The 144,179-nt window shown below is 37.9% G+C and overlaps 2 protein-coding genes, 2 long non-coding RNA genes and 1 pseudogene across 49 annotated transcripts in view; 3 read left to right on the top strand and 2 right to left on the bottom strand.

Moving 5' to 3' along the window:
- Positions 1-5,816: 5,816 nt before the first annotated feature.
- LOC113094170 (proteoglycan 4-like) lies at positions 5,817-46,802 on the top strand (the record flags this gene model as incomplete). Its single annotated transcript, XM_026259880.1, has 13 exons — positions 5,817-5,939; positions 7,045-7,135; positions 20,551-20,902; positions 24,565-24,736; positions 27,795-28,018; positions 28,893-28,964; positions 29,080-29,237; positions 29,331-29,585; positions 39,902-40,063; positions 41,801-41,837; positions 42,898-44,007; positions 44,929-46,038; positions 46,210-46,802. Coding segments are annotated over 13 exons (3,904 nt in total), but the record flags the coding sequence as incomplete, so codon positions are not given.
- A 1,515-nt stretch (positions 46,803-48,317) lies between these two features.
- LOC113094174 (uncharacterized) lies at positions 48,318-111,046 on the top strand. Its single transcript, XR_003287997.1, has 3 exons — positions 48,318-49,587; positions 110,624-110,806; positions 110,896-111,046. It is a non-coding gene; the product is annotated as an uncharacterized LOC113094174 (long non-coding RNA).
- Positions 111,047-114,185: 3,139 nt separating this feature from the next.
- LOC113094176 (gap junction gamma-1 protein-like) lies at positions 114,186-118,468 on the bottom strand (annotated as a pseudogene).
- A 6,867-nt stretch (positions 118,469-125,335) lies between these two features.
- On the bottom strand, positions 125,336-129,962 carry LOC113094172 (uncharacterized). The gene is made up of 10 exons (XR_003287995.1): positions 129,723-129,962; positions 128,914-129,048; positions 128,608-128,701; positions 127,831-127,912; positions 127,471-127,552; positions 126,145-126,265; positions 125,913-125,977; positions 125,736-125,814; positions 125,477-125,574; positions 125,336-125,391 (listed from the first exon to the last, which is right to left on the bottom strand). It is a non-coding gene; the product is annotated as an uncharacterized LOC113094172 (long non-coding RNA).
- Positions 129,963-132,922: 2,960 nt separating this feature from the next.
- LOC113094166 (uncharacterized) overlaps positions 132,923-144,179 on the top strand; it is a 34,916-nt gene continuing 23,659 nt past the window's right edge. For 2 of the 46 annotated variants that reach the window (XM_026259869.1, XM_026259871.1), the window contains exons 1-10: positions 137,857-138,631; positions 138,744-138,797; positions 138,912-139,253; positions 139,417-139,507; positions 139,597-140,396; positions 140,508-141,027; positions 141,976-142,028; positions 142,108-142,204; positions 142,317-142,381; positions 142,482-142,578. Coding sequence is in view for 3 of the 46 variants with exons in the window: in XM_026259879.1 (XP_026115664.1) it covers positions 138,328-138,438; positions 138,535-138,631; positions 138,744-138,797; positions 138,912-139,253; positions 139,417-139,507; positions 139,597-139,807; positions 140,216-140,302 (993 nt within the window). In the remaining 43 variants the exon portion in view is untranslated. Of the gene's footprint in view, positions 133,080-134,447; positions 135,058-137,828; positions 138,632-138,691; positions 138,798-138,911; positions 139,254-139,416; positions 139,508-139,596; positions 140,397-140,507; positions 141,751-141,953; positions 142,029-142,056; positions 142,382-142,481; positions 142,579-142,675; positions 142,837-144,179 lie in introns of those variants that run through there. The other 44 variants (XM_026259864.1, XM_026259843.1, XM_026259863.1 and 41 more) reach the window with 44 other exon arrangements.

Here is a 144,179-nt window from a genome sequence, read left to right on the forward strand (position 1 = left end):
TTCACCATCAACATTGCGTGCAGCAGCAACCACAGCCTCCCAGACACTGTTCAGAGAGGTGTACTGTTTTCCCTCCTTGTAAATCTCACATTTCATGATGGACCACAGGTTCTCTATGGGGTTCAGATCAGGTGAACAAGGAGGCCAAGTCATTAGTTTTTCTTCTTTTAGACCCTTTCTTGCCAGCCAAGCTGTGGAGTACTTGGACGCGTGTGATGGAGCATTGTCCTGCATGAAAATCATGTTTTTCTTGAAGGATGCAGACTTCTTCCTGTACCACTGCTTGAAGAAGGTGTCTTCCAGAAACTGGCAGTAGGACTGGGAGTTGAGCTTGACTCCATCCTCAACCCGAAAAGGCCCCACAAGCTCATCTTTGATGATAGCAGCCCAAACCAGTACTCCACCTCCACCTTGCTGGCGTCTGAGTTGGACTGGAGCTCTCTGCCCTTTACCGATCCAGCCACGGGCCCATCCATCTGGCCCATCAAGACTCACTCTCATTTCATCAGTCCATAAAACCTTATATTATAGCCTTAGATATTTCTTTGCCCAGTCTTGACGTTTCAGCATGTGTGTCTTGTTCAGTGGTGGTCGTTTTTCAGCCTTTCTTACCTTGGCCATGTCTCTGAGTATTGCACACCTTGTGCTTTTGGGCACTCCAGTGATGTTGCAGCTCTGAAATATGGCAAAACTGGTGGCAAGTGGCATCTTGGCAGCTGTACGCTTGACTTTTCTCAGTTCACGGGCATTTATTTTGCGCCTTGGTTTTTCCACACGCTTCTTGCGACCCTGTTGGCTATTTTGAATGAAACGCTTGATTGTTTGATGATCACGCTTCAGAAGCTTAGCAATTTTAAGAGTGCTGCATCCCTCTGCAAGATATCTCACTATTTTTGACTTTTCGGAGCCTGTCAAGTCCTTCTTTTGACCCATTTTGCCAAAGGAAAGGAAGTTGCCTAATAATTATGCACACCTGATATAGGGTGTTGATGTCATTAAACCACACCCCTTCTCATTACTGAGATGCACATCACCTAATATGCTTAATTGGTAGTAGGCTTTCGAGCCTGTACAGCTTGGAGTAAGACAACATGCATAAAGAGGATGATGTGGTCAAAATACTCATTTGCCTAATAATTCTGCACACAGTGTATATGGTGTCATGGCTCTGCAATAAAAAAATTACATTATAATGGAAGTCAATGGGGCAAAAACAGCAACCAACAACAAATGAGGGAGAAAAAATTTAAATCTAATGCTACACAAAAACTAACAATGCATCAAAGCCAATCTTGTTACTAATCTTTGACATGCGCAACACTGATAAAATATAAAATAATATCCAGTCTACAATCAATTTTTATATTGAAAATGATCTTGGTAATTAAGGAGTTCAAATCTTTTTTTTTTTTTTTTTTTTTTTTACATTTTGTAGTTTTGATCAGGACTGAGGTTGATTAATATATTTATGCAAAAGAAAATTGAAAAACAAAAATATTTATCTGATACCTTTTTACAGCAGTTTAATTTAGTGGATGTTTTCATCCACAAACATACTGAAAGGGTAGTGAATTTGCCCACAGTTTACCGCTGAGTTTTTGAAAAATTTCAAAATAAGATTTGTCACCAAAATCATTCCATTAGCTGAAACGCAGAGAAAGTTGTTGCCAAAATAAAACTCAACTTTACCCCCTAGTGGACGAAAACATCCCCAACAACGCATAAGGGTTAATAATGTTTGCACACCGCACGCTTCACATGGATGATTATGTAGATGAATTATGTAATGAAGGGAGACGTAAAAGACTGGACATTGCGTTAGTTTCATATGGATTACATTATTACTTAATATTTGTTGTTGATAAGACTTGCTTAGTTTAAAAGTAGACAAGTCAAGATTTCTATAGAAATATCGCTCATATCTCTTTGTGGAGTATTTGTTGAGTTTCAGTTCATTTTCATTACGCATTTCTAAAGGAAGATCACGCAGACCAAGGCTGCAGACAGCGCACTCTGTTTTCTTTATTTTATAAATGCACAAAGTTTTCTCATTATGTGTGCATACAAATTAAAGTAGACTCTTTACAGATTCGATTGATGTATTGCTCTTACCTGCATGATCAAAACTGAAAGTGCAATTTAAGTTCTTTTCGGCGGTATGCCACAAAACGCCTATATGCATAGACTAAACAAAAAAATATTTAGTGATTGTTTTATTAAGTGAATATTTATATTATAAAAATGTTATAAAAAATTATATATATAAAAATATTAAGTGATTGTTTTGAACAAATATTAACTTAAACATTATAAAAAATAAAAATGAAAAAAATAAAAACGTATTTTAGCTTAAAGGGTTATTCCAGGCGCACGATCCTTCAAAAATAATTCTGATATTCTGATTTGCTGCTAAAAAACACTTATTATGACAATGTTGAAAACAGCGGAGTAGAATTTTTTCAGGTTTCTTTGATGAATAGAAAATTCAGAAGAACAGCATTTATCTGAAATATAAATCTTTTGTAAAATGATGTCTTTATCATCCTTTCTAAATAAAAGTATTCATTTCTATAATTTATTTTCCAAAAAATAGACTCTAAGCTTTTGAATGGTATAATGTTGCGAAAGCTTTTTGTTTCACATAAATGCTGAATTTTGGATCCTTCTATTCAAAGAATACTGAAAAATGTAGCATCTGTTTTAAATATTGATCATCATGAATGATTTCTGAAGGATGTGACACCGAAGACTGGAGTAATGATGCTGAAAATACAGTTTTGATCACAGGAATAAATTACAATTTACAATAAGTTCAAATAGAAAACAGTTATTTTAAATAGTAAAAATATTTCACAATTGCTTTTGCTGTACTTTGGATCAAATAAATGCAGGCTTGGTGGGCAGAAGAGACTTCTTTCAAAACATTAAAAATCTTATGTAAAAAACTGTAGACTGGTAGGCTATATTGATTACAGAAATATTATATTGTTATGTTTTATATTATATTGTTGTGTGTGTGGGTGTGTGTGTGTGTGTGTGTGGGTGTGTGTGTGTGTGTGTGTGTGTGTGTGTAATTTCGGTCCCCCTCACTTCTGAAAAGATGGCCCTGCACGTCTTTATTGAGTGTATGTGCAAATGTTTAATATTAACAGGTTTTACTATGTTATTAAAACATTTAACAGCTTTTTATAAAAAAAAAAAAAAAGCTGAGAAAAATGTATTCTTAATTTAAAAACTCTTTAAAAACCAGTGTTATACATTTTTAACAATATTTCAGAAACTGCTTTTGAATATTACCAGTATTGAATTTAATGGATTTCAAGTCCTTTAAACACGACTGTCTAAAATGCTTTAATTTTATAATACCTACACATTCAAAACATCATTATTACTTATTATTATTATTACATTATTTACTTTATGTAAATATTAAGTGTAAGTGAAATGGTAAGTACAGTAAAGACATTCATGATGTTATGTGCTGGGAGTGTGAATTTCAAAGGTGCTTGATTTAATAAAATGGTGCTTTAAAAAGTCCTTGAAAGTCCTTGAATCTGGTGTTCATGAAAGTGTGGGAACCCTGTGCTATGCTATGACAAGAACAAAGAGTCTCTCTCTTGCTCCACCCATGCACGATTATATCGTATATCGTCGATCTCACAGGCTGACGATATGTCGATTTTTAAGATGACTATATCACCCAACACTATTGTTTCAGTTAAATTCAGAGTGTAAGTACATTGCCATGGAAATGTAGTACCTTGCAACAGAGAAGACACACCAGAGGGAATGGCATTGAAAACACTGTTGCTCAGCTTGTGTCATGTTTCAGTCAAGGGGGGGTCTGAATCCAACTCATTGCCCAGCAGCATCAGGAAACTGCCTTTTATGTGCACCACTGCCTGCAGAGAGAAAAACATGTTGTGTGTTTTGGTATTTATTTTGTTCGTGGGTCATTATGGGTTGTGTATGTATGCTGCTGAGACACAAAAGTGTCACATGAATAACTATGTCATTATCGCATGTTTCTTCTTTTCTAACATACATAATCATAATCATGATTCTAACATAATCATACGGTATGGCTGTGTAATGCATTAAACTCATGATGTAATATGGATGTAACAGAGCCCAATTATTTACACAAAATGTAACTGGCCTTACCTTTCCATCCCTCTGACTTTAACACGCCCATGGTCGGCTCTATATACATTCATTTAGCAAAGAATACAGTATATATTGAGAAACACAGGTTCAATGCCAGGATGGTCTGTCATGCATGCTATTGTATTGGGCACTTTTCTCATTCTTCTTGTGCCCTGCAAAAGAAAAATATTTTCTCTCTCGAGGGCAATGTGTGCACAATTTCCACAAGTAAACCTGTAAAAAAAGATTGACCTTAGAAGTTTTTGTTATTATTAGGCTAAATCCTAAACACAGTAAAGCAGCGGAGTAATAAACATGACATTGACTATATTGAGTGGCTTCTATAATGTACTTTTGTTGGCAAAATTTATTTGATAACTTACTGTAAAAACTTATCCAAACAATACATTCACGCGCTAGACAGTTCACTGTTTTTTGTTCTTGATTCAATGTGAAAAACATCAAAATCATTGTATAGTTATATGGTGACATAATAATTTACATGTTTTTACCATGCCCTAAAATTGTGACTGCTGACGTTTGTAAAGTTAATGCTATATGCTAGGTAACGTTTAGGTTGAAGAACAACTGGTTGTTCCTCAAAAATCAGCATCATCATCTGAAACAGGCTCAAACATGTACAGTTGAAAGCCAAATCTCTGAATTGTCACGCTGGATGTCAGAGACCTGTTTGCTGTTGCTCTGAGCTACTGTGATGAGTCAGCAGTGAAACAGCCAATCAGAGCAGAACTCATTACTATTCATGACCCTTCCAATTAAAGTATAAACAGACCATTTAATTCTAGGGCCAATTTCTAGGGTTGAAAATGGACCTGTAAAACCATCTGGACGTTTTAAATAAGCCACAATACCCTCTATGTAGATATAGGAGACCAATTTAAAATATTATTTCAACACATTCTAGGGCACCTTCAAACACAATTGTAAATAAGTATAAAGAATGGCATTGGTTTTATTTTTAGTTATAAAAACATTTTTTTATTAACATATTTTTGTGTTTTGCTTTGGTACCGAAATTGGTACCAAGAACCGTGGATTTTTACTGGTATCGGTACAGAATACTGAAATGTTAGTACCGTGACAACACTAATGTAAATCATCTACTATTTCAAGATGTATTGCAAAGGCATTGGCCTGTCTGCCACATTAGATAGAGAAGTACTAGAGCTAGAGCTGCGTTTTTGATTAAAAACATAGTATTTTTTTTTTCTTAATCCATTTCAATACATAAACATTTCTTTAATTATTCCATCCAAGTGTCTGCTATTTACACAATAAACAGATACATTTATTTATTTATTAAGCTAATAATTATTTCAGCATAAACTTGTACATTTAATTTTAGTTTTATTGAATTTATGTATTTGAGTAATTTGGTCCTCCATAGTAAAAAAGTATGTGTTTTGTGTTAAATTTTACAGTGCCAAAAGCAGTATATAGATACTGGTAATGTCCAAGCTAATCAATAGAGTGGTCTTTCATAATTAAGCCCCAGGGCTTGTTTAATATCTGGTTTCAGTTCCAATTTTTACTTACTACTTAAGCATATTTAATTTCAAAATGCTCAGAAAAGAGTGAAATATAATGTTGTTATTGTCTTTTAAAATTAACATTTTCTAACATAAAATATTTTGTGCTTGTTTTTGCAGGATGTTTTCAAGTTGCCCCCTGTGCAACTTAGATTATAAAAATCTAAGTCAGCACCTCAAAGTGACCCACCTGGTCAAAAACAGGGAGGAACTGAGGCTCCTGCTTGCATACAGCTCGGGGAGGTAATCACTCTAATCAGTCTGTCTGTATGTTTATTTTCTAGGAATGTGACTGTTCAGATTTAATTAAGTTATATTTAAAACACTGTAAAATTAAGATAACAATTAACAGATCCCTGTCATCTGATTATTGATCACCCACACCTGCACTCACCAGTCAAGTATGCTACATAAACACTCTCACCTCAATCTATCATTGGCCAACCATTCACTACCCTGAACTGTATCTATTCTAGACCCAGTGTGCATCTACCTGTGTATACTTTTTTAACTCTTGACGATCTTCCTGTAAATCTCAAGTGAAGTACTCCTAGTTCCTGGTTCCTAGACACCAACTACGAAATGACAATACAAGTTTCTCACCTGCCATTTGCAGGGCTCGACGTTAAGCAATTCATCTTTGTTTCCAAATGCAATGACTTCAGTTTTTTCCTTGTTTAACTGAAGAAAGTTCTGGCACATCCAACTATTAATTTCATCAATGCATTGGCAGAGGGAGTCAATGGGGCTGTGGTCATTTGGAGATAAGGCTAGGTAAATCTGGGTATCATCAGCATAGCTTTGATCTAGCACAATAATTTGGGTTGCACCAGATATTAATGGTCACAATTGAGCGGCGGTATTGGAGAGCGACCCCACCCTTGATTTTTGTCAATTGTTAATTCTGGTTTCTAACTCTTGGCCTTCGTCCCTGCCAAATGAACCCAGAAATATACTTGTCCCATTCTTGAAATTGTTGGTCAGGTATATCTAGTGGAAGGGACTGAAAGAGACACCGCAATTTCGGCAAAATAACCATTTTGATAGAATCAAGATTCAAGATTTTTGTCACATACACAATTATGCCACATACACAATCCACACATGATCCGAAATTAAGGTAACGGTATCTGATAAAGACATGCGATTAATCGATTCATATACTGTAACATATAAAACGGGAAAATGAAAGGATTATTTTCATGTAAACACCTCAATAATTATTTCCCTTATTCAGAATAAGGTGAATAATTAGATTTTTGATGTCCATGTAAATGTTATCATTGTACTTGACAGTTATCTATATTTTGATATATGTATGGAATTTGCTGCAAATATTTTGTTTCAGGTTCAAAGGTAATGAGGACCTGGTGTGTCAAATTTGTGATTTGCCCTGCAAAAGGCTGGATCGTCATCTGGCGATCGTTCACAAACTCGATGTAAGTTTTCTCTCTAATTTTTTGTAGTTTTTTGAATATGCTTATCCAGTATTGTTTAACATTTAATTAGTAATTTGTTTTTAACTTGTGATTTAATGATGCTGTTTTTAAACTGAAGACAGACTCTTCGATCATTTCAGTGATTTATTCTGAAGCAAAGTTCTTACTCAGGGTTTCTGCAGATCTTTAAAAAGTATCAAATTTGGTTTGATCAAATTTAAGGCCATAAAAAATCTAAAAATGGCATATCAAAAGTCTCAGTTATTTTAAGAGGTCTAACTAAGAAAAATGTTAATACACCAAATTGAATTTGTGATTACTGAACTTCAAAACACTGTGATTCAAATAAATAAATGTGAGATTTAACATTTCAAATTATAAATACCAAATGTTATTGCGCATGCAACAGGAACATGGTTTTAGAGCAGTTTGAATGAATGAATATCACACATTTATGCCGAATGTTTGCATGGATTAAAGTTCACCATCGCTACAATCGATTTTGGTTAACTGCAGCTAGTCTGTGATGTGATTTCATCAATTGCAAGGTTCCCTCCTCTCCTTAAGCCTCTGGGGTCTAAGGTGATTTTGGGGCCCTTGAGATGTTTTGACATGCCCTGACATTTGTGCTTTTTCAGCTACTTATAACATACTATTGACCAACATTGCATTTTTTTCAGCACAAACTGTGCTACAATATTATGTTAGAAAGATAATGCAAAATTCATTTTAACAGCGTTCATTTTATTAACATGCGATTAACGTAGCTCACATTTTCTGTTTGACCCTTGGTTGAAAAAAAAAAAAAAAAAAAAAAATCAAAAAGCGCCTTTACCCAAACCTAGTTCTGAAACTCACCGATACTGTCACACAAGCGCAATATCTCTTTTCTTGCAGTGCACACACACACATCTCTCTCTGCATCTGCTTTATTCAGTGAGTGGCTGAAGGCTGGGGTTCCATATACTTTGCTTTCTGTGTTCTGTTCCGTCGTGCCCATACAGCAGGGGTCATCAACTATATTTGTCAAAGGGCCAGAATTTTTCTCTGCAGTCACTGTAAGGGCCAAATACTCGTAATATAAAATACAATTCAAATTGTATCCTAATATGTTATTATTTGATATACTAATTAGAGATCGACCGATATGGGTTTTTCTATAGCCGATGCCGATGTTTAGAGGTCAGGGTCAGTCGATGGCCGATATGTGCTGCCAATTTTTAGGGCCGATATCTTGGAGTTTTCCCCTTGATTTGCATGCTAAAATGTCACACTAATAATAAGTGGATGCACAACATTTCTAAACTTTTCATCATTTATTGAGCACTGACTTGAACCATCTCTCGAATCTTAATTTAGTGCACTGCACGGTATTAAAATAAAAAATGTGTCCAAAGTTAACCAAACAAATCAAACTGACCAAGTATTAAATATATAAAACAGGTAGTATATATATATATATATATATATATTTTATTCCAAGAGGGTCCTCGCATCATCGGTGCTCGGGCCCTAATAATAAACGGAGCAATTCCAATAGGTCCTCGCACTGCAGTGCTCGGGCCCTAATAATAAACGGAGCAATTCCAATAGGTCCTCGCACTGCAGTGCTCGGGCCCTAATAATAATTAAAGCTGCAAGCAGCGATGAACGGGCCCTCACACCCGGGCTCACCACCACCCGGTTCCCATAGGAGGAACAGTGAACGCTGGGCCATATGCTTATAAAATAGTAAATATTTGTCCCACATTTCCTGCTGCCATCAGGTGGCGTTACGATTATAACTGAATATCGCCATGTAAATGTCTTTAGGCCAGGACTCTTACCAAACATGCAAAGTTGCAGGCAGATCAGACATCTCGTTTAAGTTAGTATGAAATAAGTCATTCCTGTTGCCAGCAGGCGGCGCTATACTTAGAATTGAATATTGGCCTTTAGTTCTGTTCAGGCCAGGACTCTTATAAAACATTTGAAGTTTGGGTCATATTGGGAATTGTATGCATGAGTTACAAAAACTTCCTGTTTCATAGTATCAATATCAATAGCATCCTTTAGCACATCGTGTTGTTAGAATGTTTGAAAATATTAGGGGCCAAGCACCGAAGGTGCGTAGGCACCTATTGTAATCGTTGGCGTTATTAGGGGCCAAGCACCGAAGGTGCGAAGGCACCTATTGTGTTTGTTGGCGTTATTATTAGGGGCCAAGCACCGAAGGTGCGAAGGCACCTATTGTGTTTGTTGGCGTTATTATTAGGGGCCAAGCACCGAAGGTGCGAAGGCACCTATTGTGTTTGTTGGCGTTATTATTAGGGGCCAAGCACCGAAGGTGCGTAGGCACCTATTGTTTTCGTTGGCGTTATTATTAGGGGCCAAGCACCGAAGGTGCGAAGGCACCTATTGTGTTTGTTGGCTTTATTAGGGGCCAAGCACCGAAGGTGCGTAGGCACCTATTGTTTTCGTTGGCGTTATAATTAGGGGCCAAGCACCGAAGGTGCGAAGGCACCTATTGTGTTTGTTGGCGTTATTATTCTTCCTCTTCTTCCACCCCAAGTCTATGGTAGCCCATAGAACCGATTGCGGGAAAGTTGTATAATTTGGCACACTAATAGAGGACTGTCTGAACATTAACCGTAGCAAATTTGAAGTCTCTAACTCAAACTCTCTAGCGCCACCAATTGTCTAAACTTTCAAAAACTTGATGCTAATAACTCTTGAACCGTAAGCCACAAAATGAAAATTCTTTTTTCCTGTGATTCCTTGGCTCATGCCGAGTCGAATGGACACCGAAATTCAAAATCGCAAGGTTTAGTTTTTTCGCTATCGTCAATTGTTCGTAAAACCTACTTTTTCGAACTCGTCCTAGGCCGTTGCACCGATTGTCACGAAAATTTAATCAGATAATCTTCAGACCATGCTGGCAAAAAGCTATGGAATTCAAGTTGATTTCTCAAACCGTTTCCGAATAGCTCATGAACGAATTCTTGGAAAAGCACGCAAACGTGAACGTGAGGCTATATCTCCGCAACGGTTTGGCCTATTGAGACCAATCTTGGTGGGTCTTATAACAACCATTCCCTGGGACTACCTGCAGTGTTTCGGCGCTGTGCCCCCTAGTGGTCAGGAGATATGAAAAATGCATGTTTTTGCTCATAACTTCTGAACGGTTTTGCCAAAAATCACAAAAGTGGTGTCTTTAGATTCAGTGCATCATTCCGAGTCGAATGATACCGAATTTTCCCAATTCGGCCATTTTGGGCGTCGGCCATTTTGAATTTAGATGTAAATTGCTGTATCTTAAGAATGAAGTTCCGTATCGTTTCGCAAATAATTACAAAAATGTCCGGCTCCATGCCCTGAATGTACACAAAAAAATTGGGGGCAGCGCCACCTTGTGGTCAATAGTTATAACGATTTTTCGAAAAATGCTAATAACTTTTGCATACATTAGCCTATTGTAACAAATACCCCATTTGTCAATTTTGGCAAAATTTCCTGTCCGCCATTTTGGTTCATGTTGAAAACCTACTTTTTCGAACTCCTCCTAGACCGTTGCTCAGATTTTCACCAAATTTGATTTGGATCATCTTCAGACCATGCTGGCAAAAAGTTATGGAATTTGTGTCGATACACGTAACCGTTTTCAATTAGCGTACCAACGAATTTGCTGGAAAGATGCCAAACTGCATCTGAGGCTGTATCTCTGCAAAGGTTGGAGATATTTACACAAAACTTAATATGTGACATTGTCACATCACATTGACCACGCCACATCATTTTGGTCACAGCGCCACCTATTGGTCAAGAGTAATAAACCAATCAATAACCGCTAATTATTACATTTCCAATAATGCTAATAACTTTTGATTGCATTAGCCTATTATCATGAAACATGTCTCAAAATGTTCCTTGGGACATGCCGACAACATACATACCAATTATGTCATATTAAGCAAAACTTCCTGTCCGCCATTTTGATTCATGTTGAAAACCTTTTTTTTTAAACTCATCCTCAACCGTCTGTCTGATTTTCACCAAAATTGAATCAGATCATCTTCAGACCGTGCTGACAAAAAGTTATGGATTTCGTGTCAATAGACGAAACCGTTTTTGTACAGCGCTGCTTCAGATGTCAGGCATCTTCACAAAATGAGTCTGAGGCTATATCTCTGCAAAGCCCATTAGTGGTCTTCCAGTGACATCTAGTGGTCGTAAATGCAATTTATCATACAACACTGTCTCTTTAACCTTTATAACTGTTATATGTTGTCTTAATTACATTCCAAAGAAGCATACGCAATTTATGTATAATTTCACAGTCTAGATAATAGTACTGCACTGATTTTAAATAACCTAGATATGGCTGACAGTAAAAGAATAGAACAGAATTACAGACACACACAAACATGAAATGTTTAAACTACTATATTAATACTCAATAAGCATGCTTAAACCCACACACAGATGCACACATTTTGTTATATATATAGATAATTAAAATAAATGATGGGTGATAAAACCTATTGCAAGTCTTCTGTTTTATGGGCTTCTATGTCATTTTTCAGGTTTCATTGCAATCATAATCTGGCATAATTATAAACATTAGATATATCTGTATGAATAAATTGGTAAACTTTGACTCAATGTGATCTGAAATGCTTGAACAGTAATATTAAATAATAGTAATATACATTTTTTCTAGATGAATCCCTCAACAAGCCCATAAACTGTAATGTTTTAGTCTTTAGTGAGCTCATTAGTGGTCTTCCGGTGACATCTAGTGGTTATAATTGCAATTTTTTATTCAACACTGGGTTTTGAAGCTTTATAAATATTACAGTGTTCTTTTTTACCTAATCTCTGTTAAATTTTGCATGATTGTTTAGAAAAAATACAGATCTAATGCATGTGTGATTATATTACCCCTTTTTTTTTTTTTTTGCAGTTTAATGCCATTCACAACAGAAATCTTTTGTTTTTTAGGCCATTTTAACTGTTATAGCACCAGCTATTTTCTGATCTTAATGAAACTTTGCATGCTTGGTGGGTCATCTTTCACATGTTATAACCAAGTTTCATAAAGTTTTGAGTTTTTGTTTCAGTTTTATAGGCTTTAGGTTACATGTGGCCACGGCCCTTTCCTAAATTACCTCTTATAGCTAACCAAAGGACAAAATGCAACATATTTTTGAAAATTATTGATCTAGAGAGTCCAGAGAATATTATTGCAGTGGTTTGATCAAGGCTGAACAAAAAACCAGGTGACCCAAAACATTCAAATTCGTGGACCAATTTTACGAAAAAGGCTATAACTCGGGAACAAAATGAGATATCTTCACCAAACTCAGAACTCATATGCATGAACAAAAACTTTAGTCAAATTATTATTTTTTTTACATATCTTCCACTTGGTGGGGCTACAGGATGAAAAAAATCAAATGGCTATAACTAAGCAACCGTTGATCCAATCAACTTGAAAATTGATATGGCCCAATGTGGCACAAGTGCTCTATGAGGAATTTCACTTATCTTAAAAAACATGGCCGCCATTGGCCAAACAACTTTAAGCACCTATTTGACAAGGTTAATGGAAGTCGATCAGAACGAAACTCGGTGGGCATGTTCGACTCATTGCCCTAAAGGTCTGTAAGTATTTTGAAAGAAATTGCCCACAACATTGTCCCCTCCCACAGAACACAACAAAGCGATTTGATTACAGCGCCACCTATTTTCCAAAAATGATAATGCATCATTTTACTGGAGTTTCACTGGCTGTTTCAATTACACTCTTCCAATAATTGCTTTTCTTACTCGTTGCATTTGGTCTGATGCTCCATGCCATGCTTAGCTCCTCGCTGTGGAACTTTTATTAACGATTTTCAGCCATTTCAATTACAATCATGCAATTATTAATTTCATTATTCATTGTTGCATTTGGTCTGATGCTACATATGCTTAGCTCCTGATGTTGCCGCTGGAATGCTTGGCCCCGTGATTGCTGCTTGCAGCTATATTTTTCTTTTTGTCTGGTTTCCAGTCTAAAAAAAATCCTAAATCAAGATGTATTTACTAGATACGTAAAATTAGATAAGATATAATGTCTTGTTTTCCAAGTGAATAATTCCAAATTAAGTTTTTTTTCAGACTGGAAACAAGTAAAGCATGTTTTGCAGTGTGTTAAACCAGATCCATATTGTTATTCCCAGTAGTCAGCTGTACAAAAAGTTTATGAAAAGAAAAATGAAGTCCTTAACAAATACTGTCAAGACAAAGGTTAGTGACAATTCAGTCTAAAACATGTCAAATATGCTAATGACTAATTTTCCCTGGTTAAATGAAAGTAGTGTTAGAGTTAGTTAGCTGGACTAACCACACAATTTTGCTGAACACAGTTGATTCTACCATACATATGTTGCCAATTAAAATCTGTTTTATATTTCTCATACCATCACCACACTTCCTGAAAAAAACATACGATATTGAAACAACACCCCACTGCAAAAAAATCCTTTTCTTAGTTACTATTTTGTCTAGTTTCCAGAAAAATAACTACAAGTTATTACATCAAGAATAATAAACTGGACAAGTAAAAATTATGTGTTGTTTTCTGAAAATGGTTTACTTAAACTTCTTTTACATCAACTTAATCTTTACCTTGATTTTTCCATGAACAAAGAAGTTTTCTGCATTGGAACTCCAAAATGTAATCTTTTACGTAAACCAAATCATCCAAGCATTCGACACCTTGGTCCATGAGCTTCTCAACAAGCTGGTTGGTTACATCTGGAGATAGGCTTGGCAACACCAACAATATAGCATCTTTCAAGACTTCTTTCATTCCAGACATTATTCTAAAATTGGGAAGGAATGATGAGAGAACAATTACTGACAAGCCACACAATTAATATTCAGGCAGAGGATAGTAATCCAGTAGACTGTCTTGATTTATGCATAGGTAGCCTAGATCTTGTGGTTTCAAGCAATGAACTCCCTGGTCTACAAGACAAAAAGACTGACTTTTCTTTGTGACAAAATACACATTGCTATTGTCATGTACAATAATTAACTGAATGTTCCAAAACACAATTCCCTCATCATTCTTCTGCAAAACTAAATGCATGTTTAAAAAAAAAAAAAAAAAGAGAGAGATTCATCCGCATTATCTGGCAAAAGTGCATTCTCCAACTGCTCTCTTCAATCACCACAATCAAAGAATTCAGACTGTGGATGTGAGTGTTCGGCCTCACCATGCGGCACCTGATTCTGAATTCTGAATTCTGAATTTCGGGCGGCAGTGGCTCAGTGGTTCATGTAGGTTGTCTACAAACCGGAAGGTTGGTGGTTCGATCCTCGGCTCCACCTGACCAAGTGTCGAGGTGTCCTTGAGCAAGACACCTAACCCCAGCTGCTCCCGACGAGCTGGATGGCGCCTTGTATGGCAGACACCGCCGTCGGTGTGTGAATGGGTGAATGTGAGGCAAATTGTAAAGCGCTTTGGATGGCCATGTGGTCTGTTGAAAGCGCTATATAAATGCAGTCCATTTACCATTCTGTACTGAAACATTTGACTGATACCAAATTTGAAAACGGAATTTGGAACATGACTATGGATTTTCATGTGCTGGCAAAATGCTGACAACGATTAAAAAGTACACTCGCATAACTGACACCATGGCATTTTTGCACGTGGACTAGACACTAATGCACTGAAAAAAAAAAAAAAAAGCAGATCATCCAAATGACATGGTAGTAGGTCATGCAAATGAAATGGTATGCTGCTTGTGTGAAATTTCGAAGTTAAGTTAACGGTAGTTAACTTGGTAAAGATCGAAGGAGTGCGTTTTTTTCGCGTTACAAAACCACGTTCGCAAAATCAAACTAACTTGTGCAACTTAAACCGAATGCAATAAATAAATACAAATTGATTGGCTTACCATGTCAGTCAGTTGAAGTCTTCTCAAGTTCTAAAATCCACTTTTGCTCACAGATGCATGACCGATTCTTCCTCCCATCTTCATGAAGTTCATGAGACGTTAACCGTTTCTGCTGCGTCACAGGCAACTCATATTTGAAAGACGCAGACAAATGCTTACACGAAACGAAGCTCACAACGAACCAAAAAGCTTAAAGATTAATTGCAAACTCACAAAAACTCACACAGTTGGCACATCAGTTGGCGTCACGTCTCATCTGAATTTGAGCGCGAAATTAAAATCAATCCCGCAATGCAATGCATTTACAGTCTGATACTGTATTACAAATTTATCGGGAGGAAAACAGAAATGTGCTGTATATTTACAGCTGTTCTGTAAATTATACAGCCTTATACTGTATTATGGAAATACAGTACAATTCGGTAAGAAATTCGCTGTAAATTTAAAGCAAAGGGTTACAGTGCAGATGATTGACAACTCAAACTCAGAAACTTCTGAACAACCGTCACCATCACATCTTGATTCTAGGGGTGTGCACGGATAGTGAAACATTCGAATATTCGTTCTGCTCTAATTATTCGATAAATAAAAATGATATTCGAATTTGCAAAAAAAAAAAAAAAAAGGTTCACAATAAAACCTAATTTGGTCACTTTCTGTGATTCTCCACGGCATATTTGAAGATGTATGCAAGCAAAAAAAATAATGAATGAATTAGGGACTGTTCACATATTGGGCCTAAAAACTTCTCCTTTCCTAAGCGCTCGGGTAGAAGCGCTCTTGAGTCGTCTGCCGTTGCTAAGCAGAAACGGACATTTCAGCAAAGGATAAATGGATTTGCAGCACAAAAAAAAAAAAAACGCTTTCAGTAGCTCTGCTACTAAATTTATTTAAAAATGGCTATCCATATACAGCTCAGCTGTTCCTTCACCTTGGCTGAGCTTTCAACATTGTTACGGGAAAGGATGAAGCTGAATGTTTAGTTCTTGTGACATGACCCGCGGTGCGCTTGCGGCATTCTGAAAAGTTGAGATGTTTTTAACTCGATGCGGTGCGGATGCGCCTGGAAAAAACGGCCATACTGCGTGCCTACATTGGAAATTACGAACTTGAGCGCGTAGAAGACGCGATATGTGAACGGACCCAAAGAACTGCGGTCTTCTACAGTACTTCAAATATGCCGTGGAGAATCACAGAGAGTGACCGAATTCAAGAACATTGTTGCAGCATCTCTCAAGCAACAAATAAACACCGCTACACTCGCGTCTGCCCTAGACCCTCGGCACAAACATCTCAGGTTTCTCGATGAAAACATGAGAGAAGAAAAAAAAAATCTAAAAATTATCAGAACATTATCCTTGATGCGAGTGGTGCGGATGCAGCCGCTGTCACCAACGATGAAGATGCAATGCCCACTCATTCGGAAAAGGCTGAGCCAGTTCTCCAGCAATGATTACAGAGAGTCCAGCCGAGTGGGAACAGTTCTTGCTGGAGCCATGTATTCCACCAGCTGAGGATCCCATTCAGTGGTGAAACGAAAACATGAAGCGCTTCACAAAACTTATTCGCTAAGCAACCCCATTGTGAGTCCTGCCAACGTCTGTGCCGTCAGAGCGCGTTTTCTCCATGGTCTATTGTTAACAGACTAAGGAGTCAACTTTCTCCCGATCATGTTTACATGCCCGTATTTCTTAACAAGAACATGTTAAACAATAGAAAAAAAAAAAGCAAAAAAGATTTGCTGACAGTTTAAAAGTTTCAAAGTTAAGTGTAGGCTATGTTCTACAATAGCCTAATTGCTGCAGGCTGCTTTACGGTTTTTCTTTGTTCACTTTTTTTTTTTTTTGCTTTTAATCTGTACTTTTGTTTGTTTGCACGCATTGTTAAAGGTTTTCAGCTACAAAACACGATGTGTAATGTTCAAGCATATTGTGTGTAATAAGCTTGTTCAAAATGACAGAAACAATAAATGTTGCTGAAAAATAACGTCTGTCTCATTAAACTTAATTTAAATAAACGAATATTCGAATATTAATATAACATTTCTGTAATCTATATAGCCTACCAGTCAACAGTTTTTTTTAAAGTAAGATTTTTAATGTTTTGAAAGAAATCTCTTCTGCTCACCAAGCCTGAATTTATTTGATCCAAAGTACAACAAAAACAGTAATATTTTGAAATATTAATACTGAAAAAAAAAAAACTGTTTTCTATTTGAATTTTAAAGGTAATTTATTCCTCTGATCAAAGGGGAATTTTCAGCATTATTCCTCCAGTCTTCAGTGTCACATTAATCAGAAATCATTATAATATGATGATTTGTTGATTATCAATATTTAAAACATGAGTAATTTTTTTTCAGCGTTCTTGGATAACTAGAAGAATCCACAGATCAGCATTTATGTGATTTTTTTTAAAATAAATTATAGAAATTAATACTTTTATTTAGCAAGGATTCTTTAAATTGATCAAAAGTGATGATAAAGACATCATTTTACAATGATTTGTACATGATTACAGAAATTTCTATATCAGGTAAATGTTGCTCTCCTGAACTATTCATCAAAGAAACCTGAAAAAAATTCTACTCAGTTTTTTTTTTTTTTTTAGCAGCAAATCAGTATATCAGAATTTTTCTGAAGGATTGTGTGACTGGAGTAGGCTAATGATGAAAAAAAATCAGCTTTGAAATCTCAAATTACGTTTTGAAATATATTAAAATAGAAAACAGCTATTTTAAATAGGCTAGAAAAAATATTAAAAAATTTCACTGACTTGCAGTAGGCTACTTCGATCAAATAAATGCAGGCATGGTGAACAGAAGAGACTTCCTAAAAAAACATTAACAAGCTGACTGTTCAAAAACTTCTGAAAGAAGTTCTCAAAGAACTTCTTTTCTCTAATCTCTAGCTTTTAATTGGCTTAGAAATATATAACTGCTGGACAATAACAAATAATGATTTGTTTATATACTACAAACACTTTTTTTATCACATAATAATGCAGAATAGTTTCTATACTGAAATAAATGCTATGTCAATTAGCACTGCATTGTTAATATACTTTATTTATCACCTACTGGAGATTTTGTTGGACTTTAAAAAAACAAAACCGAAAATAATTGTTTTCATACAGCGATAGGTGGACGCTTTCTGCGCAAGAGCGCCCTCCGGCTTCGAGTATTTGAATGAAACGCGCACATACATTGCAGGAGAGTTTATCGCTCCGCTTCCGTGATGTTGATTCCGCCTTCTGGGTCAGAAAAAAACAGATCATTTGCAGACTATCCTGTTTCTTTGAGTTTAAATCTATATTTATTCACACCAGCTCTTGAAAACCTCTATACGAACACACTTTCCCGAAAAAGTGCGGGGGACGAATTTCCGTGATGATGAAAGTGGGGGGGACACGTCCCCCCCCGTAATCTACGCCCCTGATTCATCTACACACACGTCATCATCATTCTCAACAAACTAAACCACTTCCACTAGCCTTTTCAATTTCCATACCCTTGCCCCATATAAAACTCTGATCAGCTCCTTCTAAAACACCAAGCACTTTAGGAAGAGAATAGTCACTCAGCTCTGATCTTGATAACGGCTCCTTATCTGACTCAGCCTGTCCTTCTGAAAGCTCTATGTTCTCAAGCGAATGAATACGTCCACTGTTGGTTGGGCTTTTTTCTTGAGTCTTCTCTATTTGTTTTTCATTCTGTACTTTTTGTTTTTTACTTTTCGATTGCGCCGACATCTCTTTTAGGAGCGTGGATCTTTTGTCGGCTTTGTCAGTTTTACCGCGATCCGACTGCATTCTCGTTTCATTGTTTTCAGTCTCTGCACTTTTCTCCTCGTTTTTGTCTCTGTGAGGACAAAACAATTTTTGTGGCCTACGTCCCCGCAATCAAAGCATCTCATACTTTCTGTAGTTACGAAAATCATTTAAGAGCTTTCGTCGTGTTGTATACGGAAGGACACTTCCAAAAAACATGAAAACCGGTCTCCGAAAAGACGTTACGTGCTTCAGTGCGTCGTTCTTACAGCCAAGAGGAACAGCTCTAATTGTAAAACTACTTAGTTCTTTTATAATCGCTTCGTTTTTAATGAATGGGGGCACATTCGAGATTATGACACGCGTCGCAGGTGAACGCAGAGGTGTCACCTGCACAAACGTGTCCGACATTTCGATTCCACTCTCTACGAGCATTCACAAGTTTTTCTTCCTCTAAAAACACAACAACGGCCTTGTTCTTCCTAGATGCCGAAACAATCTTATCATGGCCAACAACCTTTCCCATAGCCATAAGAACACCCTCCACCGTGCAAATTTGATCTGAAAAACATTTGCAACCGTTTCCAATAGAGAAACCAGGTGTTCCCTCATTAGAAGGCGAGGCCATGTTTAACATCCACGAATGGATGCAACCAAAAATAAAACCAAATTCTTACCTCTTCACAATCAATCTTAAACTATGGTGAGAAAAAAAAACATATGAAGTATGGAAAAAAAGATCAATCATACATCTCACACGCCACGCGTTCCTCTCACACGCTGCACCGCAAACACTCGCACATGCGCACAGAGAGAGAGAGCGAGCGAGCCCCGGCCACCCGCACACAAATTCTGAGTATTACATGTTGTTTGAGCTGAAATGTCACACATTCGAGGGACCCCATGATTGTTTGAGTGACAGCAGTGTCCCAACATCTAAGCGACTAAAATCGCAGAGGATTAACTTAGGTTTGGATCTGAAAATGCATTTATGTTCGCGCCAATCATTCATGATCCAGCCTCACCACACAGAAGCAATGAGTTAAATGTATTTAAATTAATCATTGCAAATAATAACTTGCTAATTAACAAGTTTCACTATGAATGTGGCAAAAGTAAACAGTCTCTCAAAGAGCAAATCAGAAGAGAGAAGCGGGGTCAGCAGAGCTCATTAGGTTAAAGAATACTTCCACAAACCAGAGTGTTTTGAAAATAGCTATTTTTTTACAGGGTAAAAATTTGTTTTTTACACTACCATTGTGAAATTTTAAACAAACTGTTACAAACTTTTCACTAAGACCCTAAAGAATAATATCAGCTTGTGTAAAATAGGCATTTTATGACCCCTTTAATTTTCTGTATTAAGAAGTCATTCAAGATCACGTTTCCCACAGAACAGGTCTCTACTTAGTTTTTTATTAAACAAAGTAAATGGTCTTATGTTATTTATATGACAGCATGTAAATTCTTTCTCCACATGTTAGTGCGTTTACAATTCTCCTCTGCTCTCCGAGTTCCCCCCCCACAGACACATGCCCACACACACTCCTACCAAAAGCAAACGCAAAAATATCCAAAAAAATATCCCCCCAGCACTGTTAACCTAGGGGAAACACTGAGATACATACAAAATGTGCAGAGTTGTGAATGCCAAGACTTTACTGTCAACCACGTTTAATTGCTTTTATCTTAATTTGTATACTTTTCTATTTGCAGACAACCGACCTTCAAGATGAACTTGTCAGGTCAAAACAAAGAGTTATTATTAAAACACTTCAAAAACTGACCTGCAGCAATGCAAATCCCCCACTTGTGACCAAGCCTGAAGAGCTTGGGAAAGCGGTGGACACAAGTGGGGGGGGGGAGCCTAATCCATCAGAGGATGGTGTTGAAGACAGAGATGCTGGCAAGAAGCTGACTAAAATTCTTGCAGAAAACAAAGACTTGAAACTACAAATATCTGTCTTACGACAGAGAATTAAAGTACTTGAAAGTCGGTTGACTGTTCAAGTTGTCAGAAAAAAATTTGACAAAAAAAAACCCAACCAGTCCTCTGAGACCCAATTTGGTGAGTATTTCAGATGGGGGTGGGTATTTATTCTCATATAAAAAAAGATGCGTTGGTAGGACTTTGTTTTACACTTCATGTACTTTCCTGTTACGTATATGGTAAATATCCTGTACTTAAAGGCAAGTGAGTGGTAACTCAAGGTTCTTACACGAAGTGTATGTACATGCTAACAAATAAGAAACACTGCAGTACTTAACATTTGTACATCAATGGTAATTATTTTGTACATACCCAAGTGTGTGTAAGAATGTTCACTTACAGTTAGTGCCCATACATAGTAACTAATTAGATACTTTACTGCACTAACTAATGTATATACATGGTAAATATATAGAGCTTACGGTAGGGACAAGTAATTACAAACAGCCATGTCCTTACAGTTCCCATATATGGTAACTAATTAAACACATTACTGTACATACTAGTGATATTGTCAGGGATTCAAGATTCCTTGTCTACTGTGTCACTGTCAGCTTCCCATCACTGGTTGAACAGAGAACTCTGTTAATACCGGCCATAACCTGCAAACCCAGCTGCTCACCTGGCACTCACCTCTTTCTCCAGCTCCTCATTCTGCTTCCCTCGATCTGCTCAATAAACCATCTGTTGAAGAATTAATATCCTTGTGTCCTGTGTCTTCCACTGTCAGAAGACTACCTACAAACTGAGAATGGTGCTTCAAAACTCCAGCAGTGACAGAATGGAGAAAAAACCTTGGGAGAAACCAGGCTCAGTCAGGGGACCAGTTCTTTTCTGACCAGACGAAACCAGTAGTTTAATTCCAGGCTGCAGCAAAGACAGATTGTGCAGAAGAATCATCTGTTTCCTGTGGTCTTGTCCTGGTGGTCCTCTGAGACAAGGTCTTTACAGGGGACTGTAGCGACCCTCTGATCTGGATACAGACTGGATCTGGTGGCTACGGTGACCTCGGAATAAGATAGAAACAGACTAATATAAGCGTAGATGCCATTCTTCTAATGATTTAGCAAGTACATTGGTGTAATGGGAAGTGTTCCCGGTCCCGGTTTACCTAATTAATTCAGCCAAAATGTATCAGCTAACTTAAAAAAAAATGCATAAATTTATGAATCATCTTCAGTCCTGATCAAAACTACTAAATGTATAAAAAGAATCCAAGATTTGTACTCTCTAATAGCCAAGTTCATAAATTATGTCACTGATTTCAGGGGGAAAAAACACAATATAAAAAGTGATTGTGGACTGGATATTTTTTACATTTTATCACAGTCTTGGGAATGTAAAAGATTAGCAACAACATTGGCTTTGATGCATTGTTAGTTTTTGTGCAGCATCAGATTTAAATTTTTTTCTCCATCCATTAACTGTTCATGGCTGTTTTTGCCCCATTGACTTCCATTATATAGAATTTTTTTTATTAGGAACCAAAATGCAATAACAACTTCAACTGCAGCTCGCTGTCAAGCCCTTGTCACATGTTGCTTGCTGCTCTTCTCACCATCAAATGACCAACAGGATTGCATGCAAGTGTTTAAATCCACTGAACTTGTTTTTGTTTATTCTGTACTTCTCACCACCATTAAAAGACAGCAGGTGCATAAATAAAGTTACTTTGTTATTGTTAGGTAAGTGCACAAAGGTCTCTCTCACACACATACACACACAGACACTATAATTTGCTGTTATACTTCATATAACTCCATATACAAGCCAGAAACTAATATTTTTTTGCACAGGCCCATATAAAGGGAAAACAGTGCCACCTAGTGATCAACTGTAAAAGTTTAAAATGTTACACCTTCCCAACAGTGAAAACCACCAACCATCAAGAATGGATGATTTTATAGTGTCATGGCTTTGCAATAAAAAAAATACTGCCAACAGTAAATGAAGGAGAGAAAATAATCAGACGCTGCACAAAAACTAACAATGCATCAAAGCCAGCATTGTTACTAATTTTTGACATACCCATGACTATGATAAAAGGTAAAAAATACGCAGTCCACAATCACTTTATATTGGAAATAAGTATTTTTTTCCCCTGCAAATCAGTGAAATCGTTTATGAACTTGGAAATGAAAGAGTAAAAATGTTGGATTTTTTTAACATTTAGTATTTTTGGATCAAGACAGGTTGATTAATAGATTTATGCAAAAGAAAAATTTGAAAATGTATTTATCTAATAAATTTTTACAGCAGTTTAATTTAGTGGATGTTTTCATTCCAAACATAATGAAAGGGTAGTGGTTTCTCAAGTTGTTCCGCCTGAAGAAAATAACGTCTTCAAGTGTATACATGCTCAATTTACACGTTGGCGGCCTCTAGAAGTTAGAATAAATCATCCCTCCTCACTATCTCTACCTCACTACCTCACTAGTTCATCCTATCTTCCCTCTCCCAAGTGGCATTGAGCTTCTTCTCCGTGGGTAAAAAGAACAATGGCTTACGACCCTGCATGGACTACCGGACCCTCAATCAGCACAAAGTGAAACTTCCCTATTCGCTTCCTCTGGTCCAGCCTTGGAAGAACTTTGCAGAGCTTGCATTTTTTCTAAACAAGACCTCCGTAGCACATATAACCTCATTCGAATCCAAGAGGCAGATAAATGGAAGACGGCGTTCATCACTCCTGCTGGCAACTATGAATATCAGGTCATGTCGTATGTTCTGTCCAATTCATCCGCCATCTACCAAAGATTTATGAATTAGGTTTTCTGGGAGTTCCTCCATCATTTCATCATAGTGTAGAAACAGAAGCAGCTCAAAAAATGTGAATATCATGAAAAAGTGAAATTTTCATATACTCTAGATTCATTAAACGTAAAGTAAAACATTTCAAAGGTTTTTTTATTTTTTTTTATTTTGATGGTTAGATTTTACTACTCATGAAAGTCAAAAATCCAGTATCTCAAAATATTATAATATTTCCTAAGCTCAATCAATCAAAAAACAAAAAAAGGATTTGCAAAACAGAAAATTCCAGTTCTTTAAAGTTTGCTCATTTATGCAATCAGTGCTTGGTCAGGGCTCCTTTAGCACAAACTCCAGCATCAGTGAGGTACTGTATGGCATGGAAGCAATTAGCCTGTGGCACTGCTGACGCATTATTGAGCCCTCAGCTCAATGACGTTAAAGAAGTGTGTGTTTCACCATACCTCTGTCCATTTCCTGGAATATGTGGTCAGCATTGACGAAGTCAAGATGGACCAGGGGAAGGTCAAGGTGATCCTAGATTGGCCACTACCCCAAACAGTCAGACAACTCCAACGCTTCCTAGGCTTCGCCAACTTCTCATAATGGATGACTATAACTGTGTTGATTCAGAATCATCCACATTTAAATCATGATGCATCATAGAAATTATACATTATGACACCCTAACCATAAAGGGATAAAACAGATTATTCTAAACGAGCATGCCCAATTTACATGATGATTTTAACAACAGGTGGTGCTATAACTATTTAAAATATTTGAAAGTCAAAGTTTTTTTTTATTTTAAATAAACCCCAGTGTAGAGAAAATGTCTATATATTACATTGTTTCACTTATATATCAAAATTCAAATGTGATAGGTCTCCCACATTGTAAACTTTGCCTAAAGAAACACTTCTCTTAATCAAATCATTTAATCCTTGGTTTTTCTGTTGAAGATGGTAATTTATGTCTTTGTCTTTTAGATACAATTTTAATGACCTATGAGAAGTTCCTCAGGGGACCATTTCCCACCCCTAAACGGAGCCAGAATGCGAGGCAGAGGGTGGAGACTGTGCGCCAGTTTTTAAATTATGCTTTTAAAATGAGTCCCACTTGTAAATGGGACTCCATTTTAAATGAGGAGGTTTTCTTTGGGTAAGTGTCAAAATACTGTCACATGTTTAAATTTTGGTGTGCACACATCAAGTCAAATTCTACTTGTATAGCATTTTATACAATATTATGGTGACATGCTTAGTTAGTTTTGTTGTGGGATTTCTATGTTGACGTGGAGATTCTATGTTGAGGGAATGACACTTTTCTTGTGGCCACGAGTTTGAGTTAACAAACCTGCATGACCAAAGCAGCCCATGATTATCATAGATTCATTTATTAATAATTATTTTAAATTAATGAATTATTACATTAATTATTATAGAAATTTTTACACTATTAAATTATTATATTAACTAGCAACCACACTGGGTGCCCTAGCAACAGCCCTAGCAACCATCCCGGGTACCCTAGCAACCTCATTACAACTCCCTAGCAACAGAGGGGCAAGTTTTGCCACTGCAAGCATCACTCACATTTTCTTCAGGAAATGTACATTCTAGCTGATATACTAGCCTGTATGCATGCATGAGGTAATGTGGATTATCATATATTCCTTTAATAATTCAATTAGTCTTACATGCATGGTATAATGCTTTTTTTTTGAATCCTGATAGTAAAGGTTTTTTTTTTTTGTGAACAAAGAAAATATCACAATCATGCATACTAAATCATAAATTATGATGTGCTCACCTTACTTGATGTCTTAGTTAAGGTGTTTATCCATGAAGTCATGTCATGAATGAAAGACTTTGAAATCATGAGATATTTTCCTTCTTTTTTTGTCTCTAGAGTCTAGATGATCACTTTAGCTGATGAAATTATTTTGAATGTTGATAAAACCAAGTATATGTTATTTTCAGGGGAAAAAAAGGGAAATAATTTAATATTTCTTCAGACACTACAGGGTAATGGGATTGAATTGAGGTGCATCTCAATAAATTAGAATGTTGTGGTAAAGTTCACTTATTTCCGTAATTCAACTCAAATTGTGAAACTCCTGTATTAAATACATGTAATTCACTCAGGCTGAAGTAGTTTAAGTCTTTGGTTCTTTTATTTTTGATGATTTTTGATTAGAATATGGTGACATACCAATCAGCTAAACAACTCAAAACATCTGCAAAGGGCTTCTGAGCCTTCAAAATGGTCTCTCAGTTTGGTTCACTAGGCTACACATTTATGGGTAAAACTGCTTACCAGGGAGTTGTCCAGAAGACCATCATTGACACCCTTCACAAGGAGGGTAATCCTCAAACATGAATTGCCAAAGAAGCTGGCTGTTCACAGAGTGCTGTATCCAAGCACCTTAACAGAAAGTTGAGTGGAAGGAAAAGATGCACAACCAGAGAATCACAGCCTGAGGATGAGGATTGTCAAGCAAAATCGATTCAAAAATTTTAATGGACTTGAATGGACTGAGGCTGGGGCCAAGGCATCAAGAGCCACCACACACAGACGTGTCAAGGAATTTGCTGAACCACTGACAACATCTGAGGCATCTTACCTGGGCTAAGTAGAAGAAGAACCTGAATGTTGCCATTTGTCCAAATTCCTCTTTTCAGATGAGAGCAAGTTTTGTATTTCATTTGGAAACCAAGGTCCTAGAGTCTTGAGGAAGGGTGGAGAATCTCATAGCCCAAGTTGCTTGAAGTCCAGTGTTAAGTTTCCACAGTCTGTGATGATTTGGGGCAATGTTATCTGCTGACTGCACCCATTTACATTTTGGAGCATGTCATGATTTGGCACCTGCCCACTCTGCCAAAAGCACCAAAAGGTAGTTAAATGACCATGGTGTTGGTGTGCTTGACTGGCCAGCAAACTCGCCAGATCTGAACCCCATAGAGATTAAATGGGGTATTGTCAAGAGGAAAATGAGAAACAAGAGACCAAAAAAGCAGATGAGCTGAAAGCCACTCTCAAAGAAACCTGGACTTCCAGACCACCTCAGCAGTGCCAAAAACTGATCACCTCCATGCCAAGCCAAATCGAGGCAGTAATTAAAGCCCCTACCAAGTATTGAGTACATGTACAGTACAGTTTTTTTTTAACTGGTCTTATGAAGTATTCTAATTTGTTGAGATAGTGAATTGGTGGATTTTTATTGAATGGGAACCAAAATCATCACAATTAAAAGAACCAAAGACATAAACTTCTTCAGCCTGTGTACGTTGAATTTATTTAATAAAAAAGTTTCGGAATTTGAGTTAAATTACTAAAATAAAACTTTTTCCATGACATTCTAATTTATTAAGACTCACCTGTTGTAAAAGAGTACAAAATATCTCATATATTACAAAATCGATGAAAATAATAAAATTAAGCTTGGGTTATGTAAAGTTTTGTTTTTCATTTAATGCAAGAAAGAATGTAATTTCTGTAGTTTTTATTTAGTGTGTCCAGTTTGCACCCTCACTTCTTCTTTCTACTTTAGATGCTGTTTATCATGGTGCTCTAAGGTTTATATCAGATTGTAAACCATCGCCATATCATTGTACATTGTATAGCAGAAGTAGGTTGGCCTTCTTTGTCTAATAGGAGACAAATGCATTGGTATTTAATAACAGGTGCAGCTAAAAATAAAATATGTAATAAAAAATATTTTTTTCATGTATTCTAATGATATATTCTAGATTTAATACATGTAAAGTAAAAAGTTATTTTGATAATAAGAGTTTGTAGCTTCATGAAAGTCAAAAATCCAGTATCTCAAAATTATAGATTATAAAATTTGCAGTAGTTTGATCATTTTAAAACACTTACTTGACAAATGGAAGATGACTTTTTGATATGTGTAATTGTTTTAAAATTTGGGTTGTGTGATTTGGGTTGAAACTGGTTGTATTGCTGTCCATTTTGGCCAGGACACTTTGTCCTTTGATCTCAGACCAAACTTTTCTGACTAAATAAACTTCGGGAATGGGTACCAAAACCTGGTATTTATTCTGTCCCAGGGCTAAATTATGAAAGTAGAACAGTAGTATCGATAAGCTCTGACATTAATATTTCTGCTTGTGCTCAAGAAATTAAGAAAATATACATATTTATCCAACTCACACTGAAGATGGCTGATCCATTTTGTCTGTTTTATTTTTTTCAGTTTTGTCAAAATGCTCAAAGAGCACAAATATCGTGCCACCACAATGGTCCACAAGTTTGTGGACCTTTCAAACTTTTTTAAATGGGTTAAGGAAGCAAGTCCAGACGGGGTACGTGTCTCAAAGAAAGCCCTTAAACGGGCGCTTCTCATTATAAAAATGTGCAATAAGGAGGAGACCAAAAACATGCAGGCATGGCAGCAGGAGGTCCACTTAATGAAATCTGGTGAGTTTTGTAATATGCACAAACACATACACCTATATCTATAACACCCCTTTATGTCTCTTTTTATTTGTACCATGAGCGATATCACACAAGCATATTGTTATATTTTAATCATGATATTATGTGTTTGAATGAAGAGTTTATTTGCAAAGACCAATGTTTTAGAGATGAAAAAAAAAACATCTGTTTAATCTGTGTAATCTTTGTTATCTCCTCAGATGACAATGTAGATGCCTGACAAGGGTTGTTTTGTGATCATAGACTGTATGGAAGTGATTAATTGCAATGCATTTCTGTTAATCCTGTAGTGCCAGTTCTGCTTACTAAAAGTTGCCTACTTGGCATCTCGCATTCCATGCCCAGCTTTTCCGACACCATTCTTTTGCAAGTTTACTTAAAAATCTTTCATCTTTAATTCCATTTACACCTCACTGTTAGTCAGCTTTGATGAAACTCCTATCAGCTAGCACCTCTTTTCAAAATGAAAGTAGCCTTGTCACCTGACCTGAATATGGTGCACTGCTGAAATTGACTTAGCGGTTACACACAAACATATACACAGTGTTGGGTGAGTTACTCTAAACAAGTTATTAATTACTAGTTTTAATTACTAGTTACTAATTGAAATGACGTCGTTGGTGACGCGAGTACCCATCGTTACACTATTTTGCCTCCCTAGGTTGGTGAAAGCGAAAATCACTACAACAATTGCAAATTATTAGATATAAATCATCAGTTTGTTTTTTACTCACAGATATTTGACATCAACACTTAATTTAAATCTCCAGAAAGTTGTACAATATGGGACCTTTAATTAAACACTGGACCTGGCAATTTGGTGTACTTAATCTAACTACCTTTTTTTTTATATCAGAAAACCTTTTGGATCCTGCTGCCCATGCGGAGTTTATAAGGGCCGCTTCAGAGGTTCTTCCAAATATATTGGGTAAGTTACAAGGCTTTTGGTAGATTCCAGACAACAAAATACAAAAGTGGATTAAGAGTTTGATTTAGTTAATGGTTTTCATTGTGTTGAATGATTTGTTTTCATTATGTTTTAGAAAAACTTCAGCATGGGGAGAGCCATCTGGACCTCTTCTTTGGACTCCTCGGTGGGGTCATGATTGCCACCTCTGGCCACAGGCCAGGGGTAATCATGAACCTCACCGTGGAGGAATTTCAGGCCTCCAAAGAAGGCAGGGATGGCCATGCCATTTTTGTGAGTGTTGTAGTAGTCATTGTTTTTTTTACATTTTACATTTGCTTATATATATATAGTCGTACACTTATTCATAATTATCTTACTTTACAGATCAAAAAGCACAAAACAAGTGCGACATTCGGCCATGCAATACTCCCCATCACAAAGGGGGAGTTTAATTGCATGGCCGAATTTTTAAAACTGCGTAAAAGCTTTGAGGGGAGCCAGTCACCCCACTTCTTTTTTAATTCAAAGGGTGGGGTGTACAAGGGCCTCCTCAAAGCTTTTATGGCTGCATGGGAATTTTTGGGCCTCCCAAAACCAGCCCCAACATTTATGGCCTTGAGGACCTCTATGTCCACTCAAGTAAGTGTAAATTTTGATACACACACACACACACACACACACACACACACACACACTGTCTCTCTGTCATACATTCTCTCAAACGCATACACACACACAAACACTTTCTCAAACACACTCATGCATGTTTCTGTGAATTGTGGGGACTTTCCATAGTCTTCTGTTGTTTTTATAATGACCAAAGACCATTTTTATCCCCTAACCCAATCCTACCCCTTACAGAAAACATGTTTGCTTTGTTACATTTTCAGATAAACATCATATAGTATTTTTTTTTTTTTTTTTTCTCATGGGGACCATAGGCTGTACCCCACACAATTTCAAAAGTTTCAGGTTTTACTATACTTAAGGAGACATTTTGTTCGTCTTCATGTGGTATAAACAAGTGCGTACAGCACATGCTCTGTCTTTCTCACTCTCTCTCTCTCTCTCACACACACACACACACACTTTTTCTTTCTCTCTCTCTCTCTCTCTCTCTCTTTTAACTCACACACACACACACACGTTTAGGTGCTTTTTTGGCATTACAAATATTTGTACATTCGCATACATTTGCATAATGTAGAAGTTAATAAAAGTAATACATTAAACATTAAGTAATACGCTAAAATAAAAAAGCATTAGTAAATTGTGCAGGAGATGGACTGGAGAAGTCACTTATTGTCCCTCATGTTGTGACAGGTGAACACATATTCAGCTGCTAGAATGCAGCAGGCTGCACATTCCACCAGTAATAGTAGCAATTTATCATTGTTTGACAGGCTGAAATCTCTGGTGTAAATGTATAAATGTAGAATAAAATGTTCCAGAATTTGTGAGTATTTTATATAAAAATGTCCAATCCAACCCCAATCAAAATAAAGACAAAAATGTGAATTTATTGGTTGTCATAGCCACACTAAACCTTTCATCTGATCAAGCAGAATGTTAACGTCATCTTGAGCTTCTACAAGGTATCTCTGGTTAAAAATAGCTGACGTTAGTGTTAAGTTACTGAGTTCATGCTAATGTACAAACACAAACGTTATCACGTTATTTACCTTGCAGTGAAAGTCAAAAACTCATAAATGAAGGTCTATATAAGATTGCCTCTCCATATTAATCTAGTTAAATGAAAATACATTTAATCTTACTCTGTGGTATATGAACAATGTTGATAAGTGTCTTTGCTACCGTGACAAAGGTAATATAATTCTTCCATTCTTTATTAAACCGGGCATTTTTAGCAATTAATTTTTTTCATCTGGATTTTTTTTTCTTCTTACCAATGTAGAAAATATTTTAGTTAACTGTTCAGTTGCTAAATTTATATTTCTCTTTACCAAATGTAGTCAGGAAAAATTAGTCAATTATATTCAGTGAAGTGCAGTGAAGCACTGGGCAGGAATGTCAATTTTTTTTTTTTTTGTAGTACGTGGTTATGAACCTTTTGTGGAAATGGCAGGATCAGAGCCTTTCTCCTAGTACAACATTTGCTTCTTCTACCCTGAGCAGAGCACATGAGTGGAATACCAGCACCAAAACCAGCTGACAGGAAACCAAAAGATATGGCAAATGGGTTGTGATTAAAAGGGGAATAACTTATAATTTAGCATTATAACATCCTAAAAAATTATTAGACAATTAATTTCTAATACATTTTTAGAAAGTTCATTTAAGTTCAGTATTAAAGGGCTTTCATTTCACTTTACAGTCTGATAAAAGTTTTTGAAAATCCCGACCTCAGCCGTTGGTCCTCTCAGCACAAGGCTGCACGTTCATGAGACTATTCGCATAGCTATTAACTCTGACACACACCATAAAAAAAAAAAAAAAATCCTTGAACAAAATACTTTTTGAGAAATCAAGAATAATTGACAAAACTGTTACATGAAAAACTATAAATCATACAGTAGGATATTAACTTGGAATATTTAGATTAATTTAAGGAGGTGGCTTCTTATTGAGTGTTATAGGCTAGGCCTGGTTCTAACACATATTTTATGTCACACATGTCACAAATTATTAAAGGCTTTAAACTTATGTCAACTTTGGTCACAGGTAGGTGAGGGAGACATGTACTCATTTACACCTACTGTCATAATCCATCTTGCTTGTTGACTTTTGAACACTTGTGCCTTTATTTGATAAACTGTATGTTTTTTATTTTGTTTTTTGGATCATTTCGCTCTAATGAACAAAATTTTGCACTATTTAAATATAAATTACAGAACAATGGGAAAAATACAGAAAACAATAGCTTTCCTTTTTGCTCTGACCGCCATATGACAACACCGAACACTGTGCGTGAGTGGTAGAAATCAGGAATGTTGAAAGAACATTTGTAACTGTTATGTGATTCATCTTCAAACCAAACGTATGTTCCACTAAGTCTGGAAATAGTCAAATGTGGACAAGCTCAAAACATTTTACACCCTGTCTACACCTTTAGCGTTGTCCACTTTAGAGCTATGCGAATAATCCAATACAATGATCATGCGCATCTAAACAGTAAAGCTGGTTCTGTGATTATTAGTGAATCTCCTTCACATGCTTACAGATGGAGCGGCATTTAATACACAGAGCCCTAGTTCGCTGATAGGCTACGCAATCAAGTTCATAATTGAATGAAATTCATCTGTGATTATGAACGTGATATTGTGTAGCTTGTCAGTGAACTACGACTCTGTGTAGTAAATGCCATTCCGTCTGAAAGCACACTACTTATTAACTTACTAATCACAGAACCGGCTTTACTGACTAGATGCACATGATCATAGCATTTATTTGCACAGCCCTAGTCCAATTGTGATCAGATTGACCAAAACTTATCACAATACCAGGTGGAAACAGCCTTTATAATCTTGGGGTCTCAGCCGGGGTCTTTCCCTTTTCCAGCCATAGAGAGTGCAGTACTAATAATAATTTATACTAATAACTAATAACTACTAAAATTTTCTTTTTGTAACAAAGTGAAAAAAATAGCTCAAAAGGTTAATGTATATAAATAATTGCAAACGATTTATCACAATTATTTATCAGCTGCAAGTTTTAACTGTTCATCCAGCTACATTATTGAAGGACTAAAAGGTATTTCTCCATAAGTAACGGTTAGCTAATCGATAACTAATTAATTCTCTCATAACTGCTTAAGAACTACTATAAATTATCTACTAGTTAATGTTCACTAATGAGCAGGTATACATAATTCCATTGTAGGCATGGGCCGATTACCAGTTTCAAGATACCCAAAATTTCACGGTTACGTTACTGCAGGAACTAGAGGGATGTAGTCCAAACGGGTCATTCGTTGTAGGCGAATTCTGTTAAATAAAATATCTCGCTTGGCATTGAACTTTGAGCTTTAGAATTTTACAGATAATATTTATACTCTAACAACAACAACATTACACACTAACTAAAGTTTAAAACATGGGATCACAAAGAATGGGACCTTTAAACAAAGTTTCTTCATACTCTGACTCTCGCTCGCTTTATTAGGCTTCAAAAACTCTGTATTGATTGGTGTTGTTCGATGCTTAGCCAATTTCAAAATCATCTCTGCCCAATCAACTTCTTTTATCTGCCATTCGTAAGCCACTGCGGCTCAAATGTAGAACATGTCATTTGTGGTGCTTCCTCAATGCTTATTCCATAGGAATCGGCACTGAGGGTCAAATTTAATTCACAAGTTAAATCTCTGGCCATTAGAGGAGGGATCAAATGACCTGAAGCCGAAGTGCTTTCAAACAGTTTTCCTATTATTTTTGGCACACATGGCAAGTCACATGGTCGTAAAGCGCTCTGGCACGCTCCGGTATTGACTTAAAAGTTAATTATTACTCCCTTGTAGGGCTGTTACTTTTGAGAAAAATAAAATTCGAACGGATATCAAATATCATGCAATGTATTCGAATATATTCGAATATCTACATGCCCACTACTGTTGCTAAGCAACCATGACCTGCTCTCTCAATGAAGAAGTGGAAATTTCAGCAAAGGAAAAATGGATTTGCAGCACTCAAAATTGCTTGCAATTAGGGCTGTCTCTTTTTATTCGATATTCGAAAATGCATTCGAACATGATGTTTTTAACTCGATGCGTTGCGGACGTGCCTGGGAAAAACGAGCCCGTAGCACCACGTGCGCTTTGCTTCCATTATGAGCACCCATACCGCGCTCCTACATTGGAAAAAAGGAACATGAGCGCGCAAAAGACGCGATATGTGAACGACCCTTAATGGAGATTCAATCACAAATGTTTAACAGTGAGTCATAAACAGGACTATCTGGATTATTCTTTTTTTTTTTACTTAATGTTTGAAACAGCAGGTTATCAACTTAGAATATCAATTTATATGAAGTGCCACTATGCATATCCCACAACATTAGGCTAAATGAAAAAAGAAAAGAAAAAAAGATTCAGAACAGGCACAAACAATAACGTGACAACTTAAACAGCAGCAGTAGTAACTGACCTCCTTGAACTGGACCATCTCCGTCCTGCTCTCCGTCTCTTTAATCTTTTCAGTGTCCACACGCGGATGAAATTCTGCTTAGGCGGTGCAATGCGCTCGTTTTTTCCAGGCGCATCCGCACCGCATCACGTTAAAAACATCTCAACTTTCAGAATGCCGCAAGCGCACCGCAGGTCATGTGACAAGAACTAACCAATCAGCTTCATCCTTTCCCGTAACAATGTTGAAAGATCAGCCAAGATGAAGGAATAGCTGACCATAGCTGTATATGGATAGCCATTTTTAAATAAATTTAGTAGCAGATTTTTCGTGCTGGAAATCCAAGAAGGAGAAAGCGATGTGCCTAGCAGTTTCCACACGTTTTTAGGCGCGACATGTGAACGGCCCCTTAATCGTCTTTGTTCTTGTCACTCTCGGCCTGCTGGTGCTCGGTCTTTCTGAATTAGTTGTGCTAGGAACAATTTCAGACACGTTCCCGAAAACATCCTGTTCTCCGTCATGTGCTCTGCTGCATCTGGCGCTTCTCTCGCTCCTCTCGCTGCAACTTGTGCTGCATTTTGTGCTGGTCTTTGGAATGGAGAGCAGTTGAGATCTTTGTCCAGTTTCAGGGCTGTCAGCTCTGCCACAGGGTAGTGATGTTTATAAGCCGGCGGTGCTGACCCGATCTCATATTGGAAAACACAAATATACTTTTCATTAGTAGCATTTTGCTCCGGTGGAGCTGTTTTCTCACACACATTCTCTTTCATGTTTTTCATTTCATCCCTACATCCCAATTCTTTCTGCATTTGCTCTCGTTCTCGTCTTTCAGCCTATTCTAACCAACAACCTATAGTCTGAGTACATCCTTTACACACGTGACAAACACATACAACAACCATTCAAATTTTTTTTTTCTACTGACTCTCTCACAACATTCAGTCTTACTTTAATCAATGTTCCTTCTTCAGGAAAATCATGATATTTGATAAGCTTTCTATGTGTACACTTATGCCCATAATTCTTTTTCTATTTGACCGAAAACTTGTGTATAAAAATTAGCTAGCTTACTGTTTGGTGATCCCATGTTGGCTGACTTCTATCTCTGGATTTCCTTCGACGCACGTCTATAATCTGTTAAACGTTTTCAACAGATACGATTTTGTCACCTCAATTCGGCAAGGTCAAAATCTTCCCTTGAGTGCTTTCCAGCGCTCGATTGATTCTAGTTCACCTAATCAGCTGTGGCTCTTCCGTCCACCTAAGAGCTAGTTTACGGCATAAAATTGACTCGACTTCCCCATGTTACAATTTACCCCTCAAAGACCTTCTCTGCTCGCACCAAAGCGATGGTCAGCCACTATGGTTCACACACAGTCATATCGAATTACACCACTCAAAATAAACAATTTACAGTCTCTTACCTGAGAAATACCCTGAGAGCAGTTTTGGCTCTTCTCAGTCATTTTTTCGAGGTAAGACCGGATCCTGGTGCTCTGAGATGATCACTTCGTCAAATCTGCTCAGGACCAGAAGAAACCACTGTGAGAACCCACTATTCTGACACCAAATTGTTGTGGCAAAAACAATTACTAACAAATAGCATCTCAGTGTAAGAGACAAGGAATCAAATTATATTCAGGGAAAGAAGTTTATTTTCCTTAAAGAGGTGCGTTCACTGTTTCAGCAGCTACCCTGAAACACAACAGACCTGAATCACACTGAAAACAGCCTTATTATACTGTTATCACCGCCACTTCTTACAAGGCTCCTTCTCTGTAAATTTCCACTTAAGCCCATAAACCAAAACTAGCTGTTTTCAGAAAACACAATGGTCCTTCTAACCCCCTGGGCTTTAATTATATTCACACCCGTGAGGTCAAAGGTCTTTATTTATGGATAACCCCTCTAAAATTACCCGCACTAAAAGACCTCAAAGGCTCTTTGTTTTACTGTGTGATGTCTTCGTTGCATTCCAGGTGACATACATATTGAGATAGAAACACAAGTTAAAAAACTAAATATATATATATATATATATATATATATATATATATATATATATACATAAACCCACAAAATGTCTAAGAAAGTAAATAAGAAAGAGTAAAATATAAATTTTTCTACAACAGCCTGCACAAACTGCGTTGCAATGCAATCATTTTCCAAAATGTAATTTTAGTGAAAATATTAAGTCTGTTAATGCCCGTTGACACGGGCCAGAAACACTGAAGATGGATTACAGAGAAAAGTATTGTAGCAGGCAGATCACTCATTGTTCATGATGCACAAACTTTTTTAAATGTTTACATGGTATAATTTCACAAAGCTATTAAATCTAATGATGTGTATGTTTGTTATTATATAACTAAATAATATGAAAATATATAAATTATATGTATATGAATTATATAACTAAAATTAAATAACTAATCACAGATTTAGGTTAACTAAAGATGTCAGTCTTTATTTTTTTATTTTTTTAGAAAACAAATCAAAGAAAAAATTTATATTTTAATATTCTGTATGTTGTTAAAAAACTAAATATATTGTATCGAGTGGTGAAGTAATTGCAATAGTTCCACATTAGCACAATCAAACCAGTGCAATGCAGCACAAGTGATTTTGCTAATTTCAGCCCAAACCAGTTCTCAATTTTCTGGTGCAGCGCCGCATTGTTTAAATAGCAAATGCATTTTCACCAATTTGTGAGCCCATGGGCATGCTAGTCTGAAAAAAATGGGTGTGCTCAGTCACACTGTTGGCGATTTGCTATTTTGAGGAACTGACAATAGATTGCACCATAGACCAACTCTTACCTGGTCTAAAGTCAATGGCACAACATATATACTCTGGGCACTTTGCTTATTACACACATGGACATGCAGAAGCAAACACAGGTATGCGCAGCAGGACACAAACATGTTAAATATCAAAACTAAAGAGTGTAAAATAATATTATTGTGTAGGCTACATAAATATAACAATGTAATGATTAATAGTCATTGTGTGTATAAGAATTTGGCTACCTATTTGCTCGCGCATTAGGAGATCTTTTTCTCCAGAGATGCAAATCTGCCATGGCGTGAAACATATTTCAGATTTGTTTATCTCAGATTTTTCTAAATATTTTATATACAGTACTATATGTGTACCTCCTCAGCATATATCACATTTATATTAAGTAGAGATGTTCCGATACCCTTTTTCTCTTCCCGATACCGATTCCGATACCTGGGCTCAGGGTATCGGCCGATACCGAGTACTGATCCGATACCTGGGTGTGTATCTGTATATACAGCTGTATATACTACTAGCCCTGTGTAAATTGCTAGAATTCTTTTTATGGTGTGCTTCAGACAGATCCCTCAATAAAACATGAACAAATACATGGTGAACTACTGTATTTATTACAGTATTTTTATTATCTAACATGAATTTGACAGTATTATTTATTTTCATATGCAAAAAAGAACTTCAAATGCAGCCAAAAATCTAACACCGCAAACTAAAAAAGGTATTTAAGTTTTACAATATAACTGTATAAAAAAACTGCAACAAATAAGTCTAGGAATATAAAAAAAGATCTATTAATCAGATAATCTCTTTACAACAAAACAAGTAAAAAACAAGCAACCATCTAGGCATAATTATTATTATTATAGAGACGTATTATTATTACTGTAGGCTACAACAGTAGCTTTATATATTGTCAATTTACTCATGTAAACCAAACATTTATTTTAATGGGCTGCCATGAAGATCTTTGAGTGTCTGTGTTTATGATATGACAGTTTTCTCAAATGAAACGGTAAATTCTCATGAAGTGACGGTTTATGCGTTCGTGTCCTCATGACACACAGCAGAGACTACAAAACAGCGAGCTCTCGCGCATCTGTGCCAGTCACCCACAGAGATGTAGATTTTGCGGGAGTAATATTTAAATAGTATTTTGCAGTTTAATATTCACAGACACTAGTATATATTCGGCTACTGTCTGGAGCCCTGCGCTTTGACTTACACGGAAGCGACTGAACGCAGCTGCCGGTACTGAATATACTTGAGAGTCTGTAACTACCGGTACTACAGAGACATACTGCTAACCACTGATCTATAATATAGAAGCGGCTTCACTGTGTTTTGGCAGTTTAGAATGTGATGAGTGATCCAGTCATATATAGATAAGGGCTGCTAACGCGTTTTCATTTCTTCTTCGCTGCTCTAAACAGGGGTTGCTTGTGGCAACACAGCACAACTTCCTGTGTTTTCAATGCATTTTGAGCAGCGAAGAAGAACCGTGCAGCAGTTAGGCAAAGCTTGCGGTCATAACTAGGTATTTTTTAAGAAAATGGTATCGGATCGGTATATGGGTTCATGTACTCGCCGATGCCGATGCCAGAATTTGTTGTGGTATCGGAGATATTTCCGATACTAGTATCGGAATCGGAACAACTCTAATATTAAGTAAATTCCTGTATGCAAAGCAGCGACTGAGGAAAAATTTAAATACAGGAAACCATTATTAATTCATAAATAATTATTAGAAAATGCCACAGGAATTACTTAAACCTAAAATAGTATTCTATAGTGAGAATATAAGGAAAACACTAGTAATTAAGCAAGAATCGACACATACAGTGGTGTGAAAAGTGTTGGCACCCCCTTCCTGATGTTTTTTTTTTTTTTTTTTGCGTGTTTGTCACACTTTGCTTCAGATCATCAAACTAATTTTAATATTAATCAATGATAACACAAGTAACTTGTTTACTTGTGTTATCTTTGATTAATATGTTAATTTGTTTGATGACCCAAAAAAAAAAAAAAAAAATAGCTGTAGCGCCTGGGGTTTGGTGACTTGCTCAAGGGTACCTCACTGGTGGTATTGCTGGCCCAAGACTCGAACTCACAACCTTATTGTTAGGAGTCAAACTCTCTAACCATTAGGCCACGGATCCCCAAAGTGTAATGAACATGTGTAATAATACAAACTCCATAATCATCGGGAAGAAGGAGGCGGGAACCGGCGGACAATCAAAATGAAACTTTAATTACAAAATAAACACAAAACAGCGCATCAGCCCCTCACGGACGACTGATGCGCACAAATAAAAACCAAAACATAAAATAAAGCCCAGGCCTGGTCCTCTCTTGTCCTTCACTGTCGTCCCTCCAGTTTTATATCCTTCCATCTCCTCCGTGGGCCTCGAGACCGGTGGGTCTAGCAGGTGTAGCTCAACTCCAATCACTCCACCGGCCTCGGCCCCGCCCCACTCGTCACAACATGCAAAAAAAAAAAACACACCTCTGTATTTTTGGCTCAAATCAAACTTGCACGTGCGCGCACACACACACACACACACAAAACAAAACATTTAGTGTTGCTGGAACAAAGTTTACAACCATACCCATTTTACCTTTTATTTGTTGCCCACTAAATAATGTTCAGGTTTTATCAAGTTGTTGTGCATGCTAGATTTTTCAAGAATAAGATAGGGCTGAATTATCCACAAACCTAATTTATAATACCATTCTTGCTGTAGATTGTATATACTGCCTTGGTGATTCGTTGCCTTTATCTATAATTAAGTGGTCTGTATTTCATTGTTTGTGTTTAACATATAAAGTAGTTATCACTTCTACACAAATAGATGAGGAAATTCTACACTGATTAAAGAAATAAGTAAAAATCTACTGGATTTGGATCTGAATCTGCCAATACTTAGAGTTTTTGGCAGAGGTTTTGAAAAAAGTGGTATCAGGGCATCCTTACATTTCATACAGTGATTGTTATTTTTATTTACTATTATTTGAATTTCTTTGACATTTATACATTTGAAAAGTCCCACATAGCCTTTACATTTGTTTTCCTTTTTACAGGTGCAGAAGCATCTTAGTCACAAAGAGGTCCAAAATGCCACGGCACTCATGTGCCACAAGCCACAAACGGCCATGAAATTTTATAAGGCGTACTGTTCTGTGGAAGAAGCTTTGGAGCTTCGAAAAACCATGAGTAATTCAATTCAACTCTCCAGGAAACAGGTCATTGCACACCACACCACCACCGCACATTATTGATGTCTCTCATTGTTTCTTTAAATGTATTTCTGTGTCTACATATCAAACAAAAACATGAAGTTTTGAAGTATTCTAATTTGTTGAGATTGTGAATTGGTGGGTTTTTGTTAAATGTGAGCCAAAATCATCACAGTTAAAAGAACCACAGACTTTAAAACTGCTTCATTCTGTGTGCATTGAATTTATTTGAATTACTCGACTACTCGTGGTACATTCTGCTGTAAATGAAAAGACATTTAATAGTTTGTATCTGTATGTAACAATGACAAAAAAAAATTGTATCTGCATTCTGATAAAACCAGGTGGAACTTTGTACAGTTACTTGATAAGACTGTTATGACTATTAATCTAAAGTAATTTTTAACTTCTAAAAACATATTTATCATGCAAGCAGAGAGATGTCGTAAATGAATGAATGAATTCAAAGCACACATTTTCATTATGCAGAACTCTTTAAGCGAGAATTTGTTTTGAAATTCACTAAACAAATGTGATGTTACAAACCAGCAAAAGATAAAGATGCAAACATGTAGGCCAAATTGATTATTAGCTGATTATTAGCCTACTCTTGAGAGAGAACTGGTTTGGTTTTTGAGAGACTGAGACACGCAATGCAGCTGTTTGATTGGTGAGCACACTGTGCTTATTCCATTCATTCATATTATATCGTAGCCTAAGGTTTAAATCATTGCCTTTTTAAGTATACGAATAATATAACGTGTATGATGTATTATTATAAATGATATTTCTCTTGCCAAGCATTGATTTCTGAGAGATGCACGGAAAGGCAACAGCAATACGGTGTTTTTCATTTGCACACTTTTCACTCATTAAGTTTACATTCATTCACTTTACAGGTTTGTGTATAATATTGCTGTTAAAAAGCTGTTATCTAGCAAACACTAGAATGTGGCAGCTTCAGCCGAATATGCAGGCAGAATTATTCCTTGTCCGTTATTCTTTTTTGAAGCCATTATCCGTGCCTTTCCAAATAAGGTATTTGTGTGGGGTGCACTCCCCTAATTATAACATTACATATTTACATGCAACATGCAACATAGATTTAGAAAGTAACAGCTACACGCAATATTCTTGTCCTAAAAATCACGTCATACTTGCAATCTCTGTGCATGCGTTATGGTTAATGCATGCTCGAATAGTCAATTGTTTCCGGCAGCACCGACTAGTGGTTGAAGTAGTCGATCACTTGACTACTCGACTAGTCTATGCAAACCCTAACACACACACACACATTCTGTGTTATTCTAACGTTAGAATAACATTCTACAAACCAGAAACAACATTCTATTTCTTTAAAGAAAACTTTACTTGCTAACCACACAAAATAACATTGCTTGGCAAACAGTATGTGCGTATAACGTGCTTTTCTGGCATTCCAAATAAATTAATACCTGTGGAAAAAATCTTCTCCCTTCTACCACAGGCTCTCTGTTATATGCCGCACCTCATCCGAGCAACAATACTTACACCCATTTCAAGTTCAAAATAGTTAAAAACATTCCAGTAATTTGATGAGTGCAAACACATTTGAATACTCTTATCACATAAATTTTTCATCTGAAAGAGAAACTCTTAACAGATGCATATTCAGTAAGATTTAATTGTGATCATGTGGTTTTAATTAATTAATAATTAACTTTTTTAATATAAATAACTGATCTTTTTATATTTTATGTTTAGATGGTAGAGTCTGGTTCTTCACTGATGTCAAATAAAGGTGAGTTAAAACTGGATAATGCACTTTTGTTCTCATTAATACATTTTGGGAAGTAATGTAGATTCAAAGGTTTCATTTACCCCAAAATGATAATTCTGTCACTAATTAACTTAATTCCTATTTAAACTGAGCTGACCTAGACAATGGTGTCTGTGCATTCAATAATCAAATGCCTTAAGCTGAAAATTGAGAATTTAATCTTGCCATTATACATTACCGACACTCTATTCTACTATTTGATACTGTTCAGTGCTTTGACACAATCTGTATTGTTAAAAGCGCTATATAAATAAAGGTGATTAATTATTCCCTCTTATTTTATTTTTCCAAACTCATAAACTTTTTGTTCATCTTTGAAGCACAGTCCCTGTTAATGTTTTCTCATTTGACAGAGAACATACAGTATAACTATTTATATCATGATGATTCGAATTAAGATTTTGTGACATAAATCAAACACGCACTCTCTGCCGCCTCTGTCTGTAAATTTGAGAGCGAAATAATGCATATATCTTTACCTTAAAGACAAAAAAAATGTATAGAAAGCTAATTTTCTCTTTTTAAGTGAACCAATTAAAATTTAAAACATATAATCTCAGGTTATGTATTAGGTATGAATCGCATACAGGCACATCACTATTGCGTAGATTAGTGTTGCTGACTTTATCTCTTAAACTATGAACAGAGAAAACACTAGTTGATCAAAATATAAAAATTTGAATGCAGTCTCCTTTTTTCACTGAGACATTCATAATTATTAATTTTGCCAATTCACTGTGGCAAGCTTTGGCAATGCGTGTGCTTGGGCACTTATTAGGATAAAAGCAAATAAAGGATCATAATAATGGTTTATTAATGAACATGCATTTAGTCAACTAATGTTTCAAATGAATGACTGCTAGCCGACCAGAAAAATCCTTAGTCGAGGACAGCCTTATAAATTAGTGTAATTCACATTTGTTCTAATCTATTTTGTTGTTCTTAGTCCTACAAATTTGGGAAATTAGGTGTTCATCACAGTTAACTTGTAAGTTTACTTGCATACTTACTTCACTTGCAGGTTTGGTTGAGGACTGTGACGAAAGAAGTGTCTGTCCAGTTGAAACCATGGAGACTGTAAAATCTGTGGCCCTCCAGTGTACAGCTAAAGCAGTTAAATCTAAACAGGGTGATCAAGAGACTGAGACTGTAATTCCCCAGGGAAGACGCCCTCACCAGGATGAAGAGTCAGTTTCAGTTGAAGCTATTGGAGTATTTTCTTCTGGGGCAGATGAGAAAACCCAGGAGCCGACTGAAGAAACCGTATTCGTGTCTGATAATGGCAACACAGTTGAAGCTACCACAACTTCATCCACTGCTGAGCAAGAGGAGCTAATTAAGTCTCCACCTGCCAACAAAATTTGTGGCAGACAAAGAAGAGCAGCACAGACATCAAAAAAGGAAATGGCCAAAGCACCTGCTGTGTTGTCATTAATTGAAGAGGAAAATCTGAGTGAAGAGGTTTTTGACCAACCCGCTGTAGATACTAGCCCACATTTACCTGTAACTGAAGAACACACAGAAACAATGGTAAAATCTGTGAGGGGAAATAGGAACACAAAACAGTCAAAAATGACCGTTGTAGTTGAGGTCCATCGTGTTGCAGACCCTGAACCATCAGTCGCTGTCGTGTCTAGCCGTGAACATAATGCAGTTACCAAGGCAAAGTCTGAGGTTACAGAGAATGTGGCTTCATCAGAAAAGCCTGTTAAGCCTGTTAAACATACCAGGAGAACAGCAAAAGCTCCTGGATCAAAGAAAGAAAATACCATAGCACAAGCAGATTCTGAATTTGTTGCAGCTAATGAAAATGTCAAGCTTTTGAGAAGAGGAAAGGCAGTGGCTCCCTCTGCCCCCAAGACGTCAACTTCCCTTAAAAGGAAAAGTAATGTGGCGATTGAGGTAGCAGATGAGTCCATAAATGAGGAACCTTTACCAAAGAGAAGAGGCAGAGTAGCCAGCAGCTCTGAAATTGTAGCAGAGTTTTCCACCAAAGAGAAAACATCTGAAGCGGAACCAAAAAAGGCTAAGCCTACTCTTAAGAAAACTTACAATAGAGTTGCAAGAGGACAAAAAATGACAGCCCAAGAACCAGATCCAGCACCTACTAAGGCTCAAGCATCTGTTTCAGGTAAGCATAATGTAAATTCTGTCCTGTACATTGCCTTAAGCTGAAAATTGAGAATTTAATCTTGCCATTATACATTACCGACACTCTATTCTACTATTTGATACTGTTCAGTGCTTTGACACAATCTGTATTGTTAAAAGCGCTATATAAATAAAGGTGATTAATTATTCCCTCTTATTTTATTTTTCCAAACTCATAAACTTTTTGTTCATCTTTGAAGCACAGTCCCTGTTAATGTTTTCTCATTTGACAGAGAACATACAGTATAACTATTTATATCATGATGATTCGAATTAAGATTTTGTGACATAAATCAAACACGCACTCTCTGCCGCCTCTGTCTGTAAATTTGAGAGCGAAATAATGCATATATCTTTACCTTAAAGACAAAAAAAAAATGTATAGAAAGCTAATTTTCTCTTTTTAAGTGAACCAATTAAAATTTAAAACATAATCTCAGGTTATGTATTAGGTATGAATCGCATACAGGCACATCACTATTGCGTAGATTAGTGTTGCTGACTTTATCTCTTAAACTATGAACAAAGAAAACACTAGTTGATCAAAATATAAAAATTTGAATGCAGTCTCCTTTTTTCACTGAGACATTCATAATTATTAATTTTGCCAATTCACTGTGGCAAGCTTTGGCAATGCGTGTGCTTGGGCACTTATTAGGATAAAAGCAAATAAAGGATCATAATAATGGTTTATTAATGAACATGCATTTAGTCAACTAATGTTTCAAATGAATGACTGCTAGCCGACCAGAAAAATCCTTAGTCGAGGACAGCCTTATAAATTAGTGTAATTCACATTTGTTCTAATCTATTTTGTTGTTCTTAGTCCTACAAATTTGGGAAATTAGGTGTTCATCACAGTTAACTTGTAAGTTTACTTGCATACTTACTTCACTTGCAGGTTTGGTTGAGGACTGTGACGAAAGAAGTGTCTGTCCAGTTGAAACCATGGAGACTGTAAAATCTGTGGCCCTCCAGTGTACAGCTAAAGCAGTTAAATCTAAACAGGGTGATCAAGAGACTGAGACTGTAATTCCCCAGGGAAGACGCCCTCACCAGGATGAAGAGTCAGTTTCAGTTGAAGCTATTGGAGTATTTTCTTCTGGGGCAGATGAGAAAACCCAGGAGCCGACTGAAGAAACTGTATTCGTGTCTGATAATGGCAACACAGTTGAAGCTACCACAACTTCATCCACTGCTGAGCAAGAGGAGCTAATTAAGTCTCCACCTGCCAACAAAATTTGTGGCAGACAAAGAAGAGCAGCACAGACATCAAAAAAGGAAATGGCCAAAGCACCTGCTGTGTTGTCATTAATTGAAGAGGAAAATCTGAGTGAAGAGGTTTTTGACCAACCCGCTGTAGATACTAGCCCACATTTACCTGTAACTGAAGAACACACAGAAACAATGGTAAAATCTGTGAGGGGAAATAGGAACACAAAACAGTCAAAAATGACCGTTGTAGTTGAGGTCCATCGTGTTGCAGACCCTGAACCATCAGTCGCTGTCGTGTCTAGCCGTGAACATAATGCAGTTACCAAGGCAAAGTCTGAGGTTACAGAGAATGTGGCTTCATCAGAAAAGCCTGTTAAGCCTGTTAAACATACCAGGAGAACAGCAAAAGCTCCTGGATCAAAGAAAGAAAATACCATAGCACAAGCAGATTCTGAATTTGTTGCAGCTAATGAAAATGTCAAGCTTTTGAGAAGAGGAAAGGCAGTGGCTCCCTCTGCCCCCAAGACGTCAACTTCCCTTAAAAGGAAAAGTAATGTGGCGATTGAGGTAGCAGATGAGTCCATAAATGAGGAACCTTTACCAAAGAGAAGAGGCAGAGTAGCCAGCAGCTCTGAAATTGTAGCAGAGTTTTCCACCAAAGAGAAAACATCTGAAGCGGAACCAAAAAAGGCTAAGCCTACTCTCAAGAAAATTTATAATAGAGTTTCAAGAGGACAGAAAATGACAGCCCAAGAACCAGATCCAGCACCTAGTAAGGCTCAAGCATCTGTTTCAGGTAAGCATAATGTAAATTCTGTCCTGTACATTGGGATTTAGTAATAAGTGATTATTCAATGAACCTGATTGTGCATCTTGGGACTATGATTAGATTTTCTGTTTTGCATTTGTGTTCATGTGTATTATTCACCTGTTGAGTGTAATGGTAACGTTTTATGTGTTTACACAGGAATCAACACTCGAAAAGTAAGGAGTGTGAAAAAGTAGAGAAAGTAGATGTCCCCACAGAGGCAGCTCCTGTCAGATGCAGCAGGAGGAAGTAAAGCATTGATTTTACAAAGTGATCTTAATTATTTATTCTGTGTAATCTTGAAATTTGTGTGTCATTTCTTTATGCCTTTTTCAAAAAGAAAATTTTTTTCCAGTGTAATTTTAGCAGCTTTTATCTTAGGGTAAACTGTGTGTACACTTGTCAGATGTTTTTTCTCTTAAATTCAGACTTTTTTAGTTCAAGAAAATGTTTAAAGAATTCCTAATTTTGAACTGCTAACTTTGTTTAAACACTTTTCTTCTATATTCCTTTTTTTTATTTATTAAAAGAATAAAGTAAGCCAGGGGTGCAAAATCAGGCTTGATTGGTCAGAAATCTTAACCCCAAGAGTGTGTTATTTGCTGTAGTGTACATGTGACCTGCCTGAAAGTTTTCATTTAAACGATTTTTGTCAAGATTTTTGTTTGATTAATTTTACTGGTTTCATCAAGATAATGTACAAATCAAAGCTGTCAATGGAAGATAATTAAATAAAAAGTTTTAAGGTTAAATATTTTTTTTTATATTTCTTGTAATTTGAATAATAATAGGTTTTTTGGATATGTTTGTCATTTTAAAGCAAAAAGTTAAAGTGAAACGCTACATTCTAAAAGTATGTTAATTGTATACTAAACTTTCTGTCTCGATGCACAGCAGCACCACCAGCTCCACCTCACCAGCAGGACAAGTCAAGTCAAATCACCTTTATTTATATAGCTCTTTTAAACAAAATACATTGCATCAAAAGCAACTGAACAACATTCATTAGGAAAACAGTGTGTCAATAATGCAAAATTACAGTTAAAGGCAGTTCATCATTGAATTCAGTTATGTCATCTCTGTTCAGTTTAAATAGTGTCTGTGCATTTATTTTTAATCAAGTCAATGATATCGCTGTAGATGAAGTGACCCCAACTAAGCAAGCCAGAGGCGACAGCGGCAAGGAACCGAAACTCCATCGGTGACAGAATGGAGAAAAAAAACCTTGGGAGTAACCAGGCTCAGTTGGGGGACCAGTTCTCCTCTAAGCAGACGGAAACCAGTAGTTCAATTCCAAGCTGCAGCAAAGTCAGATTGTGCAGAAGAATCATCTGTTTCCTGTGGTCTTGACTTCTGGAAGCACCTCTTTTAGGAGCTTAGATGGAATAGGGGGGACAGAAATTATATATATATTAAACATTACAATATAATATTACAATAGAACATTTCTGTAATCTATAGCCTACCAGTCAACAGTGCATTTATTTGATCCAAAGTACAGCAAAAGCAGTAATATTGTGAAATATTTTTACTATTTAAAATAACTATTTTCTATTTGAATATATTTTGAAATCTAACTTATTCCTGTGATCAAGGGTGAATTTTCAGCATCATTACTCCAGTCTTCAGTGTGACATCCTTAATAAATCAAATTCTAATTATCAATATTATCAATTATCAATATTTAAAACGAGTACATTTTTCAGCATTATTTGATGAATAGAAGGATCCAAAGATCAGCATTTATGTGAAATAAAAAGCCTTTGCAACATTATACAGTATATCATAAAATAAATTTATAGAAATTAATATTTTTATTTAGCAAGCTTTAAAATCTCAATAATTTATATTCAGTATTTAAATTACATCTCTATATTTTAAATAGTCTAGTGAAAATATTTATGTTTACCGTTTTGCTGTACTTTGGATCAAATAAATGCAGGCTTGACTTGACTGGTAGTGCATAGTATAGGTAACTTTAATCTGTAATTTCTAGCTTTTAATTGGCTTAGAAATCTATAACTGCTGGACAATAACAAATAATAATGATTTTATATATATATATATATATATATATATATATATATATATATATATATATATATATATATATATATATATATATATATATATATATATATATATATATATATATATATATATACTACAAACATCACATAATAAGGCAGACTAGTTTCTATACTGTAATAAATCTATGCCAATTAGCACTGTTTTGTTCATATACTGTATTTATCACCTGCTGGAGATGACTTGAAAAATCATTTTAAAGTTTCAGTTCTTCTGTCAAAACAACTGTTTTCATACAGCGATAGCTGGGCGCTTTTGCCCATATTAGGAGTTTCCTGTTATGACTTTCTGCGAGAGAGCACCCTCCGGCTTCGAGTATGAATGATACACACACTGCAGGAGAGTGTTTAGCGCTACGTGAAGTTCATCTCGTCTTCTGGGCCCGAATAAAATATGAGGTCATGTGCAGACTATCCTGTCTCTTTGAGTTTAAATATTTATTCACACCAGCTCTTGAAAACCTCTATGCGAACACATTTGACTGAAAAAGTGGGTCTAACATACATGTTGTTGGTTTAGATAATTTAACAAGTTTATACAATTCTTCCTCTTCTAGAGAATGACTGTTCCTCAGTGGATCTATAGTGCACTGTCTGATGCGATACTGTTGCTGGCGGCTGAATGGTTACAATTTTATCTCTAATAGTATCAATTTTAGAAGTAAAGTAGTTCATAAAGTCATTAATGCTGTGATGTTGGGAAATGTCAACACTTGTTAACATTTCAGCAGACAGCAGGTGGCAGTACAGCGATCAGCCGCTCAAAAGGAGGTGGTGGGGTAACTGGAGCTATCCCATAGACAGTAAAAGAAATGGACACAGCGACCCCGTTGCTGCGGTTTGGACTACCTGCTTGTTTATTGAAGATGCAGGACAACCAGCTAGAAGTCTATTACAACAGTCCAGTCTAGAGGTTATGAATGCATGAACTAGCTTTTCTACATCAGAAACAAACAACATGTTTCGTAGCTTGGCAATGTTTCTAAGATGGAAGAATGCAATGTTTTTGTAATATGGGAAATATTGTTTTCAAAAGACAAGTTGTTGTCTAATTTAACACCCAGATTTTTGACTGTAGAGGAAGAACAGTACATTCTTCTAATTGCAAACTTTAGTCTACTAGATTCTGTGTACTGTTTTTTGGTCCAATAATTAATATCTCTGTCTTATCCTAATTTAATAGGAGAAAATTATTGATTATAAACACACATACACTAGTGCTGTTATAAATACTGAGATGTGTGTGTTGAGTTACAGAGATGGCTGACAGAAAGAGCAGTAGCAGCGGAGGCGTCAGCTCTCATCTGACCGTCAGAAGGAAAGACAGAGCAGAAAATGTCAAGAAAGAGGAGAAACCACCTAAAGAAGGAGAGATCGCTAAGAATACGCCGGTGGAGAACAGAGAGAGCACAGAGAAACCAGAACCCATGGAGTTTGAGATCATCAGCGGGTGAGTCTGAACAATACTCCCAGACCAGAAGAAACCCACTTCTAAAAGCTGAAACCTCACCTTCATCATTTTACAGTGCATACATTTAAATTGAATAATTTAGAAGTTTCATGTGGTCTCGTTGAGATATATAGTTGAGTATCATCAGCATAACAGTGGAAACTAATCTAGTTTCTAATAATAATTACCAAGGGGCTACATGTATATTGAAACTAGAAGGGGACCTAGCACGGATCCTTGTGGCACTCCATATTTTACTAGTGATAAATGAGATGACTCCCAATTTAAATAAACAAAATGGTAGCGATCGGACAGGTGGGATCTAAAACATCTTAGAGTGTGCCCTTGAATACCAGTATAGTTTTGTAATCGATCTATGAGTATGTCATGATCTATGGTGTCGAACGCAGCACTTAGATCAAGTAAAACTAGCAATGAGATGCAGCCTTGATCTGACGCAAGAAGCAGGTCATTTGTAATTTTAACAAGTGCATTTTCTGTGCTATGGTGGGGCCTGAAATTCTTCATTCAGATATATTTTTTGTTTTTGCTGGAATCGGCTCAATTGAGCAGACACAACTTTTTCTAAAATTTTATACATAAATGGAAGATTTGAAATAGGCCTATAGTTTGCCAGTTTACTAGGATCTAGTTTTGGTTTCTTAAAAAGAGGCTTAATAACTGCCAGCTTAAATGTTTGCGGACGTGACCTAAAGATAACGACGAGTTAAAAATATTGAGAAGCAGTTCTTCGGCTACAGGTAACAACTCAGTAATTTAGAGGGTACAGGATCTAATAAATATGTTGTTGGTTTAGATGCAGTGATAAGTTTATCTAGCACTTCCTGTCCTATAGTTGTAAAGCACTGCAGTTTATCTTTGGGTGTGATGGATGAAACTGAAGGGTTAGACGTTGTAGAATCTACATTAGCTATTGTATTTATAATGCTATCTCTTTTTTTTCAGCAAAGAAATTCACAAAGTCATTACTATTAAACGTTGATGGAATATTTGAATTAGGTGGCATCTGGTAATATGTTAATTTAGCCACTGTGCTAAATAAAAACTTTGGATTGTTTTAGTTATTTTTAATGAGTTTGTGTATATGCTTTGCCCTCGCAGTTTTTAGAGCCTGTCTATAGCTGGACATACTGTTTTTCCATGCAATTCTAAAAACCTCCAAGTTAGTTTTTCTCCATTTGCGTTCAAGACTACACATTTCTTTCATGAGAGAGAGTGAGTATTACTGTTATACCATGGCACAGTACGTTTTTATCTAACCTTTTTCATTTTGATGGGGGCAACAGCTTCTAATGTATTAGAGAAAATAGTGCCCATGTTGTCAGTAATTTCGTCTAGTTCATGTTTATTTTTCGGTACAAAAAGCAGTTGAGATAAATCAGGCTCGTTAATTGTCGGTCTTTGGTGGTTGGACAATAGTTCTGCCCAGACGGTAACGCTGAGCCATATAGTATGTAATACGCAGCATGCAAAAGAGTTTATTAGGTCAGTAAACACAAGTCCTAATGCATCATGTGTATTATCAGCGTGGATATTAAAATCTCCAATGATTAGCTCTTTATCAACTGTAACCAAAAGGTCTGAGAGGAAATCTGCAAATTCTTTTAGGAATTCTGTATACGGCCCTGGTGGTCTGTACACAGTAGCCAGAGCAAGAGATACATTAGATTTCTTTTGCATGTCTGACAGTGTAACATTTAGCAGAAGTATTTCAAAAGAGTTAAACCTGTATCCTGTTTTCTGGGTAACATTGAGAATATCACTATATATTGTTGCAACACCCCCGCCACGACCAGTCTGACGGGGCTCATGCTTATAACAGTAGTTTGGTGGAGTGGACTCATTTAGACCAAAATAATCATTTGGTTTTAGCCAGGTTTCAGTCAAGCAGAGTAAATCAAAACTATTATCTGTGATCATTTCATTTACAATAACTGCTTTGGGTGTGAATTATCTATCTGGGTGTGAGTTCAAACTTAAAAAATAGTTTTTGTTCATTTACTTAAAATTCTTCTGGTTTAATCAAGATTTTTTTCTAGATCCTTCATTAAATTTATATTTTGACCTCACTATTCGGGAGTCTTAATAGATTGTACAGCACAAGTACATCTATCATTTGAGCTTGTAGAACAAAAATCATCATAATAGTTTTTTGAGAATTGTCTTACTAGTCACATGGAGTGAAGTGTCCTGGAGATGTTGTCAGAGAGCAGCTCTGCTCCGACTCTGCTGGGGGGCAGGCCATCAGCGCGAAAAAGCCTAGGACGCTCCCAGAAAAAATTCCAGTTATTAACTGTCCCAATTATTAAATTACCCAGTCTTGCTGGGAACCATCTCGATTAGGCTCCTGAAGTCCCTTTTTATGCATCTCCATCTGTCGCAGCGTGGTGTCATTAATCCCGGCGTGAAGCACAATCGCTCTGGGGCTCTCGTCTCACGGAGGGGAGCGAAGCGGTTCCGGGTGGAGATCTCGAAGGCTGGAGGGGGAAAAGTCATCGCCCAGGGCCTGGCTCGCGTCCTCCGCTGTGGATGCACCCAGGGTCTGTGGTGTCCCAGCGCCCGAGTGAAGGACATCTGGGAAGTTCTTGTCCTGGGTGCACCGGGCCTTTGCAGAGAGGCATAGGGAGTAGACGTGGTTTGACTGTTAGCAGCGCACTGTATACTTACCCCGGACTTGTGAGCATCAGCCCGGGAGGATTTTAGCGCAGCTCTCCGCACTTTCAGCTGGGCCTGCCTCACCTCCAGGTCGCGAATCTGCTTCTCAACGGCCTCCAGCTCAAAATATCAAAATAAAACTAGTGATAACGAAGTGGGCTGATTGTTTTTGTTGTAGAATACGATAGAGGATATATTCATAGAGGTACATTATAGAAACGGAAATGGAAATAGATTTTTAAGATAAAAAATAGCCAGACGGAGTGCTAACACAGTTCACACAGCAACAACAAGATATATTACGGATGTGGATCCACTTCATATTTGAGAGCAAAGACAGAAACATCCTGTACCTATTCTGAAAAGTGCTTAGAAGGACAAACTCCATCAAAGACATTTAAAGTTCTACCTTGGCATCATAGTGTTTCTTTGAGTGGACTCTAGGGTCTCAAGTGGCTTGAATTCTAAATCCGTTGTAACTACTGGCGTTGTTTTTTTTTAGGGGGGAATATTATGGATGTGGATCCACTTTGCTCCAGACAGCAAAGACACAGTGTTTATTCTGATGTGTGAACCAATATGAGTCAATACTTTGAGTAGTTTTGCTCTCCAAAAAAAATTATTATTAGAAAAATCTTCAACTTTTTTTTTTTTTTTTTAATTAACAATTCGCTTATTAAAACGTACAGCAAACTTTATATCAAATATTTTTAAATCGTCCACAGCTGAGCAATGCATGAGGCGGATCTGCACCAGAGAGCACAAAGTGAATGTGCTGCAAAAAGTCATTTTCAGATGCAAAAAAAAAAAAAATTGGATAGCCTAGATTAGGGTCCATCTTATTAGGGTTAGGGTTCCTTAGAATATAATAATTATAATTACTGTTAACCCACAGTACCAAATTTTAATTGATTAATCGCCTATTTTTGGTTTGCTGCATTATTTTTTAAACACACTAAAAAAAAAATCAGTTTGTGAGAGGAAAAAAAATATATAAGTCATGTATAAGTTGCATTTTATTACATTTAGAAATAATAATGGCTGGCGTAATAATGTTATAATGTACCAAAATAATATTTTTAGTTCCCTTCACTTTACAACAAATACTTTAAATTGAACAAATTTATCAGAACAGAACAAGAATTTTAATTATATAATTCTAATGGATAAATATAATTGCATCATATAATAATATAGGGTTAGCTATAAACAAATAAAAATTTTGAGCTAAGCATACGGTAAGGTTGGACTCTCTCCTTCTCTCAATCATACAAATGTGTCATACTGTAGCAATATGACAAAGTGGACCGCTGCTCGCTCCGGATGTCACGGTGAATGAGTAAAGGTTTGTGTAAAGGTGTTCTTTTAATATTTGATGAGTAGACTGTAGCCTAAGACTACGTTTTGAAATGAACTCACTGTAAATGTATTTAATGTTTTTTAAAGAACGTTCATTTATATAGCGCTTTAAACAAAATACAATGCATTAAAGCAAATGAACAACATTCATTATGCAAAATGTTGTGTTATATGTATATTGTGTGCATCTGTTATCCCGAATGCCCAAGACAAATTTCTCCGTCAGGAGACAATAAAGGCAAATCAAATCAAATCAAAATGACAATTAAAGGCAGTTCATAATTTAATTCAGTGATATCATCTCAGTTCAGTTTAAATTGTGTCTCTGCAATCATTAGCAATCGCTGTAGATGAAGTGACCCCAACTAAGCAAGCCAGAGGTGACAGCGGCAAGGAACCGAAACTCCATCGGTGACAGAACGGAGAAAAAACCTTAGGAGAAACCAGGCTCAGTTGGGTGGGCCAGTTCTCCTCTGACCAGATGAAACCAGGCTCAAATTCAATTCCAGGCTGCAGCAAAGTCAGATTGTGCAGAAGAATCATCTGTTTCCTGTGGTCTTGTCCTGGTGCTCCTCTGAGACAAGGTCTTTACAGGGGATCTGTATCTGGGGCTCTAGTTGTCCTGGTCTCCGCTGTCTTTCAGGGCTGTAGAGGTCCTTTCTAGGTGCTGTTGATTTTGATATTCTAGGTATTATCAAATTGCCTGAGTTTTGAGAATGCAGTGGACATGGAGGTAGACACAGTAGACGCAGTAGACTCCAAATAGGTGCAGTAGACTCCAAATAGGGAAAGGATCTGCCGCCCGCAGTTGATTTTGATATTCTAGGTATTATCAAATTGCCTGAGTTTTGAGAACGCAGTGGACGTGGAGGATTATGTACCGTATTTTCCACACTATAAGGCGCACCGGATTATAAGGCGCACCTTCAATGAATTGCCTATTTTAGAACTGTTTTCATATAAAGGGCGCACTGGATTATAAGGCGCATAGAATAGAAGATACTGCAGTCAAACGTTTGACTGGTTTTGCATTATGCATCCACTAGATGGAGCTGTGCTAAAGGGAATGTCAACAAAACAGTCAGATAAAGACGCCTTGAGCACCTTGATCCATATATAAGGCGCTCCGGATTATAAGGTGCACTGTCATTTTTTTGAGAAAATTAAAGGCTTAATTAAAGTGCACCTTATAGTGCGGAAAATACGGTAACAAGAGCTCATTCAAATACTGAGGTGCTAAACCATTCAGGGACTTATAAGTAATAAGCAATATTTTAAAATCTATACAATATTTGATAGGGAGCCAGTGCAGCGATGACAGGACCGGGCTAATATGGTGATACTTCCTGGTTCTAGTAAGAACTCTTGCTGCTGTTTTTTGGACTAGCTGTAGTTTGTTTACTAAGCGTGCAGAACAATCACCCAATAAATCATTACAATAATCTAACATTGAGGTCATAAATGCATGGATTAACATTTCTGCATTTGACATTGAGAGCATAGGCCGTAATTTAGATATATATTTTTAGATGGAAAAATTGAGTTTTACTACTCAGTACTATGATACTCACTTCACTTCACTTCACTTCACTTGCTTCTCCCACTCTCCCACTTTGATATAGTCTAAATCCTAACTGGAAATCCTCACAAATACCATTTTTCTCTAAGAAGGAATATAATTGTGAGGATACTTTTCTAGTATCTTGGACAGAAAAGGGAGTTCAATCAGGACCACTTCCGTCAAGTATATTTATGACAATTATAATTGCATACAGTTAGTGTTGGCGGTAAGGTTATGTTCTGGGCAACACTCCACACGCCTGTCCATGCAGCCATGCTTGGACAGAGCGGGGCGAGCAGCAAGACAAACCCCCCTGGGATACAGAACAGAACCATTATAAGCATACAGAATTATAATTCACAATTACATGACTTGTAAACAGAATGTGATAGAGACTGCTTCCAATGAAGAAATGCTGCAGTAAATTACAGACTTTGCGAAGCAACAAAACAAGTGCGTATGGCCCCGACTACACCACTGGTGTGGTATGATAGAAGATGGCCAGTGTGTATGTGATCGTGTTCGGGCCACATGACTGAGCGCACGAATGAACACTAGAGGTTCAAATATTAGTCTGTTAATTCCAAGCAAGTGCCAGCAGTTATTAAAAATATTGATGCAACCGTTGGTGTTTATTCTTCTCTTCTTCTCTGGTAATTTGCATGTCATCGTAGGCTACTTGGTATGTCCCAAAATCGAAAGCACGAGCACATGTAAACACCTTATTGGATTAGATAACGTCTCATGTAAACAGTCCACCGAATCTTTAAATCTGAATGAAAAAAAATAAAATACATGTAAAACGTGGCTATTGAAATCACGTACTTATAAGCCTATATATAGAAGCCATAGAGAGATAAATGCGTGCTTTTGAAGCTGTGTGCATCTGAAACACTCACACAGCTAATGTGTCATCAACCTTAGAAATAAACATCAGTGACATTGAGATTTCGCTGCTAAATACAGGGAACCCCTGTTGAAACGCTTACACTAGAATGCTGGTATCATCTGACCCTGTTCTCATGGCCTTATCGGCGTGTCCTTAGAGCAATTGCATGCTCTAGCTGCGTATTGCTCCAGGTGTATGAACACAGATGTATAAATGCTGCTGCTAATATGCTTAATATTCGTTCCGGCAACCGATGCAAAATTATGCTAACCACCAGGCAACATGCACAGCGATATGAATTAAGAGAGTATTCACTTATTTAAGATGCGGATTTCAGATGTTCTGAAACAAACTGCAACAGTTTGATTTGCAAGCAGCGATGCGATGGAAGAGACACTGAAGAATGGGAATTTAAATTCACCTAGATAAACAATTACAGTTGTTTTTATGACTGTAAGCCATTCTCTTCAAATGCTACTGACGTTAGAAAAGTGTATAACAATATCACAAGTAACTTTAGAGACAGTCCCTAAATTTGAGACTCTCGAATGTCCAATGTCAAGCCAACTTTATGCCTGTTTTTGTTTTGTTTTTTACTTTATGTTTCTTTTCATTGTGCCGGATTGCTGATGTCCTTTACCTGGGCATAAATGTCGATCCATCAATTACGAACATTCATCCGCAAACATGAGGTGCGAGCGGTCGTGAGCGCGGATGGGAGAATGGCGCATGTTTTTTTTTTTTTTTGAGCAACTGGAATGGTGCCCCCTCTGGGAGTTGGTGCCCTACAGAGACTGCATACTCTGCAAATAGAGAGCAGCGGTACTATCTGGAAGATATATTCCTCAAACCGTTGTACAAGAGGAGGTGATGCTAGTCCTTCAAGAATCACTCAAAACCTGTTCATAAAGCCTATATATAAAATCTTAAAATAGTATAACACAATATGTTGTGCTATTCTAATTAAGTCATTTAATTTGATTAAATGATTGATTTGGGATCTTTTTACGTCTCTCAGAACCTGACACATTACAATTCGTAGACTCCAGGAAAGTTGCAGTTCTGGAAAATGGTGGCACTGTAGACTAAATGCTCCCTGATTGTTTCGCACCTAATTCTTCACTTTAATTCTTAATTCTTTTGCAGTTTACTTGTTTCTGTTCTTCTCCACCTGTTTTTTTCTGACCCTTCTGACCCAGTAAGCATTTTGCTGTCCAGTGGTCATGTCTTTACTTTTGCAATTAATGTAGTGATCTAATTTTGAATATTTCTCATGAGGATCTAATAATTTAGTTTTTTTCAGTCTGAGTGAAATGTCTTTTTTTGGCTCATTTTATCAGTAAAGGAAAAAGTGCCTTATAATTCTGCACACCTGAATATAAGGAGTTTTTTCACATCCCATTCGTCAATATTTGTGATATCACAAATACCGGAAAATGGTTGTTGTAGTCCAAACAATTTGTTTGTTGTAAGAAAGTGAAATTAAATGATTAATAAACTATTTTAGTGTAAATATATAAATCTTATTACTTAGACACATGATAATAGTTGGTCAGTTTGTTAATAACTGCTTTATTGACATATTCCAGCTGTAATTCATGATAAAGTCAGGTTTTTATAAAACATTTAGTAATTGCCAGCTATCTATTTTTGTGAGCTCATCTAACGTGAGGACTATTTATACATTTAAAGCATTCACAAAGGAGATTTAAAGAATCATTGATCTTCCAAACTGAAAAGTTAAACACAACACAGAGGGATAAAGAACACAGAAATATGTTTTCAAGATGCAGAAATGAAACCGTACAGCTGTACACTTGATAAAAATTTTTAATATAAACGTATGCAATTTTATATATATATATAAATTAAAGTGTGCAGTTTTCTTTTATTGCATCTTGAAATAAATATTTCTTAGTTCTGTGTTTGTTTATTTTTTTATTTATTTATTTGTTTAGGAAGATTACAGCCTTTAATCTCCTCAAAATAAATGTGCATATAAACCATGAACAATTTAATTATAGTTGTATTTATAAAATGCTAATTAATGACTATTAATTTTGGGAGAAGGCTATATAAAGCATGAACTGACTCTTTACTAATGCTTAGCTAATGAGTGCAGCTATTATGAAGTGTTACCAATGCATTTGCTAATGTTAACAAATGAGACATTTTTTTAAAGTGTTACCAAATCCTTAAATAATTTAAAAGTGCTTTGTTATGATTTTATTGACCTATAAGCATTTGTGAAATAGTTTTGCTTGCGTTACAGCTTAGTCTTCATCTGTGAGCTGAACAGTTTTACTGTTACATCAATGAGATTATGTAAATTAAGATAAATGTCATGTCACAGGGTGTCAGAGGTCAGTATCAAATGAGTTTGAAATTATTATTTGCAGCACAAATAAGTATTTTTAGAATTTTTTTTTTTTTTATCCTGAAACTGTCAGAAAAGGATAAGGCCTAAGAGATTTCTTAAGCTGTAATGAAAACAGCACAATTAGCAACAACAACAAAAAATAACAATTTAAAATACAGTTTTTTTTCTGGTGATTAAAGAGATGTTTAAGTCTCTCTCTCTCTCTCTCTCTCTCTCTCTCTCTGTCTGTCTGCCACTCAGCTCATGCCCATCCCCCACTCACACACACACACACTCAGTCAGCGCACATACATTCCTCAAACAGAGGGACAGAGTGAGTTGAGATGTCTGACAGTTTTTTAATTTTCTTTTAATCATACAGTGTTGTAAAGTCATGAAACTATGCATATGTCCTCAGAATGATTTGATCTCTGTATGAAAAAATGTTTTTAAGTGTTTGGAAGCTGCCATTTAAAAATACAAGACAATTAATGATTCCCTTTTCACTGTCATTTCAAAAAAATCACCACGACAAAACCGTTCAAGCTAACCAAAATCCGTTCGCAATTTAAGTTCCTCAATGTTTTTGCAACATGTAGACAAAGTTTGGTGAGTATAGTGAACTTTTCCTCTGAGGAGTATGCATTAAATCACAGCTCAATTAAAAAAAAATCCATATTCAAATCAAAATAGCTGACTTCCTGTTGGTCGTAGCTAATGACTGTGAATTAGAAAGTTGTCCGTCTTGAAAAGAACAATATACGTATCGAGTTTGGTGTCTGTAGCTAAAACTAACCCCCCCACTTTTGACAAAAGGTGGCACCATAGAGTGCCTTTTCCACACCCTTTTAAAAGGTTTTTCCATTGTCTAGCTATCAATAATACTGATGTGTTTTGAGTTTCATGTAAATCTGAGGTTGTTATCTGCCTCAAAATCACCATAACAGAATATTCAAGTTTGACACGTTGCCATGGCAACAATATATAAGATATCAACATCCCCACAACAGATTTACATCGGCCATGTTTTGTCATTATTCTGATGAAGTTTGAAGCAAATCGAGTAAAAATAAGATGCTGAATTCAAAGCATTCTGAAAATGACTCAATTCCTGCTGCCAGTTGGTGGCGCTATAACATTGACTCTTAATAGTCACATATATACGATTGGTATCATACAACGAACAAACCGATGAAGTTTGATCAAACTCAGGCAATGTATGTGGATGTTATTAGGCAATTCCTGTTTCTCATTTATTGCCCTAATTTCAACGCCACGCCACGGGCAAACCGTTCGAGATATCAAAAATCCCCTCACAATTTTTCATCCCCAATGTCTTGAGATCATGTTGACCGAGTTTGGTGGCAATCAAGTAAAAAACCTATGACAAGTATATCAAATTCCAGAGCATGTTTTTTTTAAACAGCCCTGAATAGCTGACTTCCTGTTGGGTGGAGCCTATAACATAGAGCGCGAAAGTTGTTCCGCTCAATGAGATATATAAGTGTACTGAGTTTCATATAAATACATGCAAGTGTGTGTGAGCTATGGTTCAAGATGGCTGTAGAGCCCCTGTGCCCCACCCGGGTCCCAGTCTCTGTGGCGTCCTGATGGCCGCAGATTCCAATGTATGTGCCAATTTTCAAGAGTTTTTGAGCATGTTAAGGCCCCCAAAAACCCCCGGAAGGTTTAATAAAAAAATAATAATAATAACTAGATAAAAAAGTTCGTCAAGACAAACTTTAAGTTGGCTTGAGAAAGCCTGACCAGAAAGTTTGAAAAGTTTGAAAATGTGAAAAGTTTAAAAAGTTTAAAAAGATTTAAAAGTTTAAGTATAAAAATGACAGTGATTAACATATTGCTAGCATTACAAGCAAGTGACTACCATGTGACAAGCATGTACTTAGCATGATTAGCAAGGTATCTAGCATGTCACTAGAATAATTAGCAAAATGACTAGCCATGTCGCTAGCATGATTAGCAAATTACTATCATGTCTCTAACATGTTTCTAGCATTATTAGCATGCGACTAACATGTTGTTAGCATGATTAGCATGTTTCTAGCATGATTAGCATGTTGTTAGCATGTCGCTAGCATAATTAGCAAGTTACTAGCATGTTGCTAGCATAATTTTAGCATGATTAGCATGTTTCTAGCATGCGACTAGCATGATGCTAGCATGATTAGCATGCGACTAGCATGTTGTTAGCATGATTTTTAGCATGATTAGCATGTTGCTAGCATGTCTCTAGCATTACTAGCATGCGGCTAGCATGTTGCTAGCATGATTTTTAGCATGATTAGCATGTTGCTAGCATGATTTTAGCATGATTAGCATGCAACTAGCATGTTTTTAGCATGATTTTTAGCATGATTAGCATGTTGCTAGCATGTCTCTAGCATGACTAGCATGCGACTAGCAAGTTGCTAGCATGATTTTAGCATGATTAACATGTTTCTAGCATGCGACTAGCATGTTGCTAAAATTATTTTTGCATGATTAGCATGTTGCTAGCATGATATTAGCATGATTAACATGCGACTAGCATGTTACTAGCATGATTTTAGCATGATTAGCATGTTGCTAGCATGTCTCTAGCATGCGACTAGCATGCGACTAGCATGTTGCTAGCATTATTTTAGCATGATTAGCATGTTGCTAGCATGATATTAGCATGATTAGCATGTTGCTAGCATGATTTTAGCATGATTAGCATGTTGCTAGCATGTCTCTAGCATGACTAGCATGCGACTAGCATGTTGCTAGCATGATTTTTAGCATGATTAGCATGTTGCTAGCATGATTTTTAGCATGATTACCATGCGACTAACATGTTGCTGGCATGATTTTAGCATGATTAGCATGTTGCTAGCATGATTTTAACATGATTAGCATGTTGCTAGCATGATTTTAGCATGATTAGCATGTTGCTAGCATGATTTTAGCATGATTTGCATGCGACTAGCATGTTGCTGGCATGATTTTAGCATGATTAGCATGTTGCTAGCATGATTTTAGCATGATTACCATGCGACTAACATGTTGCTGGCATGATTTTAGCATGATTAGCATGTTGCTAGCATGATTTTAGCATGATTAGCATGCGACTAACATGTTGCTGGCATGATTTTAGCATGATTAGCATGTTGCTAGCATGATTTTAGCATGATTAGCATGCAACTAGCATGTTGCTAGCATGATTTTAGCATGATTAGCATGTTGCTAGCATGATTTTAACATGATTAGCATGCGACTAGCATGTTGCTAGCATTATTTTAGCATGATTAGCATGTTGCTGGCATGATTTTAGCATGATTAGCATGTTGCTAGCATGATTTTAGCATGATTACCATGCGACTAACATGTTGCTGGCATGATTTTAGCATGATTAGCATGTTGCTAGCATGATTTTAGCATGATTAGCATGCGACTAACATGTTGCTGGCATGATTTTAGCATGATTAGCATGTTGCTAGCATGATTTTAGCATGATTAGCATGCAACTAGCATGTTGCTAGCATGATTTTAGCATGATTAGCATGTTGCTAGCATGATTTTAACATGATTAGCATGCGACTAGCATGTTGCTAGCATTATTTTAGCATGATTAGCATGTTGATATCATGATTTTAGCATGATTAGCATGCGACTAGCATGTTGCTGGCATGATTTTAGCATGATTAGCATGTTGCTAGCATGATTTTAGCATGATTACCATGCGACTAACATGTTGCTGGCATGATTTTAGCATGATTAGCATGTTGCTAGCATGATTTTAGCATGATTAGCATGCGACTAACATGTTGCTGGCATGATTTTAGCATGATTAGCATGTTGCTAGCATGATTTTAGCATGATTAGCATGCAACTAGCATGTTGCTAGCATGATTTTAGCATGATTAGCATGTTGCTAGCATGATTTTAACATGATTAGCATGCGACTAGCATGTTGCTAGCATTATTTTAGCATGATTAGCATGTTGCTGGCATGATTTTAGCATGATTAGCATGTTGCTAGCATGATTTTAGCATGATTACCATGCGACTAACATGTTGCTGGCATGATTTTAGCATGATTAGCATGTTGCTAGCATGATTTTAGCATGATTAGCATGCGACTAACATGTTGCTGGCATGATTTTAGCATGATTAGCATGTTGCTAGCATGATTTTAGCATGATTAGCATGCAACTAGCATGTTGCTAGCATGATTTTAGCATGATTAGCATGTTGCTAGCATGATTTTAACATGATTAGCATGCGACTAGCATGTTGCTAGCATTATTTTAGCATGATTAGCATGTTGATATCATGATTTTAGCATGATTAGCATGCGACTAGCATGTTGCTAGCATGATTTTAGCATGATTAGCATGTTGCTAGCATGTCTCTAGCATGACTAGCATGCGACTAGCATGTTGCTAGCATGATTTTTAGCATGATTAGCATGTTGCTAGCATGTCTCTAGCATGACTAGCATGCGACTAGCATGTTGCTAGCATGATTTTTAGCATGATTAGCATGTTGCTAGCATGTCTCTAGCATGACTAGCATGCGACTAGCATGTTGCTAGCATGATTTTTATCATGATTAGCATGTTGCTAGCATGTCTCTAGCATGACTAGCATGCGACTAACAAGTTGCTAGCATGATTTTATTAACATGATTAGCAAGTGACTAGCATGTCGTTAGCATGTTTGTAGCATGATTAGCATGTTGCTAGTATGTCTCTAGCATGTTTTTAGAATGATTAGTATACAACTAGCATGTTGCTAGCATGATTAACATGTGACTAGCATGTGGCTAGCATGACTAGTAAGTGACTAGCATGTCATTAGCATGATTAGCAAGTGACTAACATGTTTCTATGCTAATCCAGGTAAAACCAGTTGATTCAGTTAGAAACCAGCTAAGACCAGCGTGACAGTGGCCAAAACTACTTTAAAACCATGTTAAAAGCATGTTTCTGACATGATTATCAAGTTACTAACATGTTGTTAACATGTTTCTATGATAATCTAGCTAAAACCAGTTGATTCATTAAAGAAAACCACCTAAAACCAGCTAAGACCAGCTAAAGTCAGCTTGACAGTGGCCAAAACCACTTTAAACCATGTTAGAAGTATGTTTCTAGTCTGATTAGCAAGTTACTAACATGTTATTAACATGTTTCTATGATAATCTAGTTAAAACCAGTTGATTCAGTAAAGAAAACCACCTAAAACCAGCTAAGGCCAGCGTGACAGTGGCCAAAACCACTTTAAAACTTGTTAGAAGTATGTTTCTAGTCTGATTAGCAAGTAACTAGCATGTTGTTAGCATGTTTCTATGCGAATCTGGCCAAAACCAGCTAAAAACAGTGGATTCAGTAAAAACCAGCTAAAACCCAGCTAAGACCAACGTGAGAGTGGTCAAAACCACTTAACCAGTTTGGGAGACTAGCCAAAACAACTGATCAGCTTAGGCTGGTTTTAGCTGTATTCTCAGTAGAGAGTTTTTAAGGTTTGCTATGGTAGTAGACAGCTTAAATATATTATAAGCCTTATTTTTCAAAAGTTTGTACCCCCTCAATGAAAGTTTATGGGATTTAAGGTGGTTTTGGTAGTCTGGTTTACGAAAACCATAAGCTGAATCAGTTAGAAAAGATATAGCAACCCGAGTCAGACCAGTCTAAAGGTCTGACCCGAGTTTGGTGGTTCTAGCTTGAAAGCTCTAGGAGGAGATAGTGTTTAAAATTTGGATCAGAAGAATAATAATAATAACTAGAATTAAAAGTTAGTGAACTAACTTTGATGTTGGCTTGGCCATCTTGGCCATGGGGCAAAAGAGCCACAGTACTTGTGTGCCCAACATTCTTGAGTTGCCCCGCTGCAAAAAAATAAAATAATAATACCATAAAATACCAATGTGTCCCTGAGCAAGACACTTAACCTCTAGTTGCTCCAGAGGCGTGCGACCTCTGACATATATAACAATTGTAAGTCGCTTTGGATAAAAGCGTCAGCTAAATGAATAAATGTAAGTGTAATGTAAATAAAAAAATACACCTGCAACAGTCTTTTTCCATGGTCCATTGCTGTTTTCTTTTTTAATAAAAAGCCTAAGCTATGATAACAGCTAAGACAGGGTTGTCTAGCTGAATGCAAAAAAAGTCACGCAAAAACCATAATCTCCTAAATACCATTCAATTTAATCTTATTTTAATAGTACTGACAACATATTTTAAGTTATCACACATTACTGAAAAATTTAAGAAGGGACACTATTTATAGTATACTTAGGCGTGTCAAGAGCTAAACAAAAAGTCCTGTTTCATTACAAAATACTGTAACTTTTATAAACTTTATACTATCACCACAAAATGTTTATTAATATTTATTATAAAATAAATATTTCATAAAACTGAAACTTAAATATATTATTTCTATAGGCTATACAAAACAGAAAAGAAAAAAGACTAAATAATAAGGCTGAATAAGCTGATCTATAGCATGTTAAATGGTGGTTGCCTGTCTATGAATGGTAGCCTACAGCCCTCTAAGCTCACAGAAGTGGTTTGACCCAAGTCCTCAGCAGCCAATGACATTGACCTCTTCAAACTGATTTTTAACGTTTACTTCACGTGTATTTAACACGTGAAATACACGTTAAATACCCGCTGATTTTTCACGTATATTTGACCCTCTTGGCCTTCCATACACATTAGACGTGAAAAAAGGACATTGCGTTGTTTTGATATGGATTACTTTATCACAGAATATTTGTTCGGGAGCACTTGTTTGGTTTAAAAGTAGACATGTCAAGTTTTCTATAGATATATCTATCATGTCTCTTCGTTGAGTATTCATGGAGTTACAGTTCATTTTAATGTCGTGTTTGTAAATGAAGATCAGCGCAGACCAAGGCTGCAGACAGCACACCTTGTTTGTTATCTTTATTTTATAAGTGCCCAAAGTTTTGTTGTTATTATGTTTGTATCCAAAAAAAGTAGACCCTTTACAGAGACACGTTAAAATTCACGTCTATTTGACCCTCTTGGCCTTCCATACACATTAGACGTGAAAAATGGACATCGCGTTGTTTTGATATGGATTACTTTATCACAGAATATTTGTTCGGCAGCACTTGTTTTGTTTAAAAGTAGACATGTCAAGCTTTCTATAGATATATCTCTCATGTCTCTTCGTTGAATATTCATGGAGTTACAGTTCATTTTAATGACGTGTTTGTAAATGAAGATCAGCGCAGACCAAGGCTGCACCTTGTTTGTTATATTTATTTTATAAGTGCACAAAGTTTTGTTGTTATTATGTTTGTATCCAAAAAAAAGTAGACCCTTTACAGATTCGATTGATGTATTGCTCGATTAAAACTGAAAGTTTAATTTAAGTAAATTTCGGGGTTATCAGGAGAAAATGACTCAAAACGCGTATATGCGTTAATAGACTCCAGAGTTAAAAGGCTGTCGTGACTTTTTTTCCTTCCAGTATTCATAAGCTGTATCACGCTGTCAAATTATATTTCATTTTGCCCACATAAACAGTTCAAAAACACCTGAATTCTGCTCTTGTTGTGTTCTAATGGGTGGATTCGTGCAATTCGCTGTGATATTATTTTTGGAAGCGCTCATTTCTCTCTCGTCTTTCTCTCTGTTCTTTGGCCAGAGACATAATTTACGTTATAAAACGTATTCTTAAAATACACATTTCTGTTTTAATAAATGGCCATATTAAATCATAGCATAACACATAAGTAGGTACAAAAATAATCAGTGATGCATGCGACCCTTTTGGTCTCAGTGTAGCTCCCTGCTTTACCATGTTATGCAACGCTGAGCAATCGCTGCGATGTTCAGCCTGACAGATAAATCTCACAAGCACATATAAACACTCATTTTCATGTGTATAATATATTCTTCTAATTGTTTTGTGCAGTTTCGCTGCAGTGTTTTAATGTGAAAGGCTGTAATTTCTCTATGGACTTCAAGTGTTCAGAGAAATACATCGCTAGCTCGCGGGCAGTTGGCTGCCGCGAATATATCATGTTATTACTTTAAACAGTTCAGAAACATCTGAATTTAGCTCTTGGTGTGCTCTAACGTGTGGATTGCGTGCAATCGCCGTTTTAAAAGGTCTTAAATAAGAATAAATTCGCTCGTTGTGAGCTCTAAGAGACAATGCCTCCAGCAGCTGACCAGCCGTGATTCTTCTCTCGTCTGACTGGTCTCTGGCCAGAAATAAATTATTAATGAGCCCTGACCCCTGTAATCAGATATGTTGGTTTAGCTTGTCAGTTTGAGGGAAATTGTATTATTTACTTGTATTTTTAACCAATGTAAAAGTGAAAGTAAACAAAACTCCGGGTATTGCAACCAGTAGGGGCGCGATTTTTCTCAGACAATGGAAGTCTATGGGTAATGAGTTTTTACATTTAAAAATTAATAAAAAAAAAACTTTAAGTCTGATCATTCTGAAAAGATATAGCAACCTGCACCGCTCTATCCCGCAGGTGTCTGCCGAGTTTGGGGCTTGTGGCTTTAAAGCCCTAGGAGGAGTAGCGTTTGACATTGCTCAGAAAAATAATAAGAAAAAAAATAAAAATAAGAAGTTTAAATAGCATAACAGTATGTTGGCTTGTTGCCAAGCCAACATAACTAGAAGGTACATTTCCTGAAGAAAATGTGAGTGGTGCTTGCAGTGGCAAAACTCGGCGCCCTGTTGCTAGGTTGTTGCAGTGAGGTTGCTACGGTGGTTGCTAAGGTACCCTGGGTGGTTGCTAGGGCGGTTGCTAGGGTCCCCATGATGGTTGCTAAGGTACCCAGGGTGGTTGCTAGGGTAATCGGGGTGGTTGCTAGGGTGTTTCTATGTGGTTGCTAGGGTACCCGGGGTGGTTGCTAGGGCAGTTGCTAGGGTCCCCATGATGGTTGCTAGGGCCGTTGCTAAGGTACCCAGGGTGGTTGCTAGGGTAATTGGGGCGGTTGCTAGGGTGTTGCTATGTGGTTGCTAGGGTACCCGGGGTGGTTGCTAGGGCGGTTGCTAGGGTCCCTATGATGGTTGCTAGGGCCGTTGCTAGGGTACCCAGGGTGGTTGCTAGGGTAATCGGGGCGGTTGCTAGGGTGTTGCTATGCGGTTGCTAGGGTACCCGGGGTGGTTGCTAGGCAGTTGCTATGGTAACCAGGGTGGTTGTTATGATGTTACTTGGTGGTGGGTAGTTGTCACAGATGGTCACTATGTAGTTATTATAGAGTTCTTAGCCCATTTGAGCACTTAGCTAATCACTATTAGCATGTAGCTAATCACTGCTAGCATGACTAGCATGTTGAAAGTCCAGTGTGCTAGCATGAGTCAAAAAATCCAACCGCCATGTCTATGCGATGTTCTGATGCAGAGATATAGGTCGTGCAAAACGGTTGCTAGGGTACTCCGTTTGGTTGCTATGGAGTGGCTTGGCAGCTGCCAATGGTGATACTCCAAAGGCTGCTCGCCAATATAAACCAACCCCCATGCCTCTACGATGTTCTGATGCAGAGATATAGATCTTGCAAAACGGTTGCTAGGGTACTGTGTTTGGTTGCTAGGGAGTGGCCTGGCAGCTGCCAATGATGATACTCCAATGGTTGCTTGCTAATATAAACCAACCCCCATGCTTCTATGTCTTTCAGATGTTAAGATATCTCTCTATACTTTGGGTTGCTAGGTAGCTCTTAATGGTTGCTAGGGCGTGGCTAGGTTGTCTTGAAGGAGATACATGATTGGCCGTTTGCTGCCCAAGTCATACGAGCCCACCCTCATGTTTCTATCACACTTCTATCCAAAGTTATTCATTTTATCTTTTTCAATGGAAGTCTATGGGGCTTGTTGCTATGGTGCTCTATATGGTTGCTAGGGCGTGGCTTGATAGATTCCCAGTGATCCTGAGAGACTGATTGGTTGCCTGATTCAAATGAGCCCACCCCCTTGTCTCTATGACACTGTGATGCAGAGTTATGTTCAATACAAAATCCCTATGTAATGTCCCATAGCAGGAAAAGTCCTCCCTATACTTTGTATTAGGGCCATTTTTGGGGGGCTCTCGCGCCCCAGGGGTACAACTTATACCCCAATGCGGGGTATGTTCTGGCACAGGCTGATAGCCTCTCCAGATGTGGTGATTCACGTGTTTCTGCGAAATTCTCTCTCGGAGCTACGATCCGTCAAAGTTGGCCCCAATGCATTGTCTATGGGATTTTTCGCCCGTTTTTTCGCCCGGTGTACGAACATCGTACGCCCGATCGCTTATAAAAGTCATAGCACACCATTCCCGATTAGGCCGCACGATTTGACGCCTGTTTCGTTGGTCTGTGACAAAAACTGCGGGACTAGTTACGCGCCGAAATTTGTACGGATCTAGAAGAAGAAGAAGAATAATAAGTATGTGAGATAATAATAGTAGTGCCTTGCCTCCGGCAAGCACCACTAATAATAACTAGAATTAAAAGTTAGCGAACTAACTTTGATGTTGGCTTGGCCATCTTGGCCATGGGGCAAAAGAGCCACAGTACTTGTGTGCCCAACATTCTTGAGTTGCCCTGCTGCAAAAAAAATAAAATAATAATACCATAAAAAAATACACCTGCAACAGTCTTTTTCCATGGTCCCTTGCTTTTTTCTTTTTTAATAAAAAGCCTAGGCTATGATAACAGCTACGACAGGGTTGTCTAGTTGAATGTGAAATAAGTCATGCAAAAACCATAATCTCCTAAATACCATTCAATTTAATCTTATTTTAATAGTACTGACAACATATTTTAAATTATCATACATTATTGAAAAATTAAAGAAGGGACACTATATATAGTATACTTCGGTGAGTCAAGAGCTTAACAAAAAGTCATGTTTCATTACAAAATACTGTAACTTTTATAAACTTTATACTATCACCACAACATTTTAATTACTATTTATTATAAAATAAATATTTCATAAAACTGAAACTTAAATATATTATTTCTATAGGCTATACAAAACAGAAAAGAAAAAAGACTAAATAATAAGGCTGAATAAGCTGATCTATAGCATGTTAAATGGTGGTTGCCTGTCTATGAATGGTACACCCCAACCACTAAGCTCACAGAAGTGGTTTGACCCAAGTCCTCAGCAGCCAATGACATTGACCTTTTCAAACAGATTTTTAAGGTGTACTTCAGTGTATTTCACGTGAAATACATTTTAAATACCCGCTGATTTTTCACTTGTAAACAACACTATTTAACACGTTAAATAATATTGGGTATAACATTGGAGTAATATAGTATTTTAAGAAGCTCTTTAAAAAATATATAAATTACTTTACCATGTTGTGCAGCGCCGATAAATAAATAATATTAAATACGTGTTGTCTACGCATGAAATACACGTATTTAACGTGTTGTTGACACGTTAAAATTCACGTGTATTTGACCCTGTTGGCCTTCCATACACATTAGATATAATGAAAGGAGACGTGAAAAAAAGGACATCGCTTTGTTTTGATATGGATTACTTTATCACAGAATATTTGTTCGGGAGCACTTGTTTAGAAAAGTAGACATGTCAAGCTTTCTATAGATATATCTCTCATGTCTCTTCGTTGAGTATTCATGGAGTTACAGTTCATTTTAATGACGTGTTTGTAAATGAAGATCAGCGCAGACCAAGGCTGCAGACAGCACACCTTGTTTGTTATCTTTATTTTATAAGTGCCCAAAGTTTTGTTGTTATTATGTTTGTATCCAAAAAAAGTAGACCCTTTACAGAGACACGTTAAAATTCACGTGTATTTGACCCTCTTGGCCTTCCACACTTGAGACGTGAAAAAAGGACATTGCGTTGTTTTGATATGGATTACTTTATCACAGAAAATTTGTTCGGCAGCACTTGTTTGGTTTAAAAGTAGACATGTCAAGCTTTCTATAGATATATCTCTGTCTCTTCGTTGAGTATTCATGGAGTTACAGTTACTTTTTTCCCCTCGATGTCAAATGATATTTCGTTTTGCACGGCTCAACAAACACCTGGATTGTGCTCTTGTTTTGTTCTAATGAGTGGATTGTGTGCATTAATATTTTAAGAAGCTCTTAAAAATATATATAAATGACTTTATCATGTTGTGACGATGGATAGCAATTGATGTGACGTTCAGAACTTCAGCCTGACAGATAAAATCTCACAAGCACATATAAACACTCATTTTCATGTGTATAATATATTCTTCTAATTGTTTTGTGCCGTTTCGCTGCAGGGTTTTAATGTGAAAGGCTGTGAATTATCTATTTAGACTTGTTCAGAGAAATACATGGCGAGCTCGCGGGCAGTCGCGCTGCCGCGAATATATCATGTTATTACTTTAAACAGTTCAGAAACATCTGAATTCAGCTATTGGTGTGTTCTAATGTGTGGATTGCGTGCAATCGCCGATATAATTTAATTACAAAAGGTCTTAAATAAGAATAAATTCGCTCGTTGCGAGCTCCGTGGAGACAGCCTGAGCTGAGCAGCCGTGATTATTCTCTAGTCTTTCTGACTGCTCTCTGCCCAGAAATCAAGTATTCATAAGCTGTATCATGCTGTCAAATTATATTTCATTTTGCACACATAAACAGTTCAAAAACACCTGAATTCTGCTCTTGTTGTGTTCTAATGGGTGGATTAGTGCAATTCGCTGTGATATTATTTTTGGAAGCGCTTAAAAATGCGGATGAAGCGCTCTTTTCTCTCTCGTCTTTCTCGCTGTTCTTTGGCCAGAGACATAATTTATAAATGAGATCTGACCCGGTAATAATAACATATGTTGGTTTAGCTTGTCAGTGTGAATGAAATGTGTAGCCTATTTATTTGTCCGATCTCGCCCCGAAACGCGGCTGTCATGTGATTTTTTTTCCCTTCGCGATGTCAAATATTGCATTTTGCGCACATACACGGCTCAAAAACCCCCGGATTTTTCTCTTAGTGTGTTCTAATTGGTGGATTGTGTGCATTCGCAGGAATATTTATTTTAAGAAGCTCTTAAAAAATATATATAAATGACTTTACCATGTTGTGACGATGGATAACAATTGATGTGAGGTTCAGCCTGACAGATAAAATCTCACAATCACATATAAACACTCATTTTCATGTGTATAATATATTCTTCTAATTGTTTTGTGCCGTTTCGCTGCAGTGTTTTAATGTGACAGGCTGTAAATTCTCTTCAAGTGTTCAGAGAAATACATGGCAAGCTCGCGGGCAGTCGCGCTGCCGCGAATATATCATGTTATTACTTTAAACAGTTCAGAAACATCTGATTTTAGCTCTTGGTGTGTTCTAACGTGTGAATTGCGTGCAATCGACGTTTTAAAAGGTCTTAAATAAGAATGAATTCGCTCGTTGTGAGCTCCGTGGAGACAGCCTGAGCTGAGCAGCAGTGATTCTTCTCTCGTCTTTCTGACTCCTCCCTTAATTTTGGGTATTGCAACTAGGGGCGCATTTTTTCTCAGTTAATGTAAGTCTATGGGTAATGTATTTGACATTTAAAAATTAATAAAAAAAAAAACTTTAAGTCTGATCAGTCTGAAAAGATATAGCAACCAGCACTGCTCTATCCCGCAGGTGTCTGCCGAGTTTGGGGCTTGTGGCTTTAAAGCCCTAGGAGGAGTAGCGTTCAGAATTTCTGTCAGAAAAATAATAATAAGAAAAAAAAGAAGAAGAAGTTTAAATAGCATAACAGTATGTTGGCTTGTTGCCAAGCCAACATAACTAGAATTAAAAGTTAGTGAACTAACTTTGATGTTGGCTTGGCCATCTTGGCCATGGGGCAAAAGAGCCACAGTACTTGTGTGCCCAACATTCTTGAGTTGCCCCGCTGCAAAAAAATAAAATAATAATACCATAAAATACCAATGTGTCCCTGAGCAAGACACTTAACCTCTAGTTGCTCCAGAGGCGTGCGACCTCTGACATATATAACAATTGTAAGTCGCTTTGGATAAAAGCGTCAGCTAAATGAATAAATGTAAGTGTAATGTAAATAAAAAAATACACCTGCAACAGTCTTTTTCCATGGTCCATTGCTGTTTTCTTTTTTAATAAAAAGCCTAAGCTATGATAACAGCTAAGACAGGGTTGTCTAGCTGAATGCAAAAAAAGTCACGCAAAAACCATAATCTCCTAAATACCATTCAATTTAATCTTATTTTAATAGTACTGACAACATATTTTAAGTTATCACACATTACTGAAAAATTTAAGAAGGGACACTATTTATAGTATACTTAGGCGTGTCAAGAGCTAAACAAAAAGTCCTGTTTCATTACAAAATACTGTAACTTTTATAAACTTTATACTATCACCACAAAATGTTTATTAATATTTATTATAAAATAAATATTTCATAAAACTGAAACTTAAATATATTATTTCTATAGGCTATACAAAACAGAAAAGAAAAAAGACTAAATAATAAGCCCTACAGCCCTCTAAGCTCACAGAAGTGGTTTGACCCAAGTCCTCAGCAGCCAATGACATTGACCTCTTCAAACTGATTTTTAACGTTTACTTCACGTGTATTTAACACGTGAAATACACGTTAAATACCTGCTGATTTTTCACGTATATTTGACCCTCTTGGCCTTCCATACACATTAGACGTGAAAAAAGGACATTGCGTTGTTTTGATATGGATTACTTTATCACAGAATATTTGTTCGGGAGCACTTGTTTGGTTTAAAAGTAGACATGTCAAGTTTTCTATAGATATATCTATCATGTCTCTTCGTTGAGTATTCATGGAGTTACAGTTCATTTTAATGTCGTGTTTGTAAATGAAGATCAGCGCAGACCAAGGCTGCACCTTGTTTGTTATATTTATTTTATAAGTGCACAAAGTTTTGTTGTTATTATGTTTGTATCCAAAAAAAAGTAGACCCTTTACAGATTCGATTGATGTATTGCTCGATTAAAACTGAAAGTTTAATTTAAGTAAATTTCGGGGTTATCAGGAGAAAATGACTCAAAACGCGTATATGCGTTAATAGACTCCAGAGTTAAAAGGCTGTCGTGACTTTTTTTCCTTCCAGTATTCATAAGCTGTATCACGCTGTCAAATTATATTTCATTTTGCACACATAAACAGTTCAAAAACACCTGAATTCTGCTCTTGTTGTGTTCTAATGGGTGGATTTGTGCAATTCGCTGTGATATTATTTTTGGAAGCGCTCATTTCTCTCTCGTCTTTCTCTCTGTTCTTTGGCCAGAGACATAATTTACGTTATAAAACGTATTCTTAAAATACACATTTCTGTTTTAATAAATGGTCAAATTAAATCATAGCATAACACATAAGTAGGTACAAAAATAATCAGTGATGCATGCGACCCTTTTGGTCTCAGTGTAGCTCCCTGCTTTACCATGTTATGCAACGCTGAGCAATCGCTGCGATGTTCAGCCTGACAGATAAATCTCACAAGCACATATAAACACTCATTTTCATGTGTATAATATATTCTTCTAATTGTTTTGTGCCGTTTCGCTGCAGTGTTTTAATGTGAAAGGCTGTAATTTCTCTGTGGACTTCAAGTGTTCAGAGAAATACATCGCTAGCTCGCGGGCAGTTGGCTGCCGCGAATATATCATGTTATTACTTTAAACAGTTCAGAAACATCTGAATTTAGCTCTTGGTGTGCTCTAACGTGTGGATTGCGTGCAATCGCCGTTTTAAAAGGTCTTAAATAAGAATAAATTCGCTCGTTGTGAGCTCTAAGAGACAATGCCTCCAGCAGCTGACCAGCCGTGATTCTTCTCTCGTCTGACTCGTCTCTGCCCAGAAATAAATTATTAATGAGCCCTGACCCCTGTAATCAGATATGTTGGTTTAGCTTGTCAGTTTGAGGGAAATTGTATTATTTACTTGTATTTTTAACCAATGTAAAAGTGAAAGTAAACAAAACTCCGGGTATTGCAACCAGTAGGGGCGCGATTTTTCTCAGACAATGGAAGTCTATGGGTAATGAGTTTTTACATTTAAAAATTAATAAAAAAAAAACTAAGTCTGATCATTCTGAAAAGATATAGCAACCTGCACCGCTCTATCCCGCAGGTGTCTGCCGAGTTTGGGGCTTGTGGCTTTAAAGCCCTAGGAGGAGTAGCGTTTAGAATTTCTGTCAGAAAAATAATAATAAGAAAAAGAAGAAGTTTAAATAGCATAACAGTATGTTGGCTTGTTGCCAAGCCAACATAATTAGAATGTACATTTCCTGAAGTAAATGTGAGTGGTGCTTGCAGTGGCAAAACTCGCCCCTCTGTTGCTAGGTTGTAGCAATGAGGTTGCTAGGGTCCCCCGGGTGGTTGCTAGGGTCCCCATGATGGTTGCTAGGGTGGTTGTTAGGGAACCCAGGGTGGTTGCTAGGGTAATCGGGGTGGTTGCTAGGGTGTTGCTATGTGGTTGCTAGGGTACCCGGGGTGGTTGCTAGGGTCCCCATGATGGTTGCTAGGGCCGTTGCTAAGGTACCCAGGGTGGTTGCTAGGGTAATCGGGGTGGTTGCTAGGGTGTTGCTATGCGGTTGCTAGGGTACCCGGGGTGGTTGCTAGGGCTGTTGCTAGGGTACCCAGGGTGGTTGCTAAGGTAATCGGGGTGGTTGCCAGGGCGTTGCTATGTGGTTGCTAGGGTACCTGGGGTGGTTGCTAGGGCGGTTGCTAGGGTCACCATGATGGTTGCTAGGGCGGTTGCTAAGGTACCCAGGGTGGTTGCTAGGGTGTTGCTATGTGGTTGCTAGGGTACCCGGGGAGGTTGCTAGGGTGATTGCTATGGTAACCTGGGTGGTTGCTAGGCAGTTGCTACGGTACTTGGGGTGGTTGCTAAGGTGTTGCTAGGCGGTTGCTAGGGTATTTTGGCTGGTTGCTAGGCAGTTGCTATGGTATCCTGGGTGGTTGCTATGATGTTACTAGGTCGTTGGTAGTTGTCACAGATGGTCACTATGTAGTTATTATAGAGTTCTTAGCCCATTTGAGCACTTAGCTAATCACTATTAGCATGTAGCTAATCACTGCTAGCATGACTAGCATGTTGGAAGTCCAGTGTGCTAGCATGAGTCAAAAAATCCAACCGCCATGTCTGTACGATGTTCTGATGCAGAGATATAGGTCATGCAAAACGGTTGCTAGGGTACCCTGTTTGGTTGCTAGGGAATGGCTAATGAATGGTTTATTACTCTTGACCAATAGGTGGCGCTGTTACCAAATTTATGTTGCATGGTCAGTGTGAGGTGGCGATGACACATACAAAGTTTGGTGCAAATATGTCAAAGTGTTGCAGAGATACAGCCTCAAATGCATTTTGGCACCCTTCCAGCAAATTCATTGATGCGCTAAATGAGAACCGTTACGTATATCGACACAAAATCCATAACTTTTTGCCAGCATGGTCTGAAGATGATGCACGTCAAATTTGGTGAAAATTGGGCTAACGGTCTAGGAGGAGTTCGAAAAAGTAGGTTTTCAACATTAAGCAAAATGGCGGACAGGAAGTAAGGCCAATTTTCACATTATTGGTATCAATACTCTCGGCATGACCCACAGAATATAGCGAGACCATTTTAATTTTAATAGACTAATTTATTCAAAAGTTAATAGCATTTATGTGATATTTCATTATAACTATTGGCCACAAGGTGGCGCTGCCACCAAACTTTTTGAGTACCTTCAGGGCATGGAGCCGAATATTTTTGTAATTATTTGCGAAACGATACGATGCTGCGTTCAAAAAATACAGCATTTTAAATCATAATTCAAAATGGCCAACGCCTAAAATGGCCGACACAGGAAAATTGGATATCATTTGACTCGACATGACTCACTGAATCTAAAGAGACCAGTTGTGTGATTTTTGGCCAAACCATTCAGTAGTTATAAGCCAAAATATGCATTTTTCATTTCTCCTGACCACTAGGTGGCGCTGTGTCGAAACACTGCAGGTAGTCTCAGTTCATGATTGTTAAAACACACACCAAGTTTGGTCTCAATATGACAAACTGTTGCCGAGATATAGCCTCACGTGCATTTTTGCGTGCATTTCGTCAAATTAGTGTACGTGTCATTCGACAACGGTTGGACGAATCAACTTGAATTCCATAACTTTTTGCCGGCCTGGTCTGAAGATGATCTGAGACAATTTTCGTGACAATCAGACTAACCGTCTAGGACGAGTTCGAAAAAGTAGGTTTGTCGAATAATTGAAAATAGCGAAAAAACTAAACCTTGCGATTTTTGAATTTTGGGGTTCATTCGACTTGGCATGAGCCAAGGATTCAGAAGAAAAAAGAATTTTCATTTTCTGGCTTACGGTTCAAAAGTTATTAGCATAGAAACATTGAAAGTTTGGACAAGTGGTGGCGCTAGAGAGTAAGAGATAGAGACTTCAAATTTGCTATAGTTAATGCTGGGACTGTCCTCTATCAGTGTGCCAAATTATACAACTTTCCCGCAATCGGTTCTATGGGCTGCCATAGACTTGCGGCGGAAGAAGAAGAAGAAGAATAATAACGCCAACGAATTTGCAAGCAGCAATCACGGGGCCAAGCATTCCAGCGGCAACATCAGGAGCTAAGCATATGTAGCATCAGACCAAATGCAACAATGAATAATGAAATTAATAATTGCATGATTGTAATTGAAATGGCTGAAAATCGTTAATAAAAGTTCCACAGCGAGGAGCTAAGCATGGCATGGAGCATCAGACCAAATGCAACGAGTAAGAAAAGCAATTATTGGAAGAGTGTAATTGAAACAGCCAGTAAAACTCCAGTAAAATGATGCATTATCATTTTTGGAAAATAGTTGGCGCTGTAATCAAATTGCTTTGTTGTGTTCTGTGGGAGGTGACAATGTTGTGGGCAATTTCTTTCAAAATACTTACAGACCTTTAGGGCAATGAGTCGAACATGCCCACCGAGTTTCGTTCCGATCGACTTCCATTAACCTTGTCAAATAGGTGCTTAAAGTTGTTTGGCCAATGGCGGCCATGTTTTTTAAGATAAGTGAAATTCCTCATAGACACTTGTGCCACATTGGGCCATACCAATTTTCAAGTTGATTGGATCAGCGGTTGCTTAGTTATAGCCATTTTAGTTTTTTTTTCATCCTGTAGCGCCACCAAGTGGCAGATATGGAAAAATAATAATAATTTGACTAAAGTTTTTGTTCATGCATATGAGTTCTGAGTTTGGTGAAGATATCTCATTTTGTTCCCGAGTTATAGCCTTTTTCGTAAAATTGGTCCACGAATTTTAATGTTTTGGGTCACCTGGTTTTTTGTTCAGTCTTGATCAAACCACTGCAGTAATATTCTCAGGACTCTCTAGATCAATAACTTTGAAAAAATATGTTGTATTTTGTCCTTTGGTTAGATAACATTTAAACAGGCCTAAAAAACAAAAGATTTCTGTTGTGAATGGCATTGAACTGCAAAAAAAAGGGGTAATATAATCACACATGCATTAGATCTGTATTTTTTCTAAACAATCATGCAAAATTTAACAGAGATTAGGTAAAAAAGAACACTGTAATATTTATAAAGCTTCAAAGCCCAGTGTTGAATAAAAAATTGCAATTATAACCACTAGATGTCACCGGAAGACCACTAATGAGCTCACTAAAGACTAAAACATTACAGTTTATGGGCTTGTTGAGGGATTCATCTAGAAAAAATGTATATTACTATTATGTAATATTACTGTTCAAGCATTTCAGATCACATTGGCATAATTATAAACATTAGATATATCTGTATGAATAAATTGGTAAACTTTGACTCAGATTATGATTGCAATGAAACCTGAAAAATGACATAGAAGCCCATAAAAACAGAAGACTTGCAATAGGTTTTATCACCCATCATTTATTTTAATTATCTATATATATAACAAAATGTGTGCATCTGAGTGTGGGTTTAAGCATGCTTATTGAGTATTAATATAGTAGTTTAAACATTTCATGTTTGTGTGTGTCTGTAATTCTGTTCTATTCTTTTACTGTCAGCCATATCTAGGTTATTTAAAATCAGTGCAGTACTATTATCTAGACTGTGAAATTATACATAAATTGCGTATGCTTCTTTGGAATGAAATTAAGACAACATATAACAGTTATAAAGGTTAAAGAGACAGTGTTGTATGATAAATTGCATTTACGACCACTAGATGTCACTGGAAGACCACTAATGGGCTTTGCAGAGATATAGCCTCAGACTCATTTTGTGAAGATGCCTGACATCTGAAGCAGCGCTGTACAAAAACGGTTTCGTCTATTGACACGAAATCCATAACTTTTTGTCAGCACGGTCTGAAGATGATCTGATTCAATTTTGGTGAAAATCGGACAAACGGTTGAGGATGAGTTTAAAAAAAAAGGTTTTCAACATGAATCAAAATGGCGGACAGGAAGTTTTGCTTAATATGACATAATTGGTATGTATGTTGTCGGCATGTCCCAAGGAACATTTTGAGACATGTTTCATGATAATAGGCTAATGCAATCAAAAGTTATTAGCATTATTGGAAATGTAATAATTAGCGGTTATTGATTGGTTTATTACTCTTGACCAATAGGTGGCGCTGTGACCAAAATGATGTGGCGTGGTCAATGTGATGTGACAATGTCACATATTAAGTTTTGTGTAAATATCTCCAACCTTTGCAGAGATACAGCCTCAGATGCAGTTTGGCATCTTTCCAGCAAATTCGTTGGTACGCTAATTGAAAACGGTTACGTGTATCGACACAAATTCCATAACTTTTTGCCAGCATGGTCTGAAGATGATCCAAATCAAATTTGGTGAAAATCTGAGCAACGGTCTAGGAGGAGTTCGAAAAAGTAGGTTTTCAACATGAATCAAAATGGCGGACAGGAAATTTTGCCAAAATTGACAAATGGGGTATCGGTGTTCTCGGCATGACCCAAGGAATCTATCAACATCAGCTTTGTTACAATAGGCTAATGTATGCAAAAGTTATTAGCATTTTTCGAAAAAATCGTTATAACTATTGACCACAAGGTGGCGCTGCCCCCAATTTTTTTGTGTACATTCAGGGCATGGAGCCGGACATTTTTGTAATTATTTGCGAAACGATACGGAACTTCATTCTTAAGATACAGCAATTTACAACTCAATCCAAAATGGCCGACGCCCAAAATGGCCGAATTGGGAAAATTCGGTATCATTCGACTCGGAATGATGCACTGAATCTAAAGACACCACTTTTGTGATTTTTGGCAAAACCGTTCAGAAGTTATGAGCAAAAACATGCATTTTTCATATCTCCTGACCACTAGGGGGCACAGCGCCGAAACACTGCAGGTAGTCCCAGGGAATGGTTGTTATAAGACCCACCAAGATTGGTCTCAATAGGCCAAACCGTTGCGGAGATATAGCCTCACGTTCACGTTTGCGTGCTTTTCGAAGAATTCGTTCATGAGCTATTCGGAAACGGTTTGAGAAATCAACTTGAATTCCATAACTTTTTGCCAGCATGGTCTGAAGATTATCTGATTCAATTTTCGTGACAATCGGTGCAACGGCCTAGGACGAGTTCGAAAAAGTAGGTTTTAAGAACAATTGACGATAGCAAAAAAACTAAGCCTTGCGATTTTTGAATTTCGGTGTCCATTCGACTCGGCATGAGCCAAGGAATCACAGGAAAAAAGAATTTTCATTTTGTGGCTTACGGTTCAAGAGTTATTAGCATCAAGTTTTTGAAAGTTTAGACAATTGGTGGCGCTAGAGAGTTTGAGTTAGAGACTTCAAATTTGCTACGGTTAATGTTCAGACAGTCCTCTATTAGTGTGCCAAATTATACAACTTTCCCGCAATCGGTTCTATGGGCTACCATAGACTTGGGGTGGAAGAAGAAGAGGAAGAAATATAGCTGCAAGCAGCAATAACGGGGCCAAGCACTACAGAAGCAAGCATCAGACGAACGGCAGGAATGAGTAATTAAGACAGTTTTAAGATTATTTTAGGTAAAATGGCTTGAAAACAATAAACACAACAACTAGTAATAGGATTTATTGGCTTATCACGTGTAACCAATAGGTGGCGCTGTTACCAAATTAGTTTGGAATGGTCAGTGTGAGGTGTCGATTACACATACAAAGTTTGGTGCAAATATGTTAAAGCTTTGCAGAGATACAGCCTCAAATGAATTTTGGCACCCTTCCAGCAGATTTGTTGATGCGCTAAATGAGAACCGTTTCTTTAATTTTTAATCGTTAATTTTTGCTAACATGGTCATAAGATGATCCACGTCAAATTTGGTGAAAATCTGACTAACGGTCTAGGAGGAGTTCGAAAAAGTAGGTTTTCAACATTAATCAAAATGGCGGACAGGAAGTTCAGCCAAATAAGGAAAACTTTGTATCTATGTTCTCGGCTTGACCCAAGGAACCTAAAAAGACCACCGTAATGTCAATAGCCAGATTTATTCAAAAGTTATTAGCCTTTATGTAAATTGAGTTATTACTTTTGACCACTAGGTGGCGCTGTTTCAAAATAATTTGAGTACCTTCAGGGGATGGTGTTGTTGGCACATTCTGAGTTTCGGAATATAACACCAATGCATTTGATTAGCATAGCCTTTTATTTCACATAAGTGTATTGAAGTCAATGGGAATTTCATGTTTTGTTCTATTATAGCGCCACCAAGAGGCTCAGTCCCACCATTTTTTTTATGTGTCATCAGAGTGCGCCCATACATATGCGTGTCAATTTTGGTGAAAATATCTCAATTCGCTTCAGAGTTATAGACATTTACATGAAAAAACACATAAAAATTGACTGACTCTTGACTTTGATTGAATATTACTACCCCTTACTATCAATATTTTTGCATTAGGGCATTGGTGTATAGCTATCGACCTATGTTTCCTTCTTCTGACGGTGGTTTCGTCTCGATCAGACAAGCGGTTTCGAAGATATAGCCAAATGTTTTTTAAGCACTAAATCACAACGCTACACAAACCGTAAGGTGAATCCTAGCATGTTTGGTATCGTAGGACTCGGTAAGGTTTCAAGAGTCTAATTTGATGAGTCTCGTGAAAATAAGTTGACCACACCCAGAGTTATAAGCGTTTAAACAAAGAAGATCACCACTAGGTGGCGCTGTTTCGAAACTTCTCACACTCCTTCAGGACATTGTGCTGATGACCCATACCAAGTTTCGTAACAATCCGTTGCTGCGTTCTTAAAATACAGCATTTTAGCACAAAATTCAAAATGGCCGACAGTCAAAATGGCCGAGATGGTAAAATTGGATATCAGTCGACTCGGCATGTTGCCCTGAATCTATCAAGACCAATTTTATGATTTTTGGACAAACTGTTTAGAAGTTATGAGCAAAAATAGCAATTTTTCATATCTCCGGACCAGTAGGTGGCACTGGGCCGAAACGCAGCAAGTAGCCTCAGGTCATGCTTGTTATGACATGTACCAGGTTTGGTCTGAATACGATAAATCGTTGCAGAGATACAGCCTTGCGACTGTTTTTGTAAGCGTTATGTAAAATTTGTTTGAGCGTTTATCGAAAACAGTTTGACGAATCAATTTGATTTGCATAACTTTTGGTCAGCACTGCCTGAAGATAATCTGGTTCAATTTTCGTGTGAATCGGACAAACCGTCTAGGACGAGTTCGAAAAAGTAGGTTTTTTAAAAAATTCAAAATGGCGGCCATATTTCTATGACAGAAAATGACGTCATAGGATGCAATCGAATCGGCATGAGCTCAGGAATCAGAGGAAAAAAGATTTTTGTTGATTGGCCTTAGGGTTAAAAAGTTATTAACAAAATAAAAGTGAAACTTTGGACAGTTGGTGGCGCTAGAGGCAATGTCTTAGACCCACCAAAATTGGTGTACTTAATGTTGGCACTGTCCTCTATCAGAATGTCAAACCATTACAACTTTCCCGCATTTGGTTCTATGGGCTGCCATAGACTCCCAGTCGGAAGAATAATAATAATAAATATAGCTGCAAGCAGCAATCACGGGGCCAAGCATTCCAGCGGCAACATCAGGAGCTAAGCATATGTAGCATCAGACCAAATGCAACAATGAATAATGAAATTAATAATTGCATGATTGTAATTGAAATGGCTGAAAATCGTTAATAAAAGTTCCACAGCGAGGAGCTAAGCATGGCATGGAGCATCAGACCAAATGCAACGAGTAAGAAAAGCAATTATTGGAAGAGTGTAATTGAAACAGCCAGTAAAACTCCAGTAAAATGATGCATTATCATTTTTGGAAAATAGGTGGCGCTGTAATCAAATCGCTTTGTTGTGTTCTGTGGTAGGTGACAATGTTGTGGGCAATTTCTTTCAAAATACTTACAGACCTTTAGGGCAATGAGTCGAACATGCCCACCGAGTTTCGTTCCGATCGACTTCCATTAACCTTGTCAAATAGGTGCTTAAAGTTGTTTGGCCAATGGCGGCCATGTTTTTTAAGATAAGTGAAATTCCTCATAGAGCACTTGTGCCACATTGGGCCATATCAATTTTCAAGTTGATTGGATCAACGGTTTCTTAGTTATAGCCATTAGATTTTTTTCATCCTGTAGCGCCACCAAGTGGCAGATATGAAAAAAAAATAATAATTTGACTAAAGTTTTTGTTCATGCATAGGAGTTCTGAGTTTGGTGAAGATATCTCATTTTGTTCCAGAGTTATAGCCTTTTTTCGTAAAATTAGTCCACGAATTTGAATGTTTTGGGTCACCTGGTTTTTTGTTCAGTCTTGATCAAACCACTGCAATAATATTCTCTGGACTCTCTAGATCAATAATTTTCAAAAATATGTTGCATTTTGTCCTTTGGTTAGCTATAAGAGGTCATTTAGGAAAGGGCTGTGGCCACATGTAACCTAAAGCCTATAAAACTGAAACAAAAACTCAAAACTTTATGAAACTTGGTTATAACATGTGAAAGATGACCCACCAAGCATGCAAAGTTTCATTAAGATCAGAAAATAGCTGGTGCTATAACAGTTAAAACGGCCTAAAAAAAACAAAAGATTTCTGTTGTGAATGGCATTAAACTGCAAAAAAAAGGGGTAATATAATCACACATGCATTAGATCTGTATTTTTTCTAAACAATCATGCAAAATTTAACAGAGATTAGGTAAAAAAGAACACTGTAATATTTATAAAGCTTCAAAACCCAGTGTTGAATAAAAAATTGCAATTATAACCACTAGATGTCACCGGAAGACCACTAATGAGCTCACTAAAGACTAAAACATTACAGTTTATGGGCTTGTTGAGGGATTCATCTAGAAAAAATGTATATTACTATTATTTAATATTACTGTTCAAGCATTTCAGATCACATTGAGTCAAAGTTTACCAATTTATTCATACAGATATATCTAATGTTTATAATTATGCCAGATTATGATTGCAATGAAACCTGAAAAATGACATAGAAGCCCATAAAAACAGAAGACTTGCAATAGGTTTTATCACCCATCATTTATTTTAATTATCTATATATATAACAAAATGTGTGCATCTGTGTGTGGGTTTAAGCATGCTTATTGAGTATTAATATACTAGTTTAAACATTTCGTGTTTGTGTGTGTCTGTAATTCTGTTCTATTCTTTTACTGTCAGCCATATCTAGGTTATTTAAAATCTAGGTTATTTAAAATCAGTGCAGTACTATTATCTAGACTGTGAAATTATACATAAATTGCGTATGCTTCTTTGGAATGAAATTAAGACAACATATAACAGTTATAAAGGTTTAAGAGACAGTGTTGTATGATAAATTGCATTTACGACCACTAGATGTCACTGGAAGACCACTAATGGGCTCACTAAAGACTAAAACATTACAGTTCATTGTCTCGATGATTGATTCATCTATAAAAATATATATTACTATTATTTAATATTACTGTTCAAGCATTTAAGATCACATTGAGTGAAAGTTCAACAATTTATTCATACATGTATATCAAATGTTTACTATTATGTCAGAATATGAATGCAATGAAACCTGACATAGAAATGTAAGAAAAGAAGTCTTTCTGTGAGTTGTGTGTCACCTATAATTTATTTCAAATATCTACATACAACAAAATGTGTGGGCATGTACTTCTCTCTGTGTGTGCGTGTATGTGTGTAATCATGCTTATTGATTATTCATATAATAGTTGAACCATTTCATTTCTGTGTGTGAGTGTCTGTGAGCCTATTCTCCATGTTAGACAATGGCACACACAAGTTTGGCTTAATTACAACAAAGCTTTGCAGAGATATAGCCTCAGACTCATTTTGTGAAGATGCCTGACATCTGAAGCAGTGCTGTACAAAAACGGTTTCGTCTACTGACACGAAATCCATAACTTTTTGTCAGCACGGTCATCACACCAAATACATTAATGAGCAATAACAGCAATTTTAGGATTATTGTAATTGAAATGGCTAAAAAAAATCATAAATACCACCTCTAGTAGCATGATTACTTGGCTTATCAAGTTTGACCAATAGGTGGCACTGCTATAAAATCAATTTGGTGTACTCTGTGTTACTTTTCAATGACACACACAAAGTTTGGTGTTAATATGCCAAAGCATTCCAGAGATACAGCCTCAAGTGTCATTTTCTCATTGTGCCTCAAATTCGTCGCTGTGGTATGCGAAAACCGTTTCGTCTATCGACACAAAATCCATAACTTTGTGTCACCATAGTCTGAAGATCATCTGATTCGAATTTGGTGAAAATCGGACATACGGTTGATGAGGAGTTCAAAAAAGTATGTTTTCAACATAAATCAAAATGGCGGACCGGAAGTTCAGCTTACTCTGGCATATTTGGTATCTATGTTATCGGCATAAGCCAGGGAATATTTTGAGCTAATTTTCATTCAAATACGCTAATGCAATAAAAAGTTATTAGCATTTTAAAAGTGTAATTATACATGGTTAATGAATGGTTTATTACTCTTGACCAATAGGTGGCGCTGTTACCAAATTTATGTGGCCTGGTCAGTGTGAGGTGTTGATGACACATACAAAGTTTGGTGCAAATATGTCAAAGCGTTGCAGAGATACAGCCTCAAATGCATTTTGGCACCCTTCCAGCAAATTCATTGATGCACTAAATGAGAATAGATTCGTATATCGACACCAAATCCATAACTTTTTGCCAGCATGGTCTGAAGATGATTCACATCAAATTTGGTGAAAATCGGAGTAACGGTCTAGGAGGAGTTCGAAAAAGTAGGTTTTCAACATTAATCAAAATGGCGGACAGGAAGTATGGCCAATTTTCGCATAATTGGTATCAATGCTTTCGGCATGACACACAGAATATAGTGAGATCATTTTAATTTTAATAGTCTAATTTATTCAAAAGTTATTAGCATTTTTGTGATAATTCATTATAACTCTTGACCACAAGGTGGCGCTGCCACCAAACTTTTTGAGTACCTTCAGGGTATGGAGCCGAATATTTTTGTAATTATTTGCGAAACGATACGATGCTGCGTTGAAAAAATACAGCATTTTAAAACATAATTCAAAATGGCCGACACCTAAAATGGCTGACACGGGAAATTTGCATATCATACGACTCGACATAACTCACTGAATCTAAAGAGACCAGTTGTGTGATTTTTGGCCAAACCATTCAGAAGATATAAGCCAAAATATGCATTTTTCATATCTCCTGACCACTAGGTGGCGCTGTGTCGAAACACTGCATGTTGTCTCAGGTCATGCTTATTATAAGACACACCAAGTTTGGTCTCAATATGCCAAACCGTTGCTGAGATATAGCCTCAAGTGCATTTTTGCGTGCTTTTCGTCAAATTTGTTTACGTGTCATTCGACAACGGTTGGACGAATCAACTTGAATTCCATAACTTTTTGCCAGCATGGTCTGAAGATGATCTGAGCCAATATTCGTGAAAATCGGACTAACCGTCTAGAACGAGTTCGAAAAAGTAGGTTTTTCGAATAATTGAAAATAGCGAAAAAACTAAACCTTGCGATTTTTGAATTTCGGAATTCATTCGACTTGGCCTGAGCCAAGGATTCAGAGGAAAAAAGAATTTCCATTTTCTGGCTTACGGTTCAAAAGTTATTAGCATATAAACATTGAAAGTTTGGACAAGTGGTGGCGCTAGAGAGTTGGAGTTAGAGACTTCAAATTTGCTATAGTTAATGTTGGGACTATCCTCTATCTGTGTGCCAAATTATACAACTTTCCCGCAATCGGTTCTATGGGCTGCCATAGACTTGCGGCGGAAGAAGAAGAAGAAGAAGAAGAAGAAGAAGAAGCAGAATAATAATAACGCCAACGATTACAATAGGTGCCTACGCACCTTCGGTGCTTGGCCCCTAAATATAGCTGCAAGCAGCAATTACGGGGCCAAGCACTCCAACGGCAAATGTAGTAGCTAAGCATCGCATAAAGCATCACACCAAATACATTAATGAGCAATAACAGCAATTTTGGAATTATTGTATTTGAAATGGCAAAAAAAAAAACACCAATACCACCTCTAGTAGCATGATTACTTGGTTTATCAAGCTTGACCAATAGGTGACACTGTTATAAAATCAATTTGGTGTACTCTGTGTGACTTTTCAATGACACACACAAAGTTTGGTGTCAATATGCCAAAGCATTCCAGGGATACAGCCTCAAGTGTAATTTTCTCATTGTGCCTCAAATTCGTCGATGTGGTATGCGAAAACGGTTTTGTCTATCGACTCAAAATCCATAACTTTGAATCAGTATAGCCTGAAGATCATTTGATTCGAATTTGGTGAAAATCGGACATACGGTTGATCAGGAGTTCGAAAAAGTATGTTTTCAACATAAATCAAAATGGCGGACCGGAAGTTCAGCTTACCGTGGTATATTTGGTATCTATGTTATCGGCATAAGCGAGGGAATATTTTGAGCCCAGTTTCCTTCAAATAGGCTAATGCATTAACAAGTTATTAGCATTTTAAAAAGTGTAATTACTCATGGTTAATGAATGGTTTATTACTCTTGACCAATAGGTGGCGCTGTTACCAAATTTATGTGGCATGGTCAGTGTGAGGTGGCGATGACACATACAAAGTTTGGTGCAAATATGTCAAAGTGTTGCAGAGATACAGCCTCAAATGCATTTTGGCACCCTTCCAGCAAATTCGTTGATGCGCTAAATGAGAACCGTTACGTATATTGACACAAAATCCATAACTTTTTGCCAGCATGGTCTGAAGATGATGCACGTCAAATTTGGTGAAAATTGGGCTAACAGTCTAGGAGGAGTTCGAAAAAGTAGGTTTTCAACATTAAGCAAAATGGCGGACAGGAAGTAAGGCCAATTTTCACATTATTGGTATCAATACTCTCGGCATGACCCACAGAATATAGCGAGACCATTTTAATTTTAATAGACTAATTTATTCAAAAGTTATTAGCATTTATGTGATATTTCATTATAACTATTGGCCACAAGGTGGCGCTGCCACCAAACTTTTTGAGTACCTTCAGGGCATGGAGCCGAATATTTTTGTAATTATTTGCGAAACGATACGATGCTGCGTTCAAAAAATACAGCATTTTAAATCATAATTCAAAATGGCCGACGCCTAAAATGGCCGACACAGGAAAATTGGATATCATTTGACTCGACATGACTCACTGAATCTAAAGAGACCAGTTGTGTGATTTTTGGCCAAACCATTCAGTAGTTATAAGCCAAAATATGCATTTTTCATATCTCCTGACCACTAGGTGGCGCTGTGTCGAAACACTGCAGGTAGTCTCAGTTCATGCTTGTTATAACACACGCCAAGTTTGGTCTCAATATGACAAACCGTTGCCAGGATATAGCCTCACGTGCATGTTTGCGTGCTTTTCGTCAAATTTGTTTACGTGTCATTCAACAACAGTTGGACGAATCAACTTGAATTCCATAACTTTTTGCCAGCATGGTCTGAAGATGATCTGAGCCAATTTTCGTGGCAATCGGACTAACCGTCTAGGACGAGTTCGAAAAAGTAGGTTTTTCGAATAATTGAAAATAGCGAAAAAACTAAACCTTGCGATTTTTGAATTTTGGTGTCCATTCGACTCGGCATGAGCCAAGGATTCAGAGGAAAAAAGAATTTCCATTTTCTGGCTTACGGTTCAAAAGTTATTAGCATACAAACATTGAAAGTTTGGACAAGTGGTGGCGCTAGAGAGTAGGAGATAGAGACTTCAAATTTGCTATAGTTAATGTTGGGACTGTCCTCTATCAGTGTGCCAAATTATACAACTTTCCCGCAATCGGTTCTATGGGCTGCCATAGACTTGCGGCGGAAGAAGAAGAAGAAGAAGAAGAAATATAGCTGCAAGCAGCAATAACGGGGCCAAGCACTACAGAAGCAAGCTTCAGACGAACGGCAGGAATGAGTAATTAAGACAGTTTTAAGATTATTTTAGGCAAAATGGCTTGAAAACTATAAACACAACAACTAGTAATAGGATTTATTGGCTTTTCACGTGTAACCAATAGGTGGCACTGTTACCAAATTAGTTTGTAATGGTCAGTGTGAGGTGACGATGACACATACAAAGTTTGGTGCAAATATGTCAAAGCATTGCAGAGATACAGCCTCAAACGCATTTTGGCACCCTTCCAGCAGATTTTTTGATGCCCTAAATGAGAACCGTTTCTTATATGGACACAAAATCCATAACTTTTTGCCAGAATGGTCCGAAAATGATCCACGTCAAATTTGGTGAAAATCGGACTAACGGTCTAGGTGGAGTTCGAAAATGTAGGTTTTCAACATTAATCAAAATGGCGGACAGGGAGTTCAGCCAAATAAGGTAAACTTTGTCTTTTATGTTCTCGACTTGACCCAAGGAATCTAAAAAGACCAGCATGATGTCAATAGCCAGATTAATTCAAAAGTTATTAGCCTTTATGTAAATTGAGTTATAACCTTTGACCACTAGGTGGCGCTGTTTCAAAATATTTTGAGTACCTTCAGGGGATGGTGTTGTTGACACATTCTGAGTTTTGTAATATTACACCAATGCATTTGTTTAGTATAGCATTTTATTTCACAAAACTGTATTGAAGTCAATGAGAATTTCATGTTTTGTTCTATTATAGCGCCACCAAGAGGCTCAGTCCAACCATTTTTTTTATATTTGCTCAGAGTGATCCCATACATATGTGTGTCAATTTTGGTGAAAATATCTCAATTCACTTCAGAGTTATGGGCATTTATATGAAAAAGCACGTAAAAATTGACTGACTCTTGACTTTGATTGAATATTACTACCCTTTACTATCAATATTTTGGCATTTGGGCATTGGCGTATAGCTATCGACCTATGTTTCCGAACTTCTGACGGTGGTTTCGTCTCGATCAGACAAGCGGTTTCAAAGATATAGCCAGATGTTTTTTAAGCGCTAAATCACAACGCTACACAAACCGTAAGGCGAAACCTAGAATGTTTGGTATCGTTGGACTCAATAAGGTTTCAGGAGTCCAATTTGGTGAGTCTCGAGAAAATAAGTCGACCACACCCAAGGTTATAAGCATTTAAATAAGGATGATCACCACTAGGTGGCGCTGTTTCGAAACTTCTCACGCTCCTTCAGGACATTGTACTGATGACCCATACCATTTTTTGTAACAATCCGTTGATGCGTTCTGAAAATACAGCATTTTAGCACAAAATTCAAAATGGCCGACAGTCAAAATGGCCGAGATGGTAAAATTGGATATCAGTCGACTCGGCATGTTGCCCTGAATCTAACAAGACCAATGTTATGATTTTTGGACAAACTGTTTAGAAGTTATAAGCAAAAATAGCAATTTTCCATATCTCCGGACCAGTAGGTGGCGCTGCGCCGAAACGCAGCAAGTAGCCTCAAGTCATGCTTGTTATGACATGTACCAGGTTTGGTCTGAATAGGATAAGTCGTTGCCGAGATACAGCCTTACGACTGTTTTTGTAAGCGTTACGTAAAATTTGTTAGAGCGTTTATCAAAAACGGTTTGACGAATCAATTTGATTTGCATAACTTTTGGTCAGCACTGCCTGAAGATGACCTGGTTCAATTTTCGTGTGAATCGGACAAACCGTCTAGGACGAGTTCGAAAAAGTATGTTTTTAAAAAAATTCTAAATGGCGGCCATATTTCTATGACGGAAAATGACTGTATAGGGTGCAATCGAATTGGCTTGAGCTCAGAAATCAGAGGAAAAAAGAATTTTGTTGATTGGCCTCACGGTTAAAAAGTTATTAACAAAATTAAAGTGAAATTTCGGACAGTTGGTGGCGCTAGAGGGAATGTCTTAGACACACCAAAATTGGTGTACTTAATGTTGGCACTGTCCTCTATCAGAATGTCAAACCAAAACAACTTTCCCGCATTCGGTTCTATGGGCTGCCATAGACTCCCAGTCGGAAGAATAATAATAATAATAAATATAGCTGCAAGCAGCAATTACGGGGCCAAGCACTCCAACGGCAAATGTAGGAGCTAAGCATGGCATGAACCATCACACCAAATGCATTAATGAGCAATAACAGTAATTTTGGAATTATTGTAATTGAAATGGCAAAAAAAAAAAATCATAATACCACCTCTAGTAGCATGATTACTTGGCTTATAAAGTTTGACCAATAGGTGGCACTGTTATGAAATCAATTTGGTGTACTCTGTTTGACTTTTCAATGACACACACAAAGTTTGGTGTTAATATGCCACAGCATTCCAGAGATGCAGCCTCAAGTGTCATTTTGTCATTGTGTTTCAACTTCGTCGCTTTGGTATGCGAAAACGGTTTTGTCTATCGACACAAAATCCATAACTTTGTGTCACCATAGTCTGAAGATCATCTGATTCGAATTTGGTGAAAATTGGACATACGGTTCATGAGGAGTTCGAAAAAGTAGGTTTTCAACATAAATCAAAATGGTGGACCGGAACTTCAGTAAACACTGGCATATTTGGTATCTATGTTATCGGCATAAGCCAGGGAATATTTTGAGCCCAGTTTCGTTGCAATAGGCTAATGGACTAAAAAGTTATTAGCATTTTAAAAAGTGTAATTACTCATGGTTAATGAATGGTTTATTACTCTTGACCAATAGGTGGCGCTGTTACCAAATTTATGTGGCATGGTCAGTGTGAGGTGGCGATGACACATACAAAGTTTGGTGCAAATATGTCAAAGTGTTGCAGAGATACAGCCTCAAATGCATTTTGGCACCCTTCCAGCAAATTCGTTGATGCGCTAAATGAGAACCGTTACGTATATCGACACAAAATCCATAACTTTTTGCCAGCATGGTCTGAAGATGATTCACGTCAAATTTGGTGAAAATTGGGCTAACGGTCTAGGAGGAGTTCGAAAAAGTAGGTTTTCAACATTAAGCAAAATGGCGGACAGGAAGTAAGGCCAATTTTCACATTATTGGTATCAATACTCTCGGCATGACCCACAGATTATAGCAAGACCATTTTAATTTTAATAGACTAATTTATTCAAAAGTTATTAGCGTTTATGTGATATTTCATTATAACTATTGGCCACAAGGTGGCGCTGCCACCAAACTTTTTGAGTACCTTCAGGGCATGGAGCCGAATATTTTTGTAATTATTTGCGAAACGATACGATGCTGCATTCAAAAAATACAGCATTTTGAAACATAATTCAAAATGGCCGACGCCTAAAATGGCCGACACAGGAAAATTGGATATCATTCGACTCGACATGACTCACTGAATCTAAAGAGACCAGTTGTGTGATTTTTGGCCAAACCATTCAGTAGTTATAAGCCAAAATATGCATTTTTCATATCTCCTGACCACTAGGTGGCGCTGTGTCGAAACACAGCAGGTAGTCTCAGTTCATGCTTGTTATAACACACGCCAAGTTTGGTCTCAATATGACAAACCGTTGCCGGGATATAGCCTCACGTGCATGTTTGCGTGCTTTTCGTCAAATTTGTTTACGTGTCATTCGACAACAGTTGGACGAATCAACTTGAATTCCATAACTTTTTGCCAGCATGGTCTGAAGATGATCTGAGCCAATTTTCGTGGCAATCGGACTAACCGTCTAGGACGAGTTCGAAAAAGTAGGTTTTTCGAATAATTGAAAATAGCGAAAAAACTAAACCTTGCGATTTTTGAATTTTAGGGTTCATTCGACTTGGCCTGAGCCAAGGATTCAGAGGAAAAAAGAATTTCCATTTTCTGGCTTACGGTTCAAAAGTTATTAGCATACAAACATTGAAAGTTTGGACAAGTGGTGGCGCTAGAGAGTAGGAGTTAGAGGCTTCAAATTTGCTATAGTTAATGTTGGGACTGTCCTCTATCAGTGTGCCAAATTATACAACTTTCCCGCAAACGGTTCTATGGGCTGCCATAGACTTGCGGCGGAAGAAGAAGAAGAATAATAATAATAACGCCAACGAAAACAATAGGTGCCTACGCACCTTCGGTGCTTGGCCCCTAATAAGAACCGGAACAAAAACAATAGGTGCCTCGCACCTTCGGTGCTTGGCCCCTAATAATAATAACGCCAACGAAAACAATAGGTGCCTACGCACCTTCGGTGCTTGGCCCCTAATAATAATAAGAACGCCAACAAAAACAATAGGTGCCTCGCACCTTCGGTGCTTGGCCCCTAATAATAATAACGCCAACAAACACAATAGGTGCCTTCGCACCTTCGGTGCTTGGCCCCTAATAAATATAGCTGCAAGCAGCAATAACGGGGCCAAGCACTACAGAAGCAAGCTTCAGACGAACGGCAGGAATGAGTAATTAAGAAAGTTTTAAGATTATTTTAGGCAAAATGGCTTGAAAACAATAAACACAACAACTAGTAATAGGATTTATTTGCTTATCACGTGTAACCAATAGGTGGCGCTGTTACCAAATTAGTTTGGAATGGTCAGTGTGAGGTGACGATGACACATACAAAGTTTGGTGCAAATATGTCAAAGCTTTGCTGAGATACACCCTCAAATGCATTTTGGAACCCTTCCAGCAGCTTCGTTGATGCGCTAAATGAGAACAGTTTCGTATATCGAAACGAAATCCCTAAGATTTTGCCAGCATGGTCTGAAGATGATCCACGTCAAATTTGGTGAAAATCTGACTAACGGTCTAGGAGGAGTTCGAAAAAGTAAGTTTTCAACATTAATCAAAATGGCGGACAGGAAGTTCAGCCAAATAAGGAAAACTTTGTATCTATGTTCTCGACTTGACCCAAGGAATCTAAAAAGACCAGCGTCATGTCAATAGCCAGATTTATTCAAAAGTTATTAGCCTTTATTTAAATTGAGTTATAACTGTTGACCACTAGGTGGCGGTGTTTCAAAATATTTTGATTACCTTCAGGGGATGGTGTTGTTGGCACATTCTGAGTTTCGTAATATTACATCAATGCATTTGTTTAGTATTGCATTTTATTTCACAAAACTGTATTGAAGTCAATGATAATTTCATATTTTGTTCTATTATAGCGCCACCAAGAGGCTCAGTCCCACCATTTCTTTTTATGTGTGCTCAGAGTGAGCCCATACATATGTGTGTCAATTTTGGTGAAAATATCTCAATTCACTTCAGAGTTATAGACATTTATATGAAAAAGCACGTAAAAAATGACTGACTCTTGACTTTGATTGAATATTACTACACCTTACCATCAATATTTTGGCATTTGGGCATTGGCGTATAGCTATCGACCTATGTTTCCGAACTTCTGACGGTGGTTTCGTCTCGATCAGACAAGTGGTTTCGAAGATATAGCCAGATGTTTTTTAAGCGCTAAATCACAACGCTACACAAACCGTAAGGCGAAACCTAGCATGTTTGGTATCGTAGGACTCTGTAAGGTTTCAGGAGTCTAATTTGGTGAGTCTCGAGAAAATAAGTCGACCACACCCAAGGTTATAAGCATTTAAAAAAGGATGATCACCACTAGGTGGCGCTGTTTCGAAACTTCTCACACTCCTTCAGGACATTGTGCTGATGACCCATACCATGTTTCGTAACAATCCGTTGATGCGTTCTGAAAATACAGCATTTTAGCACAAAATTCAAAATGGCCGACAGACAAAATGGCCGAAATGGTAACATTTGATATCAGTCGACTCGGCATGTTGCCCTGAATCTAACAAGACCAATGTTATGATTTTTGGACAAACTGTTTAGAAGTTATAAGCAAAAATAGCAATTTTTCATATCTCCGGACCAGTAGGTGGCGCTGCGCCGAAACGCAGCAAGTAGCCTCAGGTCATGCTTATGACATGTACCAGGTTTGGTCTGAATACGATAAATCGTTGCAGAGATACAGCCTTACGACTGTTTTTCTAAGCGTTTCGTAAAATTTGTTTGAGCGTTTTTCGAAAACGGTTTGACGAATCAATTTGATTTGCATAACTTTTGGTCAGCCCTGCCTGAAGATGATCTGGTTCAATTTTTGTGTGAATCGGACAAACCGTCTAGGACGAGTTCGAAAAAGTAGGTTTTTCAAAGAATTCAAAATGGCGGCCAAATTTCTATGACAGAAAATGACGGCATAGGGTGCAATCGAATCGGCATGAGCTCAGAAATCAGAGGAAAAAAGAATTTTGTTGATTGGACTTACGGTTAAAAAGTTATTAACAAAATTAAAGTGAAATTTCGGACAGTTGGTGGCGCTAGAGGGAATGTCTTAGACACACCAAAATTGGTGTACTAAATGTTGGCACTGTCCTCTATCAGAATGTCAAACCAAAACAACTTTCCCGCATTCGGTTCTATGGGCTGCCATAGACTCCCAGTCGGAAGAATAATAATAATAATAATAATAAATATAGCTGCAAGCAGCAATAACGGGGCCAAGCACTACAGAAGCAAGCTTCAGACGAACGGCAGGAATGAGTAATTAAGACAGTTTTAAGATTATTTTAGGCAAAATGGCTTGAAAACTATAAACACAACAACTAGTAATAGGATTTATTGGCTTTTCACGTGTAACCAATAGGTGGCACTGTTACCAAATTAGTTTGTAATGGTCAGTGTGAGGTGACGATGACACATACAAAGTTTGGTGCAAATATGTCAAAGCATTGCAGAGATACAGCCTCAAACGCATTTTGGCACCCTTCCAGCAGATTTTTTGATGCCCTAAATGAGAACCGTTTCTTATATGGACACAAAATCCATAACTTTTTGCCAGAATGGTCCGAAAATGATCCACGTCAAATTTGGTGAAAATCGGACTAACGGTCTAGGTGGAGTTCGAAAATGTAGGTTTTCAACATTAATCAAAATGGCGGACAGGGAGTTCAGCCAAATAAGGTAAACTTTGTCTTTTATGTTCTCGACTTGACCCAAGGAATCTAAAAAGACCAGCATGATGTCAATAGCCAGATTAATTCAAAAGTTATTAGCCTTTATGTAAATTGAGTTATAACCTTTGACCACTAGGTGGCGCTGTTTCAAAATATTTTGAGTACCTTCAGGGGATGGTGTTGTTGACACATTCTGAGTTTTGTAATATTACACCAATGCATTTGTTTAGTAAAGCATTTTATTTCACAAAACTGTATTGAAGTCAATGAGAATTTCATGTTTTGTTCTATTATAGCGCCACCAAGAGGCTCAGTCCAACCATTTTTTTTTATATTTACTCAGAGTGATCCCATACATATGTGTGTCAATTTTGGTGAAAATATCTCAATTCACTTCAGAGTTATGGGCATTTATATGAAAAAGCACGTAAAAATTGACTGACTCTTGACTTTGATTGAATATTACTACCCTTTACTATCAATATTTTGGCATTTGGGCATTGGCGTATAGCTATCGACCTATGTTTCCGAACTTCTGACGGTGGTTTCGTCTCGATCAGACAAGCGGTTTCAAAGATATAGCCAGATGTTTTTTAAGCGCTAAATCACAACGCTACACAAACCGTAAGGCGAAACCTAGAATGTTTGGTATCGTTGGACTCGGTAAGGTTTCAGGAGTCCAATTTGGTGAGTCTCGAGAAAATAAGTCGACCACACCCAAGGTTATAAGCATTTAAATAAGGATGATCACCACTAGGTGGCGCTGTTTCGAAACTTCTCACGCTCCTTCAGGACATTGTACTGATGACCCATACCATTTTTTGTAACAATCCGTTGATGCGTTCTGAAAATACAGCATTTTAGCACAAAATTCAAAATGGCCGACAGTCAAAATGGCCGAGATGGTAAAATTGGATATCAGTCGACTCGGCATGTTGCCCTGAATCTAACAAGACCAATGTTATGATTTTTGGACAAACTGTTTAGAAGTTATAAGCAAAAATAGCAATTTTCCATATCTCCGGACCAGTAGGTGGCGCTGCGCCGAAACGCAGCAAGTAGCCTCAAGTCATGCTTGTTATGACATGTACCAGGTTTGGTCTGAATAGGATAAGTCGTTGCCGAGATACAGCCTTACGACTGTTTTTGTAAGCGTTACGTAAAATTTGTTAGAGCGTTTATCAAAAACGGTTTGACGAATCAATTTGATTTGCATAACTTTTGGTCAGCACTGCCTGAAGATGACCTGGTTCAATTTTCGTGTGAATCGGACAAACCGTCTAGGACGAGTTCGAAAAAGTATGTTTTTAAAAAAATTCTAAATGGCGGCCATATTTCTATGACGGAAAATGACTGTATAGGGTGCAATCGAATTGGCTTGAGCTCAGAAATCAGAGGAAAAAAGAATTTTGTTGATTGGCCTCACGGTTAAAAAGTTAACAAAATTAAAGTGAAATTTTGGACAGTTGGTGGCGCTAGAGGGAATGTCTTAGACACACCAAAATTGGTGTACTTAATGTTGGCACTGTCCTCTATCAGAATGTCAAACCAAAACAACTTTCCCGCATTCGGTTCTATGGGCTGCCATAGACTCCCAGTCGGAAGAATAATAATAATAATAATAATAATAAGAACCGGAACAAAAACAATAGGTGCCTCGCACCTTCGGTGCTTGGCCCCTAATAATAAGAACCGGAACAAAAACAATAGGTGCCTCGCACCTTCGGTGCTTGGCCCCTAATAAGAACCGGAACAAAAACAATAGGTGCCTCGCACCTTCGGTGCTTGGCCCCTAAATATAGCTGCAAGCAGCAATTACGGGGCCAAGCACTCCAACGGCAAATGTAAAAGATAAGCATCGCATGAAGCATCACACCAAATACATTGATGAGCAATAACAGCAATTTTGGAATTATTGTAATTGAAATGGCTAAAAAAAAATCATAATACCACCTCTAGAAGCATGATTACTTGGCTTATCAAGCTTGACCAATAGGTGGCACTGTTATAAAATCAATTTGGTGTACTCTGTGTGACTTTTCAATGACACACACAAAGTTTGGTGTCAATATGCCAAAGCATTCCAGGGATACAGCCTTAAGTGTCATTTTCTCATTGTGCCTCAAATTCGTCACTTTGGTATTCAAAAACGGTTTTATCTATCGACTCAAAATCCATAACTTTGAGTCACCATAGTCTGAAGATCATTTGATTCGAATTTGGTGAAAATCGGACATACGGTTGATGAGGAGTTCGAAAAAGTATGTTTTCAACATAAATCAAAATGGCGGACCGGAAGTTCAGCTTACTATGGCATATTTGGTATCTATGTTATCGGCATAAGCCAGGGAATATTTTGAGCCCAGTTTCATTGCAATAGGCTAATGCATTTAAAAGTTATTAGCATTTTTATAAGTGCAATTATTCATGGTTAATGAATGGTTTATTACTCTTGACCAATAGGTGGCGCTGTTACCAAATTTATGTGGCATGGTCAGTGTGAGGTGGCGATGACACATACAAAGTTTGGTGCAAATATGTCAAAGTGTTGCAGAGATAGAGCCTCAAATGCATTTTGGCACCCTTCCAGCAAATTCGTTGATGCGCTAAATGAGAACCGTTACGTATATCAACACAAAATCCATAACTTTTTGCCAGCATGGTCTGAAGATGATGCACGTCAAATTTGGTGAAAATTGGGCTAACGGTCTAGGAGGAGTTCGAAAAAGTAGGTTTTCAACATTAAGCAAAATGGCGGACAGGAAGTAAGGCCAATTTTCACATTATTGGTATCAATACTCTCGGCATGACCCACAGAATATAGCGAGACCATTTTAATTTTAATAGACAAATTTATTCAAAAGTTATTAGCATTTATGTGATATTTCATTATAACTATTGGCCACAAGGTGGCGCTGCCACCAAACTTTTTGAGTACCTTCAGGGCATGGAGCCGAATATTTTTGTAATTATTTGCGAAACGATACGATGCTGCGTTCAAAAAATACAGCATTTTAAATCATAATTCAAAATGGCCGACGCCTAAAATGGCCGACACAGGAAAATTGGATATCATTTGACTCGACATGACTCACTGAATCTAAAGAGACCAGTTGTGTGATTTTTGGCCAAACCATTCAGTAGTTATAAGCCAAAATATGCATTTTTCATATCTCCTGACCACTAGGTGGCGCTGTGTCGAAACACTGCAGGTAGTCTCAGTTCATGCTTGTTATAACACACGCCAAGATTGGTCTCAATATGACAAACCGTTGCCGGGATATAGCCTCACGTGCATGTTTGCGTGCTTTTCGTCAAATTTGTTTACGTGTCATTCGACAACAGTTGGACGAATCAACTTGAATTCCATAACTTTTTGCCAGCATGGTCTGAAGATGACCTGAGCCAATTTTCGTGGCAATCGGACTAACCGTCTAGGACGAGTTCGAAAAAGTAGGTTTTTCGAATAATTGAAAATAGCGAAAAAACTAAACCTTGCGATTTTTGAATTTTCCATTCGACTCGGCATGAGCCAAGGATTCAGAGGAAAAAAGAATTTCCATTTTCTGGCTTACGGTTCAAAAGTTATTAGCATACAAACATTGAAAGTTTGGACAAGTGGTGGCGCTAGAGAGTAGGAGATAGAGACTTCAAATTTGCTATAGTTAATGTTGGGACTGTCCTCTATCAGTGTGCCAAATTATACAACTTTCCCGCAATCGGTTCTATGGGCTGCCATAGACTTGCGGCGGAAGAAGAAGAAGAAGAAGAAGAATAATAACGCCAACGAAAACAATAGGTGCCTACGCACCTTCGGTGCTTGGCCCCTAATAATAATAACGCCAACGATTACAATAGGTGCCTACGCACCTTCGGTGCTTGGCCCCTAATAACGCCAACGAACACAATAGGTGCCTTCGCACCTTCGGTGCTTGGCCCCTAATAACGCCAACGAAAACAATAGGTGCCTACGCACCTTCGGTGCTTGGCCCCTAATAACGCCAACAAACACAATAGGTGCCTTCGCACCTTCGGTGCTTGGCCCCTAATAATAACGCCAACAAACACAATAGGTGCCTTCGCACCTTCGGTGCTTGGCCCCTAATAATAATAACGCCAACGAAAACAATAGGTGCCTACGCACCTTCGGTGCTTGGCCCCTAATAAGAACGCCAACAAAAACAAGAGGGTCCTACGCACTTTCGGTGCTTGGCCCCTAATAATAATAAACGGAGCAATTCCAAGAGGGTCCTCACACCATCAGTGCTCGGGCCCTAATAAACGGAGCAATTCCAAGAGGGTCCTCGCACCATCGGTGCTCGGGCCCTAATAATAATAATAAACAAAGCAGATACAAGAGGGTCCTCGCACCTCGGTGCTCGGGCCCTAATAATAAACGGAGCAGATACAATAGGGTCCTCACAACTTCGGTGCTCGGGCCCTAATAATAATAATAAACAAAGCAGATACAAGAGGGTCCTCGCACCTCGGTGCTCGGGCCCTAATAAACAGAGCAGATACAATAGGGTCCTCGCACCATCGGTGCTCGGGCCATAATTAAAGCTGCAAGCAGCGATGAACGGGCCCTCGCACCCGGGCTCACCGCCATCGTGTGGCTTTAGTAAAAAGGTGAACGTTGGTTATTTTTAATATTATGAGCAAATTGTGTGTCATTTTTGCCATTTCCATGCGTTGTATTTTAACGAACTCCTCCTAGAGACTTATTCAGATCAACACCAAATTTGGTATGCCTAATCTAAAGGCCTTTGCGATGTTAAATTGGGAAGATTTTGAGTTTTCGTCAAAGGGCGTGTCCGTGGCGGCCTGGCGAATTTCGATGATTCGCCATGAAAAATGAAGTTGCTATAACTCAGACATACAATCTCCAATCTGCCCCAAACCTCACATGGTTGATAAGACTCTGAAACTGAATAGATTGACATGCCCATATTCAGTTATATTCATAGCGCCACCTATTGGCAACAAGAAGTGTCTCAAAGCAGATACAAGAGGGTCCTCGCACCTCCTCGCACCTAATTAACTTTTAGTAAACTACAGTCAGAACAGCGCGAGCGGGAAGCGGCGCACCTCACGCGGGCAGGGCTTATGCTCCAAGAACGGACACTGCACTAGTGCATGGCCGGCTCTAGGTTATTTGGTGCCCAAGGCGAGAGCTTTTTTTTTTTTTTAATGTTCACACAACAACACTTTAAAAGCAACAACCTGTAGGATACAGTGGAAAACAATAGAGAAGCAGCTTTCATAATACGATACATTTAATTAACTTTTTTTTATATAATCCTGCAATTTTGCGCCCCGTCCAGCAGATGGTGCCCCAGGCGGCCGCCTGTGTCGCCTGTCGGCAAAGCCGGCCCTGCACTAGTGATATATAAAATGCACAAACACAGGTCTATTAAATTAAGCAATACTTTTAAGGTAGTGTAATATTTTTCTGACTAACAAATTGGCACAGTAAGGGTATATTTAAATAAAGAAAAAGGAAATTTAAATGAAAAACGAAAAAAAAAACCCCAGAAATTTAAATTAAAGAAAAAAACGAAATTTAAATTAGAAAAAACGAAATTTAAATTAAAGAAAAAACGAAATTTAAATTAGAAAAAAATGAAATTTAAATTAAAGAAAAAACGAAATTGAAATATAAGCTTGAGCGGGGAGTTCTTTGACGTGAGTGAGCAGGAGTAAGTATTCTGATTAATTAATTTGTATAGTATTTTAAAATGTAACGCCAGTACTCCATATTAAGTTAATTGCCTGCGAGCTTCTCCTCCTGTCTGTACGATAATGCGACAGAGAGACGAGTGTTTATGACGCAATCGTTAGCCTATTTTTTACAAAAACTGTTTATACGGGGCCATAATGTAACATAGAAGGTAATGGAGCCCTTTATACATTGTCGTGTATCTTTAGAAATAAATAATGGACAAACGGAGTCTTTAAACGCCTCAGATGTAAAGTTATTCGCTGTCAAAGTGACGCCAAAATGAATGGGAGTCAATGGGAATGCTAACGCAAGTGAAGTTCTGCTAAAAGATGGCAGCCCCCACCCGACTTCAACCTTCGGTGCTTGGCCCCTAATAACGCCAACGAACACAATAGGTGCCTTCGCACCTTCGGTGCTTGGCCCCTAATAACGCCAACAAACACAATAGGTGCCTTCGCACCTTCGGTGCTTGGCCCCTAATAACGCCAACGAAAACAATAGGTGCCTACGCACCTTCGGTGCTTGGCCCCTAATAACGCCAACAAACACAATAGGTGCCTTCGCACCTTCGGTGCTTGGCCCCTAATAATAATAACGCCAACGAAAACAATAGGTGCCTACGCACCTTCGGTGCTTGGCCCCTAATAAGAACGCCAACAAAAACAATAGGTGCCTACGCACTTTCGGTGCTTGGCCCCTAATAATAATAAACGGAGCAATTCCAAGAGGGTCCTCACACCATCGGTGCTCGGGCCCTAATAAACGGAGCAATTCCAAGAGGGTCCTCGCACCATCGGTGCTCGGGCCCTAATAATAATAATAAACAAAGCAGATACAAGAGGGTCCTCGCACCTCGGTGCTCGGGCCCTAATAATAAACGGAGCAGATACAATAGGGTCCTCACAACTTCGGTGCTCGGGCCCTAATAATAATAATAAACAAAGCAGATACAAGAGGGTCCTCGCACCTCGGTGCTCGGGCCCTAATAAACAGAGCAGATACAATAGGGTCCTCGCACCATCGGTGCTCGGGCCATAATTAAAGTAGAGCTGAAACAACGAATCGATTTAATCGATTAAAATCGATTATTAAAATAGTTGTCAACTAATTTAGTAATCGATTCGTCGCTAAATAAATTTTATTTGCCATAAGCGGCTCATTTCGTGCATATTTCAAATCTGCGGTGACCAAAGTGTGGCAGTAATGAGCCACCGGAGGTTTTACTCAGCCAGTACAGCAGGTGAAGTAGCGAATAGCCAATAGCTGGCATCGTTTTATGTCACGTGCTTCCCGAACAGCGGGAAGTGGGAGTACTTTACTTTGAGCCTTCAAAATGAAGAGTAACCTGTAAACTCTGCACTACTGAACTGTTTAAGGGGCAGTTCACATATCGTGTCTTTTGCGTGCTCAAGTTCGTTATTTCCTATGTAGGCGCGCAGTATGCAGTCTCATAATGGAAGCGACGCGGTCGCGACACGCACGCGGTGCGATGCGCCCGTTTTTCCAGGCGTGTCCACACCGCATTCATTTATCCTTTGCTGAAATTTCCGGGTCTTCATGGAGAGGGCACGTCATGGTTGCTTAGCAAAGGCAGACGCCTCAGGGGCGCTTCTGCCCGAGCGCTTTGGAAAGAAGGAGAAAGCGGCGCGACTAGCGTTTTCCACGCGTTTTTAGGTGCGATATGTGAACGGCCCCTAAGAATTTTATTTGTGCAGATTCTCCAGTACAAGGTTGTTTGCAAATGTTTAGTCGTAAAAGCTGATAACATTGCTTTTTAACAGTTAACATTTAAAGCTTTACAAACATGTTATGTGATCAGTTTGTCGTTTACCAGTTCATAATTCAGACTTGCAGCCTAATTATGACTGAATGAGAGAGGTAAATGTTTGAGTATATTTAAAATGCACTTCTTTTCTAAGTATTCACTGCTCTTTTTCACACAGCAGGTTTTTTGTGTGTGTCCCAATTTTTTTTCTGGACAACCTGCTGATGGATTTTACTTTAAATTGTGAGTTCCATTCAGGTTTCATGCCATTGGCACTTTTTTTTTCAAAGGATTGTTTACAATTTCACAGCATAAGCTATAAAGCTTTTTCCCAGTAAATAATAAAATACAATGCACTGCAATTTTATTCTGTTTTATCCTTATACTTCGTGAAAATGTTCTCAAAGATTCCTTAAGCTTTGTTTGGGATGTTAAACTACTTTAGGAGCTCTAAGGACTGCCATGGTGAAAACAATATTTGAAATCTCCTTGTGAATTTTGCTAGAGTATGGGTCAGTGTTTTGATTGCAGAAGAGTTCGACAAAGGATTACTAACATAATAAAACAACTCCAGGTATATTTTTGATGAGGATATGACAATGCAAAATGGTTAAAATCTCTTAAAAATCTATGCTGAATGATAAAGACCCTTTATTAATAATTTACTTGGGGAAAAAATGGAAAAAACTAAAATATAAGTACATAAACCGATTAATCGTAAAAATAATCGACAGATTAATCGATTATCAAAATAATCGTTAGTTGCAGCCCTAAATTAAAGCTGCAAGCAGCGATGAACGGGCCCTCGCACCCGGGCTCACCGCCATCGTGTGGCTTTAGTAAAAAGGTGAACGTTGGTTATTTTTAATATTATGAGCAAATTGTGTGTCATTTTTGCCATTTCCATGCGTTGTATTTTAACGAACTCCTCCTAGAGACTTATTCAGATCAACACCAAATTTGGTATGCCTAATCTAAAGGCCTTTGCGATGTTAAATTGGGAAGATTTTGAGTTTTCGTCAAAGGGCGTGTCCGTGGCGGCCTGGCGAATTTCGATGATTCGCCATGAAAAATGAAGTTGCTATAACTCAGACATACAATCTCCAATCTGCCCCAAACCTCACATGGTTGATAAGACTCTGAAACTGAATAGATTGACATGCCCATATTCAGTTATATTCATAGCGCCACCTATTGGCAACAAGAAGTGTCTCAAAGCAGATACAAGAGGGTCCTCGCACCTCCTCGCACCTAATTAACTTTTAGTAAACTACAGTCAGAACAGCGCGAGCGGGAAGCGGCGCACCTCAAGCGGGCAGGGCTTATGCTCCAAGAACGGACACTGCACTAGTGCATGGCCGGCTCTAGGTTATTTGGTGCCCAAGGCGAGAGCTTTTTTTTTTTTTTAATGTTCACACAACAACACTTTAAAAGCAACAACCTGTAGGATACAGTGGAAAACAATAGAGAAGCAGCTTTCATAATACGATACATTTAATTAACTTTTTTTTATATAATCCTGCAATTTTGCGCCCCGTCCAGCAGATGGTGCCCCAGGCGGCCGCCTGTGTCGCCTGTCGGCAAAGCCGGCCCTGCACTAGTGATATATAAAATGCACAAACACAGGTCTATTAAATTAAGCAATACTTTTAAGGTAGTGTAATATTTTTCTGACTAACAAATTGGCACAGTAAGGGTACATTTAAATAAAGAAAAAGGAAATTTAAATGAAAAACGAAAAAAAAAAAACCAGAAATTTAAATTAAAGAAAAAACGAAATTGAAATAAGAAAAAACTAAATTTAAATAAGAAAAAAATTAATTAAGTTAATTAAAAAACGAGATTAATTTAGATTAATAATAACGGGTAAAAATGCTTATACATTTTGTTTCTATTATTCTATTTTCCACAATGTCAAAGCAACAAAACACAAGCTCAGACATGCACTTCGGTCCATACAAACTCCGCTGTTCTGCGCTCTAGCCAGAGAACACTCCTGTTGCTGGAACAGGCGTCGGTTCTATTTCTAGCATGCACGCGTTTACCGCTTGGCTCGAGCGCACCTGAGATGCGTGTCTCAGTGTGCAAACTCCAACCTGTTAAATGGGAGCCGAAATAAAAACGGCCACGCAGCTGAGACGCTCACACAGCAAGTGTGTCGCTGGCCTTATTCAAGGGGGAATGAGAACCGTTTTGCGGGAGATCCCAGGTGTGCAAAAATAAATAAATAAATAAATAATAATTATATTCGAATGTCAAATTTTCAAATCGAATACCAACCCACCGAACGAATATTCGGGTCCGTTCCATATTTATTTATTTTTAAATCTAACGAGAAAAAAAGCAAATGAGGCGCACAGGCACAGCATTTCTAACAGTAGGCACTATGAATAGGCTACGTACTACTTATCAGTCCATTCTTCATTAAAACTACAGTTCTCTGAATCAACTTTTCGCTTAAGGCTCTTTGAGAGTGCCATTTTTTCCATTTAAATATATTCAAAAGGCCTTTCTTGTAGTGTTCTCCACAAACTACGACCTGCATGTGACAGTGATGGACAGCTTGACAGCCTCACAAATATGAAGCCTAAAATATCGCTATCGCGCCCTGGTGGCTCGCTGCAGTACAGGTAATATGTAAAAAATAACATAAATTTGGAATTAGAATTAGTATATCAAATAATGACATATTAGGATACAATTCAATTTTATATTACGAGTATCTGGCCCTTACAGTGTCTGCAGAGAAAAATTATGGCCCTTTGACAAATATAGTTGATGACCCCTGCCATGCATGCAACGTCAACTGGCGGCCCGCGGGCCCGGCCCCCAGAATAATACTGAATTCAGGAATAGCCTTGTAAGAGGAAAAAACTTAGGGCTGGTCCGAATACCATTTTTTGAGCTATGAAGCTTCGGTAGTAATTAACATATTTTTCTCTCTAGTAAAGGCAGGAATCTGTGTCTGTATCTGTATGTCCGTTTGCATTTTTTTTTATTTCGAGAACCGTTCATCCAATCGGCTTCACAAGGGAGTGCAGTGTCGCATTTGGTGCAATATAGATGGACACGCAAGACGCAACACATTCAGAATTAATTAACTTTTAGTAAACTACAGTCAGAACAGCGCGAGCGGGAAGCGGTGCACCTCACGCGGGCAGGGCTTATCAGGGGGCAAGGAACTCGACCGGAAGTTGAAGTCGGGTGGGGGCTGCCATCTTTTAGCAGAACTTCACTTGCGTTAGCATTCCCATTGACTCCCATTCATTTTGGCGTCACTTTGACAGCGAATAACTTTACATCTGAGGCGTTTAAAGACTCCGTTTGTCCATTATTTATTTCTAAAGATACACAACAATGTATAAAGGGCTCCATTACCTTCTATGTTACATTATGGCCCCGTATAAACAGTTTTTGTAAAAAATAGGCTAACGATTGCGTCATAAACACTCGTCTCTCTGTCGCATTATCGTACAGACAGGAGGAGAAGCTCACAGGCAATTAACTTAATATGGAGTACTGGCGTTACATTTTAAAATACTATACAAATTAATTAATCAGAATACTTACTCCTGCTCACTCACTTCAAAGAACTCCCCGCTCAAGCTCGCTGTCTCTGCAAGATTAACGATGGCAGTTTTCACGCACAGCCACTTAGAAGATTTACATCTGTCAGACAGGTTGCTGACGTCGTCAAGCTTCGTTTGAGTCTGCGCGTCAGAAACGGAAGTGCTAAAAAATGCTAAAAATGGGCTTCACTTCTCTCAATTGAGTTCCAATGGGGTCGCTGTGTCCATTTCTTTTACTGTCTATGGGGCTTATGCTCTAAGAATGGGACACTGCACTAGTGATATAAAATGCACCCACACAGGTCTATTAAATTAAGCAATACTTTTAAGGTAGTCTAATATTTTTCTGACTAACAAATTGGCACAGTAAGGGTAGATTTAAATAATAAAAAAAAGAAATTTAAATTAAATAAAAAACGAAATTTTAATTAGAAAAACAATTTAAATTAAAGAAAAAACAAAATTAATTAGAAAAAAACGAAATTTAAATAAAGAAAAAAACGAAATTTAAATAAAGAAAAAAAAAGAAATTAAGTTAAATTAAAAACGAGATTAATTTAGATTAATAATAACGGGTAAAAATGCTAATACATTTTGTTTCTATTATTCTATTTCCCACAATGTCAAAACAACTGTAGTAAACCTAGACAGGAGACTTTGTTGTGGCTAGAGGAATCTACTCTACAGACCAAGCAACACCACAGGGGTAGAAACAGTAATCTTTATTTTATATAATTCATGCAGTTACCAAACATGTCAGACGGGGTCAGGTTCTGAAAGTCCCAAGCACTAATGTTAAACAAATCTGGGCGAACAACACCACCATGGAAGCTGCTAAACAGAGAACCGCAATAAATAGGCCATAAAAAACATAGCGCACATGTGATAAATAGGCGAAAGCTATGAAACACATATCACCCCCGCAGGACACAGCACACGTTCACACAACACGTCACCGTCCCACAAAAGACGCCATCAGACTGCCACATAAGAATTTAGTTCATCATAACCCTCCCACCCAATCATTAAATGGATACTGCTAAGTTTAAAATTACATACACACACACACACATAAAGAGTTAAAAACTTAACTCTCCCGGGATGCGCGACCCTCCCCCGGGGTCTAGGCTTTGCGCTGGTCGGTAGAGAGGAAAAAGCAGACACCAGTCCAGCGCTCGCGAGGCCTCCGACTGTAGCGAAAACGGAGCCCCCCTTTTCTGAGAAGCCGCGTCGCCTAACGCACTCCTATGCCCGGCCTTATCTACAGGTTAGCCCGCTAACTATCTTCACCGCCGGCAGCCCTCAACAGCATGCGAACGGCACCCACCCCCCAACCTTGAGTGCAGCTCGGCATTTAGCAAAAACACTGCTTCCCAGAACATCTCACGTGTCGCTATGCCTCTCTATTTATTGTTCTCTCTCCTTCACGCTAATCAATGGTCAGGTGCAACAATTATTTACTCAACCCCATCTTCCTTCAAATCCCTCCCGCCCACACGCAATCATAACAATGCATTTTTACCACGTCACTTCATTACACAACAAAACACAAGCTCAGACATGCACTTCGGTCCATACAAACTCCGCTGTTCTGCGCTCTAGCCAGAGAACACTCCTGTTGCTGGAACACGGGTCGTTCTATTTCTAGCATGCACGCGTTTACCGCTTGGCTCAAGCGCGCCTGAGACGCGTGTCTCAGTGTGCAAACTCCAACCTGTTAAATGGGAGCCGAAATAAAAAATGGACAGGCCACGCAGCTGAGACGCTCACACAGCCAGTGTGTCGCCTTATTCAAGGGGGAATGAGAACCGTTTCGCGGGGATCCCAGATGTGCAAAAAAATTAAATAAAATAATAATAATATTCGAATGTCAAATTCAAGAAAAAAAAGCTAATGAGGCACACAGGTACAGCATTTCTAACAGTAGGCACTATGAATACGTACTTATCAGTCCATTCTTCATTAAAACTACAGTTCTCTGAATCAACTTTTCGCTTAAGGCTCTTTGAGAGTGCCATTTTTTCATTTAAATATATTCAGAAGGACTTTCTTCTAGTGTTCTCCACATATGACCTGCATGTGACCGTGATGGACAGCTTGACAGCCTCACAAATATGAAGCCTAAAATATTGCAATCGCCCCCTGGTGGCTCGCTGCAGTACAGGTAATATGTAAAAAAATAACATAAATTTGTAATTAGAATTAGTATATCAAATAATAACATATTAGGATACAATTCGAATTGTATTTTATATTACGAGTATCTGGCCCTTACATGGACTGTCCGTGACGTCACCCATTACTATAGATATAGACGGCTGGTCCGGGAACGCCCCGTCACGTGATGTGAATTTAGCCCGGGTTTTCTGTACCTCCAATAAACTAACAAATTATGAATTGAAGTTCTACATCCTTCCTAATAAACATACAGAGCCGGAAAGGATGACAAAATGGCTACAAGCAATAAGTTGTGAGGATGATCAAGGGAAGTTGTGGAATCTCAAGACTAAGCATGTGTATGTGTGCAGTCGGCATTTCCAATCACAGGCAGGCTATATTAACATCGTGTTCATTATTAACGTTATCAAAACTGAATATTAAAGTTAAAAGAGACTACAATTGTTCTACGTGTCTTTGGGAATGAGTGCTCAATATGTGCATTTTTGTCATTCAAATACACACGATGTTCGCAGTGTTTTCCCCCACGCCGACTCTGCCCTCGCCACGCCCCCAGCTATGACAAGATGTCAACTGTATCTATAGTAAATGCTTAGTAGCTAGCCAGGTTTTTTTTTTTTTTTTTTTTTTTTTTTGGCGTTTTTATTACAAATTATAGCCTATAGCCACATTTTTACTATGGTTAGTGTAGCACAACGTTGTTTTTACCATGGTTTAACTAGTAACCAATAACCATGTTTTTTTTCTTATTTTATATATACATTTTCATGTTATATATTTATTTTACGGCATGTATTTGTGAAAGGGTTTAAGCAACCGCAACACACAGAATAACACATTACAATGCACTTTGTGGTGTATTTTGCCGGTTCTCCAAAGAGTCGAACTCAGTCAGGGATTTTTCTCTCAGAAGAAAAGACTTTATTTTAAGCAAAGCCGAGAGGTCCTTGCAAGGAGATCTCCCGAAATGCTAGGTTGCATCTCATTATATACCCTATACAGGGCGTTTCCAAATAGTCAAACTTTTCCTTATGCTTGCAATTTTGATCCCTCCCTAGGGAGGAGAGGCCCCTACTTGCTTTGGTATAACGAAAGGCCCTTTCTGGCCATATGTTTCTCCTCAGTTCTGAACATTCCAGCACGTAAGCATATTCCTTTTTATATCCATTACCTATAGGATTATAATGGAAAAACAACTAGCAACAAAAATGGCTTGATTCACATTGATTATTCTTGATTGATTAAAATCTTACTAATATAAATCTTCCACAACTTCAGTGGACCTTTTTTGTCATCGTTACAAATATTTTTAATAGATCAATAATAAAGTATTTTTTAAATAAAGCTTTTACTCATCATTTAGATCATGATATTTAAGCTGCCTACTGCTTACTGCATGCTACTATCTCTGTAAGCCTTTTTTTTTGGCACTCACCCCCTCCCAACTCGTCCTTCTTTACACTATTGTGTTTTTTTTGTTGTGTTTCTAGACACAATAGGTAATTCCCTAGAGCAGTCCATTGAGGGACGTTACCTTAACATGAGGCAGCAGAAGCAGGCATTTTTGGGCACTATTTTTACCTTCTGCTTCATGTCTTTACAGATAGTGGCAAGTTCCATCACCACATGCGGAGGAAAATTGCTGAGAGCAAGAGACTGCTATTGAAAGACATAGAGACCTATAATAGTCATGACCCTGCCATGCCAACTGATGTTAATGAAGCGGAGCAGTCGCTATAAGGAGACAACCCATCCCCAACATGGCCGTGGGAGGTTCATGGTAGCGGTAAGCAGAGCTTCCTGAGGCCTCTGATTTATTTTGTAAAGACTCAAGTCATAATTGTTATTTATACATTTTCTTTACCTCTGTTGTAGCACAAATCGAAGACAAGTTAACCTTTTTTAACAAAACCATGCTGAAAATGAGACTGGAGGAGGAAAGGACAATACTTGTTCATATGATGGCCCAGCACTGCTCATGGATGCAGTAGTTGCAGGCAACTCTTAAAAGAAAAACTTCAGAGGAAGGCAAGTTTCAACTTTGTAATCATACCAATCAAACAAGGAAGTGATGGTGATAAGGAAGGACACCAAACTTTAATTTTACCTACAAGAGACATATCTTACTAGAAAGCAGTTGAAAAACATTACACTGACCATCTTATTTTGGTGGCTTATATCAAATATTACAAAGCACGTGGGTATGCATTGGTAATTTGGATTTGTTTTTCACTTTTAACTTACAGACAACTGAATCAAGGGCTCTGCAGAAGATGACTGTCTGAAGTTTCGGATACACTGAAAGAAGCACTCCTTCAATACACGGCTGTTTTAGGCCCCCAGGGCTCTGCTATAGAGCGGGAAGATAAACAGGAGAATGAAAGTGATTTCAGAAGTTCAGACAACAGTGAAAATGAAGAGGAGTGCAGGTAATGAATATGTGAAAAGTGTCATTTTTTTAATTCCCTTAATTTCTGTAACCAGTCAAATTGAGTAAGATAAAATTAATATTTTAATTATTTATTCTTTATTTGACAGGGACAATGGACAATAAAGTATTACCCCAGAATTAGCTACAGAGCTAAATTTAATCTGCTGTCCCTGGGCAGGAGTACACCAAATTATCAATAACATACAAATTAAACATGGTAGAATACAAGAAGTATAAAAACATATTCAAAAGTCATTAACTTGTATAATCAATGAACACAAACCTGACTTGCCTTTAAAAATATTTTCAAATGTAATTTAACACTGTCTAATATCAGTTGGTAAACTATTCCAATTGTTAACAGCTTTTACAGAAAAAGCTGATCGTCCAAAATCAGTTTTTCTAAAATGCGCTTCACAGTCACCTCTTAACGAGGCTCTTGTCTGTCTTATGCTGTCATTCCGCAATGAAACAAACATCTGGAGTTGGAGGTGCAAGATCATTCACAATTTTATACATTAAACTACAATCGTGAAATATTACAAAGTTTTTAGAAAAGTAAAGAGATTATGTTTTTGAATTATAAGACAATGATGATGTCTGTCAGGTTTCTTATCAAACACTTTTATAGCACGTTTGTATAAACTATGTAAAGGTCTAAGAGTAGATTTTCCTGCTTGGGACCATGAAGTGATACAGAAAGAGAAGTGAGGAAAGATTAAAGAGTGCAGAAAGATTCTTGCAGCTTTTGCTGAAAGTTGACTCTGTAAAAATTAAAAATTTCTAAGTACTACATTTGTTTTCCAGAGTTTGAATAAGGACATGTTTAATGTCTACTCCTTGGTCTGTTTGTGTCTGTGTCTCTCAGGGAGGAGCTACCGGGCAGGTGTCTGTAATCGCTTGATTGTGGCCTGGGCAGTGTAAAAGGACTTCATGGCTGCCATTCCGGGTTCCTTCTCTCCTGTGTCACATTGCTTTGCTTTTTGTTTGCCTTTTTGGCAATGCCACACTTTCATTTCATACCATATAATTTATACAGATTTTTGCTTATTTCTCATTTTTCATCTCATAAATTTACTGTAATAAATTACTATTTTTTTGTATCTTTATCCATGTGTGGTCTTCCATTTCATGTTGCCTGAGCAAAAAGGATCATGGTCAGGGTTACACTATTGTTCAACTTTTCTGGACTCGTAAGGTTTATATATGAGCTAAGTAAAATCACACCTTACAAATTCCCTGACTCTATATCACTCTCAAGAAATCTAAAATTTTCCAATCTTATGCGAAACAAACCCACAACCTTGCACTGCTTACGCAATGCCATACCACTTGAGCCACTGGAACACTAAAAAATATGTGCCACATGCTGACATTTCATTAAATAATAGGTCTAACACCTACCTAGGCCTGTCTGGCCAATATGGGTGTCTGAATTGTAGTTTATAAGTATATCCAGTGCATTGAAATTGTCACGGCAGGTAAGGTCGGTGAAACTGGGTTTATCTCAGCAAAGAACTTGTACATAGCCCCATATTGTAGACTGAGAAACCAACTTTACAGGTGATACATTTTGGCCTCTTTACCAATGAAGGACAGCTGAATCAACCACCAAAACCCTATATTTTTCTAAAAGCCTATAGCCTGAAAATGGGAAACATGCTAGTGACATGTTAGTCACATGCTAATCATGCTAGAAACATGCTAGAGACATGCTAGTGGCATGCTAATGCTAGAAACATGCTAGTGGCATGCTAATCATGCTAGAAACATGCTTACAACCTGCTAGTAACTTGCTAATCATGCCAAGAACATGCTAGTAACTTGCTAATCATGCTAGCGACATGCTAGTCACTTGCTAATCAAGCTAAGAATATGCTAATCATGCTAGAAACATGCTAGCAACATGATAGTAACTTGCTAATCATGTTAACGACATTCTAGTAACATGCTAATCATGCTATTGATTTGCTAAAAGCATGCTAATCATGCTAACAACATACTAGTAACTTTGATAATCATGTTAATAACATGCTAGTCACTTACTAGTAATGTTAACAATATGCTAATCACTTTTTAAACTTCTTAAACTTTTTTCATTTTTCAAACTTTTTTAACTTTCTGGTCAGGCTTTCTCAAGCCAACATAAAGTTTGTCTTGACAAACTTTTTTATCTAGTTTTTCTATGCTATTTATAAAAAATGTCAAATTACTGCAGTGATGACAAAGGGAATTTAGGCATCACAGCATTATGCTGATAAAATATTACAAATGTTATTTTTGAGATGACAGTTGAGGAAAAGGTAGATTTGACCAAGTCATGGGAAATACCATAAACTGTGCATATTTAAATCTCTACTGTAATCTAGCATTCACAATATAAACTGGTGTTACATAAAGGCAAATCATAAAAAATCCGGAAGTGGACAATTAGTAGTTCACCGAAAGATACATAAAGAATTAAAAAACATTAACAGAGATTTGTTTTTAAACAAGGGACTTACTTAACTCACTGTAAATATTTGTGACATAGTATTTATGACACAAAGGACCTTTTATCAGGCAATGATAAAACACCTCAAACAAGTACTGGCCCATTAACCAGCCTCAACAATTTATCGGTCTGTCATTATTCAAGACCAGTTAAACATTCTTGGAAGCACAGAAAATCAGACATGGCTGCAATTTTTAAACCAATTGTTTATTTTAAGATTATAAAACACTTTAACCTTACAAAAAAAATCATTAGAAAATATTGAAAACTGATATGATCCTGGAGAAATGTATCAAAAGATGGAAAACCTGGCTGTTAACAGACATGGGTTAATCAAACAGTGTCAGAACAACAGATTGCAGATTTTAATTCTGAGACCTTATCGCTATTCAGTGTAGACTGCATTTGCTCCAATTTATGATTTGCATTCTCATAAAGGAGGCAAAATTATACACTGACCTGAAACAAAAAGCTTCTTCAAAATAAGATGGATGGTAACTAAAGTACTTCTTATACGCAGGTAAAATATGCAATATGCAAATAAAATATCAAAAGCTTCTTTGTAGATCAATAAATGATTCACAAGTATTCAAGCATTTTCCAGGTTTCCATTTTGTTTATAACAAACACACACTACTTGTGGTCCACTGCTCAAAACACAGAACTTCTAAACACACTAAACTACATTACGCAAGGACACACATGCTCCAATCTGTTTACACAATGTTCAGCAGCCACAGGTGAGGCACTTGGTTGCACAAAAAAGCAGATGATAATCTATGGTTCTCCATCAAGCATGGATCCCTATGAAAGACAGAGAGAAAATGAAAACTCATTAAAACTCACATATATTCATTCTGAGAAAGCATGCAAACATTAGTCTTGATTTTGAACTTCATTCTCAAAAAAAAAAACGTATATATGCATATGTATGTGTCACAGTGTGTCTGGTCTGTGTATCACTGGGTGTCCACTAGAGGTCTCACTTCCCCTTATCGTCACTGTTCATTGTTTTCAGCCGTTTCCACTTTCATCGTTTGTACATGTCTATAAATACCTGGTTTGTTTCTGTCTTTGTCATGGAGTCCTTGTTTAATGTCGATGTTCCCTGCTTTCTGTAGTCTGACCCTGGTAGTGTATTCTTGTCTGTTTTCTTGTTTGTTTTGGATCTTCTGGTTTTGACCCGGCCTGGCTTGTTGACCCCTTTGGATTTCCAGCGGTATGCCAATTCACGCTTCTTCCCCAGCCATCAAGCGGGAGAGAGGTGGTCGCTTGAGCCAGTCACCGATTACCCTCCAGAGCCAAGTCAAGTCACTGGGTAGTCTGCTGCTCCGTTCTGGGGGACTCCTGTCTCAACCACAGGGGCATGTTGGTCATCTGCTCCGCCCTGGGGGACTTTGACGTTGACCACGAGGACGTGGTGGTCATCCACTCCGCCCTGGGGGACTCTGGCGGTGACCACGTGGACGTGGTGGTCTTCCGCTCCGCCCTGGAGGGCTCTGGCTTTGACCACAAGGCCGTGGTGGTCTTCCGCTCCGCCCTGGAGGGCTCTGGCCTTGACCACAAGGCCGTGGTGGTCTTCCGCTCCGCCCTGGAGGGCTCTGGCCTTGACCACAAGGCCGTGGTGGTCTTCCGCTCCGCCCTGGAGGGCTCTGGCTTTGACCACAAGGCCGTGGTGGTCTTCCGCTCCGCCCTGGAGGGCTCTGGCCTTGACCACAAGGCCGTGGTGGTCTTCCGCTCCGCCCTGGAGGGCTCTGGCCTTGACCACACGGCTGTGGTGGTCCTCTGCTCCGCCCTGGTGGGTGCCTCAACATGCCCTTTATGGACTTCTGTTTTGTGTATTTGAGTTCTGTTATGTTTCTGTCTGTTCCCCTTAGTTTGTCTGGCCCTCCTTCCCTCCCCCTGAACCTCCTCCGGTCCTCCTCCCTCCTGGTCCTTTTTTGTTCTGTTTGAGGTGTCTGAGGAGCATCTGGTAGCTGCTCCTTAGAGGGGGGGTTATGTCACAGTGTGTCTGGTCTGTGTATCACTGGGTGTCCACTAGAGGTCTCACTTCCCCTTATCGTCACTGTTCATTGTTTTCAGCTGTTTCCACTTTCATCGTTTGTACATGTCTATAAATACCTGGTTTGTTTCTGTCTTTGTCACGGAGTCCTTGTTTAATGTCTATGTTCCCTGCTTTCTGTAGTCTGACCCTGGTAGTGTATTCTTGTCTGTTTTCTTGTTTGTTATGGATCTTCTGGTTTTGACCCGGCCTGGCTTGTTGACCCATTTGGATTTGCCCTAAAATAAACTGCATACCTGCATTTGGATCTCTCCTTGTTTTCTGTGTCGCCTCACGTAACCGTATGTATAGACAATTTTACATAATCAAAAATTGTGATTTATACTTTGTTTTGTTCATTTGGCATTGATTGCATTAATCTCATTTAAGTATCTTTGTTAACATACAATGAATAAGTTAGTATATATAGTCCATAGGGACATGAAGTTATTTTATGTAACTTGTGCACATAACTGCTTTAGGTTGAATGTCAACATTTAAGGGGAAACTGTGTACCAGGGATGGGCAGTTTTTGAGAGTAACCAGGCATCTACTATGAGATGTACATGAGATGTGCATGTGTTATGATGTGATTGTGCACTGAGCAACATGATTGGCTCAAAGGTCCTAGTCTTTCCTTCAATGTATCTTTTTACATTCTATAAAAAGTGGGCTGTAAGTCTGTGTGTTATCTCTATGCATACAGACTCGGAAACTGTGTGTAAACCAGATCATTCTCTGCAGAGAATTAAAGCAATACAAAGACAAAAGTCTGTTTGGTTTTTCATTCTCAGTCTCTACAAATTGTTATTGAATTAGAATTTCCACAACAACTTGTACAAATAAAAATACATTTTTAAACAAATATACATTACACATTGCATTTTATATAAGTTTGCATATTTTCCAAGTGATAGTCACACACACACACACACACACACACACACACACGTTTCCTTATTTTAAAAAAAATTAAAAGATATTTTGAAAAAAGTTTTTGTCTTACCTTTTTCACATGTGCTTCCCTGCTTCTCCTGTGCAAAGCTGAGTCTGTTCTGCTCGACAGCTGTGCCGTTGGACTCTGGGCTTCTGCTGTATGGAGGACTGCTCTCCCCATTCTGATGCCATTTCCAGATGCTGCTGGGCCAGTTTTAGGTGTCTACGCAGGCGGTCAATTTCTCTCAACGATGACTTGTCACCAAAAGACTCCTGACCTGAGTCCAAGTTATACTCTGGTTTCAATCCAATGGACAGCTTGTCTTTTTTCAGTGCAGTGGGGTATCCTGGTCGGGCTGTGGGCACCTGTCTGCATATGGCGTCACGGGGGTGTGCAACGCTCTGGTGGTGCATGCATCGCCGAAAAGCATCACAGATTCCACTGAGGCCAAAATGAAGAATCTCCAGTACCGTGAGAGACAAGCAGAGACCGCTAACTGCATACATGATCAGCAGGAAGATCGTTTTCTCCGTGGGACGTGACACAAAACAGTCCACCTTGTGAGGGCAGGGGCTGCGAGTGCACACATACTTGGGGTCGACCTTAAAATCATACAGGGTATACTGGCCAAAGAGAAAACCAACCTCGAAAACAACCCGAGATAGAAGCTGAAGGATGTACACTTTCATGAGGCCGTCCCTCTTTATCCTCCTCCGACCATCGTGTTTAGGGGCAGGCTTCACAGGAGCTCTCTCTTTCTCGGGAAGGATCTCCTCCATCATTATGGGATCTTCCTTACCACTGTCCTCAGCCTCCTCATAATCACGGTTAGCTCCACATTCAATCATGAGAATGCGTTTCCTGTTACTCGGCTTGTACTCATCATCATTCATACGAGCGATCTTGTGCATAGCAAAGCCTAGGTACATAATAGTTGGGGTTGTGGTCAAAATGATCTGAAAAACCCAAAACCTTACATGAGAGAGTGGTGCAAACGCATCATAGCAGACATTTTCACAACCAGGTTGAATGGTGTTACAGACAAAGTTGCTCTGTTCATCATAGTATATTGATTCTCCCCCAACAACAGTCAACACAATGCGGAAGATGATAAATAGTGTGAGCCAGATCTTGCCCACAAAGGTGGAGTGGTTGGAGATTTCATCCAACAGCTGCGTAAGAAAGCTCCAGCTCATTGTGCTTTGAGAAGAACCACTGTCTCAGTCCTTCAAGAGAACAAGACATTAACTTTTAGAAATTGAAAATGGTACCAAAAAGAGAATAAAACATAAGTACATTTCATCCAATAATACAGCATGAATATAGCCTACCTACAACAACTGACAAAAGTTGACTATTCTGAGATGAGGTGCTGATTCAATGTTAAGAACTCAAAATCATGAACAAGACATTTACAGCTTTCCATGCATCTGAGCAAAAATGTCAATGAACAATCTGTACGAGGTGCTTTACTCTCAGGAAAAAGTTTGTATAGAGATCGCTAATGTGTCGTCATCACGACGTATTCCCAGTGGTGAACGCAAAGCATTTTGGGGATCCGCGGCACAAACATTAAGCGCCAGACTTCTTTGGATGAAGGGAAGAACGCAGTGTTCAAGATGCCGTCTACGTGCTTTGTTATAAACTACAATAGTCGTTCTCACGATAGAAGTGGCATAAAGCTTAAGAACGGAATATCCTTTTATAGTTTTCCAGCGTTAAAAAAATAATAGTACAAGCCATATTTCAGGGGTGACAAAAAGGCGACGAATGGCATGGATAGCAGCGGTAAGGAGACCAAGATTACCTTCGATAACACTCCACCACACATGATGGTGTGTTCAAAGCATTTTCACAAAGGTAAGTTACAATTACTCTCTGTAAATGTTAACTAGCATGAAATGGCTAGAAAATGAGCTTAAGTTACCAATGTACTAAGCGAAACGTTAATCAGTTTTAAATGTTGTGCATCTAGGCTACATTGCAGTTTATTTGGTGACTGTGTTTGCAGTCAAACCTGCCTATGAAATGTTGGAGTGTGATCCTGCTTTGATTACAGGAATAAATTATTAAATATATTAAAATAGAAAAGTCATTTTAAATTGTCATAATATTTCACAATATTACTGTTTTTATTATTATTTTTTTTATCAAATAAATGCAGCCTTGGTGAGCAGAAGATGCTTCTTTTAAAAACATTTAAAAATCTCACTGGCCCCAAACTTTTGAATGGTAGTGTATGTTGCCCCCTGTGTATAGATAATCTGGATTCCTTAGGAATAGAGGTTGTGATATGACACGATTTGTTTATATTGTTCCTGTCAGACACTACACCTGCACCTGAGATGGAAGATCATGTGAATCCACCTCCATCACCAGACACTGTCCACACCGGTCATGAGACTGAGCTGAAGACTTTGCTGGATAAAATTGTGGTTGTGTGCTGTGCTTTTTTGGCCAATGTGTCCAAGTATTGTTGTGAAGGCATCCTGTTAGAATTATACACCATGCTCACATCTAATATGTAAATGTTTTTGTTTTCCAAAAGATTTTGTAATGTCTTTTCTCACAAGTAATGTTTTTTAGCCATGTCTGTAAATAAAATACACAAAGATTGAATTAAATGCTTTTTTTTTTTTTTTTTTGCAAACACAATTAAATAGTAGTAACAACCAACTTAATTTCAGTTTGTTTACATATTTAACATGTAAATACATTTAGATTAATACATTTACATTTATAAAGAGTCCATAGAAATGATGAGTAACTGAAAATGTATCAGGTAGGTTATGTGTTATAAGTCACAGACATGTGCAAGCATCCATGACTCCTTTCTGGCTGGTGCGCTGCTAAGTCCCACGCAACATAAATGGAACCACTGTATAGGACAGTTCTGATTATCGCAATCAAACATGTCATCAAGCTCTTCAAGCTGCCTGCAAAAGCACCACAACACAGCCTTTTCACATGCCCTTCTTTTGGGCTGGAGGGTGTGAGTCCTTTGATTCTCTTTATTTTCTCGTCATACCTCATCTTTGCATTAGGATTTAGTTTTAGGCGGTATGGTCCGACAATGTTTTCTTTAGCCCGCTGCATTTTGTAGGATTATAATCTGGTTTTCACGATTATTTTTCATTATTTTCATGCCAGAACACTAGCCTGCTATGCCAGACCATGTTAACTGGCCAAACATACCCATAATTCTTTGCGTTCTGATGACGTTGCCGCCGTGTTAGTGATCTCTATAAAACGCTTGATTAACCAAACAGATCCACTAGATGGAGCTAAAAGGACACTTTTCTGTCAAATTCTTTCGCAGAAACAAATCAGCTAAGCAAAGGGGTGAGGAAAAAGAGTTACAGAAAAAACATTGAATCTAATAAGAACTACTTTATCTTTATGCAAATGAAAAATAAAACAAGCTATTTTGCCCTTACAGGAAAAAACATTTGAGATTAAATGTCCTAAAATATACATTTAAAATACACATTTACTTCAAATGCTCCTCACTTTGCATTTATGTACTTCAGGCATGCCTGTGAAAGGTTCAGTGTTTGAACTTATCAAAACATCTGTAAAGACTCACTAGGGTTCACTGTATTATTGACCACAGAGTTTCCTTGACTTTGTTCTTGATTAGTGGTTGAGTATTTTCAAAGCAGCCCTGGCAAATACAAGTTGTACCACACAATGGTCAGACAAATAATGGAAGTGAATGGGAATCACGGCTTTTAGAATAAAAAAAAAAAACACACATAAACAAAACCCAATGAAACCCTGCAGCTCGTGACCATACATGGATGTGTAAAGGCATGTAACAATCAGTTTGTTCAAGACAATTAACAGAAGTTATATAGTTTTTTACCTCTAGTTTACTGCAATGAAATGTCCTGAGCACGTCCTGAGCCAACAGCTAGATGCATCTTCTTCTTCTTGCTTTAGGAAGATTGCAGACTTATAAGTGTATTACCGCCACCTAGTTCTCAAATTAACCATTGACACTCTATCTACAATCTCAATTAGGAGTGTCAATGGCCACTGGAGCGAAAGGTGGCGGTAATGCACTTATAAGTCAGCCATCCATCTTAACACAAGAAGAAGAAGAAGAAGCTGAAGAAGCTGAAGCTGCCCACACACGAAAGCTGTGTCCCAATGTTGAGTGTACGCACTTCGAAGTTCTCGAAGGGCCCTCCGAAGTGCGTGTGATGCTCCGCCTTTGCGGTATTTCCTAATTCCACCACCTGGTGTTTCGAGAGTACAATCCTGTCAGGACAGGTGGAACCAGAACTGCTCGTTTTTGTTTTTATGTTTTACGTCAAAGTGGAGAAGGTTATGTACCTCAGCAGTGTTCAAACTATACAGTGTCCTCTGGGGGAGCCCACTTTTTTTTGGCGCTTGCGTGTGCCTCAAATAAGGACAGCTACAAGTGTATGCACTATTATTATATTTTATCGAAACAAGTGCCTCAAAAAAGGACTTACAATGACTTACAAAGATACATAACAGCTACAACTGTATATGCATTACTGTATATGTATATACTTTATTGACACAAATTGATAGGTCAAACAGCAAACAAACAGCCACCCACAAAAAGCCTGTTTATATATATTTTTTCGCAACTTGTTCTGAGCAGTGTTGCTTATTTCCCCATTAATCCACTCCTCAAACAAGTGTGTACCAGGTAACTTTTCAGACAGAAGAATGTTTTTTGCATCCTTACAAGATATGCACCCCAAGCTTCTTACAGTCTCTCCACTGCTGGCTGTTCAAGTTTAATGGGAGAGAGGACTCGGAGCAAGAGGAGTTAGGATCGTGACCGGTGTAGCAGTCGATTCTGTTCCCCTCGGAATGTCTGTTCCCCTTTACGCAAACATACTACAATTCTTGCGTAGTTGCCGAGTTACTATACGTACGATCAGAACTAGCGTGCGCAAGAAGCATGACTGGATATACGGCAAGTAAAATAGTTCAAAATACCGTCCTAAATCCTAAACTTGAAATTAAATTTAAGACGAGAGGTTTTTCAACTTGAAGTGTAAAAACATAAGACAAAAATAACGGAACAACTGCAAAATGAATAAAAAAATAGAACATAAACGGGAGTGCGATAATCATTTTACTATGTTGCAGTGTAGCAAGAAATTTATCCCTTTTTGCTTTCCTTACATCCAAGTGTGTTCGGTGTGTTTGTACGCGGGAGTGTTGCCAAATCCGCGGAATCTAGGCTACTTTGGGAAAATGTTTGATTAACTATTATTTTTTTCTACGAATATATGACGTACTAACGGGGAATTTGCAGCGCCCCCACACTTTGATGCTCATTACAAGAATAGCATACAGTAATCTTTATTGAAGTAAATTAGGTTTTAATCGCCATCATGCATGAATTAATAATATTTTTGCTATTTTACACTTAATAATCCATCATGTTCACATTGCACAACTGAAATTTCACTTCAAAATATTCATATTGTCGATATTTTTTGAGACCCCCCAAAATTTAAAATTTCTCGTTTTCAGGGGAGCCCATGTCTTATTAAGGGGAGCCGAGCTCCCCCTAGCTCACCCGTAGTTCGCACTATGTACCTCAGACTTAGCCAAGACCAAGGCCAGGTAAATTACGCTGGTTTGCGGCGTCCTTTGTTTGATTACAACTTTAAATGCAGGTACTGGTTCGGAGATTACTTGAATAATGTAATGATACATATGAAAAACTACAAAATACACGAACACACACATAGCAGTTAAAGTGCTGACTGATATCTTACAAAGGTGCGAGTTTATGTAGTTTATTGTCTTGACCAAGGTGATCATATGTAGGTCGGTTTGCAACCCAGATTTTATTAAGGCAGTTAACCATGAAAATAAAACGGAATACACTGATTATCTTTTCTTTCTTTTTTTAAGCATAGTACAGCTTAATGTTCAATGGCATCTGTGACCGCTAACAGTGCTCTATTTGACTGGTCCCAGTCCTGCAGATGCAGTCTTTCACATAGGCTAGTTAGCAATAATGTAATAATATTCTCACAAGAAATGTTGTTACTTTAATTTTTAAAACTGTAAGAAAGTACATTCATAAAGTATACTCATACAAATATAAAGTACTACGTTTTTTTTCTTTCTCACAGGACAGCAGCACTACATAAATGTGGTCTTTTACAACATGATGTGTTGTAGATTAAACTACCCAACAGTTTTACTCTCAATACCTTAAGTATATTAGAGTATACAAGATAATACTTTTACTTAAAGGACAGTTCAGCCAAAAATGAAAATTCTGTAAGCATTTACTCACACTTAAGTTGTTCCAGGTTTGGAATTTTTTATTTTTGGGTGAACTGTCCCTTTAGCTAAGCCTTTCTAAGGTTTTAAATATGACAACTAGTAGTTTTTCCCCAATATTGTACAAGTAGTTATTATAGTTTACTAAAGTAAATCAGTATTTTGTGTACTAATTATGTTGTCATAGCTCTAAACAATTTCTTTTTTCCTTCCTTCCCTAAATCAGACCAGACCCCTGTACTGAAGGATAGAGCTGAATGTACCAACGCTGGACAGGCTTTAAAGGTTTTGTGCTGAGCAGCGAGGCCCTTGACAGTGGAACTTCTGAGAAGTGAATGCCAACAGTGATGGGTGCCACAATCCAGACCCTGGTGTTTCTCTTCTGTCTGCCAGTGGCACATCATAAAGATGGTCTCTAAAGTGTTTGACATGTGCCTCTTTCCACTGTCACCCCATTATCCTCAGAGTAGCTGAGTACCATTCACCAAGAGATTGACCTCCTGAAGACCCCAGAACACATGGAGGCAGCGCCGGGCTCAAACTGATGTTGTTTTTCTGATGTTAAACCTAAGCTATGCAGTAAATGGTTGTAAAAAGTACTTTCAGTTATGTATAGAACAATTTGTTTTAATGTGTAAAAAAGAAGACAAAAAAATAAATACATAGCAGAATGTTTTGTGGAAAAAAATTATAAGCTGGATTAAAAAAAATTACAATGTACATGAGTACTTCTCTTTTATTTACACGTGAATATGAAAAACAAAAATACAAAATGTACAGAAATTACTCAGGCTTATTTATGAATAAATTACACACTAAAACATAAAAATGTATACAACTTATGCATTTCATTTTTAACTTGCATCACAAAAATAAACTAGAGAACTTAGGTTATTCCATTGACAATATGACATTTAAAAAAATATATAGAAAATTTAATATACAAATTTTTTCCTACTGTTATCTCTTGGCTAATGAAGAATGTATTTGTTATGCATTCTCTTAAGAAGAGAAAACTTGTGCTCCTCTCTCTCTCTCTGGAGTTTGATGTCCTCCTGAACAGCTCCACTCGCTCCCTCACCTGTCCCAGGACACTTAGCAAATAAACCATGCCTGTTAACAACAACAGCACAATGAATTTCAGCAAAAAAAAAAAAAGTACAATTAACTTTGTATTTTTAAGTCTTTCCCAGCAGGCTCACTCGCTCCAGAAAAGTAATAAAACAAGAGAAAATGGAAACACTTATAAAAAAATATAAAGACAGGTTTGTAATCTTAACAATAGAAAATATGACACAGCTGGCCATGCATACAAAATACTGAAGTGCTAAAGTTTGGTTAAAACATTTGTAGACATCTCAACGCTGCTGTTTCGTCTTGAAGTTGTTGGATGAATGTGGACCTGATTTCAGACACAAATTTGTTATTCAGAAGCAAGTGGGGCGGGGTGGATGACAGACGAGTATTAAAGGAACTATCGTCTGACATACACTACAACATGCACAAGTTTAGGGTCAGTAAGATTTTTTTAGGGTCAGTAAGTCTTTTGTTCAACAAGGCTGCATTTATTTGATCAAAAAACACAGTAGAAAAGCACATTTCAATGCGTTTATTTTAAACAGACATTAATCCAGTAATTATTCCTGTGATCAAAGCTGAATTTTCAGCATCATTACTCCAGTCTTCAGTGTCACATGATCCTTCTGAAATCATGAAAAATGATGATTTATGATCAATGTTTACAGTTATTATAATAATATGTGGATGGAAATCCTTTTTCAGGATTCTTTGATTTTGATTGCATTTATTTGAATAAAAAATATTTTTTGTAACATTATAAATGTCTTTACATCTTAAAATGTACCCTTTTAATTAATTTCCTTTTTATTATAAAATTTGCAACATCACATTATCACTCACTCCAACTAAAACCTGATGTCTGCAGATATTTAACAAAGAAAACTCAGTCAGAGCAAACCTTAAATTCCTTCATGCCGTTTCCCATCTGTGATGTCTTGCTGTCCTCTGTAGGTTTAGCCCCAAACACCAACTTATTCAGGACAAAAACATTAAACATACAGAAAATTGTCCACTTATCTTTTTAACACGGTCTACACTTCTTACCTTGATAATATCTGCTACTTTCTGTAGTCCGCTGGTTTTCAGAAAGACACCAGGCCCTGCAAAAAATACACATATGGGTCAATGTTGAACCGATAAACAGAAAGTGAGATTATATTGGAGGATCAGTTGAGTAATACTCACTCCCTGCTATATATCCTGTAATCTGCTCCATGGCTTCCACTATAGATGTTTTAAACTCAAAGTTTACATTAGCCGTTTGAAAAAGCTCATATATGAAGCTTCAAAAGAGGAAGAGAAAGAAAATGACCAGTTCAGTTTAGCTGCTGTGCATCTAAAATTGGTGATTTTGTAGTCAATATATCAAGGTCATACTCATACATAATACTCATTCCCAGCACTAAACTGAATCAGATCGCCGGTTCAGTGAGGCTCCACTCACCTGCCGGGCTTGGTGATTCCTTGATTATTTGCTGGCATCTCAAAACTATTAATGGAAGATCCCAGATCCATTAAAATTTCTGTAAGATTATTAAGTTCTCAGCAAAAATGATTTTCATTACTGAAAAAAAGTATTCCAAATAACTACATAAATTCAATTTGGTAATAAAATATATACATTTCCATTTTTGAAGTGTAACCTATGTTTTATTTTTGCAATTGTGGTGATATCCAGTTTTAATCCTGTGAAATAAAAAATGATAAAAATAATGGAGTTATTTATTGAGATATATATATATATACACACACACACACACACCCATATACACAAATATATAAACCACTTATTTATATAATGTTTAAAATATACATTTTATATTGAAATGTCGACAGGTTTTTGCCAAACTAACCAGACTTAGTTTTGCTAATGTCTGAGGCATGTTCCCAGAGCAGTCGATCCACGGCTTCAATGGCAGAAATCAGGTCGTGAGGGGAAAGGTCAAAAGAGGTGGACTCTTCACACATCTTCTCCTAAAAATGTACACAAACAGTAGATAGAATATAAAACAAACAAAAATATAGAACAGCTATGATGTCTCAAACAACAATCGAAACACTTACAATATTATGAGCCTCGTCAAAAATAACCACAGCTCCTTTCAGCTCTATGTTGTGTTTTAAATTAAATTAAATTAAATTAAAATAAACGAAATGAAATGAAATTAATCCATTTAGCAGACGCTTTTATCCAAAAGCGACTTACATTGCATTCAGGCTAACAATTTTTTCCTAACATGTGTTCCCTGGGATACGAACCCCCAACATTGTGCTTGTTAACGCAATGCTCTACCACTTGAGCTACAGGAACACTTAAAATAAAAAATGTTTATCCTAGAACTATACATAGCAAATCAAAACTAATAATAATTAAAATATAAACTAAATATACAATGTCATTAAAATGTCAGTAAATAAATTATTTAAATAAATACTTTCATTAAAGAAGGACACATTAAGTTGATAAAAAGTGACAGTATTTTTTGTTACATATTTTCTACTTAAAATTAATGCTGTTCTTTTGAACTTTCTATTTCATCAAATAAATGTATCACGCTTTACACAAAAATATTAAGCAGCACAACTGTTTTCAACACTGACAATAATCATAAAGGTTTCTTGATCATCATATTAGAATGATTCCGAAGGATCATGTGACACTGAAGACTAGAGCAATGATGTTGAAAATTCAGCTTTTTACATTACATTATTCATTTAGCTGACACTTTTATCCAAAGCGACTTACAATTGCTATATATGTCAGAGGTCACACGCCTCTGGAGCAACTAGGGGTTAAGTGTCTTGCTCAGGGACACATTGGTGTGTCACAGTGGATTTGAAGCCGGGTCTCTCACACCAAAGGCATGTGTCTTATCCACTGCGGCATCACCACGCCATCAACACACCAAGCTTTGATCACAGGACTTATATTTTGAAATATATTAAAAATATATTAATACTTGGGTCAAGCAAGTAGTTGTAAGGCATGAAGATGACATCAGCGTGTTGTTTGAGTGAGCGTGACAGGTAGTATGGACAAACTCTCTACAACAAACAGTCTGAGCAATGTCACTATTTACAAACACTCCCATTGGAATTAATTCAGATGCAGCATCAGCAGTTTGAAGAACACCACTATTTCTTTCAGTGCTTCAGTCAAGGCAAGGATAGTGTCTCACCTTTCCTTTTTCATGTTTTCACAAGATCCTCCACATCCATGATAGTATTCTTGATTTCTTTGTGGTTTTTTAGTGCTTTTCTCTAAATAAAGACCCAAACCCAAAAACATAGTCAGCTATTTCTCGTAGAGTCGTACATTAACAAACTAAAACCATTATAATTGAAAAAATTGTCTCTAATACAATCACAAATCTCTATTGACAGGCCACCAATGTTAGTCTCATAGTCTCATTTGCCCTGTACATGTGGACCTTGAACTAAGGCAAAATGCCTTCATTAATTTGGTGTTGAGATACAGCCTCTGGTATTTTAACTGTCTGTCGTCACACATACTCACAGTGAGGTACTGATCAGCATACCTTAAAGTGGTTACTCTCTTGACGCATCACTTCCTGGTCTATGCACAGCTGTTCTCTAGATCCCAAAACACAAATATTTGGCCTATAATAAAGAACAGTACCATCTGTTAATAATATTTTTAAAGAAATTAATACTTTTAATCAGCAAGGATGAATGCTCAAAAATGACAGTCAAGACATTTTTATAATTTATTTTTTCATTTCAAATGAATATGCTGTTCTTTTTTCTATTGATTAAATAATCCTGGAGAAAAAAAAAAAATATCACAATTTCGACAAATATTAACATTATGATATTAAAACGAAATGTTTCCTGAGTACCAAACTTTTTTTTAAACCTTTATTTAACCAGGAAGAGACTCTTTTAATTGAGATTGAAAATCTCTTTTTCAAGAGTGTCCTGGCAAATAAGCATATTAGAAGAATTTCTTTGTTTGTGGTCAACTGTTTTTACACACACACACACAAAAAGGACACTTACAAACATAATAATTTATGAATGCAGAGAACATAATAATTATTTATAGAAATCAGTTATAACTTTTATGATAACCAGACAGTTGACAGCACCCATTGACTTTCCTCTACTATGGAAGTCGATAGATGTTGTCAACTGTTTGGTTACCAACATTCTTCCAAATATCTTCATTTGTGCTCAGCAGAGGAAAGAAACTTGAACAGGTTTGGAACAACTTGAGGGTGAGTAAATAATTACAGAATTTTCATCTTTCTGTGAACTATCCCTTTAAATATGTGATGTTAACTCAGATAGCTGACCTGTAGGATGTGTTCTTGAGCTCATTTATGACCTGTGCTAGCTGGGAATGGGTCCTGGAAGCATATATGATCTTAGGGATGTCCGTGTCATAAGCTAAAGTAAAAAATCAAAGACAAGACAAAACTCATGATATTGAAACTTGGTTCTTAAAATATAATTCATATGGTTGTCCGTAATGTCAACTGTCACTATGATTTGGTTTATAATTTCGACAACAATGTAACTTTTGAAAACACAAGCAATGTTTAGAAATGTTAATGAAAATAAATCGTATCAATTTTGAATCAATAAATGAAGGACAGTACTTGGAGTGTCTTTGTTGGTGACTGCTGTTCCCCTCGATGACATTGGTTTGTCAGGGAACAGCTCCACACCGTCCATTCTCTCGGCTATCTTGCGGTCAGAGATTTTGTCTTTTAAGTTCTCTCTCCAGCCCAGCGCTGAACACAGCAGACAGAGCGTTTTACCAGTGCCAGTGGGACTTTCAAGAACACCATTGACTTTCTGGTAGAGTACAAGTGCATGTCATTCTTATTAATAGAAAAATAATAGAACATGTGTGACCTTACAGGAAGACTTTCAAATATTTATTGCATTAGATTAAAGCACTACAGCCTTCATATTATACACAAGCAAAGGGCAAGTAAAACAAAATGTAATTCTACCTTCAATAGAATGTCATTCTGCCATTACATTTTATCTCTGATGGAAAAAGTGATTTAACTTTTTGGAAACAACAAAAAGTGGCAGACTTTTGTCTTTTTTGGCTATAACCTTAGTAGTAAATGTAGTTTTTTTTTTTTTTTTTTTTGAGGGTGAATCTTTTAAAGTTTTTGAGGGTATTTCTTTTCAATTAAATTAAATTCAAATGTATTTGTATAGTGCTTTTCACAATACATATCGTTTCAAAGGAGCTCTGCAGAAAATGCATGCAATTCAGTTATCAGTTATGCATTTCAGAAATGTACATATACACATTTACAGTTACCTAATAATGTATTAATTTAAGGCAGAACATTTAACAGGCATTGAGTATTTCAAAGACTATCAATAAATGTTGCTTGCAGTGCAGTGCATGCAGGGTTGCACACAGTGTGGTGACTGAGATTCTTACATTCTGCAGGCACTCGATTACTTTTCTCATGTACTCCTCCTGGCACGAGTATGGAGTGAAGGGAAAGTCCACATTGACTCCTCTGAGCTTAATAAGAGTCATTATCAACCAAAACACACTGATCACTCACATGTAAACAGCAGCACCAAAACACTCTTAAAGGTGCTCTAATTGACTTCACTTCTTGTTTACATTCGAAGTAACGTTATTGTAAAAAAAAAAAAACACACAAAAAAAAAAAAAAACGGGGGCTAGCTAGACCCTCCCCCCTCCTCCTCATCCGAGACTTAGGTCTCTGCAGAGCAAAAGTGGGCGTATATCACCATGTGGGTGTTTTGAAACTGCTGGGTGTTTCTGAATCATGCAATCTAAATGATCAACCTTACCCAACCCCACCCCTAAACCTAACGTCACTATTACATCAACCAATCAAGTATCATGGTGTAAAAACACCTTGATCTCGTAACTCCCATTACTTTCCTGCCCCGCCCACTTTTAATACTTCGCATTTCCGCATTTTGTCATCCGACTTCCGCTAAACCGATACGGCACGTCCGGTTACTAGTTTAGTAGTTGTACGATTGTTTATAGCTAGCTATAAATGTGGCGAAATGACAAAGAACGTTATGTTATAAATTGGGAGCACGATGAAAACGTCTTACGACGATAAAATGGTCTCAAATTGTCCCATCCATCGACGCTGTTAACGTGGGTAATGTTAGACGATATGAAGAAGTGGCCAGAGTTAACCTTTAAATTTAACTGCCCTGTCAGGAGGAGTTGATGGAGCAGCAAGGAAAAATGATTAAAAAAAATGTACCGAGGCTTACCAGTATTTACAGTGAGACAGTGGGTCGTGTACTGTTACACAGCGAGGGTTTTCTCGTCTTTTTAAAATTGAACGTGCAACCAGCCAGTCGAGCAGTCTAAACCTCTCAGCGTGGTGCTGGTTAGTTTTGTGTGTGTGTGATGTTAATATACACGAAGTTATAAATGTTTAAAAGTATAATAACGTGTTTGATGACCATCATCAGACTAAGTATTTTTTCTAATAACTTAATAGCACAGTGGAGTAAGGTAAGTGAACGTTTATCAATTACATATTAGAAAAGGAGGAGGCTGGAACTTGGAAGTGAAAAACGCTGTATAGCCAGGTATGCATAATGATTAGGCAGATTTTATTTTACAGATAAAACAAGCCAAAAAAAAAGATTATATATCACTTATAAAAGATTAAATGCAAAATTAATAGTTAAGATTGGTTTGGTTTGGAATTGGTAAATTTTACCAAAAAAATATGAATAAGAAAATCAACTTGCCTCTTAATTCTACACAGTGTATATGCAAAAGGTAAGGTAAAGGTAAGATTTGGTAGGTGTACGTCAAGTCTAATCAATGAATAAGGTTAATGTCAAGTGTAATAATAATGAATGATTCTGAAATAAGAGAACTGTAAAATCTTTGAAATGTATTTTAGGTTTGTCATGTTCTGTACAGGGCTGAGGACGTGTAAGCTGCTCATCTGGGTTGCATCACAGCAAGTTACATGTGCCACACAATCAGCAATTCTGTGCCAAGACTGTAGCTAGACTACACACCTTTTATTTTAAGTGTATGCTTCCTCGTCTCAGATGAGTTTCAGGCAGGTGACCTGCTGCTTTCAACAAGATATTTGCAGCTTTGTAAATAAGCAGGAATGAGAATAATTAGGTTAAGGATAGGATATTAGGTAATTGGGATGTGATGTAGAGGGTTTGGGTGAAGACTAACTATATGAAATAAGTTGTTTTAAATCAGTTGTGTTAAACAAGAGACAGACTGTGATTTGTTTTTTAGAACATGGATAATTTAATTTAAGTTGTATAAAATCATTTGTGATGTGTTGATCAGTGTTTGTTGTTTTCAGGAAGCAAGAGACACCTTCTACTGACCATCCTGTAAAATTTCGACATTTAATTTCCATATGTAATAAACCAAGATGGAATTAACTTGCAAACTTGAAATGAGTTATTCCTTCAAATCAGAGATTAAAGATGAAAAAAAAGATCAAATTAAGATAAATAAATAAAAACTATTTACAGCAGGTAATGTCAGGTGACACTGTAAAGGTTCATAATAACTATTACAGCAGGTAACTTTTGGTGACTTTGTAAAGGTTCATAAAAATAACTATCACAGCAGGTAACTTCTGGTGACTTTCAGCAAGATCAGGGGCATGTGGATCTGATCACCCTCTGATCACAGTTGTCCACTGCATCACTGGCGGTCATCGATACATCTGTGGAAATAATTAAACATTTTTACATTAGTACTTACAATGTATCATGAGAATTAATATATTATGTGACCCGAACTTAGAACTGTGTGTGTGTGTGAGAGAGAGAGAGAGAGAGAGAGAGAGAGAGAGAGAGAGAGAGATGCATTAGAGACAAAACAGTATACACACTCTTAACTGTAGTGTTCAAACGTAGGTCAGGATCTGAATGAGAAATGAGGCTAGCTGGCCTGTTATCACCTGCAGTTTCTGTAGCAGGAATAATGTTAGCTGTTGTAATGTACTATAATATCTTGTACTACCGTAAATATTAAATAAATAGGTGGACAATGGTAATCATGGAACATTCGTTGTACTTTGTTAACTACCTGTTACTGATCATAAATGTATTCATAGAACGGACTTCATAAATCTAACGTTAGGCGAGCAAACACATATCTAGTTAAGGTTAGCTTACCCGAATCTGACAACCTTTTCATCCCCCAGCGTGACATCTTTAACGGGACATCGTAGTCGAGCCATTTCTCGGGGTAAGGGTGTTCGTCAGTCGCCTTCCCGTCCATGAAATGGTACGAACACACATAAGAGCGCTTGGGTGGGCGCTTCAAATTTAGCGCCTTCATCCATTTCCTCAGGTGCTTCTCTTCTTTAGGTGGTGGGTGTAAATTGTAAAGTGCACCACAACACTCCGACCGCTTCACAATGTTCATTCACATAATGCATTCACAATGTGTTCGCTACATCGTTGGTGCAATTGTTTTTTTTAATACAATTGTTATGCAGCCCCTAACTGAGCATATATCATACTTCTGTTCGTTCTGTTATCTAGCCAGCCACTAGCTTAGGTACGTTACATCCGGTCCCTCAGCCGGAAGTAAGATGACAAAACGAGCCCAATGGCGGCACCGTTGTTGCCTTCTTTTACTGTCTATGGTTGTTGCCATGGAAAATAAGGTGAATACTTGCCTCATCCGCGCACTAACCACACCCCCAAATTTGTTATGTTTCAAACTGCCTGTTAGCCCAGTTTGTTTTTTGGGCCGACAGAGACTGCGTCTTTTAACAGTGTGTTCCGGGGAAAGGTAAGTTAGCCAGTGGACAGTGAGGAGATGTTTGCTGCATGTGTCAATAAATGTTTTAAAAAACGCTTTGAGCAACTTTAAGCAAAACAAAAATAAATGTATACTTTAAAAATAAACTTTAATGAACTAGAAATTGTCATCAGAAACGAATGTAAACAAAATAATCTGGCCTTGGTGTGCGACATGAAAACAAGAATAAGAGTCAAATGATGATACAAACTTTCACAAATAATGCGTAAAGCCTTTACATCTGAAAACATTAACTTACCTGTGACAAATATGGCGCTGTCCAACCGAATAGGCAGATAAAACTATCTGCGTCCCGGGAGGAGAAAATTCAAAAAGTAAACAAAAATCTCCACCATTCCGAGAAGCACTGAACTCGTTCGAACCGTAGAGATGAACACTCTCCCCGCTGTATATTCCAGACGTTTTCGTTGATTTTTCGCAGAGAAGTGAGCCAAAATCCACCAGCCGCTATTAGAAATGATGGCCGCCATTGACTCGCTCAAAGTAAATGAGTGCGGCCATGTTTGTTTGTTTATAGAGGTTTTCACGACACGTCATCGGCCATTTTGGAGGCACTGAACGGACTCGCAAATTTGGCTGATTATTGCTTCTGAAAAACATTTCTAGTTCTATAGACTGCCGAAATTAAAGAGAAGAGTGCAAAAAACTGATGAAAGATGGCGTTTGGGGTTGAGAGAGGCACAGCATCAGCCACATGTGTAAATGAAGCATTAACTGTGACGTTAAGTCAGTGATCCAGGGGCTGCAGAAGTTGAACCAGGAGGCAGTAACGTTACATATTCTATGTAGTGTCTGTTCAGACGTGTATTTTTAGTTCAATGATATATTGTCAATAAGAGAATGTATTGTTTGTGTTTAATAGTATTCTTGTGGTCTCTCATCCTCCTAGCATAGAGTCCAATTAGTGTAATGCTCCATTTATTCTAAAGATGAGATGTACATCCCTCATGTTCGTGGCAAAGAACGTTTCAAAATGTAAGGCCGGTGACATGCGAGGACAAAATTTGTGTACAAAATGACATAAAAACACATTTTCCTATTATATTTTGCCTGGAAACGCTTCCAACACGCGCGCGTGTCGCTGTAAAAATAGCCGTCGGTTCTATTTCTAGCATGCACACGTTTTCCGCGCGGCTCACGCAGGCGGTCTGTAAGCTCTAACCTGTTAACATGGGAGCCGAATTAAAAACCGAAACGCCACGCGGCTGAGACGCTTGCGCCACGCATCCAGTGTGTCGCCGGCCTAACCCAATTATTTCTATGGTCCTGACTGAAGCTATTAGGGGGACACATAACGGGGAGTGAGTTTCATACTTATTCAGTCATGTCCTTTTGTAGTTCCCCTGTATGTTCCAGGTACAGGTGTAACATTGTCGGTAGGGTGTGGCCGTATGATGGACAACAGACAACTCTCCTGCCTGCCTGATGAATACAGCGATGTGAACCACAGATGAAACAAGTTGACGAAAGCATTTATGGCAAGTATTCCAGACCCACATGTATTTGATGAATGAGGTTCTTCTTGTTCTGCCCATATTTCAGGACTTGAAGAAGACTTCAAGGGTCTTCTACTTTCAGTTTTGGCCTGACTACGCCTGCTCAGCAACGTGCACGACTGCTTCAACAAAAGCATCCACAGCAGTCGTAGGAAATGGCATTGACGTCGACAAATGGGACTATTTTGCTAGGGATTGCCATCATCTGGGATTTTTTTTCTGTCTAGGGCAAAAACCTCTATATGAATGAATGTGTTTGTGCAGTGCAACACAACACAATGGCCACACACCAGGGTGTGGACACTTCCATGCTCCGTAGCGCCATCTGACGTCACTGCAACATCGATCACCTATGCTCAACGCTGTGTTCAATGGTAACGGACCGTCAGTGTGTTTTTTCCTGTAAAACCTGAAGGCAGACTACAGAAAAGCCAGTTGGCCAGGTAAAGCAGGTACGACTTTTTATTTTAGTTATTTTTAAACTCACTGGCTCATTATGATGAGATCTACTTTGTACATCTCAAAGAAACAAGGCCAGTTTGACCACCTCTCTTTTACTGCATAAAAAAGATACAGATAAATCCGTAGTAGCTAAATTACAAATTACAAATACAAATTGCTATCAAACTTACAAATTACAATTACAAATTGCTATCAAACTTTCCTGAAGATGGTACTCCTCTGGTACTGCTTGGTGACTTCAACATCCACCTAGATAAACCCCAGGCTGCTGACTTCAAAACTCTGCTCACCTCATTTGATCTCAAGCTAGTGTCTACTACAGCAACTCACAAATCGGGCAACCAACTGGACCTCATCTACACACGCTGTTGCTCTGTGGACACCTCTTCAGTTGCTCCACTGCACACCTCTGATCACTTCCTCATTACTGCTAACCTAGCACTTACTCCTGAAGTGGCACACACTCCAACGCGGGTCACCTTTCGACGGAACCTACGCTCACTCTCTCCATCTCGCCTATCTGCTGTGGTTTCATCCTCTCTTCCACCACTCTCTCAGTTTTCTGCTCTGGACACGAACAGTGCTACGGACACTCTTTGCTCCACTTTAACATCTTGCTTGGACAACTTTTGCCCACTGTTGTCTAGACCAGCACACACTGCCCCATCTGCCCCCTGGCTGTCCGAGGTTCTCCGTGAACATCGCTCTAAACTAAGGGCTGCAGAGAGGAAATGGCAGAAATCAAAAAACTCTATGGACCTCAGTGTGTATCAATCTCTCCTCTCTTCCTTCTCTGCAAATGTCTTCACAGCTAAAACATCCTACTACCACAACAAAATTAACAGCTGCAGTGATGCTCGGACACTCTTCAAGACTTTCTCTTCTCTTCTTAATCCGCCGCCTCCGCCTCCCCCATCGACTCTTACAGCGGACGACTTTGCAGCTTTCTTCACAAATAAGACAAGATCCATCAGTGACCAATTCTCCACACCGCAGACCGAGGACAACTTCACAATGACGGATGCACACTCTTTATCCTCCTTCTCCCCACTCTCAGAGATGGACGTCTCCAAAATTCTCCTGTCCAATCATCCTACTACTTGTCCACTTGATCCAATCCCCACTCACCTCCTTCAAGCGATCTCTACTTCAGTCATACCTTCACTTACTCACATTATCAACTCCTCTCTTCACTCTGGAACATTTCCCTTAGCATTCAAGCAGGCTCGGGTAATCCCACTGCTCAAGAAACCATCTCTAAATCCAGCGCTTCTTGAAAACTACAGACCGGTATCCCTTCTTCCATTCATTGCAAAGACACTTGAGCGAGCTGTGTTCAACCAGCTTTCTATGTTCCTTGGACAGAACAACCTCCTGGACAGCAACCAATCTGGCTTCAAAAGTGGCCACTCAACTGAGACTGCTCTGCTCTCGGTTACTGAAGCCCTGCGACTAGCAAGAGCAGCTTCAAAATCCTCGGTACTCATCTTGCTGGACCTGTCTGCTGCTTTTGACACTGTTAATCACCAGATTCTCCTGTCCACCCTCAGAAAGATGGGCATCTCTGGAACTGCTCTCCTGTGGGTTAAGTCCTACCTCTCTGACAGATCCTTCAGTGTGTCTTGGAGGGGTGATGTTTCAAAGTCACACCACCTTGCTACTGGGGTTCCTCAAGGCTCAGTACTTGGACCACTTCTCTTCTCCATCTACATGACATCTTTAGGATCTGTCATTCAGAAGCATGGCTTTTCTTATCACTGCTATGCTGATGACACCCAACTCTACTTCTCATTCCAGCCAGATGACCCGACGGTAGCTGCTCGCATTTCAGCCTGTCTGAGTGACATTTCTAGCTGGATGAATGACCATCACCTTCAGCTTAACCTTACAAAGACTGAACTCCTGGTGATTCCAGCTAACCCATTGATTCATCACAACTTCTCTATACAGCTGGGCTCGTCAACCATAACTCCTTCGAAGACAGCCAGAAACCTAGGTGTTGTGATGGATCATCAATTAAGCTTCACTGACCACATTGCTACAACGACCCGGTCCTGCAGGTTTGCCTTATACAACATTAGGAAGATTAGACCCTTCCTGTCAGAGCAAGCAACCCAACTTCTTGTCCAAGCTCTTGTTCTCTCCAGACTGGACTATTGTAATGCTCTCCTGGCGGGCCTTGCTGCATGTACTGTCAAGCCTCTGCAAATGATCCAGAATGCAGCAGCGAGGGTTGTCTTCAATGAGCCAAAAAAAGCTCATGTTACTCCTCTCCTCATCAGGTTACACTGGCTACCAGTAGCCGCTCGCATCAAATTCAAGGTACTGATGCTTGCCTACAAGACGACCACTGGCATGGCACCAACTTACCTAAACTCACTGGTTAAATCCTATGTGCCCTCCAGAAGTTTGCGCTCTGCAAGTGAACAACGCCTTGTGGTGCCATCCCAAAGAAATTCAAAATCACTCTCACTGACCTTTTCCTGGACTGTGCCCAGCTGGTGGAATGACCTCCCAATCCCAATTCGTACAGCTGAGTCTTTACTAATTTTCAAGAAACGTCTAAAGACTCATCTTTTTCGCCTGCACTTAACCTACTAACACCAGTACTTTTCCTTTTCTTGTCTTTGTTCATTTAATAAAAAAAAAATAAATAAATAATAATAATAATCCTGGCTATGCGTTCTTTACTAGACTAACTGAGACTTGTCATGGCACTTGTATACTGTTGTTGTTCTCTTGTTGACCTGACTGCTTCTATTGTTCTCATTTGTAAGTCGCTTTGGATAAAAGCGTCTGCTAAATGATTAAATGTAAAATGTAAATGTAAATGTACAAATACTTACCTTGAATATGAATCAAAAGAAAAAGAAAGCTTGAGATTTGACTGAAAGCAAAATGGCTTTAAGTTACATTCAAAAGCTAATTTTATCATTTTAAAATTAAGGTTTTTATTTCATTGCATTCACTGTGTAATTTTTAATTTTAACTCTTATTATGCAAAAACGTTTAAGATGAAGACATATATGAAGATATATATGTCGTTCAGGTGAAGGGTAAGGAAAGGTATGAAATATTGAAGAAAATAAACGACAGTTTGGAACTTAGCGACGTTATGCCTCCATGTGACTTGGACAAATGCAGACAGAAACTGAGTCTATCGGCTCAAACAAGTCTGTATTTTCACCTCCCAGTCCAATCAGAACCTGTGGAGGTGTGCGTACAACAGCCAGGCAACTTAAAACTAAGAAACAACAGGAATGGTAAAAGATGGATGTGTCTGCTTTTACTTCCATGTCACAAAGTCTAAAAGACCATGCAGGTTCTGGAGCTTTCTGAGGGACCTTTTTGGGCTAATGAAGCAGATGATGGTGAGATGGATAGCGGCGTGGATTTAAGTCTTGATGAAAATGGCATTTTATGGCTAGAGCCACTCTCAAATGTCAGTCATATAACTGCATTCACAGGACTTTCAGAGGAACACAGTGACGGCGTGCCCTCGGAGACCGTCTCAGCCTAACGCACCGGGTGTAGGACAGACGTGCTGTCTGGCCACACAACCAGGTATGAATATAGTTCTATTGTTTCCAAGGCATCAAATTCTTGAATGGTCACTGCTTACAGGAAATAAGTGATTGGACATGCAAAACTATGCCAATTTTAACCTCAATATAAGGACAAGTCCTGGCCCACGGACCTGACGGACCTCAGCAAAACTGCCATGCTTTAGGTAATTAGAATTTTATTCATTTGGACTCACAGTTCTGATGATGAAATCTACTTTCTGCATGTAAGTGGCAAAGAGCGTTTTAGATTTCTTTCTCTGTGGGTCTCTGTGCATCAGCTCAGCCAGCCACACAGCAGAAAGAGGAGGCGCACCAGCCCATGTGCTTAAAGCACTACTGGTCCCAGGAGATAGCAGAGCTTCCTCGACCCATCCAGCATCCAGGTGAGTCTTTAGAAATGAAACAATTCATTCTAACACAATGTCTGGTTTTCAGTGAGTCGGAGAAGAGAGTGACTGATAAGAAGCCAACAGGAAAGGTGTCTCCTCCGACAGGAAGTCCCACTCCAGAGCTCCGCCCTCATCAGTGCAACACAACACAATGGCCAGACACCTGGGTGTGGACACTTCCATGCTCCGTAGAGCCATCTGGAACTATATTCAGGGCAAGTTTGGGATTCGGTAAGTCTCTTCACTGCTCACAGTTTCAGAAATATGTAGCAACATTGAATACATTTATTCATTCTACAAAGAACCTTTTAAAATGCTGAAGATGTCTCCGAGACTCCCCCGGAGCCTTCACATAAGCACCAGCGGGAGATCATTTGTTTATGTATCTCAACAGGTCCAAGGCCAGGTGAATCATTAAAAAAAAGAAACACACTTCCACTTGTATGTACGGAATACGATACGATGACTACGGCTACAGCAGTGGGGTATAATAATCGATACAGATTTAGACCGCAAAATAATTTCTTGCATCTCTATAAGAAGCAGAGCTCACAGACTTGTTTTTGTTTTCCAGCGGTTTAACATACGCTTCTGGCATGTGTGCGCTGAGATGCTGGACCAGAGGAGGACAGACATGCTGTACGGACATGCTGTCTCTCCACTACTCACAGTTTGCATTCATGCTGTCAATGTACCAGACCAGGCAATCTGAACAAGTTGGTCTGAAAACGGTGTATCCGGAGTGTAAAAGGGATCGACAAGTATATGGACAAATCCACAACAATGTTAGCCATGCCCAGTAAATCTGCATTCATGCTGTCAACATACCAGACTGGCCCTGTGGCGATTGTAAATCAGAACAAAATGTTCCTGCTACACGGATTAGTCCACTTGACTATTTCAGGGAATGCCATTTTAACCACAAAATAATATTAATCGTCTTTACTCCACTCCTCCCTGTATTTCCTCAGCTCTTTTACTTCCTTCTGTAACTGAGTTTTCTCCTGCTCCAAGCTGTCCAACTTACTCATCAGTTAATTGCATTCTGTGTTGCGCTTGTCCAGCTCCCTTAGAAGAAAGTCTACTTGAAGAGCCATTTCATCATCTACATTTTCAAAATCATTTGTTGTTGATTTGTGTGTGTGATTATTTCTGCAGTGTTACAGTCCTAAAGTACATTTATGTTGATGCAGACGGCCCCTATTTGTCAGAAGGGAGTTGGTGAAGTCGATGGTCGATCAGTAGCTGTGGTTGTGGCCCCCACGCACCATCCAGTTTAAAGTTCTGATACTGACGCCACTTTGTAACATCGACCATCTGTGCTCAACCCTATGCTTGATGGTGACGGGTCGTCACTGTGTTTTTTTTATGAAGGTATGCTCCCACATCCTGAAGGCAGAAAAGCCAGTTGCCCAGGGAAAGCTGGGAAAGACTTATTATCATAATGATCCAGTGAGTTTAAAAATAAATATCTACTTTGTACAGGTCTGTCGGAAAGGGCGTTTTGAGATGCTTAAAGGGTAAACTAATTCCTATGATCCAGGAAAGCCGTTCGCCCAGGGAAACTAGGTATGATTTTGGACAAAGCATTTATGTGGCTCTTTGCATCAACTCCAGTTGCCCAGAGCCACAGAAGAAAGAGGAGGCGCACAAGTCCATGTGGTGAAAGCGCTACTGGTCTCAGTAGAGAGCAGTGACCCGTCCTGCACCACCATGTAAACAGTGGACCAGGTGAGTCATCAAAAATGCAACAATTCCATTTGTATGTACAGGATAAGATATGATCACAATGGCTACAGTGAAAAAAATCAACATAATCGTAAAAGATGGGCCGGCCTTTAAACTAATGTGCCACAGCATGAGACCTTTCAGCGCCAATGTGATCATGTCTGATACAAAAACTTTTTCCACTTTTCATAATCTACATCTCGACCTGAGGAAAGCAAGAAGGCCAAGCTGAGCATCAGTAGTGATAAGGAGATCTATATCGTGCAGGTAAGGAAAGGTAAGAAATGTTAAAACAGTTTGGAACTCAATGATGTTATGCCTCCATGTGACGTAGTCAAATACCGACAGAAAATGAGTCTCTCGGCTAAAACAAGTCTGGCTTTTCATGTCCCAGTCCAATCAGAACCCGTGTAGGTGTGTATACAACAGCCATGCAAATTAAAACAAGGCAACAAGGAATGGTAAAAGATGGATGTGTCAGATTTTACTTCCATATCACAAAGCTATGGAATGTTTTTTTTTTTGGGTTCTTAATTTTTGACATGTAGTTATTTTTCCTTTTTGCAGCATCCCCTGCTGACTCTTTTCATTTTTATTGTTACTATTATCTGTTTAGTTGTTTATTAGTATTGAGTAATTGTTTAAGGTTATATGGTTGACATGTTCTGTTCTTTTTACCCACATAGCGATTGATATTTTAATTACTTACTCCTCCCTTGTTCCCTTTCTTTTTTTTGTTCACAGTCTCCACAAGTTTTGTTGTATATAGTTCTTTTGGGGTTTCTGGTATTCTTAAATATCTCGCCTAGTCGAGGAGTGGCCTTGAAAATATTTTGGTGGTGGATAATGACAGTGATTTGGGAATGAAAAGTGTTGGGAACTCTTTTCTTGTAATCAAGAAAAATTTGATCATTTACCTAATTAAAAAAATATATGTTTTACCAATAACTCTTTTCGTATCTTGTATAAAAAAAATTATTAAAAAAAAAGTATGTATATATATATATATATATATATATATATATATATATATATATATATATATATATATATATATATATATATATATATATATATATATATATATATATATATATAAATAAATAATTGCATAACTAGAACTATTAATATTTTCTAGAAGAAAAAGGCAGCGTACAAGCATGTGTAGCTTTTTGGAGGCATGATCTCAGTTCTTGTTCACAGTTTCTGTTGCCCTGTACTTTAGCCCTACGACTTCTACAGGCTCTACCCGACCAGCTAGACAGCAGCCACTGAAATGTAATGTAAAGTCTTGATGAAAATGGCATTTTATGGCTAGAGCCACTCTCAAATGTCAGTCATATAACTGCATTCACAGAACTTTCAGAGGAACACAGTGACTGCGTGCCCTCGGAGACCGTCTCAGCCTAACGCACCGGGTGTAGGACAGACGTGCTGTCTGGCCACACAACCAGGTATGAATATAGTTCTATTGTTTCCAAGGCATCAAATTCTTGAATGGTCACTGCTTACAGGAAATAAGTGATTGGACATGCAAAACTATGCCAATTTTAACCTCAATATAAGGACAAGTCCTGGCCCACGGACCTGACGGACCTCAGCAAAACTGCCATGCTTCAGTCATGTTTAAGGTAAAAAAAAAAAAAAATCACAGTTCTGATGAAGAAATCTACATTCGTCAAAGATTGTTTGTGAGATGCTTAAACTGTCTTCCGTGTCTCTGTGTATCAGCACAGCCAGCCAAACAGCAGAAAGAAAACACAAGCATGTGTGTTTAAAGCAATTCCACTTGTACATACATCAGATATGATGACTACGACTACAGTGGGTAATAATAACCATTAATCAATACATATTTAGATCTTAAACTCCTTTCTTGCATCTCTATAAGAAGCAGAAGTCACAGACTTGTTTTTGTTTTCCAGTGATTTGACATGGAAACCCTAAACCTGAGATTAATCGTGTCTTGTACAGTGATTCTTCTAACACAGATATTTACGCTCTTGGCTTTCTATTAAGTTTACTTGGCGCAGTCCCAGATGAGCCGCGAGTATGGAGATAAATCAGTTGCAAAACTCGAGAGGTTGTAAGTTGGAATTTGAGAACTTGTCATATTAATATTTGTATTTGTAAATTGAAATTTACACTCACGACCCTGATGTGAAAAGCTGAATCTTTCGATTTGCACACACAGACAATGATCAAAACACCCCTGTTTTAAAGCTGAACTTGCAGATTAAAAGTTACAAATGTGTAAAATGTCATTCACATGTACAAAATGACAGACACAAATGTGTGTCTTTTGCACTTTACTTCAGTTTCGCTGTACAACCTCAAGTCGGCGCTTACAACCTCTCAGATCTGGCAGTACAAGTTCAATTCCTGGCGCTTTGACTTTTGCTACTCTTTTTGCGATACTCCTGTTGCAAAACTGACTTGTGCACTTGTAAACGGCAACGCAGACGCGAGAGAACAGGGGGGGGGTTGGGGGGTGATTGAATCCGTTTTATTGGTTGATGCCTGACCAATGAACAACGCCAGCCAGTGCGACTTGGCATGCTGAAAAAAAACATTTTTATGCATATGTATGCTTCATTTTTAAAACACTTGGATAATATTTTCATTAAATATCCTGAAGGGATTTTATATTGCACTAAAAAAAAAAAAAATTTGTTTATTGGTTGGAGTCAGCCAATGAAATGGGATGTTTTTATGTATGCGATGACGTCACCTCATAGAGCAGATCGCGCCGTTTGGCGGTAAATGTAGCAGTCTGTCATCACGATGGAGGCATCAAACAATCCCAGGGTAGGTTTTTATTTTTAATAATTGTCTATACCAGGAGTAGGCAATGTCGGCCCTAGAGTTTAGCTCCAACCCTGGAGAAAAAAAAAATCACCTGCCTGTAGTCTTAGTAATCCTGAAGACCTTGATTAGCGCGTTCAGGTGTGTTTGATTAGGGTTAGAGCTAAACTCTGCAGGACAGCAACACTCCAAGACCTGGATTGCTGGTTGCCTATACCTCGGGCCCGTTTCACAAAGGAGGTTAAGTGAAAATTAAACCAACTCATTTCAGCTGTTCTGTAACCAAAAACTAAATTTCCCATCTCAGCGTAAGTCAACTCAGAGTTCAAGTTAAACTCAGAGTTGGTTGAACCTCCTTAGTGAAACGGGCCCCTGATCTCAACGTTTACTGCTGTTAGCCAAGGACTGTGTTAGGTGGTTCTGTAACTCTTACAAGTATTTTTTTCATATAATAATTATGAATTTTAAATTTCTTGATATATATATATATATATATATATATATATATATATATATATATATATATATATATATATATATATATATATATATATATATATATCAGTGTTTTTAAACATCGTGAGTATTGATAAAAATAAAATAAAAAAAATAAGACAAGATACT

Source organism: Carassius auratus, unplaced genomic scaffold (genome assembly GCF_003368295.1).
Source record: "Carassius auratus strain Wakin unplaced genomic scaffold, ASM336829v1 scaf_tig00215268, whole genome shotgun sequence".
Lineage (NCBI taxonomy): Eukaryota > Metazoa > Chordata > Actinopteri > Cypriniformes > Cyprinidae > Carassius > Carassius auratus.